Raw genomic sequence first — 125,468 nt, 5'->3', positions numbered from 1 at the left:
GTATCTGAAATATAATTATACTAAAAAAATAATTGTTTTTTCTGGCAACTCTAAGGCAGAACAGTAATTAGCAAATTATTTCAATTAACTACAAAAGGTGCAAAAGAATCAGACTGCATAGAACCAAAAGCTTGCGAAGTAAATGATACCAAGCAAAAAAATTTACTCAGAAACTTAGGAATTCGGTTTTCATATCTTTTTAAGCCTTTAATCTCTGCTTTGCGCAAGATTTTTTTTTGCAAAAGAAAATTTTTAGGGCTAGGAAAAGACAATGTATCTGAAAATATTAAACATTCCACTGCGGGCTATGATTCACACGTGCAGACTGGAAAATAAATGATGTCATATACATTCTGGCCTGTGATCCTTGGTTAGCAATCACCACTAAATTCTCTAAAACCATTTTAAAAGGAGAGAAGAGAGAGGAAAGAACACCATCAGTTCAATCTTTCTCCTTAAGAACTAGTCACAATTAACAAAAACGCCTCTATAGGATTTTAGAGAGAGGCTTTAAAAAAAGATGCCGGAGAGCTGGTTTTCTCTCCTAAAGCTGTGTGAAATGTGAGCAGATTGAAACTAAGTCAGTAGAACTTCAGTCTTTCAGTATAAAGCCTCAGGTGATGACAGAGCTTTCTGCAGTTATAATTAAACCTTTTCCAGAAATGGTCCCCAGTGGACACTTGGCACGCCAAAAGCATGATTTAAAAAAAAACAAAACCAAAAAAAACCTATAAGACAAATAAATCTTAGAATATATTATTGTAATCTTTCATCCTAAAGCACTCTTAACCGCTTAAACGGATGAACATGTGGGCAGGGGGTGTGGAAGAGAGGCAAACCAGGAAACAGACTCTTAAGTGTAGAGAACTAAAGGATTACCAGAGGGGAGGGAGATGGGCAAGGGGATGGGTGAAATAGGTGATGATGGGTAGTATGGAGGGCACTTGTGATAAGCACTGGGTCTTGTATGGAAGTGTTGCATCACTAAATCCTACACCTGAAATTAGTTTTACACTGCATGTTAACTAACTGCAATTTAAATAAAAACTTGAGAAAATAAATAAATAGATAAATAGAGGGAAGAAGCCCGGTGGAAAGAACTGAATGGAGTGGCTTAGCTCCATCTAAAAGCACCCTTTTCCAGGCCTACCATTTCCCCTGAAATCCCCAGCCAAAACTCCCCTTATCACTCCCTGCAAGATGTTCACCTCTACCGGGCTCTTCTTCATCAGCTACTTGTCAGCTGTCACTAAAGGAACAAAATATAGTAAGATGTTCAAAGGAGCTTGGACTCTGAGAAGTTGACACTACCCTATTAGATCCCATTCTCATGCCTCTAAATTAGCAGTTCTTAAATTTTTCGGTCCAGACTCCTTTACAACTTTTAAAAATTACTGTGGACCCCAAAGATATATTCGTTTATGTGGGTGATATCTATCATTGTATGTATTAAAAATTAAAAGTGAGAAATATTTCAATACTTACAAATTCATATTTAAATGATAAAAATAAACCCATTACTTGTTAACATAATATTTTTTTTTCACTACTGCTGTTATGATTGTTTGCCAAAAATAAGAATTTAGTGAGAGGAGTGTTGTTAAATTTTCGCAAATCTCTTAGTGCCTGGCTTAACAGAGGACAGCTGGATTCTCACATCTTTTTCTATATTTGATCTGTTGCTGTATCATATGACACATCACAGAGCCACTGGAAAACTCCAGTGTATATTCATGAGAGAATAAAAATGAATAAGGCAAATAAAGTATAGCAAGAATAAGAATTAGCATTTACTGAGCACTCATTCTGACCAAGGCACATGCACTATCCTAGCTCTCACAAGAACCCTAAGTGAAAGGTACTATACTATGATAGATATTCTACCACTGAGTGCTGAGGGCATGCAGAGCCAAGAAAATTGCCCAGTATCAGACAAAGAAAAGAAAGAGGCAAGACAGAGTCCTAAGCCACAGCTACTAACTTTCTACCCTGAACCTCACTTCCAAAACTGAATGATGTCCAATGGACCAAACATAAACTTGCCTTTTCTATGACACTCAGCATTTCATAAAACATGGGATTCAAGTAGAACATCTCCAACTGATTGGACCCTGCCTTGACTCAATAAGTCCCAAACCCACCATCTAAAATGAACCCATTCTCATGTGGCCTTTAATTTTGTCGTCTTATCCAAATTCGTTGCCTCTTTATCTCCACAGCCATCACTTATCCTTGGTTTTTGTTACCTCAAGAGTAAAAATGAGGGGTTACATCCAGAACCTTATGTTCTCTAAGGTCTCCTACCAAATTGTGAAAGCAGGTTTCTGTTGGCCAAGGAGAGACACATAATGGGCCAGAAAAAGACTAGGTTGTTTTAGAGTGACAGGTCACTTAAAAAAAAAAAAAAAAAGAATCATCACAATCATTCAACAGCTATTTTATCAAACACCTACTATATGGCAGATACTGTGCTAGGCACTACCCTATATTTTTACAAAGTGGCTCCATGTCTAATATATCATGATTTCTCAGGTGGATACAAAAGGAAGAACAAAAGAAAGAGAGGCGGGGGAAGGAGAGGAAGGAAGGAAGGAAGGAAAGAAGGAAGAAAGGGAGGAAAGAAGGAAGGGAGGGAGGGAAAGGAAAGGAAAGGAAGGAATCCAGAGGCATAATTACCTGATAAATTGTTGTTAAAATCATTGTTTTCCAGATGTCTTTGGGTTAAGAATCTTGACATAGAAAGATTATCCTGAGTTATCTAGGCGTGCCCTAACTGCAATCGTGAGTGTCCTTAAAAGAAGAGGCTGAAGGGGTGCGGAGGTGGCTCAGTCCTTAGAGCATCTAACTATCGGTTTGGGCTCAGGTCATGGTCTCATGGGTCTTGGGATCAGGCTCTGCGCTCAGCAGGGAGTTGGCTTGAAGATTTTTTCCCTCTGTTCCTAACCCCACTCACATGCTCATTCTCTCTCTAAAATAAATTAATAAAATCTTAAATAAATAAATAAATAAATAAATACAGAAAGGAAGGAAAAAAGAAAGAAAGAGGGAGGCAGAGGGAGATTACACACAAAAGAAGACAATGTGACCATGGAGGTAAGCACTGGAGTAATACAGCCACAATAACGCCACCAGCCGCTGGACACTGAAGAGACAAGGGAGACTCTCACCTAGAGCCTCTGGAGGAACTGGTTCTGCCAGCACCTTGGCTTTGGCCCAGTGCTAGTGATTTTGAACTTCTGGTCCCCAGAAGTCTCTTATTTATAAGAGAATAAATATCAGTTGTTTGAGCCACCAAGTTTGTGGTCATTTGTTACAGAGCTGCTGGAAACTTAATCAATCACCTTTCCAATGCTCAAGCAAAACCTAGAGATGACTTTCAGCTTTTTGTCTCTTTCATATTTTACAGTTCAGAGTTTTCCAGTTTGGAGACACAACCCATCTCTTAGTGAAATATAAAATCTTTAGCGGGAGGGACGCTGGCTGGCTCAGTCGGAAGAGCACGTGACTCTTGATCTCAGGGTCATGAGGCTGAGCCCCACATTGGGGGTAGAGAGTACATAACATAAACAAACTTTTTTAAAAACTATGTAAAGTCCTTAGGGAGTAACAATCAGAAAAATGTTAATAAAATAACAGAAAAACATTAGAGCACATTGTAAGGGTAAATAAATGCGTTTTGTGGATCTATTCAGATTATATCTGTGAGTAGATATGTCCTGGTTTGTGCATTTCTTATTTCTTCCTGTGGGCAGCAGCCCAAATGTTGAAACCAACTGCTTTTAATATCTCCTCAAGTCAATTATCCAGTTCCTCCTTTCTCAACACTCACATACGGGCCTTCCTGCTTATTTATTCTGAGCAGGGAAACATGGGGCTCTGGAATTGGATTACCCAGGACTGAAGATCAGCTCCATCACTGAACTTTGTGATCTAGACCTCTCCGAACCTATTTTCTCGCCATGAAATGAAGATCACATTACACTATATTGTTGTGAGGATTAACAAAGATAACATATGTCAAGTGCTTAGTTCAATGTCTAAACATAAAATTGTTCAATAAATTGTGCACACTATGATTACCTATGCTCAAATTCTCTGGAACGAATCTCTCCCACTTGTTCTCTCATGACCCCCATGAAGCCTGCTGACAACAATCCAACATTACATTAATCTTCCTAAAATACCGCTTTTATCAATAATGTTCTGTGACTTACCAGTGCTTGTAGAGTTAAATCCATACTCTTCCTGACATTTAAAGCACTACACCATCTGGCCACACTTACCACATTCTCATTGCTTTCCCACCAGGTACTTCTGACTCAATCACTCCATGAAACACAAAGTCTCATTCTCAGCTTTTCACATTTGCTAATGCTGTTCTCTTACCACCTTTCTTTCCGCATATTAAACGACATACATTCTTCAAGGTTTAGCCAAAGTCCCAATTCATCTATGAAACCTTTCTGATAATCAGAACTAATATTAGTTCCTCCATTATAAATTGACTATATGGCCAAGTAAAATGATTCTCTGGGTCAAGTAAATATTCTCTGGGTCTGACCCACTGTGGTTGAAACCTCAGTTCTGCTCTTTAATAACTGTTGACTTCAGGCAAGTTACTTAACCCCCTACTCTCACTTTCTTCATTTGTATAAAGAAGATAAGGGTACAGAGGTAGGGTTATTGTGATGTTTTCATGAGATAATATCTCACTACCTTTAATGTCTTGTATTAGAGTGAGGAAAAACACATTATATAAAAAATGCTATTCCCATACGCAAGCAGTCATCATCAATTGTAATACTTTTTACTACTAAACTGGACATGATTTCAGATCCTTCTCAATACACTATATCAAGTACTCAGTACCAATGGATGAAAACTATACTATAAGCAATCCCTGCGGTAGGGACTATGTCATTACTTTTAATACCTCTTTTTAGGAACTCAAAAAATCGATGTTAAATATAAGATCTCACTTTAATTTAAGTAACAGAAAGATAAGATACTAGAAAGTCCCTGCTTCTGTTTTACCCCTTTTCAAACTTGACTTGAATTTCAGTTCTTTTTTTTTTTTAAAGGTTTTATGTATTTATTTGAGAGACAGAGCACAAGCAGTGGGGAGATCGAGGAGAAAGGGAGAAGCAGACTCCACTTAGCAGGGAGCCCAGTGAAGGGCTTGATCCCAGGACCCTGAGATCATGATCTGAACTGAAGGAAGACACTTAACCAACAGAGCCACAGGCACCCCTTGAATTTCAGTTCATCTTAAGACCAGTTTATTGGGGGTGCCTGGGTGGCTCAGTGGGTTAAAGCCTCTGCCTCCGGCTCAGGTCATGATCCCAGGACGCTGGGATCGAGCCCCACATCGGGCTCTCTGCTCAGCGGGGAGCCTGCTTTCCTCCTCTCTCTCTGCCTGCCTCTCTGCCTACTTGTGATCTCTGTCTGTCAAATAAATAAAAAAAATCTTTAAAAAAAAAAGACCAGTTTATTGATGATAATGAAAGCAAGGCAGACATTCTTTGTCCTCTTGAATTACATTATCTTCTTTTGTAACATTTTAATTTAGTATAAGACAATATTAATACTCTGTAATTACATGCCAGAGATGGCAACACTAATCAAAGTAAAATGTTAAAAGTTTGATTCAGCTTTACCAAATCATTAATAAAATCTCTGTTGATCATCTAAAGACATGATATAAAGTTATAAGTCTTGGTAATTATAATCAGTGGCTTTTTTTTTTAAGATTTTATTTATTTACTTGACAGACAGAGATCACAAGTAGGCAGAGAGGCAGGCAGAGAGAGAGAAGCGGGGGAAGCAGGCTCCCCGAGGAGCAGAGAGTCCGATGCGGGGCTCGATCCCAGGATGCTGGGATCATGACCTGAGCCAAAAGGCAGAGGCTTTAACCCACTGAGCCACCCAGGCACCCCATGATCAGTGGCTTCTAATATTTTCTTTTTTTTTTTTAAGGATTTTATTTATTTATATGACAGAGGGAGAGAGATCACAAGTAGGTAGAGCAGCAGGCAGAGAGGAGGGGAAGCGGGCTCCCCACTGAGCAGAGAGCCAGATGCAGGGCTTAATCCCAGGACCCTGAGATCATGACCTGGGCTGAAGGCAGAACTTAACCCACTGAGCCACCCAGGCATCTCTGCTTCTAATATTTTCTATCAGTTAGAAGTTATACTACATTCATATTTTTACCATATCTGTTATTAAATCAATTAAAGCAAATTAGAAAAGAAACTAAAAGAGAATCAAGAAAAGGAAGAATATAGCATTTATTTAGTAACAATCTGGTTCTACTCAGTAATAACCTAGGTTTGTTTGTTTTTTTAATTTCCCAAGTTTTAACAATGAAGCAATAGTATGATTTACTGCAGAATTTTGTTTTAGCAACTCTTGGGCTATGTGACTTTTTAAAATGCCATTCATTTACAAGATGGCTTAAGTTTTATTGTGTTAAGTCACTGTCTTTAATATATACAAATGTAATGTAGTTTAGGGGCATCTGGGTAGCTCAGTTAGTTAAGCGGCTGACTCTTGATTTCAGTTCAGGTCACCATCTCAGAGTCCTGGGACTGAGCCCCGAGTCCTGCTAGGTGCTCAGTGCAGAGTCAGCCTGAGGATTCTGCTTCTCCCTCTGCCCCGCCCCCTCTCATACTCTCATGCATGAGCACGCGCGCTCTCTCTCAAATAAATAAAATCTTTTTTTAAAACAAACAAATAATAAATAAATAAATATTCTTGGGGATTATTAAGAAATAATAAATGGATTCTTGGGGCCATCTCAGACCTACCGGATCAGACTCTGGAGAAAAGCCCAGAATTCTGCTCTTAAACGAGCACCTGATGATTCTCAAGAACCCAAGAGTTGCTGTCCTGGAGTCTTCATTGGTGGAATTATACCTATCTTTGCTCTAGACCAGTGGTTCTCAGGTTTTAGTGTTCATCAGCATCACCTGTAAATTCCTTAAACATAGATTACGAAGTCCCACTTCCAGAGTTTCTGATTCAGGAAGACAGGTAAGCCTGAAAAATGCTGATGTTGTCTATAGACTACACTTTGAGAACCCCTGCACCAAACTTTTTTGAAACAGACTCCTTAAAAGTAGAATATAAGCACATCTGATTCAAAATGTGGCCCCTTCCCTGGTTAGTAAAATTCTAAGATAACATGGTTAACTCATTTAAGACAACACATTTTCTCTCAAGTTTTTTATCTCCCAACACAGCTGGAATTTCTCCTTCTTCAGGGAAGCCTCTCTTTTTAACGATTTTCTGCTGAGCAAATCAGGTCCACCCTCCCTTGCTGCAAGTCAACTGATTTTGGACTTGAATCATGTCTAAGAAATATCTTCCCAGCAACACCCAGACTAATATTTGGTTGAATAACTGGGGATTACAGCTTAGCAAAGCTGACACACAGAACTGACCACCACACTACTGTATCTGAAATAGAGTTCCTGGGGAACCTGGGTGGCTCAGTCTGTTAAGCACCCAAGTCTTGGTTTCAGCTCAGGCATTGGGCTCTGCATTCAGTGGGGAGTCCGCTCAAGATTCTCTCTCTCGGGGCACCTGGGTGGCTCAGTGGGTTAAGCCTCTGCCTTCGACTCAGGTCATGATCTCAGGGTCCTGGGATAGAGTCCTGCATCGGGCTTTCTGCTCAGCAGGGAGCCTGCTTCCTCCTCTTTCTCTCTCTCTCTGCCTGCCTCTCTGCCTACTTGTAATCTCTCTCTGTCAAATAAATAAATAAAATCTTTAAAAAAAAAAAAAAAGATTCTCTCTCTCCCTCTCCCTTTGACCCTCTCTCCCACCCACTCTCTCTCTCTCTCTCTCTAAAAATAAATAAATAAATCTTTAAAATAAGAACTCCTTTAATTCTCTATCCCCCTTATTCTGTATTGTGTTCTTCACAGAAGTTATCACTACGTGACATTTTATATATATAAAAAGATATAAAAATATATGTAATATATTTTTCACCATAATAAATATATATATACATACATATATATACATATATTTATGCTTCTCTATTTATATAATGGCTGTCTCATCTGCTAAAATGTAAGGTCCATCAGGGAAAGAATCTTGTTTTGGGGGGTTTTCAACTCTTATGATCAAAGAATCTAATATTGGGACATAGTGTTTTCTTCTGCTGTGTTGTTATTATGATCAATGTTAATATACATCTTGGGTCACTTTTCTAATTTTTAATTTTTTTTTTAATTTTTTAAATTTTAAAAAAAATTTTTTTTAATTTACTTGAGAGAGAGAGAAAGCATGAGAAGGGGGAGGGTCAGAGGGAGAAGCAGACTCCCTGCCAAGCAGGGAGCCCGATGCGGGACTCGATCCCAGGACTCCAGGATCATGACCTGAGCCGAAGGCAGTTGCTCAACCAACTGAGCCACCCAGGCGCCCTAATTTTTAATTTTTTAATCTAGTTTTTCTGTTAATATATTCAAGTCAGGTTTCTAGAGGTATAATTCTACAAGGAATAATATTTTCCCTTTTTAGCATGGAGTTCTGTGATTTCTGACAAACACATACCATCAATCATGTAACCACCACAATCAAGACATAGAGCATTTCCATCACCTCAAAAATTTCCTTTGTGACCCACTGTAGTTAACCCTTGCCTCACCTCCTACCCTGAAAACCATTTATATTAGTTTTGTAGGACTGCCAAACAAAGCCCAAACTGGGTGGCTTAAATGACAGAAACTCATTGTTTGGAGGCTAGAGATTTGAAATCAAGGTGTTAGCATAAGTTTCTTCTATGGGCTGTGAGGGAAGGATCTGTTCCTTGTGTCCCTCCTTGACATGTAGGTGGCTATCTTCTCCCTGTGTTTCATTTATATGACACCCTCTGTGTATGTCTCTGTACCTAGATTTCCCCATTTTATAAAGACACTGGTCATACTGAAGTAGAGCCCACACTGAAGACTTTAACTTGATTACTTCCATAAAGACCCTATCCAAATAAAGTCAGTTTTGAGATCCTCAGAGTTAGGACTTCAACACATAAGTTTTGAGGCAAGACAGTTCCAACACCACTAATGTTTTTTCTCCTTAGACATTTCCCTTGTTCAGAATATCATGTGGATGGGATCATAGTTTTTGTGGCTTTGTGCATAAAGCTTCTTTCACTTAGCATGACACATTTGAGATTCATCCATGCTGCATGCATCAGAAGTTTGTTCCTTGTTATTGTAGAGTAATTATATGTATGTGCTATAGTTTGTTCACCCATTCACCCACTGAATGACATTTAGGTTGTTTCCAGTTAAAGGCAATTATAAAGTCACTACAGAAATTCACATACTGGTTTCTGTGTACACAGATGTTTTCATTTCTCTTGAGTAAATACCTCAGAGCAGTACTGCTAGATCATACGATAAGGAACTACCAAATCGTTTTTCAAAATGACTGAACCATTTTTTCCAACCAGCAATACTTGAGCATTTAAATAGTTAACGGAGCGCCTGAGTGGCTCAGTGGGTTAAGCCTCTGCCTTTGGCTCAGGTCATGATCTCAGGGTCCTGGGATCAAGCCCCGAATCAGGCTCTCTGCTCAGCAGGGAGCCTGCTTCCCACCCCCCTCTCTCTGTGCCTGCCTTTCTGCCCACTGGTGATATCTCTCTCCTTGTCAAATAAATAAAATCTTTTCTAAATAAATAAATAAATAGTTAAGAAAATGGGTGCCTGGGTGGCTCAGTTACCTAAGCATCTGCCTGCACTCAGGTCATGATCTTAGGGTCATGGGATGGAGTCCTGCCTCAGGCTTCAGGCTCCATGCTCAGTGGGGAGTCTGCTTGGCATTCTCTCTCTCCATCTCCATCTGCCTCTCCTCCCCACACTCCTCCCCTCCTTCTCAAACAAATAAATCTTGAAAAAAAAAAAAAAGCAAATAGTACAAAAGCCATATAGTGAAAAGCAATCATTCTGTGTTTGATTGTCCAGTAATTCCTGGACCCAGAAGCAAACTCTTTCACATATATCTCTTTTGGTTCTTCTGGTGGTTACTTCCATTTCTCTTATTAAATTCTTCTTACTATTTCTTAATATAATGCATTGAGATATTTTGATTTATTTCCTGCTACTTTCCCCTGCCCACCTTCACCCTCCACATTATCATATTGCTATTTAGAGTTCCTCTATTGGCTACTTTTGTCATATACTCAGAGTTCTATCTCACATATAGATATTATCTTTTGAATTTCTCCTGAATTAGGATAATAGGACCCTACCATTCTATTTACATTCCTTCCCATCCCTTCCCATCTTCTGTCAGTACCTCCCACATGGTCAAGGTAACACTCATAATCTATTCTGTAACCATAATTAGGTCTTCCCTATTTTGCTTGTAAATGAATTTCAAAGTTGAAAACTATAAAGAGAATTTATATTATGATTTATATTATTTATATTATGATTATTAATTCTTATTAATTCTTTCAATATTATTTAATTTAATACTAAATAGGCAAGATAAATTCCTAATCTATGTCTCCGAAGTCTCAATCCAACTGCCACTCAACAGGACAGTGTGCACAATGGGTTCTCTTACATTTCCACCAATTATTAGAAATTGGGCCGTATGTCAGGTTGCTTCCTGTTTAGAATGTGCCTTTCCTATACTGTTGAACATTTGTTTGTTTTGCCTTGGGGTTTCTTATAATCTCTATTTTCTTATGACATGAAGAATTAGACACATTCCAGACAATATCCTTAACGTCATCCAGTTTCTTACTCATTCCATCTATTGTTTAGAATCCGTTCCATTCTAGTTTATGTCCATGGATTTCCTATTTTAGGTTGGATCCATTTAGACCATGAGTTTCTTGATTATTTTTTTTCTTAAAGATTTTAAATTGCCTTTCCTTTTAAAAAAAAATGCATTATAGTGCCTTCTTAATGCAGTAGGCAGTGCGTCAGTCTCATAAAAAAAATGGATTGTGTACTCTTTGCCATAGCCTAAAGTTTGTACTATTTCTGCTTAATGGATTCGGGAGTTTCTTAAATTTTTTGGAATCTTGTTATACATAGTTTCTGTTCCCTGAGATACCACCTATTTCCTCACAAATCAGTTTTTTTTCACCTTATTTTAGTTCTTCTTGTTCATATTGTAGGTTTACTGCAAATGTCAGGCAACTGTTTTAGGTTAAGAATGCAGCAACTGGGGGTGCCTGGGTGGCTCAGTTGATTAAGTATCTGCCTTCAGCTTGGGTCATGATCCCAGCGTCCCGGGATCGAGTCCTGCTTCATGTTCCCTACTCAGCGGGGAGCCTGCTTCTCCCTCTCCCTCCTGCTTGTGCTCTCTCTCTGTCATTCTCTCTCTCTCTCAAATAAGTAAATAAAATCTTAATAAAAAAAAGAATGCAGCAATTGAAAGTTTGACAAAGCCTCTGTAAAAACAAACAAAAAACCTTACTCTTCCTCCTAGGGGTCTCTTCTTTAATCTGACACTACTACCACACTCAAAACACTCTAATACCAGACATGTGGGGGTTTGTCCCCACACCAAGCAATTCTCTGCGGCACCAGCTGGGTGTCCTACGACTTAATTCCGACCCTATCTATCTGGAGATAGCGTCAGATCCTATGGGTTAAGGGTTTATTTAGTCCTACAGGACTGCCCCCGACTTCGGATGCCAATGATTAGTCCATGTTGTGACCTGTTCTTCTCAACTTGCTATGTGTCAGAGTTTCCCACGACCTCCTCCTCCAGTTCAATTAATTTACTGAAGTGGCTCACAGAACTCAGGAAAACAGTTTACCGACTAGATTACTGGTTCACTGTAAGAGGATAGAACTCAAGAACAGCCAGATGGGAGAGATGTGCAGGACAAGGTATGTGGGGAGGAGCACAGAGCTTCCATGTTCCGTGTTCCACCACTCTCTCCATACCACTGCCTGTGCTCCTCAACCCAGAAGCTCCCTAAACCCCGTTCTTGGGGGATGTTTATGGAGGCTTCATCACATTGGCTTACTGGATCATTAACTCAGTTTCCAGCACCTCTCCAGAGAATGGTGGTGATGGCGGGGAGGGGGTTGAGGGGCAGGGGGGTTGTGCTAAAAGTCCCAAGCAATCACGTCTTAATCTTTCTAGTGACATACCACCAGCCGGGAGCCCACCAAGAGCCACCTGTTAGGAAAAAAGATACTCCTATCAAAAGACACCCAGGAAATTCCAAGGGATTTAGGAGCTCAGTGGAACAAAGATGGTTCAAGTGATGTTATCATTTAGGAAATTACAAGGGTTTTATGAGCTTCATGCCAGGAACTAGGGGCAGAGACCAATATATAGACAGTCTCTGAAATAACAATCGTTTGTCTTTTTACAACTTTTCAACTTCACATTGGTGCAAAAGCAGTACACAGTCAGTAGAAACTGTGTTTCAAATTCTAAATTTTGGTCTTTTCCCAGGCGAGCGATATGTAGTACGACACTCTTATGATGCTGGGCAGCACCCGGCCACAGCTCCCAATCAGCCTCGCAATCATGAGGGCGAACAACCAGTACACTTAGACCACTCAGCATCCATGCAGCCATTCTGTTTTCACATTCAGGACAGTATTCAATAAATTACATGAGATATTCGTGTAATATTCATGTAATATTCTCATATTACATGAGATATTGTTCTATAATGGGCTTTGGGTGAGATGATTTTGCTCAACTGTAGCTTAATGTAAGTGTTCTGAGCACATTTAAAGCAGGGTAGCCTAAGCGATAATGTTTGGTAGGTTCAGGGTATTAAATGCATTTTGATTTACAATATTTTCAACTTACAATGGCTTTATCGGAGCATAACCCATCATAAGGTCAGTGAACCCTCTCGCTCAACTGTAGACCCCAACAGTTACAATCAGAAACAGATAAGACCACTCCACTCATACTCTAACTGAAACCCATTGTTCTTATTTCTCATGGCACTTTATTGAGGCATGAATGAGGATGTTTTGCAACAACTGTGACATTCCAGACGCCAGGTCAGAAAAGCCCTGGTAGCAAGAGAATGCCTGGAAGACCACCTCCCTTTCCCTGCCCATGATCACATGCTGAACACATCTCGACCCCCACCCATGATCACAGGCTCTTTGCTTGCTCTCTTGCGTGTACCCCCCCGGAACCTCTCCCGGTAGAACTTAAGGTGTCCATCTTGAAGGCAAAAAAGTCGATTATTAAGGCTTGAGCCTGCCACCTGCCCAGGCTGCCAGCACCTGAAATAAATTTCTCCCTTTCTCTTTTCTAAACCCCAGCCTCTCGAGTGATCAGCTTCTCTGGAGACCAGTTAGTTTATTCAAGTTTTTCAGCAAGAGTGTTGGCAATCTCAGCCAGGACCTAAGATTTCCAGCCCCCTGGGGGATTCACTGGGACTGAGGGGCTGGTCACAGCAGCTGGCCAGGGCTTCCTTATTCTTGTCCTAGGTTAGCAGCTATGATAGATCAGTAACAGTAAGTCGTGGAAGATCTGTACATATTTCCTATTATCTCTTACCTCTGAGTGAGAGGACTGCGCTTATTATCAGACTAGCTTTGCATTGAAGTGGGTGACCTGTTGAAGAATCACCCCAGTCATCCTGCTCGTTACCAAATACCGTCAAGTTAATCGATAGATCTAAATATGCAGCTGCACATGAACTTTGAGTCTCTGAAAGCACAAAGTAAACATGTAGAAATTTCCAGTAGAGCCACTAGATCAGGTTGAAAAATAAAACCAGGAGGTGAGGTTGGTTCCTAGACCTGTTTTCAAAGCATAAGTACAACTAGAGTTGTATTAGTTGCATTATTAACTTCGCTCCACGTTCTGTTTTTTCCCCTACTTAATTACAGATTTATGCACATCTTATTTAATCATTAACTTCACTTTTTCCACTCCAACTTCCCACAACTTCCTGCTCACCCACTGGTTGTAGAAACCTAAAGGGGACCAAACAGTAACATTCGTCTTGAAATTATCTGACATACCTAATCGTACCAGGTCCGAAATGGCACATCATTGTCTGAAAGAATGCATACCTCCAAACTGTTTCAAGTCACCCTCCCTGAAGATTTCAAGAAACACTGCACCCTCCTGTCATGAACTTGATGAAGTTCTAGAACCTAGGTGAGGTTTAGTGGGGTGAGGTCCGGAGCCGATGACCAAGAAAGATTTCTTGAGACATCTTTGGTGCAAAATGGTGGTTTATTAAAGCACGGGGACAGGACCCGTGGGCAGGAAGAGATGCTGCCCCGGGGATGTGAGGAGTGGTCTATTATATACTTGTAAGTTGGGAGGGGGTTAGGAATGGCGTAAGTCTCTAAGGAATTTTGGAAGTAAGGTTTCTAGGACCTTGAGGGGCTAGCTATTGTCTGGGGGAAAGGTTATTCATTACCAGTAATAAAACCTTCTCGGGAGACCCTTTAGATGTCTATCAGTGGGCCATATGCTTGGGAATGATTGTCCACACTATCTTGGCGGTTTAGAGATAAAGTTTCCTAAAGGAATTATTAAATTAGACTTACAGGATCCTGGTTAGGGGTAGGGGGTTGGTCAGGCTAGGATTGTCCTTTGCCCTCAGCAAAACCTTAAGATGGAGGTCACTCTGCTAGTTTTAAGGGCTTGTCAGTAGGTAAGGAAATTTAATAATTATTCTTCTGCCTCTGTGTCCCACATCAAGCTCATTTCCTTCCCCAAACATATATAAGCTGTCCCTAGGCTCAATACAAGCAAGGTAGCTTTGGGAATAATCCCCTGCCTTCCTGCTGGGCTGCCTTTCTTTTTTCTTTTTTTTAAGATTTTTTTTTATTTATTTACTTGAGAGAGAGAGAGAGTGGGAAAGAGAGAGCAGCAGAGGGAGAGGGAGAAGCAGACTCCCCACTGAGTAGGGAGCCTGACACAGGGCTCTATCCCAGGACCCTGAGACCATGACCCTGTCAGAGGAAGGCAGACACTTAACTGGTGGAGCCACCAAGACACTGAGGGCTGCTTTCTTTGTTTCAAAACCCGTGTCTCAGACACAGGCTTACTGAGCACCGGGTACATGGACAAGTTTAAGCTCACAAGTTTAAGTTCATGAACACCACACTTCTATTAAAATGAAAGCCTTCTCCACCTCAAAAGATAGTTTTCTCTCATCTTACTTGATTTACTTGTGGCACTGGATACCATTGGTCACTCCCAAGTTTCTTGATATTATTTTCTTAGCATCTGTAACTCCACCTTCTCCTAGTTTCTTCCAATGGCTCTGGTACGGTATACTCAGACTCCTGTGTGGACTATTTAACCTGAAAATAAATGAGGGAGCAGAGGGCAAGCTGCAGACAAAACAGGAGCTGACACCCCACAAATGCCCCCCCTTCCAAGGTGGGATATATGTGGCATTCCTCAGGCATTCCTGCTTACCCTAAAACTAAGGGAAGGGAAAAACAAATGATTAACTTATAGAAATTACAGTCCTGCTGGACAGGAGCCTCCCTCAGTTTACAAATGCCTTAGTGATTTACAAGGAAAAAAGCAATCTTTTTTTTAACTCATTATGCTTATTATTTCTTATTATGTTATGTTAATCACCATATAGTACATCATTAGTTTTTGATGTAGTGTTCCATGAGTCATTGTTTGCACCTAACACCCTGCGCTCCATGCAATCTGTGCTCTCCTTAATACCCATTCTTATCAATAACCCAACTTCCAGAAGGAAGCTCCCAATTGTCTTAATGTTAATGCCTTACTAGAGGGAAAAACAACCTTAATTTGATGCTGGCAAGGCCTCTGATATCTTGAAGATTCTCTTCAGCATATGAAAGTTCTTTTGAAAACCTCCCCCAAACCCATCGTTTATAATCAGCCACCCCTCACAACCCTGGTGCAGCAGCAATTTCTGCCCACAGGTCCTGTCCTCCTGCTTTAATAAACCACCATCTTGCACCAAAGACGTCTCAAGAACTCTTCCTTGGTCGTCGGCTCCAGACCTCACCCCACCGAACCTCACCTACATTCAAAAACTGCATCCTAAAGAGACACAATGAGGCAAACAAGTGTTTAATTTGCAGTCAGAGTATCGCAATTTAGGGAGCACAGATCCAGGGAGTAATCCAAGTTGTGTCCCACTTGCAGGGTGAAAGTGAGGGTTTTTTATGAGGAAAGGAAGGGTGGAAATATTTCCTGTCCCTTTCAAGGCCCTTCTAGCTGGACTAAGAATCAAATTGACATGAGACAGAGTAGTAGGAGAAAATCACATTTCATTTTGTATGTCCAGGGAATCCACAACGGACAGGAAAGTCCAAAGGCAGTGAAGCAATCGGAAGCTTATGTGAGCTGAGGAGAAGGGTAAGGGGCTGAGGATGCAGAGGGGAGAAGGGCCGTTGCCAGGAAGGTCAGAGGAGATGTGTGGAAAACAAAGGTTCCCCCACTATGCAGATAAATTTCTCAGGTAAAGAGGAAGCTCTGTTAATAGCTCTCTTCTTGGTACAAGCAGGCAGCTGAGGAGGATGTAAAGAGCTTTTCCTGAATCTTCCGGCTTTTGACTCAAACTAATATTCATGCTGATGTGGGAAACAGAGGCAGAAGAAAAGTTACTAAATTTCCTTACTACCTAGAGCCCACAGACAAGTCCTTGAAACAAGCAGAGTGACATTCCCCTAGGGACTCCACTGCCTCCACCTTAACATTTTGCTAAAGGCAAAAGGCAATCCTAGCCTGACCGCCTCTCCCACCACAGCCAGGACCCTGTAAGTCTACTTTAACATATAGAAATTCCTTAGGAAACCTCCTTTATCTCTCCACTGCCCAAGATCTGTTTTGGTAATCATCCCCAAGCATATGACCCACCGATATACATCTGAAGGGACTCATGATTGAGGCTTATTAGACGGTAATAAGTGACCTTTCCCAACAACAGCTAGCCCCTCAAGGGCCTGGAAACCTTGCTTCCAAAATTCCTTAGAGACTTACACTATCCCTGACCCCCTCCCAACTTGCAAGTATATAAGTGACCGCTCCTCACAAGCCCGGAGCGGCAGCTCTTTCCGCCCAACGGGTCCTGTCTGGTGCTTTAATAAAATCACCTTTTTGCACCAGAGAGGTCTTAAGAATTCGTTCTTGGTGGTCAGCTCCGGACCTCACCTACATTCTAAAACTTCATCGATGCCACCAAAGTGACCCATCGTGGGGTGGCCTGCCCTTGGGGTGCCCCTACATAACCAATTGTGAACTCTCACACCAGAATTCTTAGGGTTGGCAAATTTATGAATATATTTCATACTTTCTAGAAATGTGCTTTTTCATAGTATGATCTTTTAATAAAGCATTAAGACATGTTTACTAATATACATAAATTTATCTTTAATTCCTCTGTAATAAAGGTAGATAAACCTATGTTCAGTACCTAATGTTTCATTACTTTCTTATTTGAAAATGATCTAGATATTTAATGAAAATAACTTTACTCATCATTTACGTCAGCAAAACTTTAAAGTGTCAGGTTACCAAAGATTTGGGGAACCATTTAAAGGTTTGCCTACTCAAAAAAAAAAAAAAAAAGTTTTGCCTACAAATCTTTTTGTCTTATTAAATGTCTATTTTATTTATAATAATGTTTATTTAGACTACCCATAAAACTTCATGAGACATTAGACAATGTCAATCATTATTCTTTTTTTCTGACAAATTTTACAACAGAAATAACATAAACTTATTTGCCTTTTATAATATAAGCGGAATAAAAGTTTTATATTTAATGCTGATAACTATAAAGACATATCTATTTTAATTAAACCAACAACCTTAAATTAGCTTCAATACTGAATATTTTCCCTTGATCATATGAACTTGGAAAACATTTAGGTTAGTTTAAGAATACCAAATTCTTACAAGTGCTTGTCTTTAGTCAAGCAGAACTTTTACAAATTAATTTTAGCAATGTGAGGTGTAGAGAAAATATTTCACATCTATGACATACCAGGACACACATACAAATACACAAACAAGATGCAACCAAAATCTTATACTGGTTTTACTAATATTTGTGGAGAGGATAGTAAAGTCCAATTTCCAAAGACTTTTTTCCCCTCCCTCAATGAAACACTTCTCCCTAAAATTTGTGTTTCAAAGAATGGCTCTTAGGTCCTAGCGAAGCTAGGGTAGAAAATTTACATCATAAAGGCACAGGTGGAGTGTCTAAGTTTTTTCCAAGGTGGATATTTAGAGCATGTCTGTCTTTTGGAGGTGCTAGAGTCTGGGCAATTTGTATTTTTAAAAGGTCTCTCCGCCCACAACCCCACAACCACCCCCATCTCCTTTTTTTTTCCCCTTCAGTTTCAGGAGATTATGGACTATGTTTACATTTTAAAGACAAGATAAGATTTATAATTTCAAGGGATAGAAGGATAATGTAAAATCTTTCTTTTTTGCAAGTATAGGACAATTTTATTCCAATATCTTGATCTTTTATAATATCCACAAACATTTTGAGAACAGGCAAGGTTTGGTGATCAGTAAAAATAGGTGGGCTTTGACTTGTTTCTAGAGCTGCATTTTTGGTTTTGTAGAAATTTGTAAAGCAAAGACAGTTGTTTCTAATTCCCCAAATAACTGAAATTACAGCCGTAATATGAAGGAATTGGCCCTGTTCCTTTTTAAACTAAATTCACTCTTCTTTTGTATATGAGAGAGTTTTTAACTAAAGTGGGAATCAAAGGATTTATCTTCATAAAATCTGTGTGAAGCATTTTAACAAAAGCCTTTGTTCTGGGTGCACTATTTTAACCTTGGCTTCTATTAGCCCCTGAATATTAGCCTTTTGCAGATCATTTGAAGGAAGGCCTAAGAGAAATTTTGGTCATCTTTTTCCTCTATGAAGGGGAAGTTGTGAATACAGTCAAATAATCTTTTGCATCATTCTTTAAATTTGGTAAGATATTTTGAAAGTAGAGGTAAAAGGCCTTATAATTTAAAAGACCTGCTACTCTCCAGGAGATACAGTGGGGGATCTACAATACACCAGCAAAAGACATTGTATAGGAATGCCTGAGCCTGGCAGAGCCTGATCACAGAGCCCTGGAAGATAGGAGTAAAGTGAGCCTTGTTGCCAGTCTCAGATGCTTTTGTTAAATTCATTTCCTGGCGTCCAGCATTTACATGAACAACCTGTATTCTTCAAACATAGAGATTAGGCTGGAGTGTCCCCTGTAAATCTTGTAGGGGAAGAAAAGTTAAAACAGGTAGATAAAGCTGGATTTTAAGAAGAGGAATTTACATTAGATGCAGACATTTATATTTATATCTTAAGTCTGATTTTTATTGTTCTTTTCATTTGTCAAGGGAGTCCCTGAGGCTAGCTATTATACTAATAAGACAATTGAAAGCTCTTCATAAAATATGTAATTCTTTAAAAACACAGCCAATTTAAAGGATCCATCACTTAATCATTGATGAGTAGGATCTATTAATAGCAACTCAAACCAATCAGCCTTTTAATGGCTTAACCAAAGATGCAAAGGCATTCAGAGAGAGCAGAGATGATGTAGTTCCCGTGTTTCAAAAGTTTACTCCCAAAATTAATCTAAGTAAGCAAAAGCCCTTTGCTGTACAATAAGTGAGGATGCCATGGTGAAAACGGTGTCTCCAGTCTCGCATGAAATCATGAGACCCCTCCAGTCATAGACCCCCTGACCTGTGACACTAGGCAGGCATTTCTGGAATGAGACTTTCCAGCCCTAACAAGCAACAAACATTCAGACAACAAAGGCCCCTATGGGCTAGAATCTCTCGTGGCAAACACTTCTGTGAGTTGGCACAACTGGAGAGAGAAAGAAACTCAGATCCCCAGTCTATACAAGTGGCCACCACGGTGCACCCCAGTAAGTACACCCTGCAGATGGGAGAGACCAAAGAGGATATTCTCACTAGTCACAAAGTCAAGCCCTTAGGACACAGAACAAGACCAAAGGAAAAATATATGCACTTTAACAACTTTAGTTAAGTCTTTGGTCTCTTGGAGCCAAAGTCATACTTCAGAGGGATGTGTCATAGGGTTATGTGTTGTTTTACAGTGTTCCTCTTTGCAAGGAAGTTTTCGTGAAGTTTGGCAGGTGACCTAGTGTCAGTCTAACCCATTCCCAACCCATGGGAATCCCAACCCATCTAACCCATGACCAACTTATTCTAACAGGGGAGTCTTCTTGAGGTGGCAAGTGTTCTAACAGCTTTTAAGTGTTCAGTCTATGCCCACCAATTTTGCAGCTTTGGCTCCCAAGATGTCCCTCAGCAACAACCTGTAAGCCACAGCAAAGTTTGTCTAAGCAGACTCTGGTCTGATGAGAACTGTGAATTTACCAGTCTGTGGGGTCAGCTCCAACAGCAGGATTATGGGGCTATGCCCAAGTTCTGCCCTTTTTATGACATAAGACACGAAAGACACAAAGAGAAACAAAGACCATCCCTGGGAGGAAATGGATCAAAAACGAGAGTACTAATTTCAAACAAAGAATCACTAAGACCAAGGAACTGATTCCAAAAACATTTTCTCCTGCTAATCTAAATTTAGAAGGAGAGAAAAAAGATACCACCTCTCCCCTTCAGATTCCACAGACAGCGATTCCCGGAGACTGACATGGTAAGAAATCTTACCTTCTGCCAACTATTTGTCAGGTATCTCTCAGCTACAGCAGTGTCTGGGGTGAATGACATCCAACAAGATAAAAGTATCTTGCCACCAACCACACCAGGTGTTGGAGAGCAAGAATTTCCCATCCATTTCAAGGCCCTTCTAGCTAGACAAAAAATCAACTTGAGATACATAGGACAGAATAATGGGAGAAAATCAAACTTAATTTCTTACATACAAGAAATCCACACAGATGTGGACATTTCAAAAACAGGCAGAATTAGGTATACATGTCATCCTGAACTATGGAGAAGGGCATAGGGGTCTCGGACTTCAAAAAGAAGGAATGTAATTCAAAAAAAGATGAAAAAGAATAAATATTTGGTAAACAAATGTTTGCTGCACCACTCAGTAACAATGGGACATGGAGGACTTTGGTCAAAGAGATCTAGCTAGTTTCCTCCCTGGCTACTGTACCTAGTTCATATTATAATGAAGTTATCTATGGTGATAAATTTCCTAAAGCAAATTATCTATACTATTTTTAGGCAGTTTAGGGGGAGGTAGAGAGCTTTTCCTGAATCTACTGGGTTTGGTTGCTTTTTAACTCAAAATAATCTTCATGCCGAAGTATCCTATCTTGGGGCAGCCCGTCCTTAACCCTTACATGGTAGAGGGAAAATTATTTTTCTACCTCTACACATATCACTCAAAGTCCTTGAGAATATGATTGTTGCTTGCCCCTCTGGCTCCTACCACTGAAAATGCTTTGCAGTGATCCAGATGTTTCATGCAGGTTCATGTCTCTGGACTGTTCCACCACATGTTTCTTCTGTGTTCCCCTCATTTTCTTTTCTTATTTTTCTTTCTCCCTATACACATCTACTTTAAAGATCAGGAAAGTTATAAAGATTCGGGAAGTTATATGACTGACCTGAAGTCTCACAGTTAGTTGGAAATAAAGCTTCAACCTAATAGTTAGATTGATAACTATTATAGTTAACCTATAGTTAACCTATAACCTAAATGCCTCTCCTCAGATTTTAAGCTCTATAAAGAATATCTTCGCATATTTTTAGTTTTGGAAAAACAGTTTAATTATAAATACAGATATTTCTCTTAGCCAAAGTTACATATTCTTTGTTTTTGTACTTATTTTCCTCTGTCAATATCAAGTTGAAATCAAACTCAATAAGACAACACAAAGGAAGGGTGCCAGGGTGGTGCAGTCATTTGGGCATCTGACTTTTGGTTTCGGCTCAGGTTGTGATCTCAGGGTCATGAGATCAAGCCCCACACTGGGCTCCACACTCAGTGTGGAGTCCATTGTGATTCTCTCTCCTTCTCAACTTCCCCTTCTGCTCGTTGCCCCACTCTCTCTCAAATAAATAAATGTTTAAAAAATAAATAAAATAAGGCAACACAAAGGAAAAATTAATTAAAAATACTTGAACTCAAAAATTTCTATTGAGTGGATTGGAAAAGCAAATACTGTAAAAATGTCTCTGCTACCCAGAGCAAGCTATACATTCAGTGTAATCCCTATCAAAATGCCATCAAGATTTTTCACAGAGCTGGAACAAATAACCCTAAAATTTGTATTGAATCAAAAAAGACCCTAAGTAGCCAAATGAAGGTTAAAAAAAAAAAAAAAAAAAACCAAAGCTGGTGACATCACAGTTGTGGACTTCAAGCTCTATTACAAAGCTGTAAACATCAAGACACTATGGTACTGGCATAAAAACAGACACATAGATCAACGGAACAGAATAGAGAACCCAGAAATAGACCCTCAACTCTGTGGTCAACTAACCTTTGACAAAGCAGGAAAAAATATCCGATGGAGAAAAGACAATCTCTTCAACAAATGGTACTGGGAAAATTGGACAACTACATGCAAAAGAATGAAACTGGAGTTTTTCCTTACACCATAGACAAAAATAAACTCAAAATGGATGAAAGACTTAAATGTGAGACAGGAATCCATCAAAATCCTAGCAGAGAACACAGGCAGCAACCTCTCTGACCTTGGACAGCTGCAGCAACTTCTTGCTAGAACCATCTCTAAATGCAAGGGAAACAAAGGCAAAAAGGAACTATAGGAACTTCATCAAGATAAAAACCTTTGCACAGCAAAGGAAACAGTAGACAAAACCTAAAGACAGCCTGTCGGGTGAATGGGAGAAGATATTTGCAAATGTCTTATCAGATAAAGGGCTAGTATCCAAAATCTATAAAGAACTTACCAAACTCAATACCCAAAGAAAAATAATCCAGTCAAGAAATGGGCAGAAGACATGAACAAACATTTCTCCAAAGAAGACAGGCAAATAAATGGCCAACATACACATGAAAAAATGTTCAACATCACTCTGGAAATACAAGTCAAAACCAAAATGAGATACCACTTCACACCTGACAGATGGCTAAAATTAAACAGTCAGGAAATGACAGATGTTGGCAAGGATGCAGAGAAAGGGGAACCCTCCTACACTGTTGGCGGGAATGCAAGCTGGTGCAACCACTCTGGAAAACAGCATGGAGGTTCCTCAGAAAGTTGAAAATAGAGTCACCTTGTGACTCAGCACTTGCACTACTAGTTATTTACCCCAAAGATACAAATCTAGTGATCTGAAGGGGCACCTGCACCCCAATATTTATAAGATCAATGTCTACAGTAGTCAAACTATGGAAAGAGCACGGATGTCCATTGACAGATTAATGGATAAAGAAGGTACGGGGGCACCTGGGTGGCTCGGTCAGTTAAGCATCTGCCTTTGGCTCAGTCATGATCCTGAGGTCCTGGGATTGAGCCCTGCATCCGGGGTGGAGGAGGGAGAAGGGTGGTCATGTCCTGCTCAGTGGAGGGTGTGCTTCTTCTTCTCCTTCTGACCCTCCCCATTGCTCATGCTTTCCTGCGCACTCTCTCTCTCTTTCAAATGAATAAATTAAAAAAATTCTTTTTAAAGGATGTGGTGTGTGTGTGTGTTTGTACACACACAATGGAATAGTACTCAGTTATCAAAAAAATGAAATCTTCCATTTGCAATGACATGGACAGAACTAGAGAGTATCACGCTAAGTGAAATTAGTCAATCAGAGAAAGACAATTATCGTATGATTTCACTCATATGTAGAATTTAAGAAACAAAACAGAGGATCATAGAGGAAGGGAGGGAAAAATAAAATAAGACAAAATTTAAAAAAAAAGACAATCCATAAAAGATGCTTAACTATAGGAAACAAACTGAGGGTTGCTGGGGAGGAGGAAGGTGGGAGAATGGGGTCACTGGGTAATGGGCATTAAGGAGGGCACATGATGTAATGAGCACTGGGTGTTATATATAACTGATGAATCACTGACCTCTACCTCTGAAACTAATAATACACTGTATGTTAATTAATTGAATTTAAATAAAATACATTTTAAGATAAATATATAATAAAATTAAAACTCTCTGTTGAGTAACAATGCTACTATTACTTTTTTTCTGAGATGTAACTGACATATAACATGTAAATTTCAGCTATACAACATAATCTGATATTTGTATATATTGTGAAAGGATCACCACAATAAGTCTAATTAACATCTATTACCACACAAAGTTACAGAATTTATTTTCTTGTAATGAGAACTTTTAAGATCTCCCTTAGCAACCTCCAAATTAGCTGTAGTCACCATGCTACACATTATATCCCAATGACATTTATTATTTATTAAGTTTGTACCTTTTGACCCTTAGAGGAGCAGAATTTGCCACCCCAAAATATATCTTTTTGGTATGTGGATTTTTTTTTAAGATTTTATTTTATTTATTTGAGACAGAGAGAAAGCACACGAGCAGGGGGAGAGGCAGACTCCCTGCTGAGCAAGGAGCCCAACACGGGGCTCTATCCCAGGACCCAGAGATCATGACCTGAGCTGAAGGCAGATACTTAACTGACTGAGCCACCCAGGCACCCTGGCATATGGATCATTTTTTAACTGATTTTTTCCCAAGAAACAAAAGGATCAGGAAGAACCTTTGTACTTCCCTATAACTGCCTGAAAAATTTTAGTTAGAACTGTTCTAGGAAAGGAACTATCACCATAGATAGATACAGTATGTTGCAAACTTGGTGTAGTAGACTGCAAGGAACCTAGCAAAGTCCGTTTGTTAAAATTCCTCTCTGTGTCCCATTGTTTTTGTAGGCCCAGCAGACGTTTGTTTGTCACACATTTATTCATTTTCATCTTCCTATGAATTGCTTTCTTTCCCTTTGAGGTCCCATATCCCTACCCCTCTCTCCTTAGTTCTGGATGGCATATAAGCTTCAAGTACCCGACTGCCTTTGGGCCTCATATTCTTGTGGAGTCCCCCCTAAGAATGGGTACATATGTAATTAAATTTGACCTTCTCCTGTTAACGTGTCTCTTGTCAATTTAATTCCTAGACCAGTAAAAAAAAACTTTGAAGGACAGAGTAAAATTTTTTCTCCCCAACATCCCCTTCACCATTTCCCCAACCTCCAAACACCTGCCCCCCTCATTTTCCTCTAACCGCCTCCTTTCTGCCCTCCTACTATCCCTTCAGTTAACTTACTTTTTTTTTTTTTTACCTTCAGTTAACTTATTATTTTTTCCATAGCAGACTTTAAAATCACTGCGGGCTTGATCTATATCTTACTAGACCTTATGACTCCTCTGCTTAGCAAACAACTAAAACAAAAAGGTTGTTTAATTAATTGATTAATAAAATGACTAATTAATAAATAATCTATCCACTTCCTCCAATTTCCAACCCTTAAGCCCAACTACTCCCGCACACAAATTTGCACATGCTGGGTCTTCTGATAGGTCAGTCTTTGTACCCCTCCACCACCAATTTTGGCTCCACACTTCTGTCTTAGTGCTCTAAAAACTGACCCAACTTCCAGCTCGCTATTGTAAGCAGAAAGAATTAGGGGTCCCGGTACCAACAGATCTATCACAGCTGATCTATCCTAGCCACTAACTCAGGAAATGAAAGGTAAGCCCAGGAGCACTGCCATGACCACCTGCTCCATCACGGGGATTCCCCGGGAGGGGGGACAAATCAAAAGAATAACTCCTGAGTTTGCCAACACTGCTGCTGAACGGACTCAGATAAACTCATCACAAGAGAAGCCAACAACTCAAGAGATCAGGGTTTGGAAAAGAGAAAGGGAGAATTTTATTTTGGGTGCTGACAGCCAGGGAAGGTGGCAGTTTCAGGCCCTAGCAACTGATCTCTGTACCCGCAAGATGGATACCTAGAGTCTTACAGGGAGAGGTTGGGGTGGGTATGTGCAGGAGAGCAGGCAGAGGGTGTGTGATCCTGGGTGGGGTTGGTATGTATTTAGCAGAGAATGAGACCTCTTCTTTTTTTTTTTTTTAATTTTTTTATTTTAATAAACATATAATGTATTTTTATCCCCAGGGGTACAGGTCTGTGAATCGCCAGGTTTACACATTTCACAGCACTCATCATAGCACATACCCTCCCCAATGTCCATTTCCCCACCACCCTCTCCCGTCCCCCCTCCCCCCAGCAACCCTCAGTGAATGAGACCTCTTCTAAGCATTCTGTTGCTCTCGGGGCTTTTCTGGCTTGGCAACTGGAATTTTCTGGCCTTTGCCTAACATCTTCATCAATGCATCAAGAAAGTGCCATAAGCAATAAGAACAATGGGCTTTAGTTAGAGCATGAGTTAAAATAGACAAAATGTTAGAGCATGAGTTAAAATAGACAAAAATGTCTATTTTTGGTTTTAACTGTTTGTTAAACTTGAAGAAGGAAGTTCACTGATAGTCCTTGGAGAAAGAAAGATGAGACTTAGCTTTCTTGATATAAGAAATTTCATTTTAGGGTCACCTGGGTGGCTCAGTCAGTTAAGCATCTGCCTTTAACACAGGTCATGATCCCAGAGTCCTGGGATCGAGCCCCACATTGGGCTCCCTGCTCAGCGAAGAGCCTGCTTCTCCCTCTGACCCTCACCCTACTCGTGCACCCTCTCTTGTGCTCTCTCAAATAAATAAATAAAATCTTGAAAAAGAAGAAAAGTCACCTTAGGCTCCCAGCCATCTTATGATCTATGGCTGCCCAGCACTACTTGACCAAGCACATTTTTTTTGCAGAACTTCCTGGGATATGTTGAAATTGCAAAATAGACCCCAGTAGATAATGATTTTAAAGGAACAAAAGATTGCAACAATGAACAACCACTATCAGCTCAGGAACAAAAAATCAGCAATAAAACTACCAAAGCTGGTTCAAAAGTAAAAACTGACCTGACACATATTCTTGATTTATCTTTGCAGGATTTAAACTCAGATACTGGACCAAATGGAGCCAGAGAATTGATGATGTCAACCCTTGCCAGCCCTTGTGATTTCAATCAACTAAGACTTGGACTCTTAAGTCCACCTTAAGTTGACTTTTTTTTTTTTAAGATTTTATTTATTTATTTGACAGACAGTGATCACAAGCAGGCAGAGAGGCAGGCAGAGAGAGCGGGGGAAGCAGGCTCCCTGCTGAGCAGAGAGCCTGATGCGGGGCTCGATCCCAGGACCCTGGGATCATGACCCGACCAAAGGCAGAGGCTTTAACCCACTGAGCCACCCAGGCACCCCCTTAAGATGACTTTTGCCCCCATCCCATGCTGAATTCCCCCATTGAACATGCCTACCTTCATGAATATACATGCATCCTTAACTTAAAACTTCCTGGGTTTTGTTGTTTGAGGAAACACTGCCTTGGGAACTATCCCCCATCCCTGGTGTTCTCCTTTACTTGTTACAAGTAAGATTCTTCCTTTCCCAATTCTTTGGCTCAGTTATGTCTTTTGGCTGGACACCCACCAAGATGGGGACTCAGTTTTGGGTATCCCAGGTATTGGAAGGTGAGGGAGAGACAGTAAAGTATCCCCCAAACTGAGAAGACTCTTTCATACTGGAACAGGAAGCAGGCAACTCGAGGTGGTTTCCACAGTTTTATTCAGGGCAACTAACAGTGGACGGGATAGGGTGGAGGATGATTCATGGCAGCTGCATAGTTATTCTCTGCAAAGTCCAGACCTCAGTCCACAAATTATATAGAGCAAGGGGACATTTGGGGAGGGGCACTCTCATGAAATCAAAGGGTTCACACACACCTCAAAGGGCTCATATGCACCGAACTAACAGCTAACCTTTCATTAGATCTCGTGGTACCACTTGTGCATCAGGAAGGGAAAAGACTATGTTATCTCTAACAAATTCACAGGAGGCCACAAAAAGCCTCCCTCAATCCTGGCCTTGGCAGGCATTTCTAAAGTAGTATGTGTATTAATCTCCAAAGGGCCCAGAACATGTAGCCCCAAGAGAGGGCATGGACCAAACATGAACAAGATGAGATCGGCATTGTCATCACTCCTACACCAGGCATATACGTTTCCATAAATAATGCACCGGTACCCACCTCTGTCTCTGTCATGCTGGCCCAGTTTGTGCATCTGCTTTTGTCTGTGTCTCCCTCTCTATTGCACCAAAATAATCCTTTGGAACCATCATGACTCCTCCTCTAAATTTAAATATTGCTTCTGGCCTAAGTTTTCTACACTTTTTTGGACAATGGAGATTGTTTTGTTTTGAGATGCCTAGACCAGGGATAGCAGTGAGAGGGGGCAATAAAGACTCATCTACCAGAGGACACAGCATGAGCAAGTTTATGTTCAGGAAGAATCTAGTGCAGGGCTGGATATTGGAGTGTACTCTGCTTTGAACAGGAAGTCACTCATCAAGAGGATCAGTTTACAGACCGATCGAGTCTGCCCTGAACTGTCCAGGGCTACCAACCTCCCCTTTTCCGTTGCTGATGGATCCATCCCAGCTGCTGACTCAGGAAACCAATGCGTGATTCCTGGCGCACTACCCTGGCCAACGGCTCCATTCCAGGAAATCCAGAAGGGTCTGGACAAATGGAAAGTATAGATCCTGGCTGGGTTTGTCAACTGTTGCCAAGCAAACTCAGATAAATTTGTTGCAAGAGAAGCCAGTAACTCAAGAGATGAGGGTTTGGAAAAGAGAAAGGGAGAAACTTATTTCAGGTGCTGGCAGCCCAGGCAAGTGACAGGCTCAAAGCTCAACAACTGACCTCTCCACCCACAAGATGGACACCTAGAGTTTTATAGGGCGAGGCTGGGGTGGGGTACACGCAAGAGTGCAGGCAGAGGGTACACAATCATAGGTGAGGGATGGTGTGTGTTCAGCATGTAATCGTGGGCAGAGGAACAGATATAGGTGGTGTTCTCGGCATTCTCTTGCTTTCAGGGCTTTTCTGGTCTGGCTATTGGAATGTCCCAGTCATTGCAAAACATCTTCATCAATGCCTCAAGAAAGTGCCATAAGAAATAAGAACAATGGGTTTCAGTTAGAACATGAGTTAAGGGGGGGTGGGGTCTTGTCTGTTTTTGGTTTTAACTCTTGGTGTCTACAGCTGAGCAAGAGGGATTGCTGACATTCCCGGCCCTTTGGCTGAAACTGAGCATGCCTGACAACCAAGCTCACTTCAATTATGCCAAAAAGATAATTTATGGGCACTTTTTGAGTTTAAATGTATTTAAGCCTCTGTACCAGGTACAGAGTACAGCAGTAAATGCTGCGCTGGTTTTCACAAAGAATAAATTAAATTCTAGAAACTGCAGATCCTGATGGCAACACCCCCCCCCCCAAACTATGTTTTATGAGAAAAGGTGATACTGATCTCAAGGAACAGCTTAGATTAATAAATTACCAGTTACTACAGGTGAACGTCCTTTACATTTTTCAGACTGGTTCATCAGAAGCATGTCATTGACAAAACATAACTGCCTCCCCCATAACGTACATGAAATTCTGTGCCAGTATAAAAAAAAGTCCTGGTTATATTCTAGGATCAAGTTGATGGTCTGTGATAAAGGGAGTCACTCCCTGTCCCCAGCCTTGCCTTTCAGCACTCTCTGTCAAGTGTTTCATCCTCTTAGTCGAGTGTTTCATGGCTAAGCCCTGACATGAAGCATTTTTTAAAGTTAAGAATAAAGTTCAATATCAGTCATAATCACTATAGCTGTACCTGGAAGGGAATAAATTATCCAACAAGGTATGTGATCTTAGATTTTGGCTAAGTTGTGCCCATTGCTGGATTTAAGCCTGCCCAAGATTATTTGGGGAATTATATATGCACTCCCAATAGCACTCTCTCTGTATGAATCGCTGAGGTATTTTCTGAGTGAAAACTTACCTTAAAGGAATCAGGCACAAGCTGATTCAGTAACAGCACCTTGGTAGGAGGGGATGGGCAATTATACCACAGTTTGCTGTTTGTCAATTCCATTTATTTCCAAGAATGGTCTCTAAAGACCTATACTGCAGTCCTGTAAAGAGGGGAGTCACATAAGAAAAACCAAAGAACTGTGTATTTATTAGCTACTGCTACAGAACAAATAGCCACACATTTAGGAACTAAAAACAGCACACATTTATTATCACATAGAATCTGGGCACAGCATAACCTTGTCCTCTGCTTCAGGATCTCCCCTGAAGCTGTGACCAAGGTGTCACCCAGGGCTAGCGTCTCATCCAAAAGATCCACCAGCAAGCCCTCTGCTCCCAGGTTCATGTGGTCATTGGCAGGATTCAACTGGCTATGTCCTGTGGGGTTGGAGCCTCCAATTCTTACCTGCTGACAGCCAGTAGTGGTCCCGAGTCCATTTTCACTGAGCAGCCCCACCAACATGGCGTCTTGCTTCATGCACACGAGCGCAGAAGGCACTCTAGAGTCTGCTAGCAGTACGGAAGTTGCAATGCCATGTAATGTCATTGTGGAAGGACCAGTCCCATCACTTCTGTCACGGGGCCCGTGCCCACTTAAGATGAAAGGGATACACAGGCATGAATATCAGGAAACAGAGATCACTGGGGACCATCTTGGGGTCTCTCTGTCTCAAACTGGAATATCAAAAAATTAGAAGTCCTCAGAGTATCAGCAGCCTGGCTTTAGCACTGCTTTAACAGAGTGCAGCGTAAGGGAAGAGAAAAGTAATAACGGAAACTCATCATGAGTCCGAGAGTATAGGGAAGCTAGAGGGGACTCAGGAGTCCGGCTGAGGCCAAAGGACACTAAAACAAACTTAAATTCTGTGTATTTCAGCTTAGGACCAGCCTTAAACAGGGCAACACTCAAGTTTAAATGCAGTAATTATAAGTACCCACATGGTGGCAGTAGATGCTAGGAAATTTGAAATATTCTCAGCTCCTGAGAGTACAGAAAAGCACATTTCTCTCTCTCAGTGACAACCCATGTTTTCCTTTCTGTCTGATCATTGGAAAGAGAGGGAGGTAACTAGTATCCTTCTATCCACCCACCCTCAAAGCACTATCCATAAAGCACTAACCCTGAAGAGTAAGGACCCACACAGTTCACTGTATTCTTCCCACAGTTCGTAGAACAGTGGTAAGGGTCTCAGGGAGAAGGAATAGGGTGTCCTGAGATACACACTTATAAAGACTTCTCCTCTCAAGTACTAACAGCCCAACGAGTCAGCACAACATTAATTAAAAGTATCATACTTGGTCTGATGTAAAGCCAGTCTAGCTCAGAACTGACACTATTGAGAAATCCCAGGAAAAAAAAGTATCACATAATAGGAGGAATATTATTTCTACAAATGAGAGACATTAACGAGAAAGAATTAGCGCTATATAGACATGCCCACACACATACCCATATATTTACACACATACTGTACAGAAATTCATAGCATTATCCAGTAAGAGTAGATAGATCTGGCACTAACAAAACAGAAATAACTGTATAGCTGTTCCAAAACGGTGTTATTATCAGAGGATTTTTATTACCTGAATATATGTATAAATTTTAAAACCTAAATAAGACTCATTCTGATTGTCCTACATCTTAACAGTCTGCACCCAGAAAGGCTAATAGCTGGCATTGTTAAGAATTATTTGATCTTGGGATATCCCACAGGTCAGTTTGGTTTTGCAAAAAAAATGCCTCCTATCTTTAGGGGTTTTTCCCCAGGTAATATAACATTTCTTTGTGTCAAAAGAACAGCCGACGGGAGCCTGGGTGGCTCAGTGGGTTAAAGCCTCTGCCTTCGGCTCAGGTCATGATCTCAGGGTCTTGGAATCGAGCCCCGCATCGGGCTCTCTGCTCAGCAGGGAGCCTGCTTCCATTCCCCTCTCTCTGCCTGCCTCTCTGCCTAATTGTGATCTCTGTCTGTTAAATAAATAAATAAAATCTTAAAAAAAAAAAAAAAAAGAACAGCCAAAGAGGTAGAAAGTTGAAAGTGCCTTATGAAACCTGAACAGTCATAGACATGACAAATAGTTAGCTAATCTTGGAGGAATGATGAATGCTAATATTGTCCTCTGCCAGTTTTATGCCCACACAAACCACAATCACCTGTAATCGTTTGAGGAGTTAATAATGTGAGCAAAGATTTCAGTTAACTGAAGAGGTGAACCCCACAGAAATATGGAGAAAAACTTACTCCAGCATGAGAAAACCGCGAGAGCACTCTCGGTGTTTTCAAGGAAAGTTGGAAGGAGATGAGAAAGGGAAGAAGTGGTGGGCGGTGAGGTCAGAGGAAGAACCCAGCCTCGCAAGCCAAGGAGAGGGCTACTGATTTTACTCTGGGTGTGATGGAAAGCCAACGGAGGCTTGTGAGTAGGGAAACAATACAATTCATGGTTTTAAATGATTGTACTAAGACATTTTCTGTTAAATATAATATAATTCATACACATGAAATCTATGATTCATATTTATCTAGAGGGCTGGAATAGCATGATAGCGAGACAAATGATGAGGTCTGAATGACAATGTGTTTTGGAGGTTGAGCTGACAAAATTGAATGGGTCGATCGTGCAGATGAGAGACAGAATCCTAAATTATTTCAAAGTGTAAGAAGATGAGAAGAGAGTGGAGCATGTTAGGGAGAATATGACAGTTTGGTTTGGGATAAGTTAAATGTCAGATGCCCAAAGAATTAAGAGTCTAGACCTAGAACCAGAACTTGGTGACTAATTGCACTGGAATTAGCAAGAAGGGAAGCCATACCCAGGACAGGAAACATTCTCAGTCAAATGTCTCTTAAGCTTGCCTGTTTGGCTCCAGATGCTCAATTTCTAATGCCTTCAGGTACACAACCAATACAACCAGGATTGAGAATCTCTGGTTTACAAGATTATAACAAACTTAAACTATTTTTCTGCAATAATTATAATTCATTGAGCAAAAGCACCTGGTTCATATTCAGCTATAATTTCTTATTTAAATTTTTTTATTTAAATTTTTTTAAATGCCATTGGAAAAGACATTTTTTTCCTTTCAAGTGGTCATCACAATGTCATTTGGATTACATAGCTAAAAAACAAATATTATATTAAACTCACTGTCAACATAGAAACCACACATTTGCAGCAGGCTCTGAGTAGGAACTGAGTATAATAACTATTCAATGAGCAGTTGTTACAAGTCCATACTCATCACCGTGGGAGGATGACAAAAAGGAAATTATTCTTGCCATAGATGGTTTTATGATCAAGTTCAGAGTCCAAGAACAACAGGAAACAACTCGAAAACAAAGCCAGAAGTATGTGGCATTCATTGCAGGTTAAAGCAGTGTGCACTGAAGAGAAATGACTGTGTGGGATGGAGTGGCTCAGGTCATGATCTCAGGGTCCTTGGATAGAGCTGCAGGTCATGCTTCCTGCAGCAGGGAGTCTGTCTCTCCCCCACCCCCACCTATGCTTGTGCGCATGCGCTCGCGCTCTCTCTCTCTCTCTCTCTCTCTCTCTCTCATAGTCTTTTATAAAAAATAAAAACAAATGGCAGAAGAGCAAAAGTATAAGCAGTTCCCAGCTAGCAATCAACTGATAACTAGAAGCATTCCCCACCTGCTTTAATACCACACACCTACAGAGACTTCATGCTGAAGCTGATGACCTTGCTTTTTATCTTCCTGAGAAAGCTGGAGGAATCAAAGCAGGAAAGCATTTTTAACCTCCCACCATCACATTACACAACCTACCAGCATTTGCACCCTGGCCCTCTGCCTTCTCGCCCGTCTTGAGCATGAACGGCAGGTGTCCCACTTTATGGCTAATCCCTCCACTTGTACACCAGGTTCTTCTTTCACTCAAGGTCACCATTTCAATTCTGTAATTCTTCCTGTGCAGAACTTTTTGTTGGCCCCTTCAGATCCATTTTCCTCCTTCCTTTGTCCTACTCTCTGCCCGTCTACCCTGAATCAACAGGTTCCCCTGCCCTCCAGCTTCCAGACTTTTCTGTCCAGTGAGAAGGACGGGGGTGCCCAGGAAAGGATTTGGAATGTATAGGAGGGAGGAAGGTGGAGGTGGGGCATTTATTTTTCTGGCTCTCTCTCCATGAACTGGCTCAGTCCATCCATCAAAAGGTTCATAGGTCTGTCTCCACAGCTCCCTTTTTCAGTAACTTTTCCCCTCCCCCAACTGGTATTAATACCAATCTGTGACTTACCCCAAGGTACTGCGCTATCCCTTTGTTTTCCTTATACTCTGACCATAATTTTGTATAGTAAATAACCCCTTTTAAAACTTCAAATTACCCATCTTGTGCACACCATCTGCTTTTTGCCCCAATCTAGACTAATACATCCCCCTTTTCTCTCCTACATCATTAGTTTTTACCTCTCCCCTGAGTCCCATGGATGGTAAATAGACATGCTGTTCTTCCTCTGATATTAAAAACAAGAAAGAGGGTCCTAACATCACACTCCTCCGCCAGCTACCACATCTTTTTTCTGCTCCTTCTTAGGGCAAACCTCCTTGAAAAGCCTGTCTTACTGGCATCCTCCGTTCCTCTGTTCCTCTCTTCCTCCACCTATCAGATACTCAGCCCCATAAACTGGGCTCATTGGGTCAGCAGGTATATCTCGGTTCTTGCGGACCCACCAGCAGCACCTCCCTCACTCCCCTCCCAGAAACCCTTCCTTTGCTTCCCATCCAGCATACTGTGCTCTCCTGTGATTCCTCCAAACTCTACCCTGGTTTTTCCATCTCCGTTCCCTTCTCCTGTTTTGTTTTATTTTGTTTTTAACCCCCACCTCTCAATGTCAGAGTGCCCCTAGGGCTGACATTATGAACCTTTTCTCTTTTCCACCTGCATTTCAGGGCAGTTCACACCAAGTCTCGTGGATTTTACCACCATTTATAAAATCAGGACTCCCAAGTTGATTATCAGTGCCCCAGATCTCCACACTGAACACCAGATTCCTATACCTATACCAACTGCCTTTTGACATCCCCACATGGATTTCGAATATAGATTTTAAATTCAACAAGTCCGAAACTAAACTCGCAGTCTTCCTCTCCAGACCTGCTTCACCCATAATTTTCCTCACTCCATTTAACGGCAACTTCATACTTTCAATTTCAATTTTCAGTAGTCTAAAAATGTGAAGGACTCCTCTCTTTCTCACATCCAATCCAATTGACTCTCCCTTCAAAATATAACCAGAATTTGACCCCTTCTCATCACTTCTACTGTCGCTAGCTCAATCAAATGTACCATTATCTCAGCTGGATTTTTGTCTCTGACAAAATTCTACCCCTCCAGTCTTCCTTCAAGCCCTGGAAAGCAGGTATGAGGCTTAGTTGGTGGTTCTCTTTGGAATGTGGAAAGCTAAATGTCTCTGTTCCTCACATGTGTACTTTATAATTCTGGGACAAGAGGGGGGAAAAAATCTCACTTAATATCTTGTTACACCTGATATCCTGTCATGCTGAATTTAGACCCTCTAGGAGACTAGGCAGGTGAAGATCCCCATGACCTCCCCATGACCATGACCCCCATCTGCAGCCTAGACAGTGATCCATCCTGAAGGGAGTAGAGGAAAGAGAGTTTTGGGAGGGAGCTCTTTGGGAACAAAACGGTAACAGGTGAGGTGCCGGAATTATTTCAGGATAAGTTTGTCAAATATGATGCAGCATATTTGGAGTACAGAGAAATACATGTTTCAAATTGACTCTACAAACTTTCTTTTTTTTTTTTTTAAGATTTTATTTATTTACTTGACACAGAAAGAGAGAGCACAAGCAGGGGGAGCAGTAGGCAGGGGCAGAGGGAGAAGCAGGCTTCCCACTGAGCAGGGAGCCTGACACGTGGCTGGATCCCAGGACCCTGGGATCATGACCCGAGGAGAAGGCAGATGCTTAACTGACTGAGCCACCCAGGTGCCTGACTCTACAAACTTTCAAAAAGAAATATGCCATCAGATACGATGCTTTGGTAAGCAAAGGGAGAGGCCAAATACACAGGTGGAACTCAAGCCTTTCATTCCTCCCTCAGAGTGTTTCCAGTTTTATCTGGATAAGAGAGCACTGTGATATGGATAGCTCAGTTTTATTATCACTAGCATTAATATTTTGGCTGCCCTCTGATCCCAGAATAGGAAAAAACAGAACATAACTGGAATTTTTTTGGAGGGGATGGTTGTTTTTGCTCTGCAAAGTCAACTGAATATCCCTTTTTACTTACACACCTGTAAGGCCATCACACCCTCAGCTTTGGACAACAGGTATGTGAGAATTCATTATCCTCTTAGCAAACCCACAGGGAGGGAAATTTTGCTTAAGGTAACTTGAGACCTTCTACAGGCTTCCTCTGCTATTCAAAAGTAGAGTATTCCTATGAAACCTTTTATAAGCCAGAATGGCATGAAGCAAAGAAACAATTATCATTCATTTATGTGGAAAATGTTTTAAGTATTCCCAGACCCCAAAATAATTTCTCTTCGGATTTTCTGATGCCTTAGGACACATCTTGCTGATGAATGCACAAAATAAATGGAGATAAAGCACAGTTGCTCACACAGTTCAAAGCTCCAGCAGCTTGACATTGAGATGCTGACTTTACTTCCCAAGGAAGGAGGTTGGCAGGTCACTGTCATGGCTTGGGGGTGCACACTGCCTCTGTATAATGGTTCGCTGCAAAACAAACACCAGATGCTATACTTATTTTTTGCTTTCTTTCATAAAAGCAAAAATTCTCTTTGAATTTCTTCCACTTATCAAAAACAGATACTAGTGTAGGTCTTCTGCAAAAGCAAAGTGGTATAAAGTGACCTTTCGATAAACAAGGGATAATCTTGCACCTACTGCCTTTTCCCTGAGATAGGGAACCTGGATTGTATGGAATCAAGGCAGTCACAGACAAACTCAATGAGTTTTATGAAATAAAGGTATCATAAAAACATAAAGGAAGGACCAGTGCACAGCGCTGGGCCAAGAAAGGGAAAATGGTGATTTTTTTGTGGCCATGAGCAGTCTATGCCTGGGGGCATATAGGCACTCACCAGACATGACCGTGGGTATTTCAAAGATCTTGTTACTGAAGTCTAATATTAGGGACCCAGGCTTACTGCAACAGAAAGTTCATGAAGTAGCAGAATCCAAACTGAACCTGCTCTCCATATAGAACTGATTGATCCGAACCCTGGGAGGGTAGTTGCAGAAGAAATGACAAGAGCGATGGTTCTGGAGTAACGGTCAGTTTACATGGACCCTTTTCCTCTAAGAATAACACGAGGGAAGTGAGATTGCCTATCCTCCAAAGTCAGCTATTGCTGAGTGCTCTGGCCCCCCAGGGCACCCCGAAGCTGGAGACTTAACCCCAGTTATCCAGCGAAAATTCTCAACCGAAAACCACCCTCCAGTGTGGACTTCTCAACGATACAGCCTCAGAGCGATCTGGATCAATCCACCCTCATGGTCACTTGCACCCAACTAGTGATAATAATAAGTACACAGGATTCCTGGGCAGGTCAAAGGCGCGAGGGCCTTGAGGAAATTGACCAGAACTGCTGTCAGCAGACTCCCATAAATCCCCATGCTATCTATCAAATAACACTAATGGGAGATATTTCCACTTCCCAAACTACAAAAAAAGTTAGTCTCAAAGGCATCTTTAAATATTGGGATTTGGAAAGAAGGTTTCACAGCTGAAAATAGGTGGGCCAACACAGCGTCCTTCCCCACTGTAAGGCAGCCTCACTCCACCTGATACAGCTGTCTGCTGAAATCTGCCAGCAGGACAGTTAAAAATAGATGGTGGCTTCCTTTAAGGAGTTGCATGATTGATTTACATAGCCTTCCATAGTTATCTGTCCAGATCAGTTGTCTCCAAATGTTTGTGCTTGCATGCCCTTAAAAGTAACACGAAAAGCTGGGTAACCTCCACGGATGTTTAAGCTGACCACCTAATATTTTTAAATGTGTTTGAAGGTTTATTTTTCCATGGGTTAATAGTACTTTATTGCTAGTATAAGTCAGGATTTAACTATTCCTGTTTTTTATCTAAACCTCTTGTAGTTAAAAAAATTTTTGTTCTTATACACAAGTAGATGAGAATAGAAGTTCTGTTTGCAAAACTTAAAATATATGAAGTATTTATTTTGTATCTAATAATTAGAACAATATATTAACATTGGAAATGGAGGAATTAATCTTAACTTAATAAAGCCATTTCTCTAAAATTTAGGGCACTAAATCCTAGGTGATATTTTTGGAATACTTTGCTCTACATCCCATATATATCAATGTAGGTCCTGCTTTTTTTTTTTTTTTTAGATTTTATTTATTTATTTGACAGACAGATCACAAGTAGGCAGAGAGGCAGGCAGAGAGAGAGAGAGGGAAGCAGGCTCCCTGCTGAGCAGAGAGCCCGATGCGGGTCTCGATCCCAGGACCCTGAGGTCACAACCAGAGGCTTTAACCCACTGAACCACCCAGGCACCCCCGGTCCTGCTTTTAAGAACATGAAAAGCAATATGAGAGAAACAGAGACAGAAAGAGAAAGAGAAAAAATATCAGTTCTAGGGATAGATTCAGGTTTTGTTCAAATATAACTTGAGGTACAGACCTCTTTAAAAAAAATACAATATTACTTTAAAAAATAGGTATAAAAGTAAATATTTATGTAATACAATAATGAAATCACAACAAATTATAAATTTTAAAAGGATGATGAAGTCCACAAACATCATATAACCTAGAAGAACAGAAAACGTCATTCTTAACATATCTCTGTAACACTTTTTCTACAGTTTTGGGCTAATACTCTGAATCACCCCTTCAAATGGCAAGCCTTTTTGTATCATTTTCGCTAGGGAAAACAGAAAGATAACTGAGACTTTTCTCCAACATAGTTGATACATTATTTTCTTTTTATTATTAATAGTTAAGAAAAATTTCTTTCTGTTTCATTATTGGTAATAATTGGTATCTATCATTTCCTCCAAGTTTGTTGTTCAGGAGGTGCTTCTCACCAGGCGAAGCCCTTGGAGACTCCAGCCCTTTGACTGAAAAGGTGACAGGCACAGCATTGGGACTAGAGCACCCCTGGTCTTGCCTCTTGCCTCTCTGCCACCAGAATGAGTGTGTCCCTCTGATGTGACTCCTTCAGCAGTAGCTCACTATTTGACAAAATATGAATATGGAAGACGTGAGGCAGTTAAACAAAAATGGTCATGGCTCCCACGGTGCCATCCTACTGAATTTGGGATATCCCAACACCGGTCAAATTATTGCTTTCCTAAAGACATGACTCACCCTTAACAGACATTCATATAAGACAGGAAAAGACAATGACCTATGAAAGGTTTATGATTAAAAGAGAATTTTCCAACGCAATATTGGACCTCTGAAATTTGTATGTCCCAAGATGATATATCATGGGAGACCTGGGACAGACAAGAGGTGTTCCCTTCTTTTGAAAAGCAGAAAAATGGTGACGGTGAAAAGAGAATTTGGGGAAAGGAGAAACAGTATCAAGATATATTCTCTAGTTGTTGCATACATTATTCTCTGGGCCTATTCTATTTTCTGACTTGGGCCAATGTCAATATAGTTACTGTTTCTGTATCTTTATCACCATTTTGTCTGCTCAGCCTATCATTAATTTTGAGATATGAGTTGAAATATTCCACTGTGAATATTTCATTGAGGACTTGTCAATCTCTCCCTGTAGTTCTACCCATGTTGGCTTTGTAAATATTGAGTATTTTAATTAGGTATATATAAGTTTAGAATTGTTAAATATTACTAGTGAATTGAATCTTATCCTAACACTTATCCCATTATATTTTAATTATTAGTTTCTTTGTATGTTTCCCCACTACAAAGCTGCCTTATTGAGGAAGAGTCAATGTTTGACTCACGGGTGAGTACCTGATACCACTATTATAGATTTGGCTCTCATTACCTCCCTCCTATTAATACAATTCCCTAGCCAGACCAGTACTAAGCTATCAATTTCAGCCCCTTAAAGCCTCTCTCAGATTAATATTCTGGGAGAACAACTCTGATCATATCACTCCTTTTTAAAAGTATGGGTTCCTATTGCTCATGAATTAAAGTACAAACTCCACAGCGCATCATTTGAATTTTTCAATGACTTAAAATTCACCTACTTTCCATTCATTTCCCTCTCACACACTAGGAGACTAATCAAACAAATTCTCACTAGCCACACACAAATCTTATATTCCTTCTGCTTTCCACAAATAATATTTAGATCATGGTATAATTTCATTTCCAACTCTACAAGTCCAAATCTTTTGAAGTCAATCCTAAAAGCCTCTTTCTCTACAAGTTTTTGGCATAGTCGCCCAAATCATATTCTATCCTTCTTTTGAATGGTGTTATGGACTAAATGTTTGTGTCCCCTCAAAATTCATATGCTGAGCTCTAACCCCCCATGTGACTGTACTTAGGGAGAAGGCCTGTGAAAAGGTGGTAAAAGTTAAATAAAGTCTTATGGGTAGGGACTGGTACCCTTACAAGAAGAGAGCCCTGAGCTCGCTCGCTCTCTGCCATGTGATGACACAGTTGAGAAGGTGGCCTAAAAACTAGGAGAAGAGCTCTTACTTTGCTTAGCATAATACCCTTAGCTCTATCCACGACTGAGCCACCCAGGCACCCTAACAAATTTATATATTTTTTTAAAGATTTTTTATTTATTTATTTGACAGACAGAGATTACAAGTAGGCAGAGAGGCAGGCAGAGAGAGAGAGAGAGGAGGAAGCAGGCTCCCTGCTGAGCAAAAAGCCCGATGCAGGGCTCGATCCCAGGACCCTGGGACCATGACCCGAGCCGAAGGCAGAGGCTCCAACCCACTGAGCCGCCCAGGCGCCCCACAAATTTATATTTTAATTCAAAGACTTTGACTTCACTGATTTTGTTATAATGAACTCAACAAGCACAAAATATTATTTAAATTCTCCTAAAATTAAGAAATCATGAATTTTCCTCTTAGCTTAAATTGTGCAAATGAAGACAATGAATGACTATAGTAGAATCATTTTTAAAAGACAATGCAGAATCTCTATTTTTTCATCTCTACAAACTTGCTGTGCATTTATATAGCATTTCTTTTTCCAAACTTTAATTTACACATTACTCTGGCAGTTACCACATGCCTGCCATGTGTCATAAACTATGTTGGCACTGAGTAAAAAATGATGAGCAAAAATAGTGGAAGAGACAAATGAAAATTCTCAGTTTTTTAAAACGATAGCAGACATTTACATATGCTTACTATGCTCCAGGCATCATTCTAAGCATTGTACACACACTAAATCATTCAAGACTCACAATAACCATACAGGTAGGTTCTTTTACTATCCCCATTTTAAAGATGAGCAAACTCTTGGTCCCCAAATCCCTGCTTTTAACCACTCAATTGTATTCTGTTGCCTCATTAACCACACAAGTAAATGGAAAACTGCTTCTGTGCCATGCCATGAGGAGATGTCTGGAGACCGACCATTAAAAGCCTCCATCATGGGGGCCTAGCGCTGGTCAAGAAGGTCAGAGTAGGCTGCCTGAGGAAGTCTGCTTGAGGCGAGACCCAAAGGATGAGTTAAGTAGGTGAAGGTGGGCAAGAGGAGCATTCTAGGCAAATGAGTCCTGTGCTGGAGCATGAGCAAAGAGCTGAACAATGGCCAGCTGCCTGGAGTAGGAATACAAGAGGGACAGTGATGGAGGATGAGGTTAGGGAGGGTACAGGGGTGACAGGCAGGGGCGGAGGCAGATTATATAAGCCCTTCTAGGCCAGTTTAAGAAATAGCACTTCCATCTTTATCCGTATTATTCTCATTAAGAACTAATAATGTTTGGGGCACCTGGGTGGCTCAGTTGGTTAGGTGTCTGCCATCGGCTCAGGTGGTGATCTTGGAGTCCTGGGGATTGAGCCCCATGTTGGGTTCTCTGCTCAGGAGAGAGCCTGCTTCTTCCTCTTCCTTTGTTCTCTTTCTTTCTCTTGCTCTCATTCTCTCAAATAAGTAAATAAATAAAATCCTTTTTTAATTTTTTTATTTTTTTATTTTTCTTAAAGATTTTATTTATTTATTTGACAGACAGAGATCACAAGTAGGCAGAGAGGCAGGCAGAGAGAGGGGGAGAAGCTGGCCCCCCGCTGAGCAGAGAGCCCGATGCGGGGCTTGATCCCATGACCCTGAGATCATGACCTGAGCCGAAGGCAGAGGCTTAATCCACTGAGCCACCCAGGTGCCCCTAAAATCCTTTTTTTAAAAAAAGAACTAATTTTCTTACCTTTCAAAAGGTAGACCTAGGAGATTTTTTTTTTCTCTAAAGGACAAGGCTACCACACAGAGATAAGACTCACAAGCTATGGATAAACTATTGTACTCAGCTTTTTTGTTGCTTTGGTGGGAAGACTGGCCTGTTCGCCAAACGGTGGCTAGTTCCTTGTAGGTGGAAGCAGAAGTATAAATACGGAAACTAAAGCCTTGGATGGGGATGAGATTCCCCAGAAAGAGAGCTGAGTAAGAAGAGAATGCCAACATTTAATTATCAACAGGCAAAGGATGAACTGCAAAGGAGATTTAAAGAAAGAGAGAGAGAAAGGAGGAGGGGGGAGAGAGACAGAAAGAGAGAGACAGAGAATGAACAAACAATTTGAGAGGTAAAAAGAAAATCAAGAAAATACTATGTCATTGGAGGTGAAAGAATGTTCTCTCAAGAAGGGAGAGGTTAACAATGTCTGATGCCATTGCAATTTCAAGTCAGTTAAAAAATGAAAGGTAGCATCATGAAAGTCATCAGTAACCTTTACAGGTGCCGTGGGGCTAGAGTATTGATTCCTAACCAGAGGTGATTTTGCCCCACAGAAGTCATTTGACAACGTCGACAGACATTTTTGATTGTTACAGCTGGAGAGACAGGGCTGCTCCTGGCATCTAGTGAATGAAGACAGGGATGCTGGTAACTAAACATCCTAAATGTACAGGATGGCGCCACAAATGAATGACTCAGACTAAGATGTCAATAGCGCCAAGGTTAAGAAATCCTGAGATAGAGTAACATAGGATAAAATTAGCTTGAAGATGGTTTAGAGATTGCTGGTGGGAGAGGAACAGAAATAGTACATAGAGACAATTTTTCAAAAATTTTTCTGGAAAGAGGAACTGGGGCAATTAGCTCAAAGAGAATGAAGGAATCAAGTGAGGATTTTCTTTCTTCGCTCTCTTTTTCTTTTTCTTTTTCTTAAGATTTAAAAACATTTTTTTCTTCCTTTTTTTATTAATATATATTGTCTGTTTCAGGGGTACAGATCTGTGAGTTATCAGTCTTACACAATTCACAGCGTTCACCGTAGCACATACCCTCCCCAGTGTCCATCACCCAGCCACCCCATCCCTCCTACCTGCATGCGCTCCAACAACCCTCAGTTTGTTTCCTGAGATTAAGAGTCTCTTATGGTTTGTCTCCCTCTCTGGATTCATCTTGTTTTATTTTCGCTCCCTTCCCCTATGATCCTCTTTTTTCTCAAATTCCTTGTATCAGTGAGACCGTATGATAATTGTCTTTCTCTGATTGACCTATTTCGCTTAGCATAATACCCTCTAGTTCCATCCATGTCATTGCAAAAAGGCAAGGTTTCTTTCTTCCTTCCTTCCTTTTTTTTTTTTTTTAATGGCTGCAACTCTCTTTCTTTCACTTAGTTGGGAAAAAACGTGAGCCTTTTTAAAAGCTTCAACTGAGAGAGAGTATGAATATTCAGATTAGAGAAAAGATAATTTATAACTTCAGATACCTTGGAAGGTGAGAGGAGGTAAAATAAAAGCAGGAGAGGAGGATTTAGCCTGAGAGAAATAATTATACCCACATTGCAACAAAAGGGGAATGGAATAGTATGAATAGAGATGCAGTCAGTGTTGTGTGTCCTGGAAATGGGACACACGGGTGTCCCTGTGTGGGATAGGTGATGGAGTTCCCATTTAATGGCTTCTATCATCTCTATAAAATGAAAGTCAAGAACACCTTCTGAGAAGCATAGCAGATGAGAGGAAGAAGGTTTGAGCAGGCTTGAAATAATCCTTATGGAAAGTGGGAGAGAGATTGACTGAGAATCATTTCAGGGTTAGTATACAGTTTGAAGTGATTTTAATTAATTTTCTGTAAAATCAATATGCTCTATTGTGTAACTCTCTCCAGCAGCGCTTGGCTGCTCAGGCACAGATGCAGAGAAAGCAGTTGGTTTATCGATGATTGCCGCCATGGCAGATGCCACAAAGAAGACAGAAGGGGAAGGGAATGTAGGGAACTAGCAGAAGTATTACTGAACAATACATCATGGCATCTTAGCTGGGCAAGGAGATACGCGAATAAGGGAGGTAAATGGCTGAGAAGAAAATGCATGAGTTAACAGACACAAATAAGAGGACATTTTGTCCAAGGTAAAATATGAATGGGGCCAGTGACTTCAATCCCTGTTACAAATATGCAAACTGAGATAGGAACTGCCCAAAGCAAGGTATGCAGAGCTAAGCTTTAATGTGCTGGGTCCTTTTGTGGTGGCCACCTGAAGTTCACCAGAGCTCAGGGTAAATTTTACAATATCATACTGTAAGGGTTTAAAAAATAGGTTTTATTGAGAAAACTCAAGCAGTCAGCAACAAAAGTCACAGGTCCTTTGATGCTACCACTTTTCCCATGAAGAAATACGTGGGTCCCAAGCCATCTGAAGGACACTCAGTCCAGTATTCCAGGAAAAAGACCCCTCCCCACTGCTGTTCTTCTTTCTTATAGGGCAAGCATGATAGCAACCTTCTCAGAAGACCTAAGTAGAGACCTTAAATATTAGGCAGTCTGGATTGCATGCTATCTATTTAGAAGAAGTGACTGTAAATGCTAGTTGCTCAGCACCCAACGACAGTGGAGACCATACAAAGTGGTAATTCTTGCAAGAGGGTAAAATAATGCCGTAGACTTATAGGACACTGGGTTCAAGTGTGGCTTCTCACACTGGTTGAAAGGTATCCCTGGTTCCAAATGGCTCAGTGGTTCAGGTAAGCAAGAATGAACTCTCAGGGTCAATTTCAGAAAACCTTACTCTTTGTACCATAAAATTCTATATATCATTTAATAAATTATATTTAGCATAGTTTGTTGTATGTATAATTCAACATACTTTTCTCACTTTATTTCATCATCATCCTGTGTGGTTTTTAGAGAAAAATGAAGAAACAGAGGATATGGTTTCAAAGTAAAGAGCAGTCTTATGAAACATACCATAATGTTGTTGGCATTTACCAACTAAAAAGGTTTAAGTGTAACTTACAGAGAATATTTCTGTATTTGACTTCCGATACACACACAAAAATAGTATATACATACATACATAACTTCAAAATGGCAACATATCTCATGAGGATTTTTTTCCTTTTATAACAAAGATGGGGAGAAAAAAGAAAACAAAGCTAAGATCAGAAAGGAGAAAATGTCCAATACAAATTTTCCCTTAATTGGTTCTAAATTCTGGAATAAAATAACAGAAGACTTATAGCTAAGATACACAAAATATAATTACTACTGGGAGAGATGAAATTTATCAGGTCCAAGATTTTTCTTTTTCTTTTCTTTTGAGTATAGTTGGCACACAAGGTTACATTAGTTTCAGGTGTACCACTTAGTGATTTGACAAGTTTATATATTATGTATATATATATTTATATTTATATATATATTTATATATTATGTATCACCACAAGTATACCCACCCTCTGTCCCACTGCATCCCTATTACAATACCACTGACTTTATTCCTTAGGTTCTGCTTTTTATTCCCATAACCTACTAATTCCATAACTGGAGGTCTGTGTCTCCCTCTCCCCTTCACTAATTTTGCCCCACTCCCCACTGGCAACCTTTGGTTTTTTTCTCTGTATTCATACTTCTGATTCTGCTTTTTTGTTTTTTCATTTTTTCAGATTCCATTTATGAGTGGAATCATACAGTATTTGTCTTTTTCAGTCTGATTTCACTTAGCATAATCCCTTTTAGGTTCATCCATGTTGTCTCAAACGGCACATTCTCAACCTTTTTATAGCTGTGTAGTGTTCCATGATATATAGATATAGATATCTCCCACACTTTCCTTATCCATTCATCTATTGATGGACACTTAGGTTGCTTCCATCCATGTCTTGGCTATTGTAAATAATGTTGCAAAAAACAGGGGTACTTATGTCTTTTTGAGTTAGTATTTTCATTTTCCCTGGGTAAATACCTAACAGCAGAATTACCGGATCATAAAAGATTTCTATAATGTGGTGAAAAGGCAAACAAAACAAACAAACAAAAAGAGCTGAACATGGCAGAGAAGGTCACCAAGTAGTATCCTCGGCAGTTTTATTTTTAAAGGTACTCTAAAGCTACTTAGAGATACACAATATTGGAATTCGTGGCAGCTGAGCTTTCTGATAAAATTCCATATTAAACAGAAACGGGACCTCAATGTTGTTCAGGGAAATGCCATGGACAAAAATCTTCAAGTTGATCAGAGAGAAAATATTTCCTAAAAGCCAGAGGTGACGTTTTGCCTCCAAAAGCAAAAATCATCAAGAGGAAAGAAGGAAAAAAATGTAAAGAATGCAAAAGAAAAAAGTGCACCTTTTCTGACAAATAAGGGAAGAACAACTTAGAGCACACAAAATTATAGGTTTTAAAATTTAAAAAGCATCCAAATGAATTGGCTACCTGATGGCTTACACATTTCAGAAGAGTTAAAAATGGAGGTTTGGGAAAGTATGCCCTTGAGACACAAAGGCATAACTGGTGCTTCTCAAACTTGAATGTGCTTACAAATTTCCTGGAGAACTTGATCAAATACACTCTGATATCATTGGTCTGGTATTCTGCCTGGGATAGTGCATTTCTAATAAGCTCCCAAGTGATGTGAATGCTGTTGGTCCTGGGCTCACACTCTGAACAGCAGAGCATTAATGACTTCCAACTTAACGTAGCATCCAAGAAACCCAAATAAAAATTCTCCAAATATTCATTCAGTCATAGAAATGTACAGAGATTGGTCCTTTTGTGGTGGCCTAATAACAAGATAAGGAAATTGGTGGCATGGGGAAACAGGGTTTATTCCCTTTACCTATGAGTCACTGAATTAATTTTTGCTTTATACTAATCAAACTTATGAACATAACTCTATCACAAAAATGCCTGTTCTGGGGCACCTGGATGGCTCAGTCAGTTGTGGGACTGACTCTTGGTTTTGGCTCAGGTCATAATCTCGGGGTCCTGAGATCAGACCGTGTCCAGCCCCACTCAGCAGGGAGTCTGCTTAAGATTTCTCTCTCTCTCTCTCTCTCTCTCCCCCCCCCTCTGGCCCTCCCCCCTGCCCTCACTCTCTCTCTCTCTAAAATAAATAAATCTTAAAAAAAAAAAAAACTGTGCTATTTTTCAGACAGTTCCAGAAGCACTGATAAAGCCATATATACTTACCCGGGGAGCATTCCATGAATACATAGGAAGATTACTACAAAATTCCAGTGGCACCCATTTTACACAGGTGATGTATGCAAACTTCAAAGTTTTAATTCTGTGGGCTTCAATGAGTAAAGCAGCTCATGTAAGCCTCGGGTAAGCACATGCTCTAGAAGTTGAACCATGTGCTCAAGTACCCAAAGAGCAGGGTTTCTTGCCCATGCCCACCTGTGCTCTGCCCAGCAGAGAGGACTAATGACACCTAATCAGCAGACTGAGCCTGGCCAACGAGAACCATGCCTGAAATATGTCAAATGGTCTAGAATTAGCCAGCTTTCCTTATGTTTCACTTCTGGGTTGACATTCTTCAGCCTGTTAAGTAGCCCAAGTCTCCTCCCCAAACTCCTCACCCAATTCTCACTGTGTTTCCCCAATCTTTTAGACTGAGCAGCTACCCTGTCCTGATTTACATTCCACTTCTGCGATTAAGACTGGAGCTTGGCAAAGAATCCTAGACAATATGGCTTCTGGAGCCCTGGTATTATGCTCAGTCCCTGTAGTCCTCTACAGCCTGTGGTCCAATTCCATTCCCAAGAATGAAGGCATTGCTATTTGACTAAAAGTATTAATGAAACGATTGTTACCATATCTCACCCAATCAGACTGAATTCTCTCCTACTTACACCAGCCTGGATAGAATCCATGTCATTTCTGAAACTGTGCTGTTTTATTTTACAAAACAAAATCAAAAATAAAAAACACTGAATTATTTGTATGACTAATCTGTTTGCTTTGTCTCTGTGGAACCACTAATACCTTCCGGCCACACTTAGAAATTAAAAAAAACCCTAGAAACCACACACTAGCCAGATTCTATTACTGAAATCACTTTATCAACTAGGACCTCATTTTTCTTATCTGTAACTCAGGGATGTGGAGTTAGTAACTATCTTGCCTTCTTCACAAACTTATTGTGAAGATTAAATGGAATTATGAATATTGTAACACTTTGAAAATCTGCAAAGTACTACATAAGCATCAAATATTTTCAGTGATGTTGCAAGTTTAGTTTAGCAGATGAATAAACAACTTTTAGAAGCAAATTCTCCAAATCTAGAGTAATGAAGTGACAAGTAATATCACATTCTTCCTCTTAAACTAACCTCAGGGATTAAGCAGACAACTTTATATGTGCTTATGCTACCAAATAAAATACAACTATCTTGCTTAGGTTTAAGTACTCCTCTAGGCACCAGCTAACAAAACGTTGACTACTGAGCTTGTTGTCACAACATTCTGTGGTTCACTTATTCTTTGTAGGAAAACTAATTCTATATTAATGTAATTTTGATTTTTTTCTATTTTTGATATCATAAACCAATTAGATCAATATATTGCAAGACAATGCACTGTAGCTACATGATACATATTATACTAAATAATTAAAGTGCCAAAGAACTTTATAACCCAGAGATGACGTGACCTATGGTAAAACTAGCTATAAATTATTCATATAGTCTGTATTCATTTTTCAACATAGAAAAATTTTAAAATACAAATAAAAGGGGTGCCTGAGTGGTGTAGTCCATTAAGCATCTGACTCTGGGTTTCGGCTTGGGTCATGGTCTTGCAGTCATGGATCAAGCACTGAGTCAAGTTACGTGCTTGGCACAGTCTGACTCTCCCTCTCCATCGCCCCTCCCTCCCCCAAATGTTCTCTCTATCTCTCTCAAATAAGTGAATGAATCTTTAAAAAAAATACAAATAAAAAGCATACATTGATTCCACAGTATTTACATAGAAAATCATCCCCTATTTCTCTAAATATTTCTCAGTATTTCTGAGAAATTCTTTTAGTCCAAGCTCATCCAGCTGAATTGGGTAGTTGATGGCCTACAGATTTCAGAAAAGTAGTAGGTAGAGGGTCTTTGAAAATAGAGTTTAGGAAGACATGAACTTGAAACACAAAGGTTGACTTGCACTTCTCAAACTTGAATATGTTTACAAATCACCTTTTATGTCAACTTGTCTCCTCAAAAGTCTAGAATTATGAACATAAGAATACTGTTTGGCATCTTGATTTTAAGATCAAGATTGGGGGGTGCCTGGGTGGCTCAGTTGTTAAGCATCTGCCTTTGACTCAGGTCATGATCCCAGAGTCTTGGGATCAAGCCCTACATCGGGCTCCCTGCTCAGAAGGAAGCCTCCTTCTCCCTCTCTCACTCCCTCTGCTTGTGTTCCTCTCTTGCTGTGTCTCTCTCTGTCAAATCAATATACAAAATCTTAAAAAAAAATCACTATTAAGATATAACATAAAGGAATTAGAAATCACCTCAAATTTTCATTACTTTTTAAAAACTTATCAAAGATTCAATAAACCCTGAGAAGGAAAGAAAAAGAAGTCAAGGTGGATCCCAGAAAATATGTTAAATGAATACAGCATGATTTGCAAAATCAGTTCAGACTAAAATACCAAATCTGCTTTAAATTTAGTGTACATCACATATATTTATACTTCAAAAATACTATTATTGTCAAATTTAAGACACATATATTTTTAAAATGTAACTTCACTATGTTTGAATCTCTAAATAAATTCTTCCTGATAAAATACTTTTAAAAAAACAGAAAATGAGGGGCGCCTGGGTGGCTCAGTGAGTTAAAGCCTCTGCCTTCGGCTCAGGTCATGATCCCAGGGTCCTGGGATCGAGCCCCACGTGGGGCTCTCTGCTCAGCAGGGAGTCTGCTTCCCTTCCTCTCTCTCTGCCTGCCTCTCTCCTTACTTGTGATCTCTATCTGTCAAATAAATAAATTTTTAAAAAAACAGAAAATGAAAGTTTATTAGTATTTTTCAAAGAAGCAATCACTTGCGTCAACAGGACATGTAACCTGTGGTCATGCAATCAACTTTCCAAAGTGCTAATTAATTAAATTTAACCTTAAAGTTTTGCTGATTATCCACTGTGCAGCATTCATGATATACAACGCCTTTAATCACTGTGTAAGCAGGAAAACGACTCCCACAGTCACTGTAAATTGAGAAGAGGGCTTTTTTTAAACCCTTAGGCAGTTAAAATAGATTGGCCTCTGTCTTATACTGTTGACCTTTCCTCTGAGTTTACTTGATTGGCAGTGAAATACTAAGGTCGAGTGTTCTGGTAAATTAGGTTGTGTTGGTCAACAAACTGAGAATCTGTATAGCAAATATCACTCACAGCTTATACTTCACCTAATTTTATTTTTACCCAATGTACTACATGATGCTCTGTATTAAATAAAGACCTACGTTGATGGGTCAGTCGAAGTGTCTCTATTTTCCAGTTCTGACTTGACATTACTGTTTGGCCATCTACCCTTAGATAGTATATAAACTTAACCTTTGAGAATTGAATAATGCATGAGTCTATAGAGCTTTAAAATGAGAAAGCAATCAATAATAACGTGACAAAAGGAGTACGGTTCTCTCTTAATGCCAAATCTAAATATTTCAATTCAACAATTCTGACTCTAATGGCATAACTGCTCACTGTTGCCCCATTTACACAACGTGGATTCTTTCAGACTTATACTTCACAGTAGATTAACTACATGAAAGTTTCTGAGTTTGATGCGATCTCTGTTGGAGAAAGGAGAGGGAGAAAGGGCAAGGGATACACCATTGTTCTTTGATTTCCTCCCAGGATATTTTATGAAGAGTTTTTTATATACCTCAGGCAACAATCTCCAATTCTGGGCACTGAGAGTTAGGAGAAAGGATACTTCCCGCCCTCCTCTCTGGAGGAGGACCTATAACTGTTATAGGTTATAACATCTCTGGAGAGATGGACCTATAACGGTTATTGTCAGGATATCGTATGCATTCTTCCATTTTGAAGCCTTTGTTTTAAGAGGTTTGTTTGTTTTCCATCCTTTTGAGTTAGGCAAAAGACCCACAAAACCAGCTCTCCTATTCATGTCTGAGAAAATTTAAAAACCTAACCAAAATTAATAAGAGTGCTACTTTTGAAAAGGCATCAAATGCAACATTGTTAGCACCATGCTAGTTATGGACTTATCATACTATCATGAGATACTACAAATTCAAACCCTGTGACATTTCAAAAAGAAAAGGAAATGCATGTTTTTATTTATTTGGTGGGGGGAATGCATGTTTTTTCAAAGAAATAAAATATCATCTCAGTAGGTGCAGAAAAAAGCATTTGGCAAAATTTAACCCCCTTTTGTGAAAAAACACTCAACATTCATATGTGGAATTTAAGAAATAAAACAGGGACTCATACGGGAAGGGAGGGGAAAATAAAATAAGACAAAATCAGAGAGTGAGACAAACCTTAAGAGACTCCTAACTATGGGAAACAAGCAGGTTGCTGGAGGGGGAGCTCAGGTAACTGGGTGATGGGCATTAAGGAAGGCATGTGATATAATGAGCACTAAGTGTTATATACAATAGATGAATCACTCAACTATACCTCGGAAACTAATAATACATTATATGTTATGTAACTGAATTTAAATAAAATTATATTAAATTGTTAAAAAAAAGAAACAACCTTAACAAAATATTTGTTTGGGAAATCCACAGCAAACATTATACTCAATGGTGAAAGCCTGGAAGTTTTTCCTCTAAGATGAAGAACAGAAAAAAAGAAAAAGAAAAAGAAAGAACAGGCATAAGTGCCCATTTTCACCACTTTTATTCAATAGAGTCTAGAAGTCCTAGCTAGAGCAATTATGGAAAGAAAGAAAGAAAGGAAGGAAGGAAGGAAGGAAGGAAGGAAGGAAGGAAGGAAAAGAAAAGAATGAACGAACATCCAAATTTAAAAGGAAGTAAAATTATCTCTGTTCACAGAGTATATTATCTTACAGTAGAAAACCTTTCTTTCTTTCTTATAGTAGCCATCTGTGGGTATAAGGTGGTACCTCACAGTGGTTTTGATTTGCATTTTCCTAGCGATTAGTGATATTGAACATCTTTTCATGTCCTTGTTGACCATTTGTGTATCTTCCTTGGAGAACTGTCTATTCAAGTCCTTTGCCAATTATTGAATTGAGTTGCTCAGTTTTTTGTTGTTGATTTCCTCCATATATTCTGGATATTAATCCTTTATCAAATACAGTTATGCAAATATTTTCTCCAATTTCGTGGGCTGCATTTTCACTCTGTTGATTGTGTCTTTTCTTGCACAAGTGTTTTTAATTTTCATGAAGTGCAATATGCTTATTTTTTCTTTTATTGTCCATGCCTTTATGTCATATCCAAGAAATCATTTCCAAATCCAGTATCATGACTTTTGCCCTATGTTTTCTTCTAAGAGTTTTATGGTTCTGTAGTTTATAGCCCTATAAACTATATTTATAGATTATATATATATATTTATAGTTATTTAGTTTATGTTTTAAGTCTTTGATCCATTTTGAATTAATCAAAGATATAATTGCGCCTTTCTCATTTGCCTTTACCACATACAAGACTTTCTTCCATTAGGCCTAAGACATCCACCTGCCTCAGTAGGGGACTTGGATTGTTAAAGAATTAATGCAAAGAAAAAGACAAGCTAATGTTAAACACCTGACATCCAGAACATGATTTTGCAGCAAGACTACAGGCATTTTTTATAGAGAAAAATTCTTTATTAGAGACACAGAGAGAGAGAATACAAGCAGGGAGAGCAGCAGGCAGAGGGAGAAGCAGGCTCCCCGCCGAGCAAGGAGCTGGATAGGACTTGAGATCATGACCTGAGCCAAAGGCAGACGCTTAATCAGCTGAGCCACCTAGGAGTCCCTCTAAGTTCTTTTATCTCTCATTTAACACATTAGAGGTGGAGACTAATGGGCTAGCTCCTGGTAGGGAAAAAAAGGGAAATCCATTCCTTCTGGGTTTGAGTAATTGTGAAAATGAGACCATCTAAAGAGAGAGGGAGGTGAGACAATTAGTTTGATATGTCCTGATGGAAACAGATCAGAGAGGTTCAGGGCATTGTTAGAAAATAAACTCCAGATGGTCAAGTATTCTGTCTGCTGTGTTCATTACCACACCTCCAGTGTCTACAACAGTGCTTAGCACACAGTAGGTACAGTATTTGTCAAATGCATAGAGGACTTTTTGTTCTGCTCTGTTTTGAGCTCTGGATGAAGAGTGCTATGCTCGGGGGAAAAAAAAAATAGTAGGGCAGGGGTCCAAAAAGGGGAATCCCAGCATGATTAGGAGGGTAAAGCAAGGACATCAGTTAGAGACAGGACCCAGTATTCATCCCCAACATGTAGTACATGGATCCACCATGGCAGAGGTGAGGTGGCTTCAGCAAAGGCTTATGAAATGGATGTCTTGTGCCTTGGACCAGGCTGAGAACACTTCCAGATACTTGGATGGGTCTGCAGTGAAAGTAGGACATCAAGGAAGTCTGAGACAGCAGGGAGGGCTTCTATACCCTGGCCACACCAAGAAAGAATGACCAGGAAGTTATCAGCTGTAGACATCAGTAACCATCATCAACAGGATAGCCAGGAACAGGACTACACAGATGTACTTTAGGGAACATCAGCCTCTGCACAATGCCCAGTCCAAGGTCACAGAGTTCAACTCCTCTAACGCGATGATTTCACGTGAGACACAATTTAGAAGTAGGGAGAGGAATGGGGATGAAAGCAATAAAACAATTATTTCATAGAAATAGGGCTAAAGAGATTATTTAAATAATTGGATCTGATTTAGTTTTCAAATAGACTAAAGTTACTTCTGTTTTCCCATGCCTATCTAGCAGATGAGGAACAGTAAAGGAGATAACAGCTTTTAAGAATAAAATACATATGGCAACAACCTAAGTGTCCATCAGTGGATGAATGGATAAAGGGGATATAGGGGATAGGGGAACTAGAGGATTGGAGAACTAGGGAGATGTTGTTTAGATTACAAACTTATAACCAGTAGATAAGTAAGTCCTGGAGATCTAATGTACAGCACAGTGTTTATAAACAACAATACTGTGTTACAAACTTCAAAGAGACTAGGTCTTAAAGGTTTTCATCCCCCAAAAGAAATAATTATGTGATGTGGCAAAGTGTTAGCTAACTCTACCATGGCAATCATATTTACAATATATAAATGTATCAAATCAATACATCCTACATCTTGAACTTACATAATGGCATATATCAATAAAAAAAATTTTTTTAAAGGAAAGTCTGGGGTGCCTGGGTTGCTCAGTCAGTTAAGCATTTGCCTTCAACTCAGGTCATGATTTCAGGGTCCTGGGATCAAGCCCTGCATCAGGCTCCATGCTCTGCAGGGAGTCTGTTTCTCCCTCTCTCTCCACCCCTATTCCCCTCCGCTCATGCTCTCTCTCTCTCTCTCAAATAAATAAATAATCTAAAAAATATATAAATAAATATACAAAATAAAAATTTAAAAAGGAAAGTATAAGAAACTGTCACAGCCAAAATCTGTTTAAGGAAACATGACAACTAAAATTAACATGGTATCTTGATGGGAACCCAGAACAGAAAAAGGATAGTAGGTAAAAATTGAGGAAATCTGAATAAACTAGGGACTGTAATAATATGTCAATATCAGTTCACTAATCATAACAAATGCATCATACTATTTAAGATGTTAACAATAGGGGAACCTGGGCTTAAAGAAATGGGAATCTCTCTATGCTCTCTTTGCAACTATTTTCTTAACTCAAAAACTATTCTAAAATAGAGTGCTTATTTATTTTGAAAGAAGATCATTTTCATAGTATAATCTAAGAAGTGTAAATAATTTTACAACTCTATCATCCAGAGCAGAAAACACAATCCCTGCCTCAAAAATTCTAGTGAGAAAGGGAGAAAAGAAAAAGACAGTCATCATTCCACATGATACATCATACAATAGAGGACCTGAAGGAGGCACACCTAACCCAGACCCATGGTGGAAAGGGAAAGGTTGGAAAGATTTCCTGAAGGAGCTGTCCTGAGATCACTGAGTATTAGATTAGCCAGAATATTCCTAAAAGAAAACACACTCACTGTTGACACGGACATGTATAAAGTCAGCCACATCCAAATTCAATTTATAAAGTCTTTATTGATTTCCAGGCCATGGGATAACATCAGTGCCCTCAGATTTAGAGTTTACTGAACAGAATCACTGAGAATGCAGTTGAAATCACATTCTTCCACTTGACCACTACGTGACCTTAAAGAAGTTACTTAAGCTTGGGCGCTCAGTTTCCATATCTTTAAACTAGAGGTTTTGGGAATTGAGTTTAGTATGTGTAATGGGCTTAGAACAGTGCCTGGCACCTCTCAGATGCTCATTAAATATTAACTGTTATTAAGTATTTATAGGATATATATTAATTTTTGAAACTTTTCAGGCATTTTATTTTTGCATACCCTTGGAAAATAAATTACAGCTTAGGAATTAGAGCACAAAAAAGGTTAAGAGACTTGCAAAATGCCTGAAGATGAATGCTTTTCTCTAATTCTATCTTTTTTTTTTTTTTTGGAAGACCGAGTTTCCCTAAAAACCCTTGGCTTCTCTTTGCTCTAGTTAACTTACCCCATTCCTGGGGAGGGGGAGTGATTTACCTCGTTGGTAAATTTGGGGAAAATAACTGGTGAGCTTGGCTCACCTCTGTCCTTCTTTCTCAGGAGTAAACATGCAGTGAGCATGATTTCCCCAGTCTGTCCGTGATGGGGAGTGTAAGTTGGCTGGTTCTGGAGTTTAGTTGTAGGAAGTTCATTTGGTTGACAGATCTATAAGTGCAGTTTCCAACTGGACTGCTTCAATTTTTTGGCAAGTTTGTTTGCTTCATCATCCCCAAGCTTTCTGACAGAAAACTAAGGTTTTTGTGAAACATCTCTCAGTGTGGTCAAGCATACTAAACGATCAGTTCCATTTTTTTTTCTTTCTTTTTTTTTTTTTTTATTTTTCTTAAGTAATCTCTTTGCCACACATGGAGCTCAAACTCACAACCCTGAGATCAAGGGTTATACACTCTACCAACTGAGCCAGCCAGGTGCCCCCTCCCTCCTTTTTTTTCTTTTTTTTCTTGGAGGCATTCCTCCTGAGACTTCCATCCTCCTACTCCAAACTCTTTTGCTTTAAAAACAATTAAAATAAAAAATAAAGTACCATGCAAACTGTAGCAGACACTATTTATTCATTCTCTTTCCCTAATAACAAAATCTGGGTTTGGACTAATTTCACTGTTGCCTAGATGCATGTGACCAAGTTTTGGTGAATGAAATAGAAGCAGAAATGTTGTCTGGTATCTCCAGAAATACTTAAAGGAACGAGGTGTATCCTTCTTTTCCTCTTCCTCCATCATGTTGTCTGAACTTAGATATGATAGCTGGAGCTCTGGCAGCCTTCTTCTACTATGATAAAGTCCATACACATAATAAGAGGGAGGAAGCTGTGAGCTGGAGAGAGCTTGGGTTCCTGATGACTTTACAGAGCTGCCACACCAGCTTTGAATTGCTCATCTCTAAACTTTTATGGGAGAAACAAATTTATCTCCTTTTTAAGCCACTGTTGCTTTGTATTTTGTTTTTCTGTCATATGCAGCTGAAGTAGTCCTTACAAATATAGAAAATCAGCTTAAGCCCTCCTCTCATCCTTTCTCCCCAACTAGACTCCCAACTCTAAACCTTACTACAGGGGAACTGTGGAGTCAGGATTTCGGCAGGAAATTAAATTTATTTGCAAGGATAAAAGTAAAATGATTTAGCTTTAAACTTGGGGCCAAAGAACATTTTAAAAGACCTACCATTAGAAAAAAAAAAAAAAGTCACCATTAAAAAACCATCTCGAGTTTCCTCCTATCATGGTTTCCAAGCATTCCATACACTGTTATTGATTAATTTGTTACATCAACGTTTAGGACTTTTTAAAAAAGACTTATTTATTTATTTATTTAAGAGACAGCGAGAGGGGCGCCTGGGTGGCGCAGTCGGTTAAGCAGCTGCCTTCAGGGTCCTGGGATGAGCCCTGCATTGGGCTCCCTGCTCAGGGGAGAGCCCGCTTCTCCCTCTCCCTCTGCCTGCCGCTCTGCCTACTTGTGCTCTTTCTCTCTCTCTCTGTCTGTCAAATAAATAAAAACCTTTAAAAAAGAGACAGAGGGAGAAAGAGACAGAAAGACAGCAAGGGAAGGAGCAGAGGGAAAGGGGGAAGCAGACCCCGTGCTGAGAACAGAACCCCATGCAAGGCTCCATCCCAAGACCCTGGGATCATGACCCAAGCCAAAGGCAGGCACTTAACCAACTCAGCCACCCAGGGTGCCCTAATGCTTAGGACTTTTTAAGTGCCTTTTCCTATGCAAGCTCTAAGATCCCAAGTTTCAATTTCTATTTTTTGTTTATTTGTTTGTTTGTTTGTTTTTAAATAAAATACAGCTATCAGGGCTCAGTTGTGGTTCAGTCAGTTAAGTGTCTGCCTTTGGCTCAGGTCACGATCCCAGGGTCCTGGGATTGAGTCCCGCATCAGGCTCCTTGCTCAGTGGAGAGCCAGTTTCTCCCTCTGCCTTCCCCTTCCCTTGCTTGTGCTTTCTTTCTCTCTGACAAATAAATAAATAAATAAAATCTTAAAAAAAAAAAAAAGAGTTGTATGTAATCACTTTAAAAAATAAATAAAAAATAAAAATAAGTAAAATACAACTATACCTCTGTATATGTGCATCTCAATAATTTTTCTAACAAATACTAATTACACAGCAACTAAGCCTTACTTCATTCTTAATATCCTTACTCTGTTTTCTATAATTTAGTCTAAAACCTTGGGCTCTGACTTCACTCTATGAATTCATTTTTATCCTCCCTCTTCACTGAATAAGATACCTTTTTATTATGTCCTTTGATTCCCACGCTCTGGGAGCCTCTTCTTCATCTGCTTTGTCTAACTGCCATCCCTCACCCAGCAAAGACAACTAGCCATCAGCCCTTCTCTTTTTAGATTACCATTTATTAAAAGCCTGATTTTTGATAAATGCTTTCATTATTTCATCTAATTCTCATAATGACCCTTCAAGTGAAATGTTACTTTCTCCATTTTACAGATTTTACAGATGAATCAACTGTAATTCAGATTAAAATTAATTAATTAACTAATTCAGATTAAAACTAATCCCTGGTTTGTTTCCAGAGTCCTTTTTCTTTATATTGTACTATCCCCTTTTCAAAAAATCTCTCTCTGGCTTCCATATCTCTATATCATTATATTAAGTCCTTCTATTTGTCTGACGTCAACTCTATTTCCTTTCTTATCTTCCTCTCTTCTCTTCACTGGCTAAATCTGGATATTTCAAAAAAGTGCAGAATAAATTATTCAATTTAGAAGAGATTTTGGAAACACAATTCCAAATTTTGCAAAATAAAATTATTAATAATGTCACTATATTATTGCTATAAAATAAAGCACACCAGAAAATGCTGATGGATATAAATACCAAATGAGGCAGACTTGTCCACTTCAGACACAAATTATTACAGGATTGGGACCATACCATACATAATACCCAAATAACTCCTTTCTTTTCTAAAAACAGACAGACACATACACAGACCTTAAGAAACACTGTAGTGTTTTCGGACCCTTCTGACCACAGCTCTCTCCCACTCCCCAAATATGTTAATATCAGTGTTTTAGAAAACACTAGAGTCACTCCCAAATAGCTGAGATTATCCATCAGATATTCCACAAGGAGATTCTTCTCCTGACAACTCCAGCATGAGATTATTGTGTATATATAGATCGCTGCTATGCACAGGATAGGCTCACAACAAATGTTCGCCAGAATGAAAGCAGCACATGGCACCACTGAAGCCCTAGAATGTAAATTCACTGGCATTCCAAGGTCACAAATAGCACATTAGCGTGACTTTTCTTTTTTAAAAAGGACACTATGTGGCTTGTAAATGTAATCTTGGAGACACAGCACTTTGAATCATAAGGTTTTCATTACTTAACATTCCTCACTTTCTTTCACAATATGAAAACTCCAAAATCAAGATCATTTGGGTTGACAGATCTTTTAAAATTCAAACATTTGTGTCAGAATAATTCCCTGCTAAAAGAATTCATTTTGTCAGTCTGTTTTACTCCTTATTTCTCGCTGAAATATAATGGGCACTAATGCGACAGTTTTGCTGGCAGAGGGACAGCAAGAAAGGCTAATTTTGGAGCCCTGGAGAAGAGTGATGAACAGGAGGGCAGTGCAATGAAAGGAGAAGGAGGTGTGGGTGGGAAAACCTGACACAAACATGAACGTGAACTGTGTTTCCCAACAATTAGGGTCCCAATCTAATATCGGTACTTCCACAGTACTTAGTATGTCTCAGGCACAGTTCTAAGTCCTCATTTAATTAATAGTAGCTTCTATTTTTATCCCTATATTATAGTTGTAAAAACCAAAGCACAAAAAGGTTGAGTATCTTCCAAAGCTTCACAGCTAGTTAGTGGCAGAACTGGGATGAAAACCCAGGAATATTTCATAATCATGAATTATTATGCTTTTATACAGCATACATCCTAGAGCAGTGGCTCTCAAACATGTTTTTGACCATGACTCCCAGGAGGAATACATGACCCAGTACAACAAAACAGAATAGAAACATTAGTTTTTTGAAATAATAGACTTACCAGGTGCATTGCATTCAGATCTTTCCAATTTTATTTTTTAAAAATCACTGGTTGCAACTGATAAATTACTTTTACAACCTTCAGTGGGTTATTATTTACAATTTGAAAAACACTACTGCAGAGACCAGGGCTACGAGTGATCATTCAATATCTCCACTTGGATGTTTGATGGTTATATCAAACAAATGAATAGTTACCTTCACTTGGTTACTGACAGTCTTCAACCAAACTCCTGAATTTCATCCTCCAGTTCTGCTCCTTCCCTTTTACTCCTCTCTCATTAAATGGCAGCTTCTTCTGCACTGTCTATATGGTAGCCACTAGCCACAAAGATATGGAGTGCTTGAGATGTAACTATTATAATTGAGACATCCTAGAACTGCAAAATACACACCAAATTTTGAAGACTTGGTAGGAAAAAATATATTATTAAATTTATATATGTTTGTATATATAAATTTATATATTAAATTGAATATAAATATATTAAAATATATTATTAAAATTATTTTCACATATTTCTTTTTATTTTGGGGGGGCTACTTGAAAGATTTTTTTTCTTTACCTATATGGCACATTATATTTCTTTTCTTTTTTCATTATATTTCTATTGGACAATAATCTTCTGCTTGCTCAGGCTAAAAACCTTAAAATCACCCATGACTCTTTTGTCTCCATCAGTATAAACCGTACTTTCAAAATAGATCCGTAATTTAATGACTTCCATCACCTTCACTGCTGTACTTTCTTTTTACACAAACACACTGTTCTCTTGGTTAACTGAAATAACTGGTCTTGCTTCCTTCCTCACCACACCCTCCAGTTTATTTAGCTATTCTCTATAAAGTTGCAGAGTAATCCTTTTAAAAGTTCTATCAGATTATGTTACTCCTCTGTTCAAAATCCTCCAATGTCTCTCTTGCCCAGATTAAAAACCCAAACCCTTGCCATAGCCTACAAAGTCTTAAAAGATCTGGCTGCCCACTTCCCCCACCCCCATTATCTGTCCTAATTTTCTACAACTCTGTCCCATCAGTTATGGCGGACTCCTTGAATCCAGCAAATATGCTCCTACCTCATGGCCTTTCCACTTTGGTACCTCTGTGTGTAACCCTCTACCCTGCATATCCTCCTTCCTCTTACTCTATGGGGATCAAATGTCAATTTACCAGCAAGTCCTTTACTGACTGTTGTATTTACAATTGCAAACCTCCCTCTCCTGACTCTTCCACACTTCCCATTTCTCTTTTTCTTACAACCTTTCATTATCTTATATAATTTACTTATTTAATTTGTTTATCGGTCTCCCACAAATAAAATGTAGGAGTTCCATGAGGGCAGTGAATTTGCTTCACTTCCATGCCTGGCAAATCCTAGGTGCTCAATAAATCCTACTCGAATGAATAAGTGAACTACAGGTTCCCAAACTCCGTTTTGGACCACTTGCAACTAACCATTCTCAGAAATCTACTGAAACAAGCACTTCAGGATCTTTAGTTTTTAACCCATTATTGTTTTTAGACCTACAGTATTTCCACAATAAGGGAAGCAAGATTTTTCTCCACACTCAAAACCTTTGTCCGTTTTCTCATGATCCTTAGGTGTCCTCAAAACACTCTAGAAGACAGGTTTTTGCATTAAATCTCCATAGGCATCTGCACCACATCTTAAATTTCTGGCCTAAAATATGTGCAACAATAGCCAGTATAGATCTTTTTTTTAAAGCAATTGTAGTTATATTTATTGAGCCCATACTGTATAACAATTGCTCTCCTGTCTTTTTTTTAATTATCACGTTCAATTAGCCAGCATATGTACATCAGTAGTTTTTGATGTAGTGTTCAAGGATTCATTAGTTGTGTATAACACCCAGCGTTCATCTCCACAGGTGTCCTCCTTATCCTTAATCCCATACAACCTTCAGGTCTATGCAATGTACATCAGATACAACCAGAGGTTGTACAAGTGGTATTTACACCCTCAAGGGTTTGTAAACTGGCCACACTTCACCTACCTAGTAGTTGCATGTCTGCATTCAAGATGAGCCCTGTGTTAGCACTAGAGTTGGTAGACACTTGAAGGATGCAATGTCAGAGACGGTAGCCAGGCCCCTTATTTTAGACATGGGGAAATCAAGATTCAGAGAACTGGGGCCAAGCAAATTTGAACCACATAATTAATTAATTAATAGACATTTTTAAAATTTAAAAATGAAAACAAAAACACAAAACACATCGTGGTAGAAGCAGCACCAGAAGCCAGGTCGCTTGCCTCCCACCATTCAGCCGTTCCACATAACGACCCTGTTGTGCAGCTCAACCTAGCGGCAGCCTTCCACCGCACCATTTCGATGTTCAAACACGAGCTCTCGGGCGAGTAAAGGAAGTACAGGAGCCGGACCTCACACCTCCCTAGCGGCGAGAAAAAAAACAAAAAACAAAAAACAAAAAAAAAACAAAGCTCCCTGCCTGGGCTGCAGCCGCCTCCCGGACCCCGGCCCGGCTGACCACAGTCTCGCGAGACTAGCGGTCGCGACGAGCCGGTGCGGAGCCTCCCGGAAGTGGGTGAGGGGATCTGACAGCTCCCACCCCGTCGTGTGCACTCGAGGCCGGGTGGGGTCGAGGGTCTCCTGAGGGACCAGCGCGAGGCGGAGTCACGGAGAAGCTCTCTGCCATTCACACAGCGGCCTCGGCCCTGGCCCGGCTGCCGCCGCCCCGCCCTTTGCCCTTCACGGCGCCCGGCCTTCCTAGTCTGGGGCTGCTTTCTGCGCCTGGGCAGCCTGCCTTTCCCTTTTTGCTTTCCTTCACGTCTCCTCCCCCGACTCCAACACCAGAGTGGCGGGTCCTGCAGTGTCCCAGAAGCTGCACGTATAACTTGCTCAGTGTAAGTGCTAGGAATGCCGCTGGCGTCTCTGGGAAATGCGTTCTTTCTATCTATAGCTCTGTCTGTACATCCTATGTCTGCAGCAGCTATTCCAGGGGCAACAACTGCTTCCCTCTGTTCTCATCTCCCCATTGGTGGCTTCCAACCCGAATTTGGGAATGGGGAACTCTCCCACCTGTTATCTTTGAGCAGACTAATCTCTTGTAAGCAGAAGTGCCATTTGTGGTCTTCAGAGCCTTTTGGCTTGGGACCGGGAATTTTCCCCCCAGCCCAAATCCAGGCTTTCCAAAACATATTGCTTTTCTCTGAGAATGATTTAGTTTTGTGTTTTGTTTTAATTATAAGAATCTATAATACAGTAGTTTTGCCTCGGTCCTATTGTGCTCGAAGGGAGGAAACAACTATTAATTTGCCTTCTCAGGTCTTACTTATAAAATTCATTCTTTCTCTTTGCTCTGCTAGGGTTAAAACACGTTTAGAACATGTAAGTGCGGCTGTCAGCCTTAAAGAATTTAAGATGATAGTTATTTTCTTTATCTTAATTCCTTTTTTGTTTCATAGGGGTAACTCATTCTATTTCGGAGTTCTTTTAATTCTGAAAGATTTGAAGTCTTCTGGAAGCCAAAATGGGACACAGTAAACAGGTTAGAATTTTACTTCTGAACGAAATGGAAAAGCTGGAAAAGACCCTCTTCAGACTTGAACAAGGTCAGTAGCAAGTTATTTAGTTAGCTCTGTGCCTTTTAAACTTTTTTAATGTGTCTTTTAAATTTTTAATTAAATGTCATATTAAATTTTTTTAAACTTAAGATAGATATAATTGCCAAGGACCTTTCTAAATTTGATCAGTGCAAAGATGGTGCTGTATTCTAAAAATATCACTAATGAGAGTTAATTTTAGTTATAAAATTGAAAATATTTTGTGTTTGTCATGTTAGAACAAGGATAAAGTAGCTCACTTTCTTTCCATGGTAATTTCCACTTACGACAGAAGTTGCATATAGGATCAAGACATTGACCATATTATTTCTATTAACAATTATTATAAAAACTTGGTAAATTACTTCATCTCTAATTTTACTTGGAGTATATGTATAGTTTTGCTTTTTATAGCCCTCATTCTTTTCCTTTACTGGAACTTTGACTTAGTAAAATGGATCACAGCAAAAGGCAAACTATTACTTAGGTTTCTGGAAAGCCTCTCAAAAAATGGCGAAGAAAACGCTGAAAATATTTTTTGCCAAATAAAAAGTGAAAAAATTGATCAGATTACGTTGAAATATATTTGAGCTCTTTCTTTTTTAGACTTTATACTTTTTCAAGATTGAAAAACATTCCACACTCATTTATGTTAATATAACTTGTGAAGTAGAAATTTAATGTATGAAATATAAAAGAAGCCCCTTTTAATAGTAAAACAGACATTGATAGTAAACATTGAAGGATTTTTCCCCCATTATCTTGAGTTAAATATTTGAAGAAAAAAAAAATTCAACCATCAAATGCGTTATTTCCATGCCAAATCACCTTCTTCCAACTTTGGCATTTAAGATCACTGAGTACTTACTCCATTTTTGGCTTTCCTGACTTTGCACTTTCCCGGTTTTGATTTTTTTTTCCTACCTTCTTGAGTACTCTTGTCAACTTCTTGGTGTCTCTTGTTGAGCTCTCTTCCTTCCTCATTTTAATTAATTCTATGTATCTGCAAGAAATCCTTTCTTTTTCTCTTTTAATGCCCTCAAAGAATTACACATTCTCATAGCCTCATTTGTTGCTTTTATGCTGATGGCTCTTTTTGGAAGAAGAGCCTTGAATTTTGCTTGCTTCTTGAAAGCCAGGAGTATAATGGCAAGAGTACAGAACTAGAATTTTCTTGGCTCTGCTGCTAACAGCTTTTTTGACTTTGGGAAAATCCATGAATTATTAACATTTATTTGTGAAGTGAAGATGTTAATTTCTGCTCCTCTACCTTCCTGGATTTTGAACCTCAAAATTAATAACATATGGTTTTATTTTTTTTTCAAGATTGCATTCTTCTAATCGAGAGAGAAAGAGAGTGAGAGAGAGAGAGCACAAGAGGGGAGAAGGTCAGAGGGAGAAGCAGACTCCCTGTGGAGCTGGGAGCCCGATGCAGTGCTAGATCCCAGGACTCCAGGATCATGACCGAGCCGAAGGCAGCCGCCCAACCAACTGAGCCGCCAAGGCGCCCCTAATATATGGTTTTAAAGTCCTAAATTGGTAAAAGGCATTGATAGATCACTATACCTATCTATTTTGCCCTGGTTTCTTGGCTTCATCCAGGTATTACACTATAGAATAGACTCAGGCTAGCTCCACTTGGAGATGCTTAAGTCTAACATCCAAAACCATCTCCTCCCCATTCTCAAACCTTGTTTATTTCCCATCCTGTTCATTCTCGTGATATCTCCATTTCCATAGTTTCAAGACCTTTGAAACTTTGTACTCTTCTTTGACAATTTCTTCTCTTTAACTGCAGTCTCTTTAAGCACTGTTAATTTCTTTCCAAATGTCTCTCTTTGCCTGTGTCTCTCTTTCATATGCCTGAATATGGATTCTAGAATAATCTTCTTGGGGCCCTGCGTGGCTCAGTTGGTTAAGTGGCTGCTTTCGTCTCAGGCCATGATCCCAGGGCCCCCAGAACGAGCCCTGCATCAGGTTCCTTGCTCAGTGGGGAACCTGCTTCTCCCTCTGCCTGCCACTCCCAGTGCTTATACACGCACTCTCTCTCTCTGACCAATAAATAAAATCTTAAAAAAGAATAAAAGAATAATCTTCTTATGCCATCTCTTCCCTTTTCATTTATTGATGTTTGTATATAAAGTCAAATTTAAATGCCTCTGGCTGGCTTCCAAGACATTCTGTAATGGAATCCATCTTCCCTAGCCAAGGTGGTTATCTCATTGCTCCCCATTACTAGTGTCCTACATCTTTATAGTTCCCTTGTTAATTCCTTCCCCCCTGGCTTTTCTCATAGCTTTCCTGACACCCTCACCTTGTCAGATTCCTATATATCTCAACTTTCAGCTAAAATTCCGCCTCCTCCATGAGGTCTTTCCTTAACTTTTTGTTATCTCCTTTCTTTGATTTCCAATCACAGAGTAGTCACAGAACAATTAAATCCTGAACAACGTAGCAGTTTCTAAAAGCTTATCAGTCTTATAGTGTCCAGCTAGAGTTTAAGATCTGTGAGGATAGGGAAAGTATTATAAACCGAGTACAATGTACAACAGTCAGTAAATCCTTGCTAATTGATTACCAAAACACAAGTCAAAGCTAGCAAAAAGTGTAAATTCAGCAAATTTATTTGAAGAGGGAACTATGAAGGGTTTATAAAATAAGAATGATGTGGTTCAGTCTGTAACTCTAGTTAAAACCAGTAAATTCAACCAAATGATATAAATGGGAACATGTCAGTTTTTTGGGTGCAGTAATAAGGTGATCATGTTGTTATAAAAGGTAATTATAATGTGAGAGATGAAGGGACATTGGAGACAAGAAATCATCAAGAAGGCTATTTTGAAAAGATGTCTGGTTAAAGATAAGAGTTTAACTACAGAGAAAAGGGAATAGAGTATGAGACATTTTTAAATTCATAGGACTTGGCGACCAATTAGGTGTGAAGAAATTGCCAGTTTTTGGTTCTTTCATATTTAATTGGTCACCAAGTCTTTCTTCATTTTTCTTTTCTTTTCACTTTTCCCTAAGAAAGGATTCCTCCTCATTTTCAAGGCTAATATCTCTATAGATTCTTCTAATTCAACAAGTACAAGACCAAATAATGATTTTTTCCTAGCCAAATCATAGCCTTCCCCTATATTTCCTATTTCATTCGGTGGCAGAATAATGAACAAAATCAGTTTTCCCCAAACCTGGAGTTCTTCCATTTTTATAATGGTTGGTCAAATTTCAACTTACAATTTTTTTTTAAAGAAAATACTTATAAAGGTTTCTTGATTAGGAGCTTGAGCTTATATAAATTTAGTGGAGGGAACAAGATGGAAAAATTTAGTTTATATTAAATAGTTTAATCACTCATTTTACTAGTTGCCTACAGGAGGGAATGGCTAATCTGAGTAAAGTATTCCTAGTGTTCTATGAGGCATAAGATAGCCACACCATGTACTGCTATGACCTAAGCTAATTTTAGTAAATTGAGTAATTATGGAATCTGACGTACTCTAGGTATTCTAATGTTTCATGTACTGTATATAAAAATTTTAGTTTCAGGGAGTTGTACTAGAGGTCTACAGAATGGCTATGTGCCCTTGAGGGTAAAACACTGATCTATCTACTGGAATGTAGGAAAAAAGTACATGATTTTTCCTTTCTTTTTCCTTTTTTTGTTTCATCTGTTTTTGTTTTTAAAAAAGTTATTAAATCTGGGGGCACCTGCCTGGTTCAAGCAGAGCATGCAACTCGATCTCAGGGTCATGAGTTCGAGCCCCACGTTGGGTATAGAGATCACTAAAAAAATAAATAACGTTTTTAAAAAGACTTTTAAAAAAGCAGTTATATTTTGGTAATCCATAAATTGACATCAATGCTTTTTGTTTGTGTGTCAGATGAGTTATAAACAAAAAGGACATTTTCTGAGAAAAGAGTGGAGGTTGTAGGTCTGGAAGGGTTTTACAATCACACCATGTCTGGTTTGCTTGCAGTATGTTGCCACAGGTTACATTCTTAGCTAAACCAGGTTAAGTACATAAACAAATAATATTATCTTAAATAGTAGAGTCTGTACAGTACTTCGTAAAAAAAAGGTAGAATAACCATAAATGCCTCTTTTACCTCAAGAGGTTGTCAAACTTGAAGATGAGCTAGAAAGTGTTTGATATTTATTGTTTTAGATTTGTCTTTTTCAGGGATGACATGTAGCTTTCAATAGTACAATACTTAGAAAATATTTTCCAAAAAAAAAAAACTTCTGAAAAAATAAACACAATAAACACAATTTGTGAGGTAAACATGAGTGAGAAAGTTAACTGCTTTTTGATGAAAATTAATACTATTGAACAGAGTCTAGCACATTTTTTTCCTGTAAAGCTTCAGATAGCAGATATAGCAAATATGTCAGCTTTGCAGGCCATATACTTTCTGTTACAACTACTCAACTCTGCCATTGTATCATGAAAGCAACCATAAATAACACATAAGGGAATGGGTGTGGCTGTGTTCCAATAAAACTTTATTTACAGAAACAGGCTGCATATAGTTTGCTGACATTTCAACAAAAATCTTTACATAATTGGTGAATGGGTTGAAAAGTTAATGTCATGGATTAGTAAACATAGCCACCAAGAGCTTCTTCCATTTGAATTTGAGTATCTTTTCGTGGTGTTTTTTCAAGTCTGAGAACACTAAGCCAAATATCAATAAACAGATGTTGAAATCTTTAAATTACTTTATCATAAAATATTAAACCAAGACTTAAAATTAATGAAATTTATTTAATCACATTGCTGTCACTGACAAATATTATCAATATTTGAGAGCTAAAAAAAATTTTCCATCCATTAATAAATAGAATTAGTTATTTAAAATATTGCTTATTTTATTTATATCTTATCCCAATTTTATTTTATAATTTATATAATCTATTAAATCATCATACATGTGTATTCTATAAATAAATATTCATATTTAGAGAATGCTATCAGTTTTTTTCTGAGGGTATACCACTGATCCAAATACTGTTTTGAGATTTTGGATGAGTTTTAACCTTTGTACTACAAGTTCTCCGAATCCTTGTGTAATGATAAAAACAATATTTGTATAAACTGAACAGGGGACAGGTTGTTTAAATATGCTCAGACAACTAATCTCTGATGTTTGTACCTGTTCAAAATGATACCACTTATTCTGTAATAAATGTAATCATTATTGTAAAGATGTAGATATTTATGATTCTCACAGTCACTGAGCATTAAAATTTTGTGTTTTAATTCCTTCAGCAATTATTTCTCAAACGATCTCTTCATAATTGTGCCTCTAACTTTAAAATGATGTTTCCCCAATTATAAAATTATACAGCGTATACAAAGCCTTTTCTCTGTGGTCATTGTTTCAAAACAAAATTGGGTTTATACTATACAAGCAAGTTGAAACCTGCTTAAAGTATAATGGTGTGTGAATTCCACCTCCTGGCTTACACATTTCGGCCATGCTTTTATCCAGAAAGGATTTCAAAAGATCTATATAGATGCGTAAAATGAACAAAACAGAATAAAAATAGCCATGTTATTAAATATCTTTAGATGACATGACTTATAATGGCTTATAATATTCTACCTTGGATAAGACCATAATTTGTACCATAATTTATTTAATCATTTCCAATCATTAGATATTTAGTTTGTTGTCAGTTTACTTAATTGTAATAAACAAAGCTGTTATGAATATACTGTGTTTACATTATTGATTAATTCCTCACAAAATATACATGTATATGAAATTATTGAGTCAAACATAAGCCTTATTTTTTTTTTAAAGATTTTATTTATTTATTTGACAGAGAGAGAGAGATCACAAGTAGGCAGAGAGGCAGGCAGAGAGAGGGAGGGAAGAAGGCTCCCCGCTGAGCAGAGAGCCCGATGTGGGGCTCGATCCCAGGACCCTAAGATCATGACCGGAGTCGAAGGCAGAGGCTTTAACCCACTGAGCCACCCAGGTGCCCCAAACATAAGTCTTATTAACACTTAGTATATTTATGCCAAATTACATATAGAAAAATTTGTGTATATAGCTACTTGGAAAAGAAATTATAAGTTTCCCTGTACAATGTAAGAAGTAAGGGCGCCTGGGTGGCTCAGTGGGTTAAGCCTCTGTCTTCGGCTCAGGTCATGATCCCAGAGTCCTGGGATCGAGTCCCGCATCAGGCTCTCTGCTCGGCAGGAAGCCTGCTTCCTCCTCTCTCTCTCTCTCTCTCTCTGCCTACTTGCGATCTCTCTCTGTCAAATAAATAAATAAAATCTTTAAAAAAACAAAACAAAACAAAACAAAAGAAGTAAAAGCGACTCCCTAGATTTTTTCAGTTACTTAATAATGCCATTTGGATAATTTGTTTCTTACTTGCTAAAGCCATTTGCTATAAAAAAAATTGTATTCATAATTTAGTGCAATCCAAGAGTATGGTTAGCAGTACTTATCACTAAATTATAACTTTTTTCAAGGAGTGCCTAGAACTTCCATTCCTCACATTGTCTGCATTATGCAAAACACAGTATTTGTATTTCTTTAGGCAAAATAGAGGTATTTGATTGGATTACCATAAATTGAAAGAGTCCAGCATTCTCTTAATGTCTTTTGTTGAAATCTTGTGTTCACAAAGAATAGCTTACCTGGTATTTAATGTTGTGATGTAGAATTTACCATCTGTCAAACATCATTGGGAGGGGTTTACTTCTACCAAAGAGCAATTTTTTTTTTTAATTTTTTTATTTGACAGAGAGAGGGATCACAAGTAGACAGAGAGGCAGGCAGAGAGAGAGAGGAGGAAGCAGGCTCCCCGCCGAGCAGAGAGCCCGACGCGGGGCTCGATCCCAGAACCCCGAGACCACGACCCGAGCTGAAGGCAGAGGCCCCAACCCACTGAGCCACCCAGGCGCCCCCCAAAGAACAATTTTAAACATGACTGAAACGTCTACATGTTCTGCATTTCAGGATTTGCTTTGAATCAAACTGATGCTGATACGGACATTTCTGTCTCTGATTCATATCTACCACAGTAGGGTTCATTGTAGCTTCAGCCTTGCTTATTTGTAACATTTTTTCTTTTCTTTTCTTTTTTTTTTAAGATTTTATTTATTTATTTGACAGAGATCACAAGTAGGCAGAGAGGCAGGCAGAGAGAGGAAGGGAAGCTGGCTCCCCGCTGAGCAGAGAGCCCGATGCGGGGCTCGATCCCAGGACCCCGGAATCATGACCTGAGCCGAAGGCAGAGGCTTTAACCCACTGAGCCACCCAGGTGCCCCTGTAACATCTTTTCTGACAAATCAGATTCTGAAAAATTACTTTTATTGTTGAAAGATATTTTCACCAGGTAAAGAATTCCAGGCTGACAGTTTTAATCTTTCAGTACAGTTGACCCTTAAACAGTGCAGAGGTTAGGGGCACTGACCCACCTCCCCACGCAGCCAAAAATCCAAGTGTAACTTTAGACTCCCCCCAAACTTAACTACTAATAGCATACTGTTGACCAGAAGCCTTACAGATAACACATATTTTATATGTTATATATATTATATGCTGCAATCTAATAGTGAGTAAGCTATAGAAAAGAGAATGTTACTAACAGTCATAAGGAGGGGCATCCAGGTGGTTCAGTCGGTTAAGCCCCTGCCTTCAGCTGGGGTCATGATCTCCAGGTCCTAGGATCCAGCCCTGGTTAGAGCTCTCTGCTCAGTAGGGAGTCTGCTTCTCCCCCTCCCTCCGTGCCTCACCATCACTCATTCTCTTTCTCTCAAATAAATAAAATATTTTTAAAAAATCATGAGGAAAAGAAAATATATTTAAAGTACTGTACGTTAAAAAAAATGTGTAAGCAGACCTGGACAGTTCAAACCCATATTGTCCAAGAATCTACTGTAACTTTAAAGATACTGCGCCACTGTCTTCTTACTTTTATTGTGTCCCAGGAGAATCTGTCATCTTTATCATTCTTCCTCTGAATTTATTGTGACATTTCCCCTCCCTCTGGCTACTTGTAAGATATTCTCTTTATCACTGGTTTTGAGCAACTTGATTTTGATGTTTCTTGGTGTGATTTCTTTCATGTTTCTTGACGGGGTTTTTTGAACTCCTTTGATCTGTTAATTTGTTGTTTTTATCAAATTTGGGGATTTTTCAACCCATTATTTCTTTAAACACTTGATATTCCCCCTCTCTTTCCTCTTCTTTTAAGTCTCTAATTACCTGTATATTAGGCCACTTGACTTGTTCCACACATCACTGATGATTTTTCAATTTTTGGATTCTTTTTTCTCTGTTCTGTTTTGCATATTTCTATTCCTGTGTCTTGAAAGTCACTAATTTTTTTTCTGCCATGTCTCACCATCCATTAATTCCATGTTGTAGATTTTTCATCTCAGACCTTATAGTTTTCATTTTTAAAGTTTTATTTGGATCTTTTGTTCTGTGTTTCAATATTTTCCGTGTCTTGAAATAACTTTTTGAACATATGGAATACAGTTAGGATAACTGATGTCCTTTCTTATCTTCTAGTTCAACATCTATGTCATTCCTGGGTTGATTGGATGCCAGACATTATGAATTTTACCTTGTTGGATGCTGGGTAGTTTTGGATTCTTATAAATGTTTTTTTGTCTTTGTTTTGTAATGAAGTTAAGTTACTTGGAAATATTTTAATACTTTTGAGCTTTACTCTTATGATTTGTGAAGCTAGTCTAGTCTGTGCCCGGTCTAGGGCTCATTATTCTCCACCACTGAAACAAGAGCCTCTGAACTGTCTCCCCAGTGCCTCATGAATTATTAATTTTTCCAATCTGGCTGGTGCAAACAAGTGCTCTTCCTGGTCTCAGACATGCACTGATCAGTACTCTGCTGAATACGGAAGGGAGACCTTCAGCAAATCTCTGGAGTTCTGTCTCTGTGCAGCTTTCTCCTCCTCACTAACTATTCTCTTCTGCAAACTAGCTGCTTTGGTCTCTACAGATTCTTAGCTCCATCTTCTCAGCTCAGAAAGTTAGTTGAGCTCTGCCTCATTCTCCTCCTTGTGCCTCAACCTGGAACTTCTTCCAAGGTAGTAAGAAGGGGCATTTGTAAGGTTCACATTGCTTATGTTCTGTCTCTTAGGGATCACTGCTGTTTGTTGCCTGATGTCCAGACTTGAAAACTATCATTTCATGTATTTTGTCTGTTTTTTCCTGGTTTCTTTCCTTTAAGTTTCAAGGAAGAGCGTAAATCCAATCCCTGTTATTCATTCCATCTTTGCCAGAAGCAGGAGTCTCAGGTCCTTTTCATATTCTGTTTCCTCTGCGTGGAATGCCCTACCCCCAGATATCTGTGTCATTTACGCTCTCACCTCCTCTTTCTGTTTAGCAGTTTTTTATTGGATGGTAGACATTGTGAATGTTTTGTTACTATATCTCTGGATTTTTTTGTCTTCCTTTAAAGGAGTGATGCCTTTTGTTTTAGCAGCCATGTACATTATCTGTGGGTCAGCTTATCCTTTTGAGGCTATTTTAAGCTTTGATAGAGTAAGTGTATAGTAGTTCTTACTCTAGGGCTATATTAGCCCTTTTACATAAGACATGACTCTTTTGAATACAGCAGGTGTTCAACAATGTCTCTTAACTCTGGCTGCTTGAAAGGTGCAATGTCTCGCAGGCCTGAGTAGGCTCTGGGAACTGGTCAATTGATAGTTTCTAGTAGTTACTAGTAGTTATTCTTTGCCCAGCCTCCTATAGTCAAACACTTCCCATGTCAGCCTGGTATTCAGGCAGATTCAAGATGACCCTAGGTAATTTTCTGGAGCTCCTTCTTTGCATAGCTTTCTTCTGTGCCATACTCTGCTCTGAAAATTGAAGTTTCTTCATCCTCCCCAAACTCTAATCTCTGTCTCCTCAACTCAGACTACTGTTCCTGCTCCCTGTGTCATAGCCCAGAAAGTTTACCCAGTCTAAAATGTAGAGGGTTCATAGGAATCACCCTTCTCTCAGGTATGACAGTGCTTCACTACTTATTTCTGAAAACAGTTGTCTTATATATTTCTTCTAGTTTCTCAGCAGAGGGCAAATCTAATACCAGTTACTCCATTAAGGCCAGAAACAGACATACTCAGAGGGATATACAAAGTGATTTAATACACAAGTTAGGTCATGTGATATCTCTGCTCAAAACTGTTCATTGGCTCCCCATTTTGGTCAGAGAAGAAGCCAAAATACTTCCAATGGCCTATAAACTCATGATCTGACTTTCCTGTTACCTTTCTTTCCTTATATCCTACTACTTCTCTCCTAGTTTATTCCAATCCAGACATACTGAGCTTCTTGTTATTTCTGGAACCACCAGGCATGCTTCCATCCTAAGTCCTCTCTGTTTCCTTTGCTTGGTCAATACTTTCCATAGATGGCCATGAATAGCCATGAGGCTAACTCCCTTGCTTCTCTCAAGCTTTTCAACTTCTTAACAACCAATCTATTAAAATTGCTACCATACCCCCGCCATCTCTTCTTTTCCCCCATTTTCCTTACACTGCTCTGATTTTTTTCTTTTTTCTCTTAGCATTTATCCCTCCCTGGCATACTGTTTTTTCTTACTTATTTGTCATGTTCATTGTTTAATGCTGCCTTCCCCCGTTAGAACTCAAGCTCCACCAGGGCAGAGATCATTGTCTATTTTGTTTCCAGTATATGGTGGGCACTCCTTACATAATTTTCTATACTTTGCTAGATGTTTAATAAATTGAACATTAAAAGTATAGATATTAGTATGCTTCTTTCTTCTCAGAAAGTTTCTTCAGAAGTAGACATTTCCAGTTATAAAATAAGTAAGTCCCAGAGATGAAAAGTATAGCATAGGGAATATAGTCAATAATATTGTAATAACTTGGTATGATGACTACCCTTATTGCGGTGAGCATTGTGTAGTGTGTAGAATTGTTGAATCACTATGTTATACACTTGAAAGTAATATAACATGTCAAATATGCTTCAATAATAAAAAAATAAATAAATTTTTAAAATTTCCTTAAACTTGGGGCACCTGAGTGGCTCAGTAGGTTAAGCCTCTGCCTTCAGCTCAGGTCATGATCCCAGGGTCCTGGGATCAAGCCCCATATCGGGCTCTCTGCTCAGTGGGGAGCCTGCTTCCTCCTCTCTCTCTCTGCCTGCCTCTCTGCCTACTTGTGATCTCTGTCTCTCAAATAAATAAATAAAATCTTTAAAAAATTTTTTTTTCCTTAAGCTTAAAGATTATAATCAGCAAAACTAAATTTTCCTGCTTTCATTGGTTATTACCTTTTACTAATTGAAATGTTACATTCATGATTAAAATTTATAAGCCTTATATTTCTTTTTTTATTAGGGTTTTGTTTTAATTCCAGTATAGTTAACAGTGTTAACTAATATAACAGTGTTATATTAGTTTCAGGTGTACATATACTGATTCAACAATTCTGTACATTACTCAGTGCTCATCATGATAAATATACTCTTACATTCCTTATATTTCTAACAGACTTTAGTATATACTGTCAGAATTTTCACATTCTAAAATTATAGTCAAGATTTAAAACTGCCCTGAACCAATCACAATTTTTTATTTCACAGTAAAATTATAACTATAATGTGTTGATTTTTTTCATCCCATGGCAAAATACTTGTAACACATTATAGAAGTCTCAGATATATTTTAATAGAAATAGCCTAACAGGTAAAAGCAGTAATGTTTTGGCCCTCAGAATTTGAAGAAAGTCTTAAATATTAAATACTAAACCATGAGGAGTAGGGATAGAGGCAGTAGTTTGCTGGAATAACTTGTGTTGACTCACAAGAGATGATTGTGCATATGTCTTCCCAATTCCATGCTCAGTGATATCACATTGGTAGTTTAAGGTTGATCACAGCAAGATTGTTTCCCCCAGAAAGTCAGCAAACACTGCTCAGTCAGGGCTCAGCACTCCCAACCCCCAACCCTAGCCTCACACAGCCACTTGTTAACCCTTTATTACCACACTTGTGGATTTGAGCAGACATCCAGAACAGTATTAGGGGCTCAAATGCCTCTGGAACTCCTGTTAGAAATCTGAAAACTGCCTCTCTAAAGGTTGTTTTCTCTTAGAAAGACTGGCTTTCTCTTTGTGGTGAGATGGTTGTTCTGTGGGACTTCCCAAGTTTTACATACTATCACACACTCTGACACCACAGAGAAACTCACTTTTTCTGTTGCTGTTTGGAAAAATACTAGCAAAGGTCTCTAAGTACTTAGATGCCCACCTTGGGCAATCAATTCAGAGGTGGGGGCAAGGGGTTGGAAAGGTTGAGGGGTTATGGGAAATGAGGTAATGTAAGAACTTTGCACACCCTGGAGAAAAAGAAACCTATGTGTACTATTTGGTGGGAATGTAAACTAGTGTAGCCATTGAGGAAAACAGTATGGAGATTCCTCAAAAGTTAGAAATAGAACTACCATATGATCCAGTAATTCCTGTACTGCGTATTTACCCAAAGAACATCAAAACACTAACTTGAAAAGATAAATGCACCCATATGTTCATTGCGACATTATCTACAATAGCCAAATGGAAGAAACCCAAGTGTCCATCCATAGATGAATTGATAAGGAAGATGTGGTGTTAACCATAAAAAAGAACAAAATCTTGCCATTTGCAACAACATGGATGGATCTAGAGAATGAATCCCAAATGAAATAAGTCAGTCAGAGAAAGACAAATACCATATGATTTCACTCATATGTGGCATTTTAGAAACAAACGAAGAAAAAAGAGACAAACCAAAAAATAGACTCTTAAGTACAAAGAACAAACTGATGGTTACCAGAGAGGAGGCAGGTGGAGGGATGGGTTAAATAGGTTTAAAAAAAAAAAAAAGTACACACATTGAGTAATATATAGAATTATTGAACACTATATTTTATACCTGGAAATAATATAACACTATATGTTAATTATACTGGAATTAAAATTAAAAAAGAAAGATTTCAAGTTCAGTAAAATTTCATTTTGTTTTTTTATTTTAGTGCTATCCTAGTTTTCTAAAAGTACTCTCAATAAACTTGAAGACATGTTATTAAAGAAAAAAGAGGAGTACCTGGGTGGCTCAGCCAATTAAACATCTGCTTTCAGCTCAGGTCATGATTCCAGGGTCCTGGGATTGAGCCCCACATTGGGCTGCCTGCTCAGGGGGAGCCTGCTTCTCCCTCTGCCTGCTGATCTCCCTACTTGTGCAGTCTCTCTCTGTGTGTCAAATAAATAAATTAAAATCTTTAAAAAAAAAAGAAGAAGAAGAAGAAGAAGAAGAAGAAGAAAAAGAAAAAGAATTTGCATATACCAAAGTAGCCATGCAAATAGTAATCAGTTTCCAGGAGAAGAGAAGGACAGTATAGAGCAAGCAGTTCCATGATGTAAAGTGTTTGTTAAAATATAAAATTCAGCCAAATTAGAATGCAAAATAGTTCCAAATCAGCATTATTTATTAGGAGTTGTTTTATTTTTTTAAAGATTTTATTTATGTGGGGCTCCTGTGTGGCTCAGTTGGTTACACATCTGTCTTCAGCTCAGGTCATGATCCCAGGGTCCTGGGATCAAGCCCCTTGTTGGGTTCCCTGCTCAGTGGGGAGTCTGCTTCTCCCTTTCCCCTCCCTTTGCCTCTTCCCTGCTCATGCTTGCTCTCTCTCTCTCTCTCTCTCTCAAATAAATATATAAAATCTTTAATAAAAGATTTTATTTATTTACTTATTTGTCAGAGAGAGAGAGAGAGAGCAAACGCACACAGCAGGCAAAGGGAGAAGCAGGCTCCCCACTGAGCAAGGAGCCCAATGCGAAACTCTATGCCAGAACCCCAGGGTCACGACCTGAGCCAAAGGCAGATACTTTTTTTTTTTTTTTTTGACAGACAGAGATCACAAGGAGAGAGGCAGGCAGAGAGAGAGGAAGGGAAGCAGGCTCCCCACTGAGCAGAGAGCCCCATGCAGGGCTCGATCCCAGGACCCTGAGACCATGACCCGAGCCTAAGGTAGAGGCCTTAACCCACTGAGCCACCCAGGCGCCCCCCAAAGGCAGATACTTAAGTGAAGGAGCCACACAGGCATCCCTAGGAGTTATTTAAACATAGTTGAGAAAACAGTTTATGTAATACTTTAAATAAAACATCTATTTTTTTAATGTGGTAATTTAAGTTCCTACAACGAGTTTATTGAAATGTGCTTTTTGTTTAGGGTTCGAACTACAGTTCCGATTAGGCCCCACTTTACAGGGAAAAGCAGTTACTGTGTATACAAATTACCCATTTCCTGGAGAAGCATTTAATCGAGAAAAATTCCGTTCCCTGGAATGGGAAAATCCAACAGAGAGAGAAGATGATTCTGATAAATACTGTAAACTTAATCTTCAGCAAGCTGGATCATTTCAGTATTACTTCCTTCAAGGGTAAGTCAGGTGTTCTGTATGTGGGTATAAAAGTTAATGTCGGAAATGTGGGATAAAAGTTAATTTATTTTATCTAGTTAAATTATCTAGCTTATAAAAAGTTACTATATAAACCATGGCAGTGCAATTTTTACAGGATTTTTTGAGATGCAAATAGAATATGATTCTTTGGTTCTTAAGAAGTAATTATAAAACTCATTGCAGATTCAGAGTATTTTTTTTAAGTAAATGCTTGAATATTCTAGTCTTTTCATATAACTTCATTATAAGATGCTATTTGCTTGGGTGCCATTGATAGTACTGACAGATTTTAGTACACTTATTTTTCCTTAAAGCAGGATTATTAGATGTTATATGTATTATATCATTATGTAGAGATTAGAAGAAGATAAAATGAGGCTTTTCTATTGAGTTTCATTGCAACTTTATAAATGATTTTATGTTCTTAGAAATATATTTTTAAACGGGACAATTCCACTTCTCATTAAAAAAATCAGACTATCAGATGAGGATTTTTTTTTTCTATCATTAATTGAGAAGTTTTTGTTTTGTTTTCTCCTTAGAAATGAGAAAAGTGGTGGGGGTTATATAGTTGTGGATCCTGTTTTACATGTTGGTGCTGATAATCATGTGTTACCCTTGGACTGTGTTACGCTCCAGACGTTTTTAGCCAAATGTCTGGGACCTTTTGATGAATGGGAAAGCAGACTTAGGGTTGCAAAAGAATCAGGTAATGTCAGCTATCTTTCTTTTCTTTTTTAAAATAAATATAATTATCTTCTGTGATACAGATTTCAAAAGCTATGATTCTCCTTTTAATTTTGTTTCTTAGTATATTTAGTAATGTAAATAGAATCGTATAAAGTTGTTAAGACAACCACTTTTAACCTACAAAATAGTAAATTATATGGTTCAACTCAGTAAATTAAGGAACTCTAATAATAAAATGAGATCATTATTGTCTATAAGACTTTACTTTGACATATAAAAATTAGTAGTAAATTATTAAAATGTTTTAGAAAATGTATTATTATTATATATAACTTTAATTCAACATTGAGTAACTGTCTTCCATATAGAAGGTATGTGCTACCCCATATACAAAGGGTATATGCAAAGGGTAATATTAATTTTCTACTTTCAAGATGAATATGATATGAGGAAAGAGATACATTCACTGACATAATTGAAACAGAACACAAGTATAGTGGAGAATTAAAAGTAGGAGCAAGACATGCTGATATACTTATATAAAATAGATTTTCTATATGTATTATATATACATCCAACAAATATAAATCGAACCCCTAGTAATAACTAGGCACTGTGTACCATGATTTTTTTTTAATGCATTTTCTCACTGTCTCTGTCTTATATATGAGGACACTGGTATTCTGAAAGATTTAAGTAGACTTGCTTGAAGTCACTTGGGGTGCAGGTAGGATTTGAACCCTAGTCTTTGACTCCTTTTCTAGTTTCATGATTGCCTTGCTAGGTAGAATTACTTAAGGAAGTTTAAACTTATATATTGCTTAGTTTTAGTTTGTCTTTTTTTTTTTTTCTTACAGTGGTCTTTGTTTATTTTCTTGTGTTGCAGGTTACAACATGATTCATTTTACCCCATTACAGACTCTTGGACTATCTAGATCATGCTACTCCCTTGCCAACCAGTTAGAATTAAATCCTGACTTTTCAAGACCTAATAAAAAGTATACCTGGAATGATGTTGGACAACTAGTGGAAAAATTGAAAAAGGAATGGAATATTCTTTGTATTACTGATGTTGTCTACAACCATACTGGTATGAGCTTCATTATACTTCCATTAATTTTGATGGAAATGTTATAGTCTGGTTATTTTATTTCTTATGGTTTTATATAACATAAATTTTGAAAACACAAATGATGCACAGGTGTCCTTCAATTTAAAAATCACTTTGTATAGTACCATTTTTTTTCTTTCAAAGAAAACAGTGTTATTGAAGATAAAGCTTCCCAACTGGTGATCCTCAGGGAGATGATTGGTCCAGTCACCTGTCAGAACAGCTGGGCCTGGACAAGCCTCTGGCCATGATCAGCTTTCAGTTTAACCCAGCGTGCCTTGCAAATATTATCTTCTCTCAATGCCCCAGTGAAAACTTCCTAATATGTAAGAACTCAGTGTTCTTCACTTGAAAAGTTGACATTATTGATAATTACTTTAACATCTATAATATTATTCTTATGAAGCTACATAATGGCATTATATGTAGTTAGGATATGGCATAGGCAGCTATAACAAAGAGACAAAAATATACTGATATAAGACTGAAACTGTATTTATTTTTTATAAAAGATGAGCTAGGCATCCCAAGACTGATATAGTAGCTCAATGGTAATAGGGAACGAGGTTCTTTCTCTCACATTGCTCTATCTCCAACACTTTGCTTCCAACTCTTAATCAAATATGGCCGTTCAGTTCCCGATATCACCCTCAACCAATGGAAATGAGGAAGAGAAGTCATATCTTTTAAGGGCATGATCTGATATATATATTATCTTAATATATATATATAACATATATATAATATATATATGCACACACATACACACTCACGCGCACACACACACATACTTACATTTTATCAGATAGGTTTTTTTCTCTTGTCACACCTAGCTGCAAAGGAGTCTTGCAGTGTAGCCTATCAGCTGTATGTACAGCTGAACCTTGGGAATTCTGTTACTAAAGAAACAAGGGGAGAAAAAAATTGGGGTACAGTAGCAGTCTGTATCAGAGACTGTATTTCTAAGGCATTTGAGAGAGTCTGTGCAATATAAAAAAAGGAACTTTTCTTCAGCCTTAAATTGGAAAGTGTTACAAATCATAATGTCCTTTCTGTGAAAACAGGTTTTTATTGTAAAGTTACTATCCGGGGGAGTCGACTTCCAGATTGGAAGTGTGAGGGCTTCACAGACCCTCTACCCAGCAAAACAACTGATAAAAATTATTTTTTAAAAAACTGTTTAAAGTCTTTGGGAATTGTTCTAATGGGATTCAGCATATGGAGAAGCATGTAAGAAAATCTACTAACTCTCAGTAGGAGCAGTGATAGTCTGTGACATTTGAGCCAGGACCTGCTTCTCCCTGCCCCAGCTCAGAATGATGATAGGTCTACTCCTGACAGGTACAGCTGGGAACACAAGGCTCCTTTTCTCCTCAACTCCCAGCATAGGGCTACAGTTGAAATGGGCAGGCTTCCAGCATTTCTCATGCACCTCCCAACTCCAGCACTCTGTTGCATAAACTCTATTCTGGGCAAGAACAGCTGAGAAGTCTTGGGCTCCCTTCCTTCATCCAACCCCACTCCACTCAGAGGGGAAAAACTTTACCCCGTGCATGGCAGGGCAAGAATACTGGGCCCCAGTTGCCCTTGCCTCAGCTTGCTCATGGGATGGAGGTTCCACACCTAGAGAGGTGAGCCAAAAAAACCAGAGGCTGCAGTCCCTGCCACCCGTTGTAGAGCAGTGACATAGGCATTCTGCCCAGGGGAGGAGTTGGGCAGTAAGAACAGACTAAGAATGAAATTGATGTTATTTGGTACCTGGCATGGGACACTTTTGGAAATAGTGGAGACTTTGGTGGTAAACAAGGGGAGGCTGGTATCACTGTGAGAGCAACATACTAAATCATAGGCCAGCCAGTAGTTTAACCAAAGGAACCAGGGAAAGAGACAGCTGAGAACAGCCTTCCTGGGGTCAGACAAGTCTCAAAGACTGGCCTCAGGGATTATCCATGCCAAAGGGTCCAAATTTAATTGGATCAGATTGTGGGGCAATTTATGCTCCAGCCTATTATCAAAAATAATAGCACAAGAGAGTAACAGCTAAGTGTGATTCCAGCAGAGGCAAGCAGCTTAACAAAGTTCAGGGAAAGAGACGGTTAAGACAACCGTGCTAAAAACCACTGTATCCCAGGCTGACTGCCCGTGGCCCCAGCTGCTTCCTCTGAGTGGCAACATCAGTGGCTGCACACTACAGGGGAAATAGACTTCACTGAAATAGTCTAACCACGTTACAAACAGGCAGCCAATTCCCTCCAATTCCTGGAAGGAATGGACTCAATATCCAGAGTTGCTACAGTACGCTATCTAAATTGCCCAATTTGCAACAAAAAAGTTGAGAAATGCAAAGAAAGAGCAAGTGTGACCCCTATACACAAGAAAAAAGCAGGCGACAGAAATTGTCTTTAAAAAGTCCTAGATGTCATGCTTAGCCAACATAGACTTCAAAGCAACTGTTAAAATATATCTAAAGAATTAAAAGAAACCAGGTTATAGCAGTAAAGGGGAGGATATGATGATACGATCTCATCAAATAGAGAGTATCAGTAAATGGAAATTTAAAAAAATAACCAAATGAGAATTTTGGAGTTGAAAAGTAAATAACCAAAATTAAAAATTCACTAGAGGTATTCAGCAGTATATTTGAGTTAACAGAATAAAAGATCAGTGAACAGAGAGTATACATTTTGAAGAGCAGAAGAAAGAAGATTAAAATGAATAGAGTTCCAGTGAAAGGTGGGACATCTTGAAGCATACCAACATGCATCATGGAAATACCTGAAAGAGAGGAAAGAAAAGAACAGTAAAAACACTTGAAGAAGTAATGGCTGAAAACTTCCCAACCTTTAAAATTTGATTAAAAAATTAATCTTTGTGTCCTAAAGCTCAGTGTATTTTAAGTAACTTAACAAAGATAGCCACACTCAGCATAGTAAAAAATTTGTAAGCCAAAGATCCAGGGAATTTGTAAAGTATTGCATACCTTGTTTAATTGTGCTTCATTTTTTTTGCACTTCTTAGTTACTGCTTGTTTTTTTTGTTTTTTTGCAAATAGAAGTTTTGTGGCAACCTGCATCAAACAAGTCTATTGATGCCATTTTTCCAACAGCATTTGCTGACCTCATGACCTCATGTCTCTGTGTCACATTTTGGTAATTGTTGCCAAACTTTTCATCATTCAAACTTCTTCATCATTATATTTGTTATGGTGGTCAGGATTTGTGATTATGACATGCTGAAAGCTCAGATAATAGCATTTTTTAACATTAAGGTATTTTTTATTTAAGGTATATACATTTTTTAGATATAACACTATTACATACTTAATAGACTACAATATAATATAAACATAACTTTTACATACACCAGGAAACAAAAAAAATTGTTTGACTTGCTTTATTGCAATTTTCATTTTATTGCAATGGTCTGGATCCAAATCCACAATATCTCCAAGATGTGTCTGTATCTTGAAGGGCAGAGGCTGTCAGAGTTAATTGAGAAAACAAGAGCCAACTATATGCTGTCTACGGCAACACTCTTTAGATTCAAAGATACCAATAGGTTGACAGTAAAAGGATGGATAAAGATTTATCAAGAAGTGGAAGCCTGGAGGTTCCCTCTCTGGTTGCTCTGAAGACCACACAGCCTTGGGCATACATATGGTCTTCCAGACTGCCAGGGGTATATGTGATTTTGTTTTTAAGCCTGGCTTCCTAGGATTCACCCTGGGTCACTGTAGGTTAGTGTTCATTTCATGTTTGGGTGGAGGTTGTCTTTAAGCCCCTTTGCTAGTGAGTTGTCCTCTGTTGATGGGTCTGTATAGGATATGAGGAATGTTTTTCAAGTCTTTCCCATGTCCTATTAGAATTGCTTCTGACTGGATGCAGCCCAGGAGGGCTGTCCTCTGCTTTCTCTTTCCCTAGTGCTGTTAAACTTCTGTTTGTTTGCTCTGATGCTCTGAAAGAATGCTACCAGCATTATTTCAACTGCTCCCCACCAAGGTCTTCATTATTTTCAATAACACTCTTACGCATGGAATTCTTCACTCACTCTTCCAAACAAATTCAGTCCTTTCAGGCAGAGCCCTTCATCTTCATGGCCTTTCTCCCTGAGCAGAACACCTATGCCGCTGCTCCAGAGCTGGGGATGAGATCACTTTTCCCCAGGTACCATCTCATTCTGGGGGCACACAAGGCAGGAGGTAGCAATCCCTGGTCTTTTCAGTTGCCCTCCCACGTGGGACCTTCACCCTACAAGTAAGCTCCAGCTTTCAGGGGTAATTGGAGTCCCAGTATTCTTGGCCTCCCACAGCTCGGTAGGATGTCCACCCTACCGGGGACAGAGGGAGGGGTGGCTGAAGTGGAGGAAAGGAGACTAGATTTTCTTTTCCTGCCTACTTGGAATAGAGCTTCCATAAAATGGAGCTAGAGGGAGTGTGAGAATATGGGCAGCCTGCCTCTTCCAGCATGAAACTTTAACCCCAGACTGGGAATGGTAGGAAGTCTCCATGTTGGCCCTGCCTGCCTGGAATAGAGCACCTGGCACAGAGCTTCCATTAACACATAGCTGGTTGGGAAGGTTAAGGGAGCATACTGTAGTTCAAATGCCACAGACTCTTGCTTCCTTGCTGAAAGTTAGTAGATTTTCTTGAATAAGTGTTTCTCCATATGCTGAATGCCCTTAAGACAATTTCCAGAGACTTTAAATGATTATACTCAAAATTTTGCTCTTTAACTCGTGGTTTTGCTGGGGAGAATGTCTGCTAAGTTCCTCACAGCACCACTTTAGAAATCCATGTTTCATTTTTAATTTTGGTGTGTATTAAGATATAGTTTGGGTTGGCTTCTCTTTATTGCAGAATTAGAAATAATACTTTATTAGCTAATGTTTAGAATTCCTTCATTTTATTCTTGATGTTCTTTCAAAAAAATAAGTAACAAAGCTTCAGGATTTTTACCATTTAAAAATTAGGATAGGTTTAGTGTTCTTAAATGAAAATCCAAATGGTATAATTATCATTACATTTTTCTCTTACATCTTGAATTCTAATAACTGATGATGAATCTAGGGAAAACCAGCTTAAATTGATTTTTTTGAGAATTATTAATTTAACTGTTATTACAACATCTCTATTTCATATATATCCTGTCTTCAAGTGTTTATTATGGATATAAATAAATAATAAAAAAATAAATTATATACTATATTACTTACTAAATAAATGACTGAAACTAAAAATAATAATGATTTTAAAACTCTATAAGAATCATAATGGTGCTCAGCTGATTGAGGCATGAACACATTCATCTGGTTAAGATTGCAAATTCTGAAGAAACTTTCCTAAATTCATGCCTGGCTATATGACTGAGGGTGTGCCTCAGTTCCTCATCTGTTAAAGGAACATACCAGTATGTCCTACATCATGTGGTAAGACATGAGGATTGATAAAGTAGTATATTTACCTGACATACGGTAGGTATTTGGTAGTTGTTCCTACTTTTTGTTTCATGTACATTAACCACTCATGCTCCTCAGTATGAATTCAGAGGCATTATTCTATTTTATTTTTTAAGATTTTATTTATTTATTTGACAGAGAGAGAGACAGCAAGAACAGGAACACAAGCAGGGGAAGTGGGAGAGGGAAAGCAGGCTTCCCACTGAGCAGGGAGCCCGATGTGGGGCTCAGTCGCAGGACCCTGGGATCATGACCTGAGCCGAAGGCAGACACTTAATGACTGAGCCACCCAGGCGCCCCCATTATCCTATTTTAAAGATGAAAAAGAGTATAACTTTTGTTTGTTTATTTAAAAAATAAAACAAATATTCTTTAATGTTGTAAATAGTTGGAACACCTTGCAGAACTCCTCTGATTCTGATTCTGAACTTACTGATACAAATGGATAAGATGTAAGCTACACTCTTGTAAAAGAAACAGAGCAATTTCGTGGCCTCACTTTTATCAGTCTTATTAAAACAGTGTATATTATTAACCATTCAAATTTAGCTATACAAAGAAGTTGACTGTGAGAGAGTTTTACTCCATCAGAATTGTCTAAGCACAGCAAAACAAAACCAACCAACCCACCTCTCTAGAATGAAAAAGCTCCATGAGGACAGGAGCCGTGTTCACTTTTGCTGCAGAATATCCAGCTCCCAGAACAGTGCCTGAAATAGATCACATTCTGATAAATGTAAACATGTGAATGGATTTTGAGTTAATATGCTGTCCTCAGGCAGTGCTACCCATCAAATGCTTCGGTAGATGTGCCTGGCCTTGTTGGAGCTGGTACTGGTTTGAGATGTGGGTACTAAAAGAGGGGGTGAGATGAAAAAGGACATGCTCAAAGAAAGAGAAGGACTAAGATGTACCAAACCTCCCTCAAAGTTTTAGCAGAAATGAGAAAGGAAGGAAAGAGAAGGAAAAATAAAAAACCCATCAAGATAATGATACCTTTTGTACATCAAGGAAGAAGTATTTTATAAATCAAGGAAGAAGTATTTTATAAATTTTATTTTATAAATGGATAAAGTTGAGAAAGTCACACTAAATCTCATGATTAGGAGGCTTAGAGTAACCTCAGGGGAGTGCTGGATGCAGCAGCAGATTGCAGTGGAAAAGGAACAAGACTGGGGGGGGATAGTGGAAGCGGCGGATACAGGTTGGATTTTCTAGACATTTGGTCTTGAAACTAACAGACTATAGAAGACAGAGAAATAACTGTGTTTCAATAGGATGTATATTTGTTTGTATTCTTAGCCTTAGGGAGATCTAATCATATTTAAAGATCCAGAGGAAAAAATCTCACCTTCCTTCCCCCCACCAAAAAATACAGGAAGAAATGATTATGTAGGAAAAAATGTGTAAATGACATTTTGAGTTCTGAAGATTGGGACAGAAGCCTTGTCTGGCTTTCAGGGAAAGATGTTTTTCAGGCTTAGAAGGAGTGTTCCAAAATGTAGTTGACTCAAGGACAGTCAAAATGGGCCAAGGACAAGGCCGTTCTTAACTCCCACAATAGTAAACGTGTTTTTACAGGGGTGTTAATAAGTCAGAGTTGCATCTTTCTACAATTAAAAATTCCTACAACAGAAAAGAAAAAGGTATGGTGAAGTGGATGACGGGATACCACAACCAAAAAAGTGTTTTTCACATTACAATATCATAAGTTATAATAAAAATTTAAACTAATAATATATATTTGATATAGATATGTAATATATAGTTTATATAATATAATATGTTATTTAAATATTGTCTAATATATAAGAAAATGAGTGGTGGATGTTGATATTTTATTTCATCTTTAAACTTAACATAGATACTAATTTCACTTTAATTACAAGATATTCCTTTATTTCTCCTTTTTATTTAAGCTGCTAATAGTAGATGGATCCAAGAACATCCAGAATGTGCATATAATCTTGTAAATTCTCCACACTTAAAGCCTGCCTGGGTCTTAGACAGAGCACTGTGGCATTTATCCTGTGACGTTGCAGAAGGGAAATACAAAGAAAAAGGAGTACCGGCTTTGATTGAAAATGATCATCAAATGAATGTCAGTATGTATAGAGGAGTACCACACTAAAACAGAGTAACAAAATTTCTAAAGTACAAAGTAAATGTATGGTTGAAAATTATTTGGAGTCTATATTTAATTTAATAAATAATATTTAGTGAAAATATTTTAAATATATCTTTTTTTAACTGTTTAAATTTTTCAGTGCATTCGAAAAATAATTTGGGAGGATATTTTTCCAAAGACTCAGCTCTGGGAATTTTTCCAAGTAGATGTTTACAAAGCAGTTGAGCAATTTAGAGGACTTCTTACACAAGGTAAAAGATATACATTAGAATGTTTCTAGCAACTTTAAGAAATTTATTATTACTCTTAAAGGGATAACCCTTCTTTTCTCTGGTTAAGACAGTATTAAATCTGTTATTATTATATATTTGTGTTATTATAAACTGTGGTCCTGGAAGCTATCTGAGAGTTAGCAGAGATACCTAAAGGGCATGTCATGATAATACATAATATAATTATTTCTCTCGGGCGCTGTTTCTTACTATTGGTTCCTTAGCACAATACTCAGAATATAGCAGAACTCAATATATGTTTGTTAAGTGCATGAATGCAAGGTAAGTGAGAAGATTACTCCAGCTGCCAAAGGCAGCTTCTTTTTTTTTTTTAATTTTTTTTAATTTTTTTATTTTAATAAACATATAATGTATTTTTATCCCCAGGGGTACAGGTCTGTGAATCTCCAGGTTTACACATTTCACAGCACTCATCATAGCACATACCCTCCCCAATGTCCATTTCCCCACCACCCTCTCCCGTCCCCCCTCCCCAAAGGCAGCTTCTAACCTCTAGGGAGCAATACATTGTTTTTATTTTCTTTAAGATTTATTTATTTATTTTGAGAGAGAGATGGGGAGCATTGGGGGAGGGGGAGAGGCAGAGGGAAAGGGAAAGGGTGAGAGAGAGAGAGAGAGAATCTCAAGCAGACTCCCTGTTGAATGTAGAGCCCAAAGTGAGGCTTGATTCCATGACCCAGAGATCATGACCCAAGCCGAAAGCAATAATCAGACGCTCAACTGACTGAGCCACCCAGATGCCCTTAACCTTTTTTTTTTTTTAAGATTTTATTTTTGAATAATCTATGTACCCAGGGTGGGGCTCAAACTCACAACCCCAAGTCACATGCTCTACTAACCAAGCCAGTCAGGCATCTCTCTTTAGCCTTCTTGACAGATTAATTCCAGTTTTTTTCATCATTCATTCATTCATTCAATACATATCTTTTGAACCACTAGTATGTATTTGGCACTCTTCCAGGCATGGGGATTCAGTGGTGAACATAGCAAGCCCTTACTTTTGTAGAACTTATATCCTTATAAACAGAACTTATATCCTTATAAACAGTATTATATATATATACCTATATATATAAAATATATATATACAATATATATATACAGATATATATATTGTATATATATTTTTATATATTTCCTTGTATGTGTTATAATATATATATTTTTTTATATATATCCTTATATGTGTTATCCTTAAAGGATATATACTTATATATGCCCTTATATGTGTTATCTTTACTTAGGCGAATAAATCTGCAGGATCAATTAAGATAAATTGTTAGATGTAGGATTTCCAGGTCAAAGAGTGTACAAATTTAATGATAAATTTACAAGTAGTATTGTCCAGTTGCTTTTCAACACGTTGTACCAGTTTACATTATCATTAACTATACCCTCACTAGCATTAGATACCATTAATTTTTATAATGTTTGTCAATCAGGCAAAACATTATTTTAATTTGTAGTTCATTGCTCATTAGTGAAACACCTTTTCACATGTTGCTTTGCCACTTATAGATCTTCCATTAATTGTCTATTAATGTTCTTTCCCTATTTCCCTATTTTTTATTGGGCTGTTTGACTTTTTCACATTGACTTATTATATTGGTGATTCCTTATTATGCTGGCCTCAAATATGTCCTCCTTTTAATTCTTGATTATGGTATTTTTTTTTTCAGCATAGTCAAAATGTCAGTCTTCTATGGCTTCTAATTTCACATCATGCTTAGAAAAAACCTTCCATCAACATTCCGTTTTCTTAAAAAAATTCTGTCTCCTAATAATCTTACTTATTTTTTTTTTTACATTTAAATGTTCAAGGGGCACCTGGGTAGCTCGGTCAGTTAAGCATCTGACTCTTGATTTTGGCTCATGTCATGATCTCAGGGTCATGGGATCAAGCCCAGCATCGGGCTCCACACTCAGCAGGGAGTCTGCTTGAGGATTCTCTCTCTCCCTCTCCATCTGCACCTCCCTACCACAAACACAAACACTCTCTCTCTCAAATAAATAAATCTTTAAGAATAAATAAATAAATTTCAATACACCTAGAATTTATTTTTGTGTATTATATAAATATTTTTATTCATAAAATGGCATTGAGTTGATAATCCATCCTTTTATACTGATTTGTGGTACACCATTAAGACTTCATAGTTTAGTCATATACTAAACATATGTGGATTTCTTATGTGTACTATTCCATTCTATCAATACTAAAGACTGTTTTATCCTTTACACTGATTGTATAAGCTTTTCTTTTTTTCAAACACTTCCTGGCAGTTTTTCTTTTTCTTTTCTTTCTTTTTTTTTTTTTTATGGTTTCATTGATTTATTTGAGTGAGAGAGAGAATGAGTGGGAGGAGGGGCAGAGGGAGAAACAGACTCCCTGCTGAGCAGAGAGCCCAACGCAGGGCTTAGTCCCAGGACCCTGGGATCATGACCTGAGCTAAAGGCAGACACTTAACCCACTGAGCAACCTAGGTGCCCCACTGGTAGGTGTAATATATATACTCTTCCAAATGAACCTCAGAAACTAAATCTTAAGAATCTGTTTATAGGGTGCCTGGGTGGCTCAGTGGGTTAAGCCTCTGCCTTCGGCTCAGGTCATGATCTCAGGGTCCTGGGATCGAGGCCTGCATCGGGCTCTCTGCTCGGCGGGGAGCCTGCTTCCCCCTCTCTCTCTGCCTGCCTCTCTGACTACTTGTGATCTCTCGCTCTGTCAAATAAATAAATAAAATCTTAAAAAAAAAAAAAGAATCTATTTATATTTTATTTATTTTGTTTGTGCTTTTACAAGCCACTTCAAGGTCTCTTTAGAGTAATGCTGATGTTAGTTAATATAAAAGCAAGCCCAATTAAGGAATGTACTTAATGTAATGAGAACTGGGTGTTACATACAACTGGTGAATTACCAAACTCTACCTCTGAAACTAATAATATACTATATGTTAATTAATTGATTTTAAATTAAAAAAGAAACATTAAAAAGAATAATAATAAAAAATTAATAAAATCAAACCCAGTGGAGGCAATCCTGAACAACATCTAATTTATCAGGAACAAGTTCCAGCAAAGGGATAAAAATTCTTCCCACAAAACATTTATTTACATTTGCATTTTTTATTATTATATAAGGAATATGCTTATTGGTAAAAAGGAAAAAAATTATAAAAACTAGCCAGTGTGTTTCTTTCAGAGAGTGCAAAGAAAGTCATTAATAAGACTGACTTCTGAATAGAAAGCAATCTTTGAAGAAAAGGAACGCCTGATATTAGTGTATTTGGTAACACCTAGAAGGAAAATTTGTACTACCAACATCCTTAATGCCCTAAAAATTGTAGTAAGAGAAAGCTGACTAAGGCAGAGAAGTGGGGCAGGGTTTGAAGTGATAGGAATCCCTATGTTTTTCTTCTATAATGTTCTCCCTTCCAATCTCTCTCTCCCCCTCCTTCCCTATGTGTATACTTGTCTGTGTGTGTGTGTGTGTGTGTGTGTGTGTGTGTGTGTGTGTGTTAGGTGGTGTGCAGGAAGATGGGGGGAGGTAGGAAGGATGTTTGTGAAATAAATAAACATTTGTTTTATTTTCTGTAAAAAAATATTGTATACTAAAAACTTGAATATCAGTAACAGTTAAAATCTCCCTGTGGATATTTGCATTTAAGATATCATCTCTTCTTTCTTTTAGGAAATAGGAAAATAACAACCAAGCCTGATCCAAAGGAACACCTTAAGATTATTCAGGATCCTGAATACAGAAGGCTTGGCTGTACTGTAGATATGAACATTGCACTAGCAACTTTCATACCACATGAGTATGTTATGAAATTTTTCCTATGAGATAAAGGATAATATTACCTACAAATCTTTACAGCTAGTATTAAAATCCTGAATAGAAAATCAAAAAAAGTAATTCACCATAATTCTGCTAGTTCAAATGCATGATGTTTTCCTCTTTTTTCTGTGTGATGGACCATGTTCCTATATGTGTAGATAGTATTTTTTACAGTTGAAAAACTTCTTCAGCCATTAGTTAAGATCCTGATGAATATGTTTAAAGCTTCAAATAAGTAAATAAAGTTTCTGTGACCCTTGTTAGAAAATTTTTGAATGTAGAATTTTAAAACCATTAAATATTCAGCATGTATTGCTCTCTCTGCTCTAGCAAGGGCCCAGCTGCAATTGATGAATGCTGTAATTGGTTCCGTAAGAGAATTGAGGAGTTAAATTCAGAGAAGCATCAACTCATGAACTATCATCAGGAACAGGTTTCACCTACTTTGAACTGCTGTTTTTCTTTGAGTCTTAATACTGTTTGTTGTTGTTTTTACTGAGATACATAATTTAATGTGTTTCAGGTAGTTAATTGCCTTTTGGGAAATGTGTTTTATGAACGACTGGCTGGCCATGGCCCTAAATTAGGACCTGTCACTAGAAAACATCCTCTAGTTACCAGGTATTTCATTTTCATTTTCTTCTCATTAAAGGTTAAAAATTGAAAATTGTATTTAACTTTTTTTAAATTAATCTGAATGTTTTCCTTCCATGTGTGACTTCAGGACATTTTTTAACTGAAACAGAAATTTTGGTTTGGTAACTAGGGCTAATGTTAACTTTGTTAGGCCAGTCCTTAAAGAAACTATCATCAGTATGAATCAGTTTATAAACATTGCATTAATGTTTCTGGAGGACTATATACTTACTAGTAAATTCAAAGTTAATCAAATTGAGCCAACATTTAGATCCTTATCTTGTAGGTAATGTGCAGCACAGATTAGGCAACTAAAGTGTAGTAAAAGCTTTGGCAAAAGTAACACCAATACTTCAATGATTTTCTTAGTAATTTTATTAAATTTTTAATTTATTATTTAAAATGCTAACCAGATAATGCTATAATGCTGACTTCCCATTTCTCAAATCTTGGTAGATTTACTCAGAAAGTCTTTTGAAGATTTTGGACCTGTAAAAAAGTTTATTTCCTATAGTGTAAGACTAATCTTTATTCTGTTTGTTAAGGAGGAGGTTTAATTTTAATATTACTAATTTAAATTCTCTCCAAAGAATCTCTCTATATGGATTTAATATTTAATTGTATCTCCATAGATATTTTACGTTCCCATATGAAGAAATGACCCTCTCCACAGAAGAATCTATGATTCATAACCCAAATAAAGCTTGTTTTCTGATGGCGCATAATGGATGGGTAATGGGAGATGATCCCCTTCGAAACTTTGCTGAACCAGGTACGTCAATTTTTTTAACTTCTCTGTGGATAGGGAGAGAAAAGTTTACAACAAACTCAAAATATAAACTGTTTCATTGACTTTTTTCCCCACCTAGGGAATAGTTCTTAAACTGTTTCATCACAGAGATGCCAGAGTGCATACAGTTTAAGACGGAAGAGAAGGGATGGACAGGAAGAGTGGGATTCGTTTTTTCCTTTCCCCCCTTTTCCCCTCCTAGTCTTTATATGCTCAACCAGAATGGCTTTTATCTATCTATTTTATATTATGGTTCTGAATAAGATTTTATATGGTTAAAAATTTAATCTATTGCATTTTTAAAAATACATCTGAGACCACGCTATTACAATTATATTGCCATAAGAGATATTTTCATTCATTAGCCAGAGCGGTATTAAGGTATTTGAATAGCAATTACACTAGAAACTAATTTTAGGTTTCCCTTTCACTCCCAGCATTTTATTTTTCTACAGCTATTTCTTTGCCAGAAAGAATTTTGCTGGGCACCCATCAATATGTTTTTCAACATTTAGAAGTCTTTTTGAATGAGAAGTTTTTTAATTCAAAATCTCATTTTTCTTAAAGAATGTACTTTGGGTTTAAGTATCTCTCTCTGCCTTCTCCTTTGTAGTCATTCTAAATGCAAAGAGGCATTCTACTACATGCCATGGATTTAATGTAACCTATTGCCAAAATGCATAACAAGGTAGAAACACAGCTTTAAATGGTTTTGGTAGAGGTGCACCTCGGTGGCTCAGTTGGTTAGGTGTCCAACCATTGATTTCAGCGTGGGTCCTGATCTCTGGGTTGTGGGATTGAGCTCCACGTCAGGCTCTGCTCTCAGCAGGGAGTCTGCTTGAGATTCTCTCTCTCCCTCTGCTTCTCTTGCTCATACTTTCTATCTCTCTTTCAAATAAATAAATAAATCTTTGAAGAAGAAATGTTTTTGGTAGAACACTGTCTTCAAAGGGCCTGTGATATTACTATTACTGATTTTCTTTAAAAGAAGCAACTTGATTTTTTTTACACTAAGTACACATTTTTAGAAGAGACTCTAGGTCAAATTTTAACAAAATCGGTATGAGATATAAATTAATACTAATTTTTTAACTTTATAGATTTAAATAACCATACCATTTTAGACATAATTTTAACCAGTGCATGGTTTGTGATAGAAATAGTCAATATGATTTTTTAAAAAACAATGTTTCCTTGAAGTAAATGTTTTCATGTTATTTCTTGAACTGTTGAAAGCAAGCTCCTTTCTTAACAGGCTCAGAAGTTTATCTAAGGAGAGAACTTATTTGCTGGGGAGACAGTGTTAAATTACGCTATGGGAATAAACCAGAGGACTGTCCTTTTCTCTGGGCACACATGAAAAAATACACTGAAATAACTGCAACTTATTTCCAAGGAGTGCGTCTTGATAACTGCCACTCAACACCTCTTCATGTAGCTGAGGTACAGAAAAACAATTTATCTGCATTAAGCAAAGAAATGTAGTACTCTTTCCTTGCTTTTCTTAAATGAAATACGCAAGTATGTGTTTTCTTTTCTAGTTGGACACCAACATGGATTTGGTGGTAGTATTTAATACTTATGCATAACTTCACAATTCTAAAAAAATCTTTTGATGCAGTAGTTATGGAAATCTGGGATATAAAATGTTTAATGCATTAATATTTTTATTTCAATTTAGGGAAATAGATTATATTGTCTCTGATGATATATACATAACCATATCGCCATATATATTATTAAAATATTTCTAACATTTTATTATTAACTTTTAAAGGATTAATATTAACATTTTAATAATATGCAACTACCTATCTTATTCTTGTTATTTTCTGATTGCTCTTGATATATTAATAGACAATGAAGTCACTGGTTACATGTTATTATTTAAGCACTAATATTACAGTATATTGAAGCTTGTTTTAGCCTCATTGATTCCATCTTATTGATTATTTATAAAAATGTAATTGTAAACATAAATGTTGTTTATCCTTCTTTGGGCTTTTTATAGAAACTGAGGCAGTGCCAAAATTTATAGCAGTATCTTCTATCTAATACAGCTTTATAAACACAATTTTCATCCTGTTTATAAGATCTTTGATAGCTTTCTCGTGACAACTTAGTGTTCTTTGGGAATGTATGCTTATCTGAAAAATATCTATTTCTGTTATTTTATGCAGTATTATAATGAATATGATTTGAGTCCAATGATGAAAAATTGATTCGACATGGAAGAATTTAGTGAACATTAGTTAAGGTGGTAGAATATTTTTTAGCTCCAAAAACTAGCAGAGGTTTTTCCTTATTGTGCTCTTAGCAACAGCAATATACATATATATATATTGCTGTTGCTAAAATATATATATGTAAGATTATTACATTATTATATACACATTATTATAATATATATGTAAGATTATTGCAACATTATAGCAAAACAGAAAATTAAAACTCAATTTATTAATTTTTAAGTTTCAAAATCTTCTAGGACCCTACTTGTTAGCTGACAGAATTTCAATTATTTTATTAACCTTTGTGCAAACATTATATTAAGAAAATTGGAACCAATTTGGTTTGTGATTAAGAGCTGATTACCATTTGTAGGAAAATTTGGCTTTTAGTGTAGTTAGACCTAATCTTTGCAATAGCTAAATGATTCACCAGCAGGAAATTTATCAATAATGGCCTAGTCAAAAGCCTGCAAATTAATAGTCTGGTTAGATGTATTAAAAACAAACACACATAAAACAGGGTGAAAGCCTAGCAGATTCACGGTGTTATAGTTTACATTTTTTAATGTGACACTAACATTTTTCTTCTTCCTTTTTCCCCCTTTGTGTCTCTGTATCTTTGCAAAATCTAATCTTCCTTTTTAACTGTTTTAATCCCTTTATAAATTCTCTTGTTTCCTGCGTGTGTATTGGTCTCTTTTATGTTTTCTTACATATGCACAATTAAATTTATTTGGAAATTCTTCTTGGATTTCCATTTTGTCTTGTTCCATGACATTTTCCTATGTCGAATCCATGCCTAGTTCTTGTCTCCTTTCCTACCCCCACTTGCTTTTCTCTTTGTGTTACATTTGTGACTGTGCTTTTTGCAGTACATGTTGGATGCTGCTAGGAAATTGCAACCCAATTTGTATGTAGTAGCCGAACTGTTCACAGGAAGCGAAGACCTGGACAATATCTTTGTTACTAGACTGGGCATTAGTTCCCTAATAAGAGGTAGGCTTGTTGATGTGTATTTCCCATCTAAAACTTTAGTTTTTGTTTAAGTAGATCATTTATTAGCATTATATACAATGTTGAATAATTTTCAACATAGTTAATGTTCTCTTAAATACTCTACGCCAACTTTTCTCTATCTCAGTCTGTTTTTATCAGGAAAAGTTTCCACTTTGGGGTAAAATATCTCCTCTTAAATTGAAAGATGAGTAGAATGAATTGATGACTCATGAACAACAGCATTTTTTTGTTTTTGAAAATACACAAATCTAGTTTTCATCTCCTACTTGGATAGATGATAGAATCTTAGCTTTTTTTCCCATAGATCCTATATAGCTAACATCCTAATAAACAACATATGTTCCCTTTTACCTACATGAGCCATTTCTGTGGCCAATTATAGAGAAGAAATTTTGGTCACTTAAACTAATAGACATTTGTTTAAATGTTTACAGCAGTTTTATTTTTTACAATATTTTATGGTATTTTTTGGAAACTCAGTCATGATAAGAAACCTAACCTCTTCTTGACCAGTAATAATGAAGATAATTAAAATATTCTGTAATGCTTTACAGAGGCAATGAGTGCATATAATAGCCATGAAGAGGGCAGACTGGTTTACAGATATGGAGGAGAACCTGTTGGATCCTTTGTTCAGCCCTGTTTGAGGCCGTTAATGCCAGCTATTGCACATGCCCTGTTTATGGATATTACCCACGATAATGAGTGTCCTATTGTGGTAAGCATCTATTCTGTTTCTTGTATTTACTTATTTTGCTAAACTCATGTGGAATTTAAGAAACAACAGATGAACATAGTGGAGAAAAAAAGGCAAACAATAAAACAGACTCAACTAAAGAGAACAAACTGAGGGTTGCTGGAGGGGAGGAGGGCAGGGGATGGGCTAAATGAGTGAGGCAGATTAAGGAGGGCACTTGAGAGCACTAGGTGTGGTATGTAAGTGATGAATCACTCAATTCTACACCGGAAACTAATATTACGCTCTATGTTAACTGACTGGAATTTAAATAAAATTTGAAAAAGGAAAAAATAAATTTTTTGATCTGATATTTAGTGACAATATCCACATGCTTCAGAACCATGTCTTAGATTTATACGTGATTGTGGTACATAGTTTTTGAATGTTTTGTTAAATTCTAAAGCAAATTAATGTCAAAAAATAATAAAATAAAGCCAATTAATGTCTTACAGTATGTAACTATGTAACTATCCTTTACTTCATTATGCAATTGGATGGCACTTTGCATTTGAAAGAAAATAAACCCTGGGGGGTTTTTTTTATTGTTTTCTAGCATAGGTCAGAATATGATGCTCTGCCAAGTACCACGATTGTTTCCATGGCATGTTGTGCTAGTGGAAGTACTAAAGGCTATGATGAATTAGTGCCTCATCAGGTATGTCTTAGTGGTGTTTTTTTTAAATCCACATGGCCAACAACTTTGAGCATTTTTACTAAAAGATCTTATTATAATTAAAATGTACACATGGCTGAGTTTTAACTTTGTTCAGATTTCAGTGGTTTCTGAAGAACGATTTTATACGAAGTGGAATCCTGGAGCATCTCCATCAGATAAAGGTGAAGTTAATTTCCAAAGTGGAATTATTGCAGCCAGATGTGCTATCAATAAACTTCATCAAGAACTTGGGGCCAAGGGTTTCATTCAGGCAAGAAACTAACTTTTTGTAAGTTTCTTAAGGTTCAGTTTCAGAGTAAGTTTTTCCAGTTTGAGCGCTAACGTGTTTTCTCTTTCTGTTTCTCAGGTGTATGTGGATCAGGTTGATGAAGACATAGTGGCAGTAACAAGACATTCACCCAGCATTCATCAGTCTGTTGTGTCTGTGTCTAGAACTGCTTTCAGGAATCCTAAGACTTCATTTTACAGCAAGGAAGTGCCTCAAATGTGCATCCCTGGTAATGCAACCTAAAAATGTTACTGTGATTATAACACAGTACTGGTGTGGTTGTAGTTGAGAAAGAATTCAAAATTTTGCATAACTTGGGGCACCCAGCTGGCTCAGTTGGTAGAGCATGTGACTCTTGATCTTGGGGTCATGAGTTCATGCCCCACGTTGGGTATAGAGTGTACTATAAAGAAAGAAAGAAATTAAGACTGGGATCACAACCTGAGCTGAAGGCAGACACTCAAGCAACTGAGCCAGCCAGGCACCCTGGGATGTGTTTTATAATTGTCAAGGAAGAGATATGGAGAGACTATAATTGCTATATGTTCACAAAAGAGAGAAATCACTAGTATTTAGAAAAGGCTTCTCAAGGGAGGTGGAACTTTAGTTTTTGAAAGATGTAAAAAAGAAAATTCATATTAATAGTTGTTAGTAAGACTATCTGGGGACTAGTGAAAATATCTATTTGGTTAAAATAGTGGAGTGACAGAGGGCTAGGAAGGTAATTGAGGATGGATTATGAAAAGCCTTAAATATTAAACTGTTTTCCACTTAGGTTTATATGTGTGTGTTTGTGTGTGTGTGTGTGTACATGCTCATACACAAGTACACAGTTAGACACACTATAAATATACATACATATACATATATATAAACACATGAATGTACATACATATTTCCTGGGTATAAAGGAAATACATGTTTGTTTTATACAAAATGGGAAATAGGGAATAAATTAAGAGGAAAATAAAGCTATTTCACAACTCAGAAAATGTTAATATTTGAGAATATTTCCATAACAGGCATTGTCCATGTAGTAAAAATGTAAGTTACCCCAAATTAATTTCCCGTGGTCCTGGGAAGCCCCGCATCAGGCTCCCTCTCTTCCTCGCTTGTGCTCCCTCTCTGCTCTCTCTCATTATCTCTGTCTCTGTCTCAAATAAATATATAAAATCTTTAAATAAATAAATAAAAACATACCCCTAAATCATATCCTTATTATTGCTAGATTTTTTTCTAGATGTGTGTATTTTATTTCTTCCTTACTGTTATATTTTATAGCAAAACATTCTCCTGTGCATATAGCAACTGTCCAAGTCTGGCAATTAATTGAGGGGATGAAGATTCCCATAAAAATCATCATATTCTATATTGGTTGCTAGTTATTAAATATATAAACTCCAGTTTTTAAAGATTATCAACTTGAATAGTTTTGTTTTTTTTTAAAGATTTTATTTATTTTTTTGACAGACAGAGATTACAAATAGGCAGAGAGGCAGGCAGAAAGAGGAAGGGAAGCAGGCTCCCCGCTGAGCAGAGAGCCCGACGTGGGGCTCGATCCCAGGATGCTGGGATCATGACCTGAGCCGAAAGCAGAGGGTTTAACCCACTGAGCCACCCAGGCGCCCCTCAACTTGAATAGTTTTAAGGTTAAATGTTCATTAGTTATTTTTAACTGCTTGCGAGTGTATAGTCAGTAATCTTGTCTGATTATTGCTAATGTACGTGTACAGTTTCACATGGTTGCAGTCAGTGTGAACAATATTATCTCGGGTTTTGTTTTGGTCATTGGTCTTTATTAAAACATTTCCATTTTGTAACAAAATTGTGATTTTCATTATGTTAAATATTTCATGTTTTATTATGTTAGTATTCCATCTTTAATATTCTTTAGTGTGTTTAACAGTGAATATACACTAGGAATAATTTTTTCTTTTGAATAATTTCTTAGTAATTATTTCGAGAAGTAGAATTTCTAGATCAAAAGGTACTGTTACTTATTGTCAGATTAATGGCTCAAATTACTTAAATAGTAAAATTCAAGTTTTATATATCCTTTGACTCAGCAGTTCTACTCCTAGGTTTATCTCTGAAAAATTCTCATATGTTCCATTAGAAGACAGGCAAACAAGAATATATTTGGCATATTCACACAATGGAATACTATTTGGCATTTGAAACAAATGAGCTACAGCATGAGCTGCAGCTTATGTAGCAATGTGAACAAATCTAAAAAATAGTATTGTTTAATAGAAAGCAAGTTGCAGAAATATATATATATATAATTTGAATCTACTCTAATAAAACTTGGAAATATGGAAAATAATATATGTTGTTTTGGGAAACATATATGTAGTAAAATGCACAGGATTTATGAATGCCAAATTGCAGGTGACAGTTACCTCTGAAGGGAAAGAAAGGGTACACATTTGTAATGTTTTCTTCAGCCAGGAGGTATGATCTGGCTGTTTAAAATTTTTCCCTACTTTTTGTATTTCTGAAATTTTTCATTTTTTTAAATAAAATTTTCAAGTGATTTATTTCCTCTCTGCTCAAAATTAGGAAGGTTATATATCATTCCTAAGATCTAAGCCATTATTACTTGATAAGATCTTTTTTTCAGAAGGTCTTTGTTAATTTATGATTTTAAAAACAAAGCATTGAGTGAAAAATGCATCTTGGGTGGAATGATCTACTCTCAGACTGATATTTCATATTCAACTCTAAGTTTAATGAATTAAATTGAATTAGCACTTCCTAATTCCAGATGGTTTAATATGAAATTTCATTAATATTTTTATTTATTCGTAGGCAAAATTGAAGAAGTAGTTCTTGAAGCCAGAACTGTTGAGAGAAATACAAAACCTTATCAGAAGGATGAGCATGCGATCAATGGAATGCCAAACATCACAGTAGAAATTAGAGAACATATTCAGGTATTTGGGACTCTCATCTTACTACCATGTTTAACATCTTAAGGACATTAGAATTATTGATTGAATGGTTTTATACAATTTTTTCAAGCTTAGTGAAAGTAAAATCGTTAAACAAGCTGGAGTTGCCACAAAAGGACCCAATGAATATATTCAAGAAATAGAATTTGAGAACTTGTCTCCAGGAAGTGTTATTATATTCAGGTATGTTGGAGTTCCAACTGTTGACTTTGCTTGCAAAATAGATGACATATTCTGTTAATTTTGAATGAATCATTCCTAAAAAGTAACCATTTTTTAAATTAACGTTTTCAGAGTTAGTCTTGATCCACATGCACAAGTTGCTGTTGGAATTCTTCGAAATCATCTGACGCAGTTCAGTCCTCACTTTAAATCTGGGAGCCTTGCTGTTGACAACTCAGATCCTATATTAAAAACTCCTTTTGCTTTGTAAGTATGCCTTAGTTTATGGAGATTTGCCACTTTAATAACTGATAAGTTATTGCAAGCCTGATTTAAGCAGTTTTAAGGGTGCTCTCTGTCCATGCTACTCAGACAGTGGTCCAAGAACCAGTAGTCATACTAGCATCATCTGTTGTTCACATGTCCTGTTGCTTTATCATTTGTATATGTGCTTTCATGTGCACTCTCACACTCATGCACTCTCTATATGTAGCTATAGATATGAGCAAACACATACATGCACACATGCAACTCTATACACACACATGTGCACACGATTTTTCTGAACTATCTGAGGCTAAGTTGTATACACCATATTCCTTCCACATCATTTTTTAAAATATTTATTTTTTTGAAGTAAGCTCCACACCCAACGTGGAGCCTAAACTCATGACTCTGAAGTCAAGAGTCACATGTTCTTCTCACTGAGCCAGCCAGATGCCCCAAGCTAAATTTTTTGTTGTTCATTGGCTGTTTATTTATCCTGTGAAATAGCATTTTATGTACTAACCCATTTTTTTATTGTGTTCAACTTTTTGTTTTTATAAGAGCTTTTCTCATTAAGGATATCAGCTCAACTCAAACTCTTAGAAGAGTATTTGCATTCTAAAAATATCTGTGGTGGGGCGCCTGGGTGACTCAGTCATTAAGCGTCTGCCTTTGGCTCAAGTCCTGATCCCAGGGTCCTGGGATGGAGCCCCACATCAGGTCCTGCACAGCAGGGAGTCTACTTCTCCCACTCCCGCTGCTTGTGTTCCCTCTCTTGCTGTGTCTCTCTCCATCAAATCAATAAATAAAATCTTCAAAAAAAATAAAATGCAATGAAATGAAAATAAAAATATCTGTGATGAAGCTGTTTTATGTTTCTGTGGCTTGCTTATAAAATGCATATTCATCCTCAGACCTACTCAGATTATCAGGGTAAGGCCAAGGAATCTGTATCTTAATAAGCTCCCCACGTAATTCGTATGTAAGTTCACTGGCTATGTGTCAGAAAGCATTTGCCTAGAATGGAGTTGGTACTGAGACTGCTGATTGATTTGATCAAACTTGACTCACAAACAGTGGATGAAGGAAGAGTCGGTCCTAGCTATGAGGACAGAGTCTGGCAGAAACAGGAAACAAAGCCCAGCCAACCCTAATTTTCTCAGTTGAGATAGAACTAAAAGAGAAAGAAGGAAGTATATTTAAGAGTTTATATTTTCACATAAAATTCAAGAGGATATGTATTCAGTTCTGTAGAATGAAATGACCAGAACAGCTAGAATTATTTTAAAAAAAAAAAAAAGGTAGGGTTTTGTTGTATTCAAGTGTGGTCAGTTATACAGTCTCACTGCTACCCGGATCAAGGGGAAACCAAGGCCATGACAGACACCTCCTTCTGACTATTATCAAGAAGCATCCTTAGCTAAGAAAATCTTGTTTTCTTGAATAACCCAGCTAAGGAGCAGTGCCGCCTTAAGAGAGGAAAGAAATACTACATGATTTCTAAGGTGGTTAACTATGAATTTTGATTATCCCTTTGCTGGTCCTTGACAAGTATTTCAGTTTTAGGATAATTAGCATAAAAATGTTATTGATGTCCTACTTAAGAGAATATAAAGAAGAGAAAAAAACCAAGCCCATCAAGAAAGATTAAAAAAGCAAATTTGTGGGGCGCCTGGGTGGCTCAGTGCGTTAAGCCTCTGCCTTCGACTCCGGTCATGATCTCAGGGTTCTGGGATTGAGCCCAATATCGGGCTCTCTGCTCAGTGGGGAGCCTACTTCCCCCTCTCTCTCTGCCTGCCTCTCTGCCTACTTGTGATCTCTCTCTCTGTCAAATAAATAAATAAAATCTTTAAAAAAAGAAAAATGAAAAAGCAAATTTGTAAGAAAAATGTTGTAGCAACCAAAATATTTTTCCAGGATACTTCCAAGTAATCAAATTTGGCAATTGATTTGTTTTTCTTGGCTTGGAAGAAATGTTACTTCTAACTGAATCTTTAGCATGTTTTATCCTTTAATTATTATTTATAACATATATTGTTTGTAATGTATATAATAGTGCTGAGGTACTAAAACATATATTGTTAAGGTATTTTATGGTTATGATTCAGATTTTCTTCTTTATTGACAGCATTTTAGTGTATTTACCAGTTCTCTTTATTTTCCACTTCTTAGCATTGCCTCAAAATTAACTTTGGCTGAGCTGAATCAGGTACTTTACCGATGTGAAGCCGAAGAACAAGAGGATGGTGGAGGCTGTTATGACATACCAAACTGGTCATCTCTTAAATATGCAGGTCTTCAAGGTAAGCAAATACAAGGATAGTTAAGCTTTTGGGTTTGGGGGGGGTTTTTTAGGGTCATATGGTATCTTCTTTATAGAAATAATGTGTGGGCTTAGAATCCAACTGCTTAGGTTCAGATTGTGGCCCTGCCACCCACTCATTCATTGATCTCCAGCCAGTAACTTAATCTCTCTGTGCCCATTTCTGCCTTTATAAAATGTGAATAGTATTGTATAATTCATAGGCTTTTTTTTTTAAGATTTTATTTATTTATTTGACAGAGTAAGAGATCACAAGTAGGCAGAGAGGCAGGCAGAGAGAGGGGGAGAAGCAGGCTCCCCGCTGGGCAGAGAACCTGATGCAGGGCTCGATCCCAGAACCCTGAGATCATGACCTGAGCCGAAAACAGAGGCTTTAACCCACTGAGCCACCCAGGTGCCCCTCATAGGCTTTTTTTTTTTTAGGCTTAAAAGATGTATTTTTATTTGGTTTATACAAATAGTGAATTTATTGATTTGTATTCGGTAATGAAATACAAAATGAATCTCACATAGGCTTTTTTGAAGACTAAATGAGAAAATTTATTTGGGCCCAAATGGTACAGGTTGTAAATATAATATATTCATCTTCCTTTTTCATCTAATCAAAAACTTTGTTTCATTGCATATTTGTCTTATCTAAAAAGAGAACTTATAGTAAAACATTATGTAGTTAGAGTAGTTGTGAGGCAGGACATAGGATCTAAATATTTAATTATCAGCTTAACCCACCTGGTTGGAAATATTTTCTTGGATTTTTATCTAGGAAATGTGGCTGATCACACATGTATTCCTAGTTCATGTAGTATTCCACATATCATGCCTCCTTTGCAACTCATTTTCTCTGTCCATCTAACCCATCTTTAAGGATGAGTTTGACTCTTACATCTTCCACAAAGCATTCTTTAACTATTATTTTTCACGGTAAGATCTTAGTCCCCTTGGATACCCATTTCATTAATTTACTATGCCTCTTATTTGCTATACCATCTTACTTGGAAGATATTTTACTAACTAGTACAGTGTTTTGTGAATATTTATTGTTGTGGTTAAGAATGGGCTCTAGATTCCCTGCATTACACTCACTAGCTTTATAACCTTGGAGTAAACTCTGCATGGCCCAATTTTCTCATCTGCAAAAGGGAAACAGTAATAGTGCTACCACAAGGACTAAGTGACTTAATACATGCAAAGCACTTAGACAATGCTGTTTATAGTTAGTACTTGATAATTGTTAGCCTTAAGACTCCACTAACTAGATTGTACCTTGAGAAAGGACAATGTTTGCCTTTTTTGCATTCTTGTTTTTTAGCTTTTGTACTTCCTACAAAACCAAGCACATAAGAAAGCTCCCAGTAACTTTCTTCTAGGCTTTGGTGCTTTTGACATTTTTTTTTCTAAAACAGTCTCATTTTCAACAAAAAAAAATGTTTTGTGGTGTGCAAAATAGAGAAATGTATATATTACCATCCTAGACAGCTACTTACTCCATTTTCACCCTGAGCTGTGGAATTCCTTCTGCTCCCTGACTGAAAAAAACACACTGTTCTGAACTTCTTTTCTGGCCTTTTTCTTTCTTAAAGTTTAGTCTAATTCTTTACTAACTCTCTCCTGATTTACTTTTTACTTTGTATCAATCCTTTTTTTTTCTCTGACAGTTTAGTATTTCCAGTGTTCCACTGGATATTTCTAGCAGACTCTTAATAGCAACATCCAATTAAGTCAGACTTAACAACTTCATTAACTTTCTCTCTCCTAAACAAAATCCCCCTTCTCTTCTTCTCTACTTTTTATAATAATAAGTCATGTTGGAATCCAGGAATCTGTTTTTGGATCTGTCCCTTTTATCTTCTGTATTCAATCAGTGATTGTGACTGAATTTTTTCTGTGTTCTCTATAGTATACAATATTCTTTTATTTTCGTAGTTAACACCCTATTCAAAGACTAAGTCCTGTCTGCAAAACCAAGTAACCAATTTTCAAATTTCTTGTTACCTCTTCCACAGAACATTCCATTCCATTGATCAGATCTCTTTTTCTAAAATGCTGCTTCATCATGTCACCGTTATTCAACAAGTGAAACTTATATTTACTGAGCAATATTTGCCTTCTTAAAAAATGCTAGAGCAGGGATGTCTGGATGGCTCAGTGGGTTAAAGCCTCTGCCTTTGGCTCAGGTCATGATCCTCGGGTCCTGGGATCAAGCCCCACGCCGGGCTCTCTGTTCAGCGGGGAGCCTGCTTCCTCCTCTCTCTGCCTGCTTCTGATCTCCATCTGTCTACTTGTGATCTCCTACTTGTGATCTCCGTCTGTCAAATAAATAAATAAAATATTTTTTAAAAAATTAGAAAAAAAATGCTAGAGCAAAAGTGAAACATTGTTTTTTATACTGTCTTGTTTTCTAGTTTTTTTATGTTTTATGCTTTGTTTCCCAAAGAAGGTTGTAAGCCCCTTGAGAGAAAGAACTACATCTTAATTTATATATTTATTATTTCTTAAGACATGCTATATACAAAGTAAAATTAAATCCTAAATATATAAATAAATTTAGTCAAAATGAACTTGGTGAGGCTATTAATATAATATTTTTCATGTGGAAATTATTACATTATTGTGTAATGAAAGAAGTACTATTGTTCCGTCATTGAAATAACAGAAACTGCTGTGTATGCATAGAAATTCTAATGTTTCTGCTTGAGTATTACTTAAGGATATGCTCATATACTTCACCTTGGTAGCTTGTTTAGTTCCAACTCCCTCTTGTGATAATTCAAAGATCCTTTCCAAAGCAGGACTGTTATCACCAGAGATGCTCCTTGCTCTGTCTGAAACCACTCCTGTGATTGCCTGAATATTAATGATTCTGCCACTTTTTAATATGAGAAGATACAGACTTAATCAATTTTCCCCCCAATGCCTTAGGGCAGGGAAACTATGTCAGTTAGTTGCCTTTGAATATTATAATATTTAAATTCAGAAGAACAAGACAAATCTCAGAAGTTAGGAATCTTGGAAAGCTCTACATAGCTCCTGTGACAGTAGTCTCCTTCAGTATGTCTTTGTATCTCAGGGCAAGCCAGTGTGGCCACACCATATCTCCAACCGTGGGAAGTGCTACTGTGGTCTTTGCAGCTCTTGTGTCTACCTCTATACGTGTTCACCCCGTATCACTAAGAGACAGCAGTAGCCCAGGCTATGGGAACAAATTGCCTCTGCCAATAACAGCATGATATTTCTATGAATTTTCAGGATTAATGTCCGTCTTGGCAGAAATAAGACCAAAGAATGACTTGGGACATCCCTTTTGTGATAATTTGAGATCTGGAGATTGGATGATTGATTATGTCAGTAACCGACTTATTTCACGATCAGGAACTATTGCTGAAGTAAGTAAAAGTCTACTCTAGTTCATAAAACAAGGAAACAATGAAAACTATATTACTATGGTGTATATAAAATTAACATAGTTTTCTAACCTGAAAACTCCTCTTTTCCTCCCTTCATCATCTTCCCATTTTAACAAATGGAAATCTGGTTGATAGATTACTAGATAGTAGAGCTGCATGTTTGGATTTACCTCTTTAATGCACCTAGCCTGTAAACACACCAAATTAACTTTTTTTTAAATTAAAATGTAATGTATTATTTGCTTCAGGGCTACAGGTCTGTGAATCATCAGTCTTACATAATTCACAGCACTCACCATAGCACATACCCTCCCCAATGTCCATAAATCAGCCACCCTATCCCTCCCCACCAACCCCCCAGCAACCCTCAGTTTGTTTCCTGAGATAAAGAGTCTCTTATGGTTTATCTCCCTCCCAATCCCATCTTGTTTCATTTTTTCCCTCCCTGCCCCTCACAACCCCCCGACCCTGCCTCGCAAATTCCTCATATCAGAGAAATCATATGATAATTGTCTTTCTCTGATTGACTTATTTTGCTTAGCATAATACCCTCTAGTTCCATCCATGTCATTGCAAATGGCAAGATTTCAGGGGGATTTGATGGCTGCATAGTATTCCATTGTATATATATACCACATCTTCTTTATCCATTCATCTGTTCATGGACATCTAGGTTCTTTCCATAGTTTGGCTATTCACACCAAAATAACTTTTAAAATTATTTTTATAATAGGTTGGTAAATGGTTGCAGGCTATGTTCTTCTACCTGAAGCAGATCCCACGTTATCTCATCCCATGTTACTTCGATGCTATATTAATTGGTGCATACACCACTCTTCTGGATATAGCATGGAAGCAGATGTCAAGGTATATCCAACAAAGCTTCAGTTAATAGGCATGTTTGTGTAGAAACCATATATATTCAGTTTATATACTCTTTAAAGACCAAATAAAGAACTGTCATAGATTCATAGAGTTGAGAAAGTTTGTAAGTGGATAGTAAATGTATTTGCATCCTTTTATTTGGAGCATACAAAAACAAACATAGGTATTAAAATCTGTTCAGTAAAGCTAAGAACTCATGTTCATGGGAAAATTTAATTGTTTCATATTATTTGCTTCTATTTATTCTTTGACTTGTTAATAGATATAATTTTTAGAATATGCGTACAGTTTTTTTTCCTAATTTTTCATTAAGAGAAAAGTTATTCTGCTATTACAGAATAATATTATTATTCAGAATTATTATCACAGAAATTTGCCTTTAGTGATAAATTTCCCTAAAATGAAATTACAGATCAGAATGTACCACTGAAGAGCCATCAAACTGATTTGGGAATAATTTCAGAAAGAACGAAACTTCAAGGGTGCCTGGGTGGCTCAGTCAGTTAAACGTCTGCCTTTGGCTCAGGTCATGATCCCCAAGTCCCAGGATCTAGCCCCAAATCGGGCTCCCTGTTGGGCAGGAAGTCTGCTTCTCCCTCTGCCCCTCACCCAGCTTGTGTTTTCTTTCTCTCTCAAATAAATAAATAAAATACTTGAAAAAAAGTTTCAGCCCTTCCATTTGTTGCACTATAGGCCTTGGACTTAAAACCAGCCATAATATTGGGTGAAATGAAAGCAGTTCTGAAATCTAACCAAACTGAAATATTTTCAGCCAGTATTACCATTGTTACACATCTGGTAGAGAGGCTAGTTGAAGGAAAGAATCAAATTAAAATGATACTACTAAAAATTTTTGAAACAATGGGTATGCAAGATGAGTAAGTTCTAGAGATCTGCTGTGTAACATTGTGCTTGTACATAACAGTATCATTATTGAATTGTACAATAAAAATCTATTAAGAGAGTAGATTTCAAGTTAAGTGTTCTTACCACAATAAAACTTTTTAAGTAAATAAATAATAAAAAATTTTGTATTTCTACAAATTATATTTTAAATTCAGTCACTTTGTTACAGCTTTGTTCAGAATGGCTCTACCTTTGTGAAACACCTTTCACTGGGATCAGTGCAGATGTGTGGAGTAGGAAAGTGCCCTTCTCTGCCACTTCTTTCACCTTCACTTATGGATGTACCATACAGGCTAAATGAGATCACAAAAGAAAAGGAGCAGTGTTGTGTGTCTCTAGCTGCAGGTAAGAAATTACATACAGGTTAAAATGTGTCAGTCAATATTATTCAAGGAGGAAAAGTTATGGGGAAATCACTATTTTTAGAAAAAGACATGTTATCCAAGATTTTATGTGACTGCTAAAAAAAAATTCATATCCACTTGTAGAACTAGTATTTGTGCTTACTATTTAATTAATACTGTACAACAGGCATTTTTTTATGTGTGTTTTTCATTGTGGCTAGTCAATCCTTCTGCACGTTTTTGTTTTTTTCTGACTCTTGACATTTTGTATTTTTTTAAATCAGATTTATTTTACTAACCTTTTATATTATACCTTTTTCCCAATTTAAAAAATGAACTCAGTCTTGTAAATTACCAAGAGATAAGAGAAAGTCCTCTACAAGTTACAAAACACAAAACAAGTGTCAAATAATTTTTTATTATGTGTCTAATTGCAGTCAAATGCTTTCAACTATATTTTTTGGCATTTTTTAACAGTAATGTTAAAACTTGAATCAAGTAACAAATCTAAGAATAGATTTCTTAGCATTCCTTAGATTTCGTAGATTCCTTGACATTTAAGGCCACTGAATTTAGAACTTTCCAAACTAAACTGAAAATTACCAAATTGCAAGATGAAAGTAATAGTATTTATGTGATTTCCTCTTAAATATGCATCTCCCCATATCAAGAAAAAAGACTTAGTCAGATCTGACAATTAAAAGAGAAATTAACTTTTCATTTAGAATGATTATATTTCATTACATAATTATGTTTTAGATTTTCATTCAACTATTTCATCTTCTCCCGGTACTTATATTTCCCCTATGAATCCATGAAGATTCTCATGAAACTGAACTGGGTCATTGTGGAAAAAAAATTGATGTGCAGAATTTGGTTTTAAAGTCTGCTGCTTAGAAGCCTATTACACAAAATAGTGATCTCAACATTCTTGATTATTCACTGCTATTGTTAAGCACTCCCAAAATAAATATACTGATATACTGATATCATAAATGATATATTAATAGAAGATATGATACTCAATATACTTATAATCAGGTACAGTATAAAACAAAAATAGAGACTATAAAGATAAATTAATAAATATAAATAGAAGTTTTTATATTTTCTTCCAGTATCCCAAGGGAGTGTTCTGTACACTCCATACCAACAAAGTATAAAACTGCACATATTTGCAGACAGGTTTTTGGGGGTTCATTTTAAAATGAATACCAAGCCTTTGGTAATAGTAGCATAAAAATTATAATTATAAACTTGTATAATAAATGACAAGGTAGAAATCACTCACAAAATATGTGATCTGTAAGTCATATACTCTTGGAGGTCAAAAGTTAATGCAAACATTTCCACATATCAGTGCTAGAGATTTTATAGTTTTGAAATCTTTTTTTTAAATTTTTTATTTCTTTTCAGCATAACAGTATTCATTGTTTTTGCACTACACCCAGTGCTCCATGCAATCCATGCCCTCCCTAATACCCACCACCTGGTTCCCCCAACCTCCCACCCCCCGCCCCTTCAAAACCCTCAGGTTGTTTAACAAAGACAAACTGACTGTACTTTGGGATATACCAACTCAGAATTGCCCTTAAATCTATCTATACTCATATTTCATACAAGGTGTTAAATGGGTTAAAGTACCAGGAAGTCTGCGTGGCATAGAGTCGTGTATATGTCAACTGCTGTCCTCATCGTCATCAAAGTTATAACCATCAACCATATATAAACCATTTATCAATAATCAACTATGTGTAAATAATACACAAAGTGTTTAGGGAAATTTTATACCATTATTTTGGAGACAGTTTAGGAAAGAAGTGTCTGATGTTACCTTTAATTCTGATCCTTCTTAGAAAAAATGTCTGCTCCAAAAAAGGTAAAGACCCGATTAGCAGAAACTTAAATGGCCAAAATTTTCTTTTGTTGTAGTCAAATTCTTTTGCCTCTCAATTTACCTTTTATAATTAGCCTTTTATTTCATTCATTTAGTAAATTTATATATATATTATATACCAGTTACAATTGTCAGTGATAGATTAGTAAACAAGCCAGATAAGGTTTCTGTAACTGTGAATCCTATTTTCTTCTAGGGAAAGACAGTTACTCATGCAACAAACCAGAAAACAAGCAAACAAGATAATATCAGATAGTGTTAAATGCTTAGAAGATAGTTATGAATGGATACTGAATACATTTTACTTAAGACCTTAGTTTTCCCTTCCTGAAATATGTGTTATACTTTTGCTTTAGCATATTTCTTTTTTGAGTAGAATGCTGATTTCCTTTACTTTCCTACTGATTATTGTTTTTAGTACAAATAAGGGTAACAGTGTATTCTTGACATGTTTTATAAGAAACTAAACTCAGTATAGAAGTAAAATTTTAGATTTTATGAAACAAGATGGGACTGGGGAGGGAGATAACCATAAGAGACTCTTAATCTCAGGAAACAAACTGAGGGTTGCTAGGGGGTGGAGTGAAAAGGATAGGGTGGGTGGGTGATGGACACTGGGGAGGGTATGTGCTAGGGTGAGTGCTGTGAAGTGTGTAAGACTGATGATTCACAGACCTGTACCCCTGAAGCAAATAATACAGTATATGTTAATAAAAATTTTTTTAGATTTTATCCATCAATCACCCTATTTTATCTTGTGCATAATGGCTACATTTACATAGAATGTTCAAGTTATTTGGTACCTGAAATCTCTATTTTCTTTTGTAAAACCTGGCCAACAAATTGTAACTTTTTTTTTATTTATTTGAGAGAGAGGGAGAAAGCGTGAGCACAAGTAAAGGGAGGGGCAGAGGGAGAGGGAGAAACAGATGCCCTGCTGAGTAAGGAGCCTGATGGGGGCCCCAATTCCAGGACCCCAAGATTATGACCTGAGCCAAAGGCAGATGCTTCACTGACTGAACCACCCAGGCACCCCTGTAACACTTTTAAGTTGTTTTGAATTAATGAGAAATTTGGTATTAAAGTTTGAATCTAGACTGATATATTAATAAACATGTTCAGTATGTATCATTAAGATCATCATTTCATATTTAATTTGTTGCCTCTAATTGCAGGTAGAATCTTTTCAAATATATCATTAGTGTTACATGGCACAGCTCTCTCTCTCTTGAGCTCTTCCACTCTCATATCTGGAGAGTGTACTTTATGCTTTAGTAACCGTTCCCACTTGTGTTACTAAAAATATATATACCATTAATACTGTATTAAGTGTTTGTTTATATGTTAAATATTAGATCTCTGATTTCAACCCTTAATTTATCAAAAGAAAGTTTATCTGTGTTTAAAGACTCACATTCTAATCAATTTAGATAAGCACCCCTCTCTGCTCCTGACTCTTAATTTCTTTGAGGTCACAAATTCCTTTAAGAATGTAATAAGAATAAAAAGAAAAAAAATAAGAATAAGGAACCTCTGGGCGCCTGGGTGGCTCAGTGGGCTAAGCATCCGGCTTCTGCTCAGGTCATGATCCTGGGGGGTCCTGGGATCAAGCCCTGCCTCTGGCTTCCTGCTCAACAAGGAGTCTGCTTTTCCCTCTCCCTCTGCCCATCCCCTCTGCTCTTGCTCTCTCTCTCGCTCAAAAATAAAGACATAAAATCTTAAAAAAAAAAAAAAAAAGAACATGGAAACTCATCACAGAAATGTTGACATAGGTATAGTCATACATTTTACAGATAATTTTAGAGGGCTTGCAGACTCCCTCATTCTTGTCCCCCTGCTTTAGGGGGACTGGCCTACAGTAATGGAGTTCATAGGCCTGTGTGTATTGTTAAGATTAACGTATTACTTTGTTGTATTTTCTATTAGGCTTACCTCATTTTTCTTCTGGTATTTTCCGCTGCTGGGGAAGGGATACTTTTATTGCACTGAGAGGTCTACTGCTGATTACTGGACGCTATGTAGAGGCCAGGTAGGAGATCTCTAAAAAGTTGCAATGCAAGTTTATGTGTAAACGTTTTTCACATGCTCTTCAAACTTTCCTTCTTGCCATCTATTCATAACATTTAGGAGGTATGTTTTCCTTAAGTATTTTTTTAACATGTTTATTTAATAAGATCGTAGAATCTCAAAGGAGTGGATATCTTTGATGTTATTAAGTTCTAGTCCTTCATTTACAGGTCAGATTATCTTCAGCGTTTGCTAATTGATCTCAGTAAAAATAAAAAATGTGTAATCATGTTACTAACATCACTCACTAAAGAGTAAAATTTCTATGCCCGAATTAAGTATAAGAACTCAGATGAACTTTTGGGTAAAATTTGAATTCTATCATTTTTTCCCTTCTATAATGCAGGCTGAGTCATGTAGAAAGAATTATAGTATCAGGTTTTCCTCTATGTGTTGTCAGGCCTTGTAACCTCCAGTTGTGTCTTTTAGTCTTAAAATAATGTTTTCTTATGTCACAGTAATATGAATGAAATTGTCAAAGGTAGAAAAGAGAGGCTGTACAGCAGTGCCACTCAACTCAGCACAAATCAGTACCACAGATCAGCAGTCACCATCACCTGAGAACTTGCTAGAAATGCAAATTATTGGTCCTTATGCTAGAGCTCTGAATGTGGGGATGGGGAGGGTAGGATAGCAGATGGAAATCTGTGTTTCTACAAGGACTCCAGGTGATCTCCAGCCCAAGGCAAAAGTTTGATAGCACTGCTCTACAAACTAAAGCTTTCAGCAGAAAAAGCATTTAAATGATACTTGTTTTGATGTCATTCGAAAAACCTGAAGTTTCCCTCTTCAAATGACAAAAGTTCTGGTTTCGGTCTTTTTAAAATTGAAAATTTATTTTTTAGATTGAAGATTTCTAAGTGGACTTCTGAAATGTATGACATTCTTCCCTATTACCTAATATAATAAGACCTTTTCTTATTCACTTAAGAGACCATTGTGGGGTTATAGAAATTTGGGAGGCTGTTTGCTTCTTCCTTAAATGTTCCTAAATAAGTATGATTAAGAAGTAGAACATGGAACATTAGGATTCAGCACAGTATAGTGGTTAAGAACTTGGGTTTGGGCCAGACTGCCACATTCTAATCCTGTTTCCAAACTACCAACTGATACATTATTTATCCTCTTTGTACTCTGTAAAATGGTGATAATACTTAAGTTACAGGGTTTTTCTAATGATTTCTTTTTAAGATTTTATTTTTGGGTGATGCCTGGGTGGCTCAGTCCATTTAGCATCTGACTTCCGCTCAGGTCATGATCTCAGTGTCCTGGGATCAAGCCCTGTGTAGGGCTTCCTGCTCAATGGGGAGTTTTCTCATCCCTCTGCCCCTCCCCTGTTCATGCTCGCTCACAAGTGTGCATGTGCTGTCTCTCTCAAATAAATAAAATCTTTTTTAAAGAAAAGATTTTATTTTTTTAAGTAATCTCTTCACCCAACGTGGGGCTCAAATCTACATCTCTGAGATCAAGAGTCACATGCTCCACCAACTGAGTCAGCCAGGCGTCCCTAGTGAGGATTAAATGAACTAACTATACAGTTATAGTGTCTAGAACAATATCTGTTACATGCTAAGTATTACACAAATGTAAATCATTATATATAAATTATATATAAATCATCATATATAAATGTAAATCATAATAATGTAAATCATTATTATTATTTTCCTTGTTATCTTGTCTCCCAGTTATCACTTCTGTATACCATCAACAATTTCTGTTTTTTAATTTTACATATAACTATCTAGATCAGAGGTCAGAGAAATATGGCCTGTCACCTGTTTTGTATGACCTGGGAGCAAAGTACAATTTTTAAAATTTTAAAGAGTCATTTAAAAAAGAAGAAGGATGCATGACTGGGACCATATATATGGGCAACAAAGCCTAAAATATTTACTGTCTGGTCCTTTGCAGAAAAAGTTTGCCAACCCTGACTTGGATGATTCTGAGAGGATAATGTATTTGTTAAGGTAGTGCTAGGTGCTATAAATTATAAATTCTTATATTTCAATGGTTTTTCACAAATGAAATTTATTTCTTGCTTCTGGTTCAATGTGGGTGTTCAGGAGCCGGCTTCCCACGTAATGATTCAAGGATATAGGCTCCTTCTTCTTGAGAATTGAACATCTCCTAGGGCTTCTGAGTACTACTCTCCAGCCAGCTGGCAGAGAGGGAAAGAGAGTGGGGAAAATACACCTGCTTCATGCAGTTAACGTACATCAGTTCCATTCACCTTCTTGCCTTAGAATCTAGTAATCTGGCCACAGCCACCTAAAAAGTAGGTTGAAGCATGTAGGAAAGCCATTTTTGGTGGGCACAGGGCTATCTGTACCACAGAGAGTTCTACTTCCTCCTTCTACAGAGATATTCATGGACAGAGGTCTTTTTATTCAAGTTTCAAATGTATGACATTGTTCTGGATGGTACGATTGCTGCATTCTGACCTTTTCTTAATTGAAGTGTCACTATCCATATTAACACCGGTACTGCAGAATACAAATAACTGCACTGTTACTGAGAGATGGGCATTAAACTGAGACACAAAATTAATTAAATTTCTAAATGGTTTAACCAAAAAGCACTGAAGCCTGGACATTTTAAATGACTTTTCCTAGATCATACAGATGGCAATGCTAGGTTTTAAACCCTAGTCTTACTTTCATGTCCGTTTTAGAAATGCTGTTCCATCTTATGAAGTTGTCATTTGGTATACGATGATACAATGATACTTTAAAAGATTAAGTATTCTCTACCAGTTTTTGAAAATAAATCATGGTTTCCAAGGTCAGCTTTTACCCATTTATTTTCCTATGTATTTGCTTTGGTATTTAAAATAATACAGTTCATGTCACATTTACTTTGATTTTGAAATACCACAGATTTCAGAAGTAAACTCTAGAGCTGTAACGGACCCTAAAAGCCACCCAGTTCAATACCTAAATCCACAGATGAAAAAACTATCCCAAGAGGGTAAGCCACACAGATTATCAGAGAAAAAGCCAGGGTTAGGATCAAGGTTTCAGGCTTTTAATTCAGTGCTTAATCTCTCATATTATGACCACTTGCTACATGAAAATTCAAAGAAATAGGGACAAGAGAGAAAATGCATCTGAAATAATAGTCACAAAAAGGGACTTAAATCTTTTAAGTGATTGTTTTCATGTCAAATGATCCACTTAATTCTGTTGTTTTAGGAATATTATTTTAGCATTTGCTGGTACCCTGAGACACGGTCTCATTCCTAATCTCCTGGGTGAAGGAACTTATGCCAGATACAATTGCCGGGATGCTGTGTGGTGGTGGCTACAGTGTATTCAGGATTACTGTAAAATGGTTCCAAATGGCCTAGACATTCTCAAGTGCCCAGTTTCCAGAATGTATCCTACAGATGATTCTGTTCCTTTGTCTGCCGGCACACTGGTAAAAATCCTCTTCAAACAATTTTTTTTTCCTGAAAAATAACTTAGCCTCTAATATAAAAATGTATGTAATAAAGAATCCACATCTGAAAAATTCTTCAAGTATTGGTATATGTTTAGCACCTGCTAGTTCTCTGAGCAGTTGCAGAGATAAGACTTGCTTCTTGCTTAAAGAACTTGCTACATGATAGAAGATATGATATGTACCTAATATGGCCATTGTAAAAGGAAGTGCAGGGGAAATGCTGTACATAAAAGGGAGAGAGATAATCTAGTAGGTGGTTCTCAGGGAGGACTTCATTAAGTAGCTAGAATTTCACCAAAACTGAACCTTAAAAGGTAAGTGGGATTTCAGCAGAAATGAGGGAAGGTGTGGGAAGACTTCAGAAATGGAAAGGAAAAATAAAGTTCAGGGTGGACCGAAGCACAGTTTAGGACATACTGCTTGGTCTGATTTGGCTTTTTATGGAGGGTACCTGCTGGATAGTAAGAGTAGGTGGGAAAGGGTGAACCAAATTGTGGAGAGCCTGATCACCAATCCAGGGAGTCCAGAGGTTATGTTATGAACAGTACAGAATAAATAAACATTTTGAGTGGTTTTCTTCCCAGTCAATAATGTACAATGATGTACTTTTGCCACTTCTGATCTACCTTTATATTATAGTTTGGTATGTGACTGTGGAGGACTTCTAAACCACCTTAGAGTTAGCAGAGGTCTGTGTCCCCATGATGTTTCTATCATGAAATATTCAAAGAACATTTTCCAAAAAAAGTTTTTACCTAAAGTATCACTTTAGTGTATAATTTATCCCCATTACTATATATGTGAATGAGTAAGAACAACAATGCTTAGATCTCTGTATAAGATAGATACATTTATTAGCTACACAATTCACCCTAATAGAAATTATACAAATTCACAAGAATCATTTTTGTGTGTCAGCAAAATTACAACTATTTCATGTCACAGACATGAATAGTCAAAACTACAATATGTTAAATATTCATATGCCAAAGGCTGATTCTACGATTTGGTGTATAAGAGCTCCTTCTTTCCCCAGTCTCGCCCGTGATCCCCATTTCTTCCCCAAAGGACAATATATGTTTCAGAAAATCAGTTGTGGGATTTGAGAGAAGGTAAGAAAAATGTAATTTCTAACAGAATTAATATCCATTATGTCTCAAACAGGATCAACCATTGTTTGAAGTAATACAAGAAGTAATGCAGAGACACATGCAGGGCATACAATTCCGAGAAAGGAATGCTGGTCCACAGATAGATCGAAACATGAAGGATGAAGGTACATAACTTTACATAGCAAAAATTTACTGATGTGGTGGAATTAAACCCTCTAATTTTTTGTATATTTGACTAATATTTTATTTGTGTATAAAACTTCAGAAATAACAGTGAGAAAGATTAACACAGTCCTGATCTCATGGGTTTAGTTTGAGCTTCTAGAAGAAAAATAAAATTTAATATATTTTGTCAGCTAATTTGAAAGGTAATTTTGGTGGTTGCATTTATAATTATAATAATAAGTGCTTACTATGTGCTAGACATTATGCTAACTTCTTTACCTATGTTACTCCCATTTACACTCCTAAGAACATTGGGGGTGAGTGGTAGTATTCCCATTTGTACTGCTAAGATGACTGAAGCAGAGTAGCTTGCTTAGAGTCACACAGCTACTAAGTGGCAGAGCTAAGATTTCATCTACAATCTGTCTCTAATTTGGGCTGTTAGAAAATTCTTTTTGTAAAAAGTTTCATCTACAGAGTTAAAATAGATACACTTTTTTAACCTCTTAGAAGTTCATCATATTCTTATTTTTATGGCATACTATCATCAACAGCCAGTGCAAGGCTAATGATAATTTATTTATTACCCTTTAGAGACAGGAAGTAATGCACAGACATATGCAGAGCATACAGTACATACACATTTTTGTGTATTTACTTATGTTCTGCAAAACATATGCTGTTTTATGTGCATGTAGATTTTTTTAACTTCTTAATGTTGAAAGAATTGGAGACTGATAGAAAGTTGCAAAAAATGGGGCACCTGGGTGGCTCAGTCAGTTAAGTGCCTGACTCTTGATCTCAGCTCAGGTCTTCATCTCAAGGTCATGAGTTTGGGCTTCAGGTTGGGTGCGGAGCCTAGTTAGAAAAAAAGAAAGAAAAGAAAAAAAAGTTGCAAAAATTATAGATAAGAGTATTCTGAAGCCTTCATCCAGCTTTCCCAATGAGGATATCTTACCTTACTGTATATCTTACTGTAGTACAATATCAAAATCAGGAAACTGACATTAGTTAACTAGGCTTTAGACCATATTCAATGTTAACTATTTTTATATTACTCATTTGTGTGTGAGCATGTGTATGTGGTTCTGTGTACTTTTGCCCTCTGTATAGCTTCATGTAACCACTAGCACAGTCAAGATACCAAACTGTTCCATCAGCACAGAGGTCTTCCTTGTGCTACCCCTTTGGAGTCACACCAACAACCCCTGGTCTCCGGCAACTGCTAGTCTGTTCTGCATCTCTATAGTTTTATCATTTTAAGAATATATATAAATGAGGGGCGCCTGGGTAGCTCAGTGGGTTAAGCCTCTGCCTTCAGCTCAGGTCATGATCCTGGGGTCCTGGGATTGAGCCCAGCTTCAGGCTCCCCTGCTCAGCAAGTAGCCTGCTTCTCTCTCTCCCCCTTGCTTGTGCGCTCTCTCACTCTGTCTCCCAAATAAATAAATAAAATCTTAAAAAAAAAAAAAAAAAAGAACTTAAATTCCTTCTTATGTGTTCTAAATTATATATTAAATAGTAGTTAACCTCATTTATTTAATTTAGTGTTTGTAGTGGTAGCATACAAATTGTATACATGATTGAACTAGTAAGAATCACTGATACTTTTTTTATCCTTCACTTAGGGAACGAAATAGAAATTGATTTTATATTTAAAATAACATTTTTGTGATATCTGTGAATAATTGTAGTTTTTAAATAAGATTGTAGGTTTTACTGAAACATTTCAGTAAGAGAAAATAATAATATAAATTACACCTTTTAGCCTAGAAATAAAATTAGACAGATATTTAACATTTGGTCACATTTTCTTCAGATCTTTCTTTTTTGTTTTGTAAAGAAATAAACCATTACAGATGTATCTGAAGCTTCATCTTTATCTCTCTCTCTTTCCTCCCTCTCTAGAATTAATGACTATGCTATAATCAGGGTTTTTTTGCCATGTATGTGTTTGTATTTTATGAGTTTGTGTTTGAGTATGTGTAAATTACATACAATTTGTATCATGTAGTATTTATTCAGTATATTCTATAGTATGTAGCCAGCATAAGTACACTATAATATATACATATAACTTTTATGTTTTTAAATTTTATCAAGTATTATATTAGACATAGTCATATCAACATACATGGTTGTATAAGTATTATCTATATCTTAAACTTTTAAGAAAAGGTATCTTATTATGCATATCCTTTTGCAACTTGTTTGCTTGATCATTTTGTTTTGGGGTCTTATCAGTTATGATGCATTGTAAATCCAGTTCATTAATTTTAAATGGTATAGTGAGTTTTCCACATATGAATAAACCACTGTTTATTCACTCCTCTGCTCAGTGATTATTTTCTTGCTAATACAAACACATTGCATTGAATATCCATGTACATATCTTCACAAGCACATAGGTAAGGATTTCTCTAAAGTACATATCTAGAAATGAAATTACTTAGAATATGCACATCTTCAACTTTTAAGGTATTACCACATTGCTCTCCAGAGTAGTTTTCCTAGTTTATTATATCCCTATCAGATTTTATAAATGTTCTATTTTGCTTTTTCAGGCTTTAATATAACCGCAGGGGTTGACGAAGAAACAGGATTTGTTTATGGAGGAAATCGCTTAAATTGTGGCACCTGGATGGATAAAATGGGAGAAAGTGACAGAGCTAGAAACAGAGGAATCCCTGCCACTCCAAGGTAGTATTTATTTGTATGTTAATTGTATAATAATACCCTTTTTTAAACCACTTACTTGTGGAGTCTTTTATTCTATTAACCATGAAGTCTTCATATTAAATCAGTCAAAATGTGGGGCACCTGAGTTTTTCAGTAGGTTAAACGTCCAACTCTTGGTTTCGGCTCAGGTTATGATCTCATGGGTTGTGAGATCAAGCCCCACATTGCACCCCCCCACCACCACGCTGGGCCCTGCACTCAGTGCAGAGTCTGCTTGAGATTCTGTCTCTCCTCCACCACTCATGGACTCACACGTGAGTGCACATACTCTCTCTCTCTCTCTCTCAAATAAATAAATAAATAAATGATCTTTATAAAAAGTCAATCAGTCGGGACGCCTGGGTGGCTCAGTTGGTTAAGCGGCTGCCTTTGGCTCGGGTCATGATCCCAGCGTCCTGGGATCCAGTCCCACATCGGGCTCCTTGCTCAGGAGGGAGCCTGCTTCTCCCTCTGCCTCTGCCTGCCTCTCTGTCTGCCTGTGCTCACTCTCTCTGACAAATAAATAAATAAAATATTTAAAAAAAAAAAAAAAAGTCAATCAGTCAAAATCTCCCTTTCTCTCTCCTACTTCCTCTTCCACTCACTCCTTCCTCTCCTACAATATAACTCTCTTGTTACAAGTCATCAAGTAAAGCTGTTTGTTCTTTTCTGGAAGTTCTCATGGGTGATTCTCTACAAGCACCTCAAAGGAAAGTTTTGTGATTCATTATCCCTGTCATTAAGATCTTACCTTAACCTGAACTACTTTCATTGTAAACATTTCATTATGCCCATCTTTTATAAATGTAGAAAATGCCCAATTATCCTTTTCTTTATGAAATACTTTTAATTTCTGAACCTTTCCCCCCACCCCAATTTTTTTTTTAATCTTTTATCCCATCATTTCTTTTTATGGTTTCAAGTGCTTAATACTACATACTAAGGGTGCCCAGAGGGCTCAGTTAGTTAAGCATTTGGCTCTTGATATTAGCTCAGGTCTTGATCTCAGGATCATGAGTTTAAGCCCTTTGTTGGGCTCCATGCCTACTGTGGAGCCTACTTTAAAAAAATGAAAAATTAATTAAGTAAAAAAAAAAAAAGGTATCAATTCTGAGAAACTATTTTCTTATTCCAAGTTTTATCTGCAGGCAGAATTGTGAAAAAAAAATCATTTAATTTTAGGTGTCGTTACATGCTTTGCAAACTGTTTTTAAAACGTGTTTATTTTGGTACATTATTAGATCTTCTTATACTTCCCTTTCATTTTTCTTAAAAATGGGCTTTCAGATTATGTATATCTTCCCTGGCTTTATCCAGCCTTATAGCCCATGTTTGCTGTCTTTTCTCTGGTGCTCTATTTCAGTATTCTCTGGTTCCTCACCCCTACCTTTTCCAACTGCCATCTCCTTTAACTCCATAATCACCATTCCACTTCATAGAACTTTTTTTAATTGTTAAGAAGGTAAGCAATGACAAAATAGTAAGAGGAGTGATTTCTTATATATGTAGTATACATTTCCATAAAGTGAGGGTTTTTTATAGATAATTATTTTTATATTATAAAATTCATCAAAATTTTTTATTGAATGCCCTTTAAGTAGTGCTTAAATGACTCCAACTCACAGAATAAAATTTATTTTAATTTTAGAGATGGGTCTGCTGTGGAAATTGTGGGCCTGAGTAAATCTGCTGTCCGTTGGTTGCTGGAATTATCCAAAAAAAGAATTTTCCCTTATCATGAAGTCACAGTAAAAAAACACGGTAAGCTGTTTATTTTATTTAAAAAGAAACTTTGAATATACTGTCTGTACTCTTAATCTGTGTAATCATCATTTGAGTCTATGAACTAATATTAGAAACCCTTAAGATTAAGAAGAAAGAAAAAATGTTAATTTCCTAGTATAAAATTGTAACAAACCTGGTGACTAACCATATTTTTGCAGCAACTTTGACCTGAGATATGACAAGCATCATAGTTACTGCCTTATTGTGCTTTTCTTTGTCCTTGATATGACTGTGAGCAAGTTGCATTTTTGTGAACACTTATGAAATCTTTACATCTCTTTTTCTACAACTGTGCTATGCAAAAGAAATATAATTTGAGCCATATATATGATCTTTTTCAGCCACATATATAATTTTAAATTTTCTAGTACTCTCATTTTAAAAGGTAAACAGAAATAGGGGAGATTGATTATGATAATATATTTTATTCAATATATGCTGAATGTTATTTCAGCATGTAATCAGCATGAAATTATTCATGAGCTGCTTTACATTCTTTTGTGGGAGGAGTATTTTCTTTGAAATCTGGTATATATTTTACACTTCTGGCACTTCTCAATTCAGACTAGCCTCATTTCAAGTGCACAATACATGTAACTTTATCAAACATGTTAAGAGTGATACAAAGACAAATCAGGGATCATTTGATGGAGTCTAATCCTTTCTGGTAATACAATGAACGATAATTTTAAATTTCAGGCTATTGTCCTTCAAAAGACCCTGATACTTTTAAAAAGTGGATAATTTATTGCCTAAATATTACTCTTCAGCTGTAACTAAATATATGGCTTTCTTTGAATGCTTAAAACTGCCAAGTCTTTTCTCATGTTTCAGGAAAGGTTGTGACAGTTTCATATGAGGAGTGGAACAGAAAAATACAAGCCAACTTCGAAAAGCTGTTTCATGTGTCAGAAAACCCTTCAGATTCTAATGAAAAACATCCTAATCTGGTTCACAAACGTGGCATATACAAAGATAGTTATGGAGCTTCAAGCCCTTGGTGTGACTATCAACTCAGGCCTAATTTTACCATAGCAATGGTTGTAGTAAGTGAATTGTTATTTTCAAATGTCAGAAATGTTGTGATAGAGTATATTTAAAGATTTTATTTATTTATTTAGAGTCTATTTAGTTTTTTATTCCCATTTGTTTTCAAATTCATTTACTTGCCAAAAAGCATACTGTTTACTAGCTAGTTTAATACACTCTTTCTAAATTAATAAAGCGTTGTGCATACCACCCTTAACCTACAACATCTGGCATCAAAAAACGGAAAATAACAGATGACAACTAATAAAGTGCTTCCCAATGTTTTTCGTATGATAGCACACATAGAAAATAATGGTATTTGTCCGGCAAATACTGGACAAAATGGATTAGGTTAGTGGTGCCAGGTCCAACGGCTTCAGTTAGCCATGGGCCCGCCCCCTGCCTGGAAAGCTGACAGCCTGGGTATTTCGGCACACCTGTGCAATGACCAGTACCTCAGCACCTAGTTGGGAAGCTTTAGACTGGTGAATTAATGTGAGTAGCTTCAACTCGTACTCTGTTTCCTTCATTGTATTGCTGTAATGTGTTCTATCTAGCCAGGAATTCTAGACTCCCTTTATTTTATCTCTACTTGGTCTAAAAGTAAACTATAAGGACAGTAAAACAGAGAAGGTGTGTGCCCTTCTGTGCCTGCTTAGCTGTTTCTACCTTATCGAAAAGAGGACTAAATATGTTTTCTCTCCTTCTTGGTATCACAAGTGAATTTAGTCATGCTGTTAGAATGCAAGTCATTCTGTATTTCGCTATAACCCCAAAAGCAAAAAACAATTACCAGATACACTTAAAGGAAGCTATTATAAATCTTCTGAAAAATGAATTAGATGAGTTTAAGTGTGCTTTGCCTTCATTGTAGCTGTGGCAACTTCCTTTTGGAGCTCATACACGTTCTTAAAATGACACAAGGAAATAATCACCTCTAGCAACTTTCCTACCTTCTAAGGCCAAGAACAGTGCTTCTGAGTCAGCCCCATAGCATTAGATCTGGTTAGGCATCTGTGCTCAAAACCAATTCGACCCACACTAAGTTTTTAAATAGTTTTCATTTCCAAGTTTATGAATAGTTTATGTTCCACTGTGGGTGAAAACTAATTCTTTTGTGAGCTTCAAAAGTTTGAATATTGGTTTTTGACATTCATTAGGCCCCTGAGCTCTTTACTGCAGAAAAAGCATGGAAAGCTCTGGAGATTGCAGAAAAAAAATTGCTTGGTCCCCTTGGCATGAAAACTTTGGATCCCGAGTAAGTTAAAATATGTCTTAAGAATGTTGTTCATATAGCATATAATAAATAATTATATTTAATTATATTTAATCTTGGCATGAAAACTTTTGACCCAGAGTAAATCGGAGTCTAAGTATTAAGAATGTTGTTGATATTATATTGCATCAGCCCTAATTTTTTTGGTTGTCAGTACACTCTCTAAAATTGCATTCAGACTGAGTTTTTAAAAATACCAGCTATATCTTCATTAGATATCAGTGTTCATAATGCTTGTCCTATACTGAGTAATCAGTAAGAGTTTTAAGCTTATAAAACTAATACATTATGAATATTTCCTAATGCCTATTGTTTTCTGGTTGTAAAAGTAATACATGATTATTACGGACATTGGAGGTATAGTCATATAGTCTCCTTAGAGATGGTCTTTATTTTCCAAGCTGTTAACTCCCAGTAGTTCCCTCCATATTTCTAAATACTATGTGTGTACAGATGTTTCTTGAGTTTTTTTTTAAATATTAGACATTAATTGATTACTTCTTATGATGACAGATAAAGGTGTAACCCTCTCCTCACCTTACTACCAACCATTTCCATCCTTTCAATATAATTACCCCGCTGTTTTTATTTAAACCATTAACTGACTTTGTTTTTATTTTGATTATGTGTTTATGCCATTTTATATTTCTTTTCTTTTCCAACTTTTGTTTTTTCTTGAGTTTCTAATGACCCTCCTGTTTGTCTTTTGTTGTTTTCCTTTAAAGCTTGATACCCAACATTAATTTGCTTTCTATATCAATATATGA

At 37.6% G+C, this 125,468-nt stretch overlaps 1 protein-coding gene across 2 annotated transcripts; it reads left to right on the top strand.

Moving 5' to 3' along the window:
• Nucleotides 1–62,567: 62,567 nt before the first annotated feature.
• On the top strand, nt 62,568–124,703 carry AGL (amylo-alpha-1,6-glucosidase and 4-alpha-glucanotransferase; the record flags this gene model as incomplete). Of its 2 annotated transcripts, XM_080799995.1 has the most annotated exons (31): nt 62,568–62,932; nt 63,494–63,640; nt 77,867–78,077; nt 78,641–78,807; nt 79,675–79,878; nt 87,273–87,454; nt 87,621–87,732; nt 91,463–91,589; nt 91,940–92,042; nt 92,133–92,230; nt 92,878–93,017; nt 94,291–94,478; nt 96,139–96,262; nt 96,838–97,001; nt 97,576–97,677; nt 97,793–97,948; nt 98,045–98,195; nt 100,778–100,902; nt 100,991–101,103; nt 101,215–101,349; nt 103,522–103,652; nt 106,919–107,055; nt 107,810–107,943; nt 109,037–109,212; nt 113,035–113,137; nt 116,370–116,595; nt 117,784–117,895; nt 120,458–120,593; nt 122,260–122,372; nt 123,231–123,442; nt 124,586–124,703. In XM_080799995.1, exons 2-31 carry the CDS (start codon nt 63,559–63,561, stop codon nt 124,685–124,687), a joined length of 4,266 nt encoding a protein of 1,421 aa, XP_080656121.1. In that variant the 5' UTR covers nt 62,568–62,932; nt 63,494–63,558. The 2 variants fall into 2 exon arrangements, with proteins under 2 accessions (XP_080656121.1, XP_080656122.1); XM_080799996.1 differs by lacking the exons at nt 122,260–122,372; nt 123,231–123,442; nt 124,586–124,703 and having other exon boundaries at nt 120,458–120,597.
• Between the last annotated feature and the right edge of the window lie 765 nt (nt 124,704–125,468).

Source organism: Martes martes, assembly GCF_963455335.1.
Source record: "Martes martes genome assembly, chromosome: 4".
NCBI lineage: Eukaryota > Metazoa > Chordata > Mammalia > Carnivora > Mustelidae > Martes > Martes martes.
Note: the sequence above shows the minus strand (reverse complement) of the source record. Positions and strands in the feature narration are given on the sequence as shown.